The sequence below is a fragment of the Amblyomma americanum genome, chromosome 9, assembly GCF_052857255.1.
Source record: "Amblyomma americanum isolate KBUSLIRL-KWMA chromosome 9, ASM5285725v1, whole genome shotgun sequence".
Taxonomy (NCBI): Eukaryota; Metazoa; Arthropoda; class Arachnida; order Ixodida; family Ixodidae; genus Amblyomma; species Amblyomma americanum.
In genome coordinates, this window is record NC_135505.1 from 92,434,199 (window position 1) to 92,563,103 (window position 128,905).

At 46.1% G+C, this 128,905-nt stretch overlaps 2 protein-coding genes across 2 annotated transcripts; one reads left to right on the forward strand and one right to left on the reverse strand.

Annotated features, from left to right (window-relative positions):
* The first annotated feature begins 2,925 nt into the window (after window positions 1-2,925).
* Window positions 2,926-82,800, forward strand: LOC144103233 (anoctamin-4-like). Its single transcript, XM_077636010.1, has 27 exons — window positions 2,926-3,087; window positions 39,228-39,527; window positions 41,753-41,851; window positions 44,599-44,676; window positions 48,995-49,152; window positions 54,994-55,100; window positions 56,034-56,089; window positions 56,852-56,908; window positions 57,031-57,095; window positions 58,025-58,159; window positions 59,118-59,223; window positions 60,383-60,443; window positions 61,486-61,568; window positions 66,375-66,437; window positions 66,854-66,928; window positions 68,403-68,561; window positions 68,644-68,680; window positions 69,785-69,896; window positions 70,382-70,436; window positions 71,186-71,280; window positions 71,960-72,108; window positions 72,575-72,727; window positions 73,172-73,224; window positions 76,118-76,302; window positions 77,853-77,958; window positions 78,972-79,176; window positions 82,441-82,800. Exons 1-26 carry the CDS (start codon window positions 2,989-2,991, stop codon window positions 79,155-79,157), a joined length of 2,832 nt encoding a protein of 943 aa, XP_077492136.1. The 5' UTR covers window positions 2,926-2,988; the 3' UTR covers window positions 79,158-79,176; window positions 82,441-82,800.
* A 17,203-nt stretch (window positions 82,801-100,003) lies between these two features.
* On the reverse strand, window positions 100,004-121,679 carry LOC144103236 (uncharacterized). Its single transcript, XM_077636013.1, has 5 exons — window positions 121,099-121,679; window positions 108,215-108,289; window positions 106,425-106,626; window positions 104,135-104,341; window positions 100,004-101,610 (listed from the first exon to the last, which is right to left on the reverse strand). Exons 1-5 carry the CDS (start codon window positions 121,205-121,207, stop codon window positions 101,460-101,462), a joined length of 744 nt encoding a protein of 247 aa, XP_077492139.1. The 5' UTR covers window positions 121,208-121,679; the 3' UTR covers window positions 100,004-101,459.
* Window positions 121,680-128,905: the final 7,226 nt, after the last annotated feature.

Here is a 128,905-nt window from a genome sequence, read left to right on the forward strand (position 1 = left end):
AACGGTGCTATATCCTCGGATGCGGGGTTGACTCGCGAGCCCATAAAGTACTCCATAAGCCAAGCAACGCAGTTGGCTTAAAAGTGATGACAACTGCCGCTCCGGCTTTCTGTGCCGCTGCCTGTACAGCATTTTTTTTTGTTTTTTGAGCCTCAAACTTAAAAAAACGAAAAGTCAGGAAAACGCGAACGAGCACCCAAACCTACGTCATTTCGCGAGTTTTGATATGAACGTACTGTCGGGACAAAAGTTTCGCGGAAAGCGATGCTGGATCATAGCTGCTGTGTTTGTCAGCGATGACCTCATGATTTGTCCGGCACAAGTTATAGCAGGCTAGTTCGGCTTTAACCTCTCCAAGTGCGGTTATTTGTAATGAGGCCACGCGTTCATAACAGCGCTATCGGCTTCATTTGGGACTCGAGAACGTTCGACACCTTTTTCTCTGATAATAAATCAACTTTCTCAATTGTTTGTCTTGTTACATTGAAGTGAACGCCTGTTGTTCATTGGTAGTGCGATCAATGCGGACACTCTGCAAAACTCTTTAGTTATAGAAGCCGCAACAGTCCCCTTTGAGCCAGTGGATAAAATTATGCCACTATGAGTGACCCGAAATTCGGAGGTTAGCAGACTGCCACGCAACTCCATCATTCAGACGAACTGTTCGACGCTGATCAAAACATGAATACACTGGAAAAACCAAACTTGGCAGGCCATCATAAATTTCTGGCTGGTCAGTTGACAACGGTGCACGTCTCTTAACATTTTGGAATGGGCCATTTCATGGAGAAGCGCAGCTTTCGAAGCGAAGATTCTCACCTGTCTGAAAGCTTCGTGCGTTCTTCTTTCTTTCATAGCAAGACCTTCAGCGGAAAATATGCATTCTTACAGCCACTACTGCTGCTGAGTCCAAGTAAATCACCTTGGCTACTACTATTTGAGTCCTTCTATTTTTAACTCTTCTAGAAATTTTTTCAAATTTTTCGATTTCTAGAGGACCCTCCAAACAGCAAAGAGTGCTTAGATTCAAGGCGCTCACATTGTCAGTGGTCGATTTTTTTGTTTCTAACGAGAAATATTGAAAGGAAAATATATATATATATATATATATATATATATATATATATATATATATATATATATATATATATATATATATATATATATATATATATATATATATATATATATATATATATATATATATATATATATATATATATATATATATATAAACAACTGGCCAGAATTTCTTCCCATGTATGAGCTTGTTGGACGCAATGATACTCGGTAAAGGAGCAAATCTACACCACAGAGTGAGACAGCTCACCGCACGTAGCTTGACTTGTGCCTGTCCTTCCCAGATTTTCACAGAATTTATGTAAACCACCTAGCTTTTAAATAACCCCTTTCGTTTGCTCTAACCAGCTGCGCTCTACCTTCGAAGTCTACTGAAATGAATACCAATTTCTGCCTTTTTCACTGTTCATCTTTCTTCCTCGTTTCGTATACTTTAACTAATTTTGCGGATTGTCATTTTTTCGGCACTCAGAAATAATTATAGCGTCTTTTCTCCACCTTAGAATAATGGCAGTATTTTTGTCATTACTCCAAAATTGCGCGATGAGAAATCGTATAGATAGTTCGGCTGCCAAATTCAGTATTTAAACAACTAAGAACACTGGCCCCGATACCATTCAATTATTCGTATTCCCACACTCGTCTGGGGTCGTCGATCGACATGCGTCCTGAAGCTACGCATTCACCCCGCAACCGGATACATAAGACTCAAATAGCAAAAATGCCTTCCAAATTCACCTTTTTTTTGTTTTTACTCCCGGCTTCTTCCGTGCGATTTATCGCTGCCGGCAACAGACGCCAGATGCGCTTTTCTTTCCGTACACGGCGGTGTGTGTGTCCGGACCTCCTTTCCTTCCTTGTATACGGCGCCTGCAGAGCCGTAGTTTAACGGAAGTGGATGGGCAAGGCATCACGTACAAAAGGAAGATACGAATACGTAGGCACGCATATAATGCTGGACTCCATGGTGTGGAGCGGAGGTTTTCCAATGCGGACATTTTGTACCACAAGCAAGGCACTTCGTTTTTGTTTGTTTTCCTATATTTGCTTCACCAATCTGTCTTCCCAAGAGAAACAAAACGCAGCAGGAGGCAACGGAGATTCAGGTGGACGGATGAGATTAGAAAGTTTGCAGGCATAAGAGTGTCGCAGCTGCCAGAGGGTAGCATTAATAAGAGTGGTATGTTTTGCAGTTGGCACAGGTTGGCAGATGCTGGTGACAGGAACGGTGGTTATAAGTGCGGCCTCAACGAAGTGCCTTGGAAACCCGCAGTAATGCAAAACCTTTAAAAAGCACTGGGACAAAAAGTTTTTTTTTTGTAGCGTTTGTCTGTTTTAAGTAGTTTCTGGTGTGTTTCTCATCTAGTCTTTCCCATCTAGAGCGCTGTTCAATTTATACGTTCTTTCTATGCGCAGTACTACACCAGATACCTTATAACAAGGCCTCAAAACTGACCTGCACCGAAAATGTAATATACGTTAAGTGGATTGGTTATGCCGTCAGGATTTTACAAAGCCGATTGCTTTTATTAATCACTCGCTTTCCCGTATTATATTCGTGTAGAGATATTGTGCCAACGCTATTATATACAACAGACCGCAGGCTCGTTCGCTCGGCACGCACACACCGATTCTCTATATCCGCGCACACCTCCTCCATCTGTTCTTAATACTCCTACCCTCTGCCTCGATCCCCGCTGTTGTTTTAGCTCTGCACGGCGTCCCTTCTTCGACGCTTTCTCTATATCAGTACCTCACTTCCTGCCTCGCCAATTCGCGATCCATTCACTATCGGCAAGCCCAGAGGGCTAGCCTCTAGGCATAGTGCTCCGTTCAACCCCGGGCTGTCGCGTCGCGTGCAGCTGCAGGGGATAAGAACCGCCAGTGTTTTGTGCTTCGGCCCTCTGGATGGCTTTCTGGAACTCGGCCTTCGATCGCACCACCTCCGATGAAGGCTTGATCGCCGAATGCCCCGGCGTCCAGGGACATCCGGAGTGCAATGACAACGTAAGAGACCAATGGCGTTTAAGCGGAAAGGCCACGTCATGTAGGCAGGATTAAGAAGGAATAGCGAGAAAGAAGGGCAGGGGTGACGTATAACAGTGCAAGGCTCACTCACTTTATGCCGTCCAATCTTGCGCCCCGCAATGGTCCCGCAAAGGGGTGACGGCTACTTCGTAGCGTAAGACCCTGTTACACTTCCGTTTCGCCATCAAATGCATTTGCAAGGTACTTTGGTTGCAAATGTGGCGGCACGCTACGACGACATTGCGAGAAGGTGCATTCATACGCGCGGGTATCGTGATCCGGATTCCAGGTACGTGATGTGCGTGTACATAACAACCTCATTATTATTCGGCGCATTGGAGCAGCCTTCTCAGTGACTGCCGTAATCGTGTCCCTTGCATGTGTTCATCATAACTCCCGATGTGCCACAAACTCAGCGGGGTTGCACAACGATCAATGCAATACAGAGGATCATTCTGTGGGCTATACAAATGGCGAATGCTGCATTATTACCGCAGCATTACCCAACAGCGGGACGAATAGACGATCATTCGTGCCCTCTGCCTCGAGAAAATAACACTATGTAGCCTCGCCAAGAAAGAGTCTCGAACGGTGGTAGCTGCGCTTGTGCCCTAGTTCCGTAGGCCACACGTATCCGCATACATTCAGCCCCAAGCGTTCTCGAAAGTCATTTGCCGTCGACATCAGCGTCCCTTCCGTTCGCGTTATTTCGCCGCACTGGTTTCTTATCGCGTCATTTAACGTTATCACGCAGTAATTGCATCACATTTGCATACGACCGCCGCTAGGAAGAAACGCGACCCCCTTGCGCTTAGCCCAGGGTGAACCACACGGTCGAGAGTGGCGCACGTGCCCGTCCGACCATTCGCAGCGCCATAACGGAAGCTCACTTCCCATTTCCTCTTCCCGATGGCGCCACTCGGGTCCAACCTCCGGCGGAATTGTTTCCTGGCTGCATCTTCTCGCCTCCATCGATTAATCAATTGTGGCTACCGTGGTTATAGCCGGCGTTTCTAGCTGCTTTCTCGAATTTTTATTTGTCTTATTTTGATCACTCCTCGCGCAGGAAAGTATGAATAAGCGAGTATGCAGTAGTGGCACTGAAATTTAAATTCTGAAAAGAAGCGACCGTCCAATGCAGATGTCAGGTCGATAAGTCCCCCTTTTTGCTTAGGAGTGGACACAGAACAGAACAAATGCGAAAGAACGTTGAGCGCCAGCATATACTTTGGGAACCCAAAAGTGTGCCGTGAATGCTCGATTCTCCTCTCTTGAGTCGTATCGAACTTACCTGATTGTGCCAGCTTTTGTCATCTTCCAAGCCAGGGCCACAACAGTGGCCTTTGTCGAACACCTTGTTATTGATTACTCACGCCTTCTTCCTTGCAAGGAGCAAAAACTGTAAGTCAGCATTACAGAAGTCGCATCGCCTGAACAGGAATATGGCTTCGGAGCTAAAATACGCGTAGCATCAAAACTGAGCACTTATGCTAGTGGCTGATTTTGGTTGCTTTTTTTTAACCACGCCAGGTCAAATAGCCCGAAAAGAGAGCCAAGACTTGCGTGTTCTGATTAGCTCGGGTTGGGGTACCTGTTTTCCTGGCAGTTTCTCTCCAGAGAAGCCCGACTACAGGCCATGGGAAAGCTTGTAGATTTTATACGAATACTCAAACCATTAGGCCGCCGTGGCGTTCATGTTGCCGTTTTCTATTTTAGGGGTGTTTTTTGGAGGTCCTGAGATCGAACACTCATAGCGTGGCAAGCAACCCAATACCACTCAGGCCCCATCTGCTGACCCCGTTATAGGATCTAGATAAAATGTTTTTCACTAGTTCACTCTTTGCGCACCCTACGTGCGTGTTTGACATTTTTAAGACCAAGCGCGATCCACATCGAAGGAAAGACTTCCATGCACTCTTACCCGGAAATGGGTAGAATTAGACAAACTGGGTACTCGGTTAAGCCTATTAGTCCTTTTTCAACCACCACAAGCAATCATGATTAAAATTTAGTCCGTTCGGGTATTAACTTCCTTGAAGCCTTAAAGAGGTTTGGAACTACTGGTTGCGGCAACCTAGTTCATTTCGAAGGGACTGAACTTGTGCTCCCTTTGTTCTCTCCCATCTTAGAGTGTAGCCTTTGACGAAATATTACTTTGTGTGTTGGGTAAGCTAGAGCACCCTTTCAATTTATTTTATTCTGTGCACAAAGGACCCCCCTTAAATAATATTGAAGCTTGACAGGCAATCAGCAACAAACTTGACTTCTGAGTTCCAAAAAAGTTATTCATTTCATATTCCATATTCCATTTCATTTCCATTCCATTTGATATTCATATTATTGTTCAAGTGCTTTATCGTGTCCACCGCTAGGTCAGGGCCTAGCGTGCTCACCGCATGCGATTCTTCAATCCCGCGTAAGCGACACACGGCATAATTCATTTCTACGATAACAAAATAACACTGGGCGAATGAGTTCGTAGCTATTGACCAAGAGCTTTCAGATGTCCGAGTGGCACGCTTACGCGTATCCTGAAGGCTGTGGCGCCTGCTTTCTAGATATACCGCATTTCCAGCTCGGGTCTGCCGCATCTTTGTCCAACCACACTGCGATGCAGACACTCTCTCTGCTAAGCACAAGCTCCACACCATTCTCCGAAAGACTTAGACGAACTAATAGCTCGGGCGGCGACGAAGCAACGACTGCGGCCCAGATGGACACCCCCTATTTTTTTCATGAAGCACCATTCATCTTTCCTATTAAACATGATAGAGAAACCATATATTCTCAACATTTTGCAGCTGATGTTTTGTAATGAACGGACAACGCCAGGGGTTCGAACTGCGAGACCGAACACTACATAACCAACAAATCTGGACAAAAGTACTTTTGGGCGGGAAACCGTTTATGAACGCGGTTTCTTTATATGGTGTAAGATTTCACTATAACAGCCAACATATCCGCAGCTCACCCGATGGCAGTCTTGTATTTTTTTGCGATTAACTTTTTTGCTGTCGTCAAAACCATTCGCGAGTGGTTTTCTATGGCAGCCTTAACTGTTCGATGCCATCTATGGAAACACTTCAAAAGAAAGATTTTGCAACATACGCGAAGAATGAACCATTACCTTCAATATTTCAACAACAATGCCTTACAATTTTTCCCCATTTGAACATTTTTATCCTAGAATGCTGGACATAGACGTGGGAAGCGTTTGTGTAGCACCGAGCTACCAGACGATCAAAAGAATAATCTCAACTGTGCTCAAAAATTTAGCAACACACTAAAATACTTGGTGCAAATCTCGGTAAACGCTGCCGTAAGTCTCCCAATCAACCTAGCAGTGGCTTCATAACGTTAAAGACTTGGTGTCGTGACGTGTTGAGGACTACGGTGTGACGTGGTTGAGAACATGTGTGCCGACTTGTCTTGCTGGCTCGCTGCAGAGCACGTATCTTAGAGCTTTTCATTCGTAAATTTCACCCTGCTATGATCAAAAGGCGAACGTTAAGAGCTTCCTTGACGAATTTGATAGCAGGAGTTTTGCTGAAAAAGACGAACGTTCACAACTTCCTTGATGAATTTGATAGCATGGGTTTTGCTGCACCCGCCGCGGGGGCTCAGTGGTTAGGGCGCACGGCTACTGATCCGGGGTTCCCGGTTTCGAACCCGACCGCGGCGGCTGCGTTTAGACGGAGGCGAAACGCTAAGGCGCCCGTGTGCTGTGGGATGTCATTGCACGTTAAAGATCCCCAGGTGGCTGAAATTATTCCGGAGGCCTCCACTACGGCACCTCTTTGTTTCTTCTCTCAGTCCCCCTTTAATCTCCTTCCCTTACGGCGCGGTTCAGGTGTCCGCCGATATGCGAGACATATACTGCGCCATTTCTTTTCCCCAAAAACAAATTTTCTATTTTTTTTATTGCTGCACATGGGCGGGAGCTTATGGCCAGGTGCTTCAGCATCTGTGCTCCCTCAACAGCGCGCCTTACTCGCGTGTATGAACACGCTGCAGAAAGCGTTGGCGTGCTCTCAATTTTGCGAAGTCAATGTCTATATGAGCATCGACACAAGACGGTGCCTGAGAAATAAGAAGAAATTGATGGTAAATTTGCGTATTTCGGACAAATTCGAATTAGGTGCGCTAACACTTCAGATTTCACCTCGGTTCCGGCCTTCGGATCCATTGTTCACCGGTGGAAGTTGTTCAGACAGAGATAATAGTTTAATGTCCATATGTGCGGAATTGGTCATTCTCTACAAACTGACAAATCCCTGGGAATCATGTCAATCCTTGCGCAGTGGTACTGCAGTTAATCGATGCGCCACTGCCCTGCGACGGCGGGCACTGCCGTCGGTTACACTTGTGAGAGCCAGGTTACTCTTCCCAAGAAACCTCTCACGACCAGTCATTCATTGAACTGCCGCCAGCCACGGTGGGCGGTTTGCCAGGCGTATTTGGTTTGGTTTATGGGGATTTACCGTCCCAATGAGACTCAGGCTATAACGGGCGCCGCAGTGAAGGGCTCCGGAAATTTAGTATATATCTGTGTGTTTATATTTATGTTTATTTATTTTTACAGGTTGCATATATTTATATGTTATATGTACAATATCTATACGTTACGTCGGAGGGTAGAACTGGACAAACGCGTCGAACCTTGGTCTCTGGACGGCGCCAAAGCAGGAGCCTGCGAACGAACAAGCGGTAGCGCTTCGGACACTTGCTCGCGAATCATAGTTTGGAGGGTCGGAGACAGGTCGGAGGGAGGTGCCTGAACTCCGCAAAGAAGTGACAGCTGTCGAGCCGTCTCCTAACGCACAAAGTCCTTGATCTGGTGAAGCAGCGAGCTGTTAGAGGTCGGCACAGCGAGGCTGGAAAGCGAGTAAGGCTTTACGGAAGCTTATGGCCCTAAAATGCGCTGCTTGTCGAGCTCATCATAGCTCTGGTACAGTGGGAATATGCCGGCAACGATGGAAGGGTTCGGGGCGATAATCATCTGAAATGCTTCAGCTTCGATGTCTCTCAAGACGTGCTTGATTCGGTCTGCCTCGGACGCAGACGAGTCCACCCTTGTACAGAAGTTGATGACATCCTCGATGTAGATGGTAAACGATTCACCCTGCAGCTGGGCTCTTACTCGCAGGCGCTGATCGGCGCGCAGCTTGCGTACGACAGGGCTCCCAAAGATATCGGAGAAAGCGCGTTTAAAGGCCGACCAGGTTTTGAAGTCTCCTTCGCGGTTTCTGTACCATAGGTTGGCCACGTCTGAAAGGTTAAACACCACGTTGTTTAGCTTTATGGCTTCGTCCCGCCGGTTGTGGCCGCTTACCCGCTCGCAGGGGACAAGCCAATCATCCAAACCATGGTCATCGAACCTACTAAAGATGTCTGGGTCCCGCTATCAGAGAGCGCCAAGGTAAACGACGGGCGTAGGCGAACGGGCATATGACTGGCTTGCGTCGGTGGACATGGTTGAAGTGATGGTTCTGCTGCGGAGCTTCACGACGTAGGCCAGAGGCTGTTCCCGGCGCATGCACTAAACTGTAGCAGGATTTACAGAGAAAACAGACTAAGGTCAGCTAACCAATTTAACGGTCCGAGCTCAGCTATCAACACAACGATCTCGGCCGTACGCCGGAGCTGCGGCGCCGCCCCTGCACGTGTTCCTCTTTATTATATATGCATTTCGGGGCAGGTTGCCCACAAATCGGTGGGAACGTGATTCAGCTTGGCACAAATTAGGCTTAATTCAGACTAACAAACAGACCGACAGGCAAACAAACACCCAACGGCTAAACGCAGGGAATGTCTACCATATTTTCTATTTCCCACTAAAACGTCTCCTTGTTTTATTCAATGGCCTTCACGAGGCAAGGGTGTCACTGAGAGGAGGACTAAGCCAATTGTCTCATATCTCTTCATTTTAGTTAGTCCGCTTTATTTTTATGTGCACTAAGGCACGTAAACTTCATGGATTGTGTTTCGCTTCGCCAGTTTTGTTTACTAAAGTCATCTGTAAGTCGACGAGCGTCCTGAGGCTTCTGCCGCTGAGCCCATTGTTGTTCCGCAGTTTCTTGTCATCAATTCTTCCAATCAGCCCTAATTCCTGTCTAAGTTTAAAAGGTCATAACGTGCAGGCAGTCTTTGCTTCTGCCTTCATCACGTGGATGGCTTAAGCGATCACGTGAACAGCCCTGTTCTAGACAGTTCCACTGTGTACATTCTCGCAACAAGTGGCTCGCCATGGTAGCGAAAGGTCGCTTCCTCGTATTGCCATAGCAACTGTGTACCGACCTCGCATCGCGTAGCGTGCCCAGGGTTGTCAGCGCAACCGCAAACATGCCGACACATCATGAGACGACAGGCTTGCCCCGTGCTGCGCAAAGTGCGCCCAATAGATGCCGCAAACAACGCGGTATATATACAACTACAAAGGAAAATCAATGGAAACAGCTTGTTTCAGCAAAATAGGAGTACGGTTGACCTACGGAAACATGCTGCAAGATGGTGCTGCCAACCTACGATGAATATTGATATGGGCAGACACTAGTGGCTTCAGTGCAGGGAATAAGGTAAGCTTAGATGGTGGCGAAAGAGTTACGTGGAAGGTTAGCATTGGGAAACTTGCTCAGATAGGATGGCCGCAGCTAGCGCATGTAACTGGATATCACGCGAGAAGCCTTTACGACGCAATGAACTTGACATGTCTGATTACGATGAATACTTACTAGCGCCACATGACCTTTATCTTTCTTCAAGGACGTTTTACTGCCCTCGCCATGCTTCTCAAGGAGGACAGGAGTGTGTACTGATGACATTTGGCGTTTAGGACAGACGTGGTTGAAACGAAGTGGCTGCAAATTTGCGTCCCAGAACGAAGGAACGCCTGCGGTAATAAAAATAATTGGTTTTGTGGGAAAGGAAATGGCGCAGTATCTGTCTCATATATCGGCGGACACCTGAACCGCGCCGTAGGGGAAGGAATAAAGGAGGGAGTGAAAGTTGAAAGGAAGAAAGGGGTGCCGTAGTGGAGGGCTCCGGAATAATTTCGACCACCTGGGGATCTTTAACGCCATCTTTGTCGCCTGCTGCAAAAAGCCGTCGTTAGCATTCGTTCTTTTTGACGTGCTTGGCGAGGGCGTAGAATTTCTAAGTACTAACTAAAGAGAATGTTATCGGCCCAGCACTTCATCCGACAATGAAGACCGAGGCATGCCGGGAAGACGCGGCCACTTATGATTGACTGGCTTTCTGGTAGTTCTAAGGATTGTATATTCTGGTTTTTCAGTTTCGTTTTCATTTACATTTTTTGCGCACTTTGGTGTAACGATCTAGCTACACACTCAGTTAATTTGAGATCCGACGCATCCGCACGTTTCAATAACTGCACTGCAACGAATACGGTCGCCATGAAGAATGCGTAAGCACAGCAGAGTAAGTGTGCTTCTGTGTGGTAAAATTCACAGATGTAATGTGTTTTCGCTGTGAAGAGCTTCAATCATTTCACTTGAAGTCACACATGAGCTTACTCACCTGTGTTTTGTCTCTGGCTGTTCGATCGAGAAACGAAAGTAATCTTTTGTTTTCCTTTGTCGCACGTTTCCGTGAGAGGCTAGTGACGGTGACCGAATTTTGCATTATTTACTTCGTAAATAATGAGTGCAGCTGGGCAAACTTTTTCGGGTTGTCTCATTTCCGAAAACAATGCACGTGTTCTCTATGTCCAGGCAGCAAACGGAAATCAATGAAAACTGCTCGTTTCCGCAAAACAAGAGTACGGTCGACCTTCGCAAACAGGCTTCAAGGCGGTGCTGCCAACCTGCGATGAATATTGATATGAGCAGACACTCCATGCTGTTTCAGTGAAGAGTAGATTTATGAGCTGCACTGGATGATAAGCACAAGTCCGCGGTTCATTTTGCGATCTGCTACCGGCGCGGTTCATTTCCGCCTTTAAAAAATTGCTTTGGCATTGAAAACAGGTGCGATATGACAGAAGAAAGCATATAAAAACCGCCGCGGTGGCCCAGTGGTTATTGCGCTCAGCTGCAGACCCTAACGACGCTGCTAAAGGCTCATGTACTGAGCGATGTCAGTGCACGTTAAAGAACCCCAGGTGGTCGAAATTTCCGGAGCCTTTCACTACGGCGTCCCTCATAGCCTAAGTCGTTTTGGGAAGTAAAACCTCTATAAACCAAACCCAAAGCATATAAAAAAGCTCGTTTTCTTCAATCGTCTCAGTCCTGTTTTTTTTTTCGGTGCCGAAGCACTATTTCGATTTGGTCACCAGCTGGCCAACAACACAGCTTCCTAAGCAGAGAGGGGGCAGGCGTAAGCATGAATACGGCCGACTTGTTTAGAGAAGGATAGGTTTCGTCTTCCTAATTCATCTTTATTTTCGTAAAATTTTCCAGCGCAGCGCCAGGACTTGTTGAGAGGCGGCGGTTTACACGCGCAAACAAGTTTCTTATGGAAGGGTGAGGATTCGGGCAAGTTTCTCGCGGCATGAACACATTGTGCGAGCCCTCATTAGCGCACTACACGAACGAATGAAACGTTTCCACTTTGTAGCGATAGCGACATTACGGCAGCATTTCGAGCCTTCAGCGTGGCGGCGCCGCCACCCTGTGGCGCATGGCGTCACGCAGCCACCGCCGAAGCGTGGCCGGCGTCACACAGCCGGCCACGCTGCGTGATGCCGTGCGCCACAGGTAGCACGGTCGTTGCTGCCTCAATGAGCTCTTGGAGGGTTTTGAAAACCGTTAGTCTAAAAATTTTGTTCGTCGATGTATTAGGTGGTAAATCTAGTGGCGTTTTCATTCCTTTGCGAAAGAGAATCTCCAGTTTGTCCTTTTCCGCCTTATGAAGCCGCAAGTACGACCCTACGTAGACTGTCCTGCTGATTACTGGACTAGCCTAAGGAGGTTAGCTTCTTTCATGCCCGCATGTTTTTTGGCGATTCGTTTCAGGAGTCTACAAGTTTTACAGGTGCTAGAATTTCGCGTCTGAATAGTTTCCGAGTTCTTGCCGTTGGCTGGAAATTGTAATCCCAGAACTGTAATGCTTGCCACCGTTGGTATAACGTTGCCGTTCACCCTGAGTTCGATTCCAGGGTTATACGCTCCGTCGTGCTTAATACGCCGACGCTGTGGTGATCGCATTGACGCGAGAAAAAGCGCTTCAGATTTCTCGGCCGAGCACCTGAGGTTGTAATTATCTTTCTATAACATCATTGCTCGCTGCAGCGTCTGTTCAGTTTCACCACACTGCCCATGCACATCCACAGGGTCAGGTCATCTGTGTACAATGTATGGTGTAGCCCCGTGCATTCGGCCAGTTGTGCGGGGAGGCCAAGCATGGCAATATTAAACAAGGTCGGGGACTACACCGCTCCCTGCGGTGTGGCCTTGAGAATTTACATTTATGCCATCGTAGTTAATTTTAGGTCTGCACTAGATAAGCCAAATGAGAAACCACGTCTTCCCAGCATTCCCATGGTTGATGAAATGCCCTTTCAACAAGCTTGTTGGCGCGAGCTTTTCTGCTAGGTAATATTTAGAAACTTTATGCGGCAGGGGTTCTCATTTCTATCCGACTCGCTCCCTCTTTCAATTTGATAATTCTTCTTTTTGCCTTTGTGTTGTGTATTAGGCACGTATTCTTTATAACTCCACACTCATCTGCTGTTCTGCCGGGAAAATACACTCTTCTCATTCTTTCTTCTCATAGAGAGTGTTACAGAGTTCCTTCATTCATAAGAGAGGATAATGCACTATGAAATTCTCATACCTTGACTTTTACGAACTCTCTTTACTTTGTCCTCGGGGCATATTGAAGTTATATGGGTACGAGAATCGATAAATCACTTTCAATTCATTGTAGAACTATCGGCAATATATTAAATATCATCGCCACCTACATAACCAGATGTGTAAATTTTGGACACGCTTACAACCCTTCTCCTTTGCCGAATCTCTGCGGCCCACAAACGAGGTGGCGCCACCGGCGCAAATGCATAGATAACAGTGGTTTTGTTCCGTCTCCGCGGCAGACGATGCGAATGTTCGAACTTTTTCGTCGATTCCTAAAGGTAGCCCAAACAAATGTAGCACATAACAAATCTGCCAACCAGTAGCTGTGTCTGCGCGAAATATGAGCCCGAGCAATCCACCAGTCTACCTGAGAGAACCATTCTACGGCGCGCGTATACTTTCGGAACTGTCTGTATTACCTTCGACCGCCTCCTATTACATGCATGCGGTTCCTCCTGCAAAAATCTTATCTGACTCGTCTCGCCAAATGCCATCGTCTTCCACGGTGATTTATTTTCTCAATCCTGCTTAAAATATTGAAGAAAGCTCTTGAGCACCTGATTTCTTTCGCGTAACTGAAAAATTGCAGGTGTTTAGCAGGGAAAGGTGCCATTTTTGTAAACAAATTCCACTTCAAACTTTAATTTTTTTGCGCCTTGTTAGGCAAAATTCATGTCATTATACCTAACAACCCATGAGCTCTGGTTATAAATCAGCCGCAAGGGAAAGAAACAGAAGGGCTTAAGGCGGAAGTGTCTGAAGTCGGTGTCGAAGCCAAAATAACGGCTAGCCCCATTTCTAGTTTTAAGCAAGAAGAGAAAGCAACCAAGAACTAAAGGAGGGAAAGCACTCTTTTCTTTCTTTAGGCATCGCCTTTATCCTTGACGATACGGCCCAACTCGGCTGTATCTAATGTCAACAACATGAACCATGCCGAATGCGGGACGATTTTAAGGCAGGCCGGGCATGATATGGATAGTCTGATAGCTTTCCACATGACGAGAAGCTGTCCAAGCCCACTCCTCTTTACGACCGAAGGCGTCAGACAGACAGCAGAGAGCTTTAATAGTAGCAGGCACCATCGTTCTTGTTACCCTCATACAATCGCACATGCTCGCATAGGGGGATTGGCCAAGAATTGGGGGCCACCGAGAGTTTTTTATATATATGTTTCCTGGAAGAAAATAAAATGAATGCTGATGAAGGAAGAAGTAAAGAAAAAGGAAGAGCGAAATGAAACATAAATGCATAACGCACGCAGGAGATCGAGACTGATGTTTATAGCCAAGTGGTTAAATGATAATAATAATTGTAAGAATAAAACTAATATTGAAAAATATACATTTTACCAAGGTAGCCGATTTGATTCCATTGAAAAATTGTGGACGGCGGTAAAAAGAGACTTGTGGCTGTACCCAAGTATGGTGCCTCCAAACGACAAAATGACTGGGCTGCTCAAACAAAGGCCAAGCTGGTGTAGTGATTCCTCTAAAAACCGTCTTCTCATCATAGTGTGCCGGCGACGAAACAACAAAAAATGGTCTATGGTTTCGTGCTCACCACAAAATACGCTGACGAAATTAAGCGCCAATCCAGACTTGTGCAAATAAAAATTTAAGGGTGGGATCCGGTAGCGGAGCCTTGATAGAGATACCTCAACCCGCCGTGAATGACATGATTGCCTGCTCCACGAAGAGATCAGGTGCAGTTAATCATCATTACTTAAAAGAGATCCAGGTCATTCTTAACAAATTTTGTCTTCGAAACCTCGCTGCTGTGTTGTACGCTGTAGCGGAACGATAGGTAGCACGGGGCCATTGAGGGATGCATTTGCCAGGCAGTCCGCCACTTCATTGGCTGCCACACTGCTATGAGACTGCTATGACCTGGCATCCATATCAAGTGAACAAGGCTCAAATGCGGAGAGAGTAATGAATGGAAGGTGTTTAAGGTTGGCGAATCCACAGCCGAAGCAAGGGACGAACACAAAGAAAAAGAGCATGAAATGACAGCCACTGAAGAGAAAGCTGGCTCTAGTTTTCGAGGAGCTAGCACCACCGCCAGAAACTCCGCTTGGAAAATTGGGGTGTAGTCGGGAAGCCGCACAGAAAAAGACCAATCTAGAAGCGGGCAATATATTACCGCCCCTGGCTTTTCATCACATTGGGAGGCGTCAGTAGCTATCGTTAAGCTAATAGGTAGGCTTTGTAAATGGTTTTCTAATAATCCATTTAAAATGCGGGGTGGTAAATTCTTAGCGTATTTCGGGAAATATCATCACAAACAATTTCTACAGAGGACCCACTGTTTTTTGTCGGAAGGATGTTATACAAAAGAACATATAAAGGAATCTAGGCCAGTGGACTCCAAAAAAGGCTGCCAACAAAAGGCAGACAAGCAGCGGTGTAAATCTGATTCATATATCCTTAGTTACATCTGAACAGTTAGGGATTGAAATCTAGATAACAAATAAGTAATACGGGCTTAATGATAAAGCACGTTATTGGCCACAAATTTGAGGAGGTCAAAGCACAACTCAAGCGCTTCCCGCTCCAAAAGAATGAACGGGCGAATTTTGTACGCAGCTATACCAGAAAACAGCACAGATCCAAATTCCAAAATTGGTCGGACATACAAAACATAAATCAGCAAAAGTGCTTCTCTCCGCATTCCATACCCGGGATTACTTAACCTACGCAACATGCCCACAGCACGAGCCCCTTTCGCTGCAACATGGTCAATGTGAGAGCGCCTTCTGATGCTGTCATCATAAATGACACCAAGATGCTTTAATGACTTAACTTGAGGAATATTTTGTCGCTGGTAAATGAGAGACAGATGAACAGGATCCTTCATTTGAAAAACAAGTAAAGCGCACTTGTTTACATTTCAGGTGCGACGTAAGTCACACCAACTTTCAAGCAAATTCAGGTACGATTGCAGGCGCACATAGAGAACTTGAATGTCAGCTGCAGCACTAAAAATGCAATGTCATCGAGATGGACGTACGTGTGCATGTGTTCATGGCTGCGAATAGAGCTCATTATAATATTAAAGAGCACAGGCAACAGGATTGCCCCTTGTGGAACACCTCTGTATTGTTTATATCTTCCATAATCGACACCGTTTAGTATACAAAAAAAACTGTCTGTTTTCAAGGAACACAGATATCCACGCAAGTAAGTAATTCGAAAAGTGCAGAGTATGTAATCTTTGCAATAATATGTGTGTTCTACGCTGTCATTAGCTTTGGCTACATCTAATGCCACCAACGCAGCATGCATTTTTTGGTGGCGCGCAAGAAGAATACGACTCTCAAGATCGGTGTGAGCATTCCATAAGAATCATTTTTGACGGAAACCAAACCACGATCTAGGCACCATCGATAATGCAAAATCAACCTTTTCGTCTTCTTCATTCTCAAAAGCACGAACTTTTTCTTTTCTGAAGTCAGTTTGCGCAAAAATACGTGAAGAGAATTAGGAAAAGTGCGAAAAATGCCTATTGAGGCCACGACATCCTTACGATAAGGTTTGGGCTTGGATGAATGCTAATGAGTAATTGCTCCCTCACTACAAATTTTCTCCACCATAGGGGACTGCCCAAAAACACATTGAACGAACACTGTATCGAGTTGACATATTCAACCAAGCCCTGCTATCTATTAGGTTTTCTGCTTAGCTTAGTTGGTAGAGCAACCACCCCGGAGAGGCCGTAGTCCCGGGTTAGCCGCCAGGACCAGGACGAATTTTTCTTCGAGTGCTAAGGTTCTGTGAAAGCTGCATTGATATCCTTTGTAGTCGTTTGGCTGCGCTTGGGCGGTTGCTAATTACTGATTGTCCCCTCATAAATAAGGCTGCGTTTCACAGAGAACAGAATGATTACGCAACGTAGAAAGCTCACAAAATTTAATTTCACTACATATGAAAGCTTTTATGCTTTCAAGCGCCTGTAGTAAGGAGTGTGTTCGTCTAAATTCACGTTTTCGATATACTTCACGCAATGAGAACGAATGTTGCAGATGCCGTCGGTGGACTGTTCTGGTAAACTATGCGTTGGAGGCGAAATGCTTGCGGGTCCGAAATTTCCTTCTTTTTAGGAAACCGCTACATGTTTCATGGCACGAGCTCTGTAATGTAGGATCAGTGTGTAAAAAGGGGGGGCCATTGTTCTTTTTGGAGGGCATGCAGAAACGAGTGTGTGGAAGGTGATCCACATTTATTGGAGGTCCCGGTAGCCGCCGCTGGAGAGCGGGCGGAGCGGGCTGTCGACGCTGCTAGCCAGGCCGGCTGCCGAATGCGTTCTCCTCAGCGCGAGCGAGCTTCACGCTCCGAGCTTCGTCTTCGTCATCATCGCCGCTGGCGATACCAGCGCCGCTGCAGATGCTCCCCCCTAGCGCGTTGCGCGATAAAGGAAAAAGAAAAAAACGGTAGGTAAAGGTTTAAACACGTCGGTCAAATTCAGAACACAGCTATAGGTCCGTGAAAGCCGCCGGGCGGGGAATGCAAACTCGTCCAGTCGAGCCTGGCCACTTCGCAGAGGGCGAGGGGAGGAGCCAAAAGACGAGAATGATGACGGAATGAACAGGCGGGAATAGTCATCCACGAATTGGCTGAGAGCAGGGTGTGCTCCAGTCGTAAGGTCAGCTGGTGGGGCCGGCAGTTTGGTTGCAGTTGGCCGGGAAATGACCATTCAGGAAATGCAGCCGGGTGGGGATTTACGGGAGGGGTGCAATGTTCGCTGGCCCAATCGGTGTGGACGAAGGTATAGCTCGTCCACACCGACGGCGGTGCCTCCGCCGCTGGCGACAGCGGAACCACCGCCGACGGCACTGCGCTTGAGGTCTGCTGCGTGAGGCACGGGCTGCCTTGTTAGCAAGTATTCGAAGCGAGGAACGGGGTGTACCGGTTGTCGGCAAAAGCGAGCCCACAGTGGCGTTGGGACCGCTTGCCGGGAACAGAGGGCACAAGTCCGGGACGTAGGGGTCGGAATGGGAAGGAAACAGTAGAGCTGAATCCATTGGCAGTGTTGGATATGACACTCTGTGATGCGTTGCATGCCTGGCAACTACTGCGATGACCGTCTCGTCTCTCGCGGAGGCACAATCACTTGTGTAGGCGCCAGGTAGGCAGGATGCCATGCCAGGCGGTTCGAGTGGCGCGTCATGTACAACAAGGTTCTGGTGTGGCTTGCATGCGCGTCTCGCGACAAGGACAGATGGGCTCACCGGGATTGGGCATGAGGTGGCAGAAGAACATGGGACTAGAAGCGAATTGGGACCCGGGTCCAGAGAAAGCTCTTCCGGTGATGGTCCAAGAGCAGGCGCCATAGCTGGGAAGCAGGGCTGGGCAGGAGGCGCCCAGGGAGGGGAGCTCGCAGTTGGATGGCCGTCCGTAGGGGCCGGTGGAGCAAACATGGGAGAGACGGGGGTGTAGGATGAGGCAGCTGGTTGGCAAGGTTGGCAAGAGACCGAGGCGTGCTCACGTGGCATTTGCCGAAACTTTGTCGGGGGCTCATTCGATGGCGACGATAGTGGACAGACCAGTGTGGGGAGCGGCTTCAATGTAGTAGCTGGTAAAGGGAAAGTCGAAGCAGCTAGGAGGGGGGATTCGGCCAGTGGTCGTGAGTTGCGTGGCGGCGCTGCTTCTGAGCCCGGAACCGCAGCGCAGAGAGTCAGCCAGAATACGCTGTCAGGCGGTTCTTGAAGTCGGCGTAAATGTCTGGGCCAGGAGGTGTCAACCGCAGCTTTGCCAGGAGACTGGGTAGGATTTCGCGGCTGGCGTGCTGATAGCGCAGCAGATGGCTGGACCCATGGTTGACGTGAAAGTGCAAGACCAGCGGCTCCAGCCACAAAACGGGGTCCCTGGCATAAAACTCAGAGGCCGGGCAGTCGAGGAAGGAAGGAGCGCTGATACGGCTGAAGGAGCTCCCCGGATGCGATGGTAGGCACGTTCATGGCGGCGAGAAGCTGCCGAAAACCGGGCGCGAACAACGGGCATGCAGCGGCAAGGCCAAGAGGATGGATAGGACGAGCCGCAGTGCAGAGCCTGTGGGGGCGGCGTTCCGTGCGTCGAAGCTGTCGTGCGGAGTCACCAGATGTGGAAGGTGATGCACATTTATTGGAGGTCCCGGTAGCCGCGGCTGGTGAGCCGGTGGAGCGGGCTGTCGACGTTGCCCGCCAAACCGGTTGCCGAAAGCGTTCTGTTCAGTGCGAGCGAGCTCGCGCTCCGAGCTTTGTCTTCCTCATCAGCACCGCTGGCGATACCAGCGCCGTTACAAGTGCACCATGGCCGGAAATGCAGCACCGGTAGTTGTGGACTGAAAAAGTAATAAGTTTTCAGAAAGAAGTTATTCGTCTCAACGATATGATTGTGAGATTTTTCAACCAATCTCTTAACATAAAGGTTTCAGCCCATAAAGAAACTTTTTTTGTGCTTCACGGCCACATAAACTCTGCTTTCATTGCATGTTTTTTTTATTCTTCTAAAGCATGCTTTACTGCCACCTCTTTTTTTTTTAAAAAAAGCAATTATCTTGTATCTTGTTGAGTGATATTACATTCTTACAGCAGTATAAAATCTCTATTCAATAATTTAGTTAGCGTTAATACAATGCATAGAGCTCCGCGCTGGCCTATATATAGCTACCGGAAATGATAACTCTCTTAATGCGGGCGTGCCGGCCCATGTAGTGGCTTTGACACTGAGGCAGTCGTGCTATATAAAGTACGCACCTAGACACAGGCAATCGATCATGCTTGCCGTCATTACCCTAAAAGCGTCTCGTTCGGCCGGAGAGAATGGTCGAGGTTTGTGTAAACGTTATCTCACAGAACTCGTGATCGAAGTGTGCCTGGCATAAACGGCTTTCGAACTCGATTTTTCTGAATACGAAATAAAACGAATAAATGCATCTGCGCATGTTTGTCACGATAGCCACCGCGAAACCAATCTTCCCGGCCAGCCATTCGCCATCGTTGGTGTTTTGTTTATCGACACCAAATAGGTGGATTTGCGTGCCTTTGAGATAGCAGACTGTTTCTCTTCACGTGGCGCATATTAAGCGTGCGTCGTTTTCTGCCTCTTTTCAAAGCCACTTATTCAAGCTTATTGTCATTCTTGTTAGACGAATTAAAAATATCAGGTATCAACCAAAGGTCGCCTTGAATCATTGGCTGTGGTGTTAAGTTGCTGAGCCGAAGGTCAGAAGTTCCACTTCCAGCCTAGGTGAAAGCATTTGAACTAAGCCAAAATACAAACACGCCTTTGTTTTGTCCGATGATAATGCACTTTAGGAACCGCTTGTAGAGGAAATTAATCCGTAGGAGTCCACCAAGGCATTTGCGATAGTCTAATGCCAGCTTCGGACCGCGAAACCGCGCATCCTTTTCAATTCCGTACTATACCTCACCCTACTGCTTACCAATCATTTGATTCACTCCAAGAAGAAGCAGTTTAATTTTTTCTGCATCTTCCCGTAGTATAGGAAGTGTCGCATAGAATCTCCACACTCGCCTCTGTTCGATAAGCGAAAATAGCGTTGCCGCAGCGCCCTACCTTACAGTGTCCTTCAGCGTAGTTAGTGTACACATTCCAGTGTGCGCACAGTTGGTGTACGCACAGAACAGGTACTGTTCTGTGGTAAGTCCGATTCTGACGAATGAAGTATACAAGTTTCCTTGGGAACGTAAGTCGATAGCGTCATGCGAACCGAGTGAAGGACGCGGTTTAAAGTTTCATGACAACGTTCGTAATGCATATTATACGCCGGTTGTAAGGCTCTATGATATGTCGCTCGTAGCCCAGGACTTTTGGAACCCGCCTTTTATTAGATGTAAATGTCGCGACGTCGGTTTCCACAAATGCGAGAAAACAAAGACTTCACAGCTTACGTTTCTCTTTTCCCCTTTATAGAGATGCCTGCAAATAAAGCGCGATACTCGTGCAAGTTTTTATTTTTCAAAACCTCGTACTATTTGAACTGAAGGTACTAGAGCATAGCGCGGATCCGCGGAATACACTGCGCATGCGCAGGATTCTCTGAGAGCGCCATCTGGCGCCTTCAGAGGATAACAGATATGCAGTGTGTGTTAATTCCACTATACATGTCTGTTAAACAATTTAACTTATTTTTTCCAGACTATGTAAGTATCTATCCAGATATCAATACAGTCACTCTCCGTGGCGCTTTAACCGGCAATGTAAATAATTCTAAGGCAGACATTAGTAAAAAGCGATATGAATATTGGCGGCTCACAAGCATGGGCGGCGACGTAAGGATGCAAGTTCAAGATTAAAAGATGGTGAAAAGAGCAAATAAATACAATTTGTATTTATTCAAAATGCCGACTTTATATCCGCAAAATTTGACCGATTGCTCAGAGAAATATAAATATAATAAATCTAGATTATGGTTGTACCTTCTAACAGCTTGTTTCCATGGAAATGCTCTTAACATATATATGTTCATGCATCCACCTATGCAAGCAAGCGTGTCGCTTTGGGAACAAACTAAGCGTATTAGCACTGGCGGCGCGGTGAGGCGGACCGCGCTCTGCTAAATCGCTCTGATGACTATTGAACGGAATTTTATGATGATGATGGATTTTTGTGGCCCAAGGGCGTCTGTGGCCAAAGAGCGCCATGGCACATGGTATTTTTCTATTCCTCATGGTGGGGTCAAAGACCCATTTTCCAAGCATTTCACCCCTTACTAGCCGAGCACCAGGCCAGGGGAAAGCTTGTACCTATTGTGTCACCGGTGGCAACCGGCGCCACCCGGGATCGAACCCCGCACCTCCTACATGCGATGTTGTTTACGAGGAAGCGCAAAAAACTGACGAGGGACGGAGTAGGGGACACAAAAACACGTTCACGAGCGCGACGTGAATGCTCAACCACTCGGCAACCGCTGCGGTCTGAACGGATTATGTCCAGACAGTTGCTACATGGCATTTTGCCAGCGCTCTACGCAGTGGACGGTATAAGAGAAAGACACAAGAGGAGAAAGTACCTGTGGCAGCAATCGCAATAGGCATGACAAAAATAATCCCACTAAATAACAGTCGTTCATAAAAAAAAAAACTTCAAGAAAAGAAATCTTATCCGCACATTGATCCCTGTTTTTAACCAAGCTAATCTGCATCAGTAAATGTCTTGTAATTTTACGCTACAGAAATACATGCAGAGAAGTCCGGACTTGATAATAAAAAATTGAAAATTGGTTTTTGGGGAAAGGAAATGGCCCAGTATCTCTCTCACTTATCTCTGAGAACATCCGGACCGCGCAGTAAGGGAAGGAATAAAAGAAGGAATGAAAGGAGAGAGGAAGAAAGAGGTACCTTAGTGGAGGGCTCCAGAAAAACTTAGACCACCTGGGGATCTTAAACGGGCACTCACATCGCACAGCACACGGGCCCTTTTGCGTTTCGCCTCCATTGAAACGCGACCGCCGCGGTCGGGTTCGAACCCGGCAACTCCGGATGAGTAGCCGAGCGCCCTAATCCCTGAGCCACCGCTGTGGGACATGATAATTGCATAAATCTATTTGCGAATACAAACTATATAACATATGGGTAATAATTTACTCCTACTTTTCCAAGTAAACATTAAAAAATCACTGCAAGTATTCATGGATGCAAGTCTAAGCACTGTTTTAAAAAATCAAACAAAAGCATCCTTTTTTCCTGTCCTCCATGCTAATAGTTTGCCTGTCAGAAAAATCAACTACATTATATCACTTGTACTCTATGGACAAGCTTGCGGGGTGTGTGTTCAAGGAAAACAATAATTTCTATGCGATCGTCACAAGAGGTTAAGAAAACCATTCTAACACCAAAAGACAGGCCTGCTCCACCGGCTGGGAAATTACCACCAGGTTGACCAGCGAGGCGACAGAGAAATATTTTTTGTAGCGTAAGCTACACTGGCCTAGGTTCAGCAGTTTCGCGTGGCTCCTAGAAAACCGTGCTGCACATGCGCGAGGAGCAGTGACGTCACACGGCGCACAGCTGGCGCGCCGGAGCCGCCGCCGGCAGCTGCTCCGCACCACGTGACAGACCACGTGGCCAACCCCCGGCACACTCACTGAATAAAAGAAATCCGGTGTCGAGTGTGGGAACCGAACCAAGGCCTTTGACGTTTGAGGCTGAGACGCTACCACTCCGTCACGACGGCTCTTTTTTTTTCTTTATTGCATAGAAATAGTGCCGAAAAGAAAAGTCCAAGCACGCTTACGCCACAAAACACAAAGCCACCTTACCCCTGCATAACCCCTCCTTCCAAAACATCAAAAGTCAGGGAGGCACACGCATGCATCCAGATAGGGGCTCTTGCAGGGCAGCATTTACTCCCCGCACCAAAGCGCATTGTTCACGAAACAAAGATTTCGGCGACTCTGGTGATTCGGCTTGGCGGTCCATCATGCGGCTCTTCAAGAGACAAAAAAGTCCCAGCAACATAAATAGATCATATGCCACAACACTGTTTTTCTCCACGGGCAAAAAACGGATACTGTAGGGTGTGATGTGAATGTCCTTCTTAATTGTTCGTTATAAAATGTCCCAAAAGAATATAACATCAATGCGCAGAATAAAACAATAGTCAACTGTCTCTGGTGTATTGCACAGGCGGCAATTCACCGTCCATGGGGCATCTCCTTAGCATGAAGCCATGCCTTCGCAGGCAGCGTTGACGTGTGCAGCTTAAAAAAGAATGTTTTCGAGGCAGCAGAAATCCACATTCGCCTAACACGTTTTAAAACACTGGCGTCAAGGAACTCCAGAAAAAGTTGCCGATACAACAATAAAGGGAACAAATACTCTGTAAGTGCCTGAGTCACCTGCCTTCTGGAGAAGCTATACAGGTAGTCTAAAGAAAAGCGCACAGTGAGGAAATTGAAGGTGTAAGCAACTTCCTTAAGGAATCCCCAGAGAGGCCCCTCACGAGTGTGTCCTGTCGTTGCGAATAGGAAGGCGAAATGAGCACTGAGACGCCTAATAAGCACAAATGGGGCAGTTTGACGATTTGAAAAAGGAAAACCGCGAAACGAGCTGATGCACGATTAAGTGAACAAGGCCGATTGCACCAGATTCTAGAGAAAGAAATAGGTTATCGCGACGCATGGGTTCCCATTGGGAACGCCATAGGAATGCAGCGAATATTCTGTGCATCACTCACCTACACATTCTTCCTCGCACATTGGAGAACCTGCAACACATTGGCAAGCTTTGCAAATAAAAATGTTGCAGACTTGAGCCTGAGCAAACACTGATAGTTCCCTACCCATCCAAGCCTGGGTTTGTCGCCTCATTGAGACTACATGTGAATCCCAGTAGGCGCCACTGTTGCGAATTCGGTGAAGAGGAACCCCTAGGTAGTGAAGGGGCCCGCAGTCCCAGCTTATGCCATCATATTGACTTAGCGTTGTGCCCCAATGGCCCAGCCAAAACCCCTTGGATCTATCTGTTTGACTGTTCAGTCAAAGGCAATGTCTCAAGCACGCTCTTTTTGTCAGAACAAAACAGGGCGACATCATCTGCATAGGCTAAAATCTTAATTTCACACTGCGCCAGGAAGAAGCCATGGATAGATGTGCAGTTAATAATACTGAGGCAAAAGGGTTCAATATATAGGGCAAACAACAAAGGCGATAAGGGACAGCCTTGGCGAAAAGATAATTTCAATGGAATAGGTTTGGTTAGCTCTTGGTTAACAATTAGCCTTGTATGGGCTTTCTTACAGCTCAGTCTTATGCCCCTGAGCAAAACGTCTCCAATATTTGTATGCTCTAAGACCGCAAACAAGAAATCGTGACGAACTTTATCAAAGGCCTTGGCAAGGTCAATCTGAATTAGAGCTACTTGTTAGCTCTCATCTGATACTGTCTCCACTACTGAACGTGCAATATGAATATGGGTTTGGATGCTGCAGCCTCTGATACCGCAGACCTGATGCGTGCCTATTAAGTGAGCGACAACTAGCTGCAGACGATTGCAAAGAACCTTTGCTAAAAGTTAGTAGTCTACATTACAGAGGGAAATGGGACGATATCCCTCAACTGTTTTCAACCAATTTGAATCGGCGCTTTTTGGAATTAATATAGTATGCCCAGAATAGAAAGTGTGGTGTGGGGGGGGGGGGGGGGGGGGGGGGGGGGGGGGGGGGTGGGGGGGGGGGGGGGGGGGGGGGGTGGGGGGGGGCAACAAAAAAGCCAGCATCGTAAGAAACCCGCAAAACCTTCATCAAGGGCAGGCGCTAGGCAAGTGGAAAATGTTTTATAGAACTCGATAGTGATTGCCATCTGGCCCGGGAGATTTCTGAGCCGTAAGGTCAGAAATGGCTGTGGAAGCTGAATAGCTGCCTGCTCAGATGAAATCTTCAAACGTGCTGTATCTACTTGCTTGAGAGACACGTGGCCACGCGGTGATCTCTCAGTTTTGCAAAAATAGGGCTTATTTAAACGAGAGAAAAAAAACATTGCTATTGAAGCCTCAGCAAGAATCGCGTTTATGAAGAGACATCACCTTTGAGAGCTCGGCCGTACTTTAGTTGGGCTACATGAGTTAGAGAGGATTAGCCCAGGTGCCTATGTAGAAGATATCACTGCCGTAAAAGCAGAGCTTCAGCAGTTTGAAAGCGAAAGATACAAAGGGGTCTTGATAAGATCTAGGACCCGTAGATTTCTGGATGAGCTACCATCTTGTCGGGCCCTGAGTGACGGAAGGCAGACTGCTCTATCTGAAGAAAATATTGGAAATTCAGTACGGTGGTTGCACATGCAAGCAGTGGTCCTGGTGTTATCGGGGCTTTCTTTGACTATTATCGAAAGCTGTTTGGTGGTTGTGTATGGGGCACAAATGTGACACCATATTGCAGTCACTTATTCGAATACTTGCCCCGACTTCACGATGAGCAGCGTGCTGTAGTGGAGGGGCCTATCACTTTGGACGAAATTAAATCGGCCATTTCTGCACTCCCTCACGACGTCTCAAGGTTTAAGCGTGAATCAAGGCGCATGTAGTGAATGCGCGCCCTTTCATACATTAACTCTTCCAAATCGGCCATTTCTGCACTCCGTCACGACGTCTCAAGGTTAAGCGTGAATCAAGGCGCATGTAGTGAATGCGCGCCTTTCATACATTAACTCTTCCAAATTAGATGTCGCCGCGCTTACGCTACGTATATCCTGGACTAACACGGCTAGGCCATCATCAATTTTTTTTTCCCCGCGAATCCGCATCTATCAAATTTTTGTCCATGACTGTACGGTTATCGCACGGTTTATCCGGTCTTGCCACTTTTTAATATTCGTTTTAATTATGCTTTATTATCATTTCACGCCGCTTTCTTCCTTTGTTACCACTGTACTAGTTAGCCTGTTGTGTAAGTTATCATAGAGAGCGATTTATTTTACGTTTACAGGCGTTTATTTTAAACACCGAATACCACTTTCTGCCACCTCTGAAACATTCGAGATGAGGCATGCCAGTAGCCCCTGCTGTCGCGTTTGACTTCTCTTACTTTTTTTATTCTTCTCGGAACTGTCATCGCAAAGACAAGCCGAAAGTGTCCGAAAGTGCTCCCAAGATTGGGTGAGGCGATCACAGATTTTCATTTGCACGCGGTACAGCACAGTTACTGCTAGAGAAATTTTGAGAACCACTGTGAGCATGGGCGTTATCGCAGGGCGCGAGTGATGGATGACGAAGACGAAAGCCATGAAGGCGTCGCCATAGGCTGGCTAGAAACGTGACAGGACAAACATGGCAAAATATGCCCGTTGGGACTTTTTTGTTCATATGCCGAGAAAATAGGCAAGAAAATTGTGCCCGACGTTAAAGCGAAATAAAGAGGCGAAATTGTGGTACCCTCATTTGCTTGCAATGAAAGAAGAGGAGAATGAAGAGATGGGAGGGTATACGATTCTATTTCTGGTGATTCATATTGCTTTATTCCTTTGACTTTTGCAATTTTTGTCTTGATTCAGTCTTCTCACGCGTATTTTTCCCCGCGCAAATACCTCATTGAGATTATCTACTGAACCTTTGCCAATCCCCCTGCGTGGGTATGTGCCATGCTTACTAAGGAGAAGAAGAAGAAGAAGAAGAAGTCGACGAGATAGAGGAATCGGTGAAGTACACGCCTGAGGTGAGAGCAAGAACTCCCTGATTCAGTGCAGCTGCGGTTGACAGTGATTAAATCAGGACTGTGAGATAATCGGAGAAGACGATGGGACGCCGACGTAGGAGGAACCGTCCAAGCTTCTTCGTAAGCCATTTCAGCACGCAAACATGTGTCGCCTTTGCCGTGGTGCACTGTCAAAGATCCAAGCGCCGTCGTGCCCGCGTAAGAATTTCATACTTCACCATGTTCTCTGCAACCACGTAGCATCTAACACTCATACTTCTTTCGCGCACTGATAGCGTGGATTGTTTTCGTTTATGTGAGAGCACCCAGTGCTCAGTTTGTAACGCGTAGCTCCTGCGTCTAGTTTTTCACGCGACAGCGTAAACAGCTCGTTCGATCGAAAATCCGTCGCCGTGACCTAGGATTGACAAGAAGGCCACAGAAACGTAACCGAATTATGCCCAGAAGTTTTAAACGAAATAAATAAATTCGCCGGCATTAGGATTCGAAAGCACGCCCTCTGCGTGTCAGGCGGGTACGCGACGCATATGCCACAACGGTCTTTTTTTATTATTACCGCTTTCGACCCATTGTTCGAGCATGTTAAAAGGGCACAAAGTAAACGCGTTGGAGTGTGTATGGCAGTGAAGTGTGCTCGGGATGTGTACTGATGCTACAGTAATTAAAAAAAGTAAAACGAAGGAAAAGGCGCTTTTGAGTCTACCGCCTGGATAGCTTCTTTAGGTGACGTAACTAATGAATGTAAATTACGAGAGGACTTCTGCTCTTTTCTAGGCTGATGAAAGCCGGACAGAGAATGTCGGTTGTCCGACTTTGAAAGATAATCGAAATGTTCCGAGTCATATTTGTCCTTCGCACCAGAAACTGTGCGTTTAAAAGTTGCTGCAATGAATTTATAATCATTCCAGTTATTTGGACATTGTTCATAAAGAAGCTTTTCCATGCTGCATTCCTCCGCCTGTAATCTCTCTTAAAGTTCGCGTTCCACCAATTCGAAGAATTCCCTTTTGATGGCCGCACCAGAAACGCCGACTTTTTACGGCATTCTTCTGTAGTCAGACATATGCTTGCCACTCTTAAGGCAAAGCTTAAGAGTCCTAATTTCTATCCTCAACTTTCGGGCATTATCATTAACCACAGAGCTGCGCTAATACATTTTGCACTGCTGCATCGAAACGCTGCCACGGAGGCCCCGTTTCAATGGAGGCGAAACGCAGAGGCGGCAATGTGCTTTCTTACTTTCTTTTTTTTCACTCCAACATTCCTCCCTTTGCTCTCGGCGCAGTTGGGTGTCCACCGAGAAGTGCAGCATTTACTGCGCCTGTCATATCCTACATACGAATTTTTATTTTTAGTGCGCTAGAAACAGATGTCTAGCTAGCGAAAAAAACCATCTTGTCTGTTGTTGAAGGCTCGCGCTGCCACCTGCCTTGCAGCGATGGCCATGTGCTTGAAGGCTTCGGAAACTGATACGCTCTGTTTGCTGCGGCACGGGTTCGAATCCCATTCGGCGCTACGGTATGTTATTTTTTTTTATCCCACATACCTTTCGGATGGCAAATCTCGGAGCATTTCTAATTAGTTCTGCTTCATGATCGTCATCATGTTTGTCTTCAGGTTCGCCGGGGTTGGAACAACTTTCTGCTTATTTTCACAAAAACTGTAGCTAGCTTGATTTCATGCTTAATGACTGTCACATTTATTTAGTGCATCCGCCTTATTGTATGTTCCCGCGCTGTTCCTAACAGTGCATTACAACATGTGACCGAGCACGGGCGTAGAGTTTTGAGCAGCCACTTCGACTACATTCAGCGAACGGGTCGTCGCATGGGGCCTCTAAGAGAACAAATTACGACACGCGCCACCCGTGTCGAGAATGGCGTGTCCCGCAAAACTACAAAGGAATGCTAACAGAAATTTTATTATAAATAGAACGCGGAAGATAATAGCAGGACCCCCAATAACCAGCCCCCACCCCCACCCCCCCTCCTCCTCCGACCCGACACAGCAGCATTGCAGTTCGTCGGCTGTGCTTCCGCCTACACGCTTTCAGCAAGGCGGTGCGACACAAATGGGCCGTGGACACGCATCGAAATCGATTGGAGCGGCTACACAGCTCGTCTTCAATGGCGCCTCACAGGGTCGTCACCAATAGTCCATTGTCGCGCGTGTCTGTCCCCAACGCCGTCGTTGGGAAGAGACGTGGCATGAATCGGAGCTGATGCATCCTTTGCGAACACTGGTTCATGGACTTTTTATTATTATTATTTATTTGCTGCTGCGCTTTTTTGATGACGGAGGGGAAGTGAATGCCACACTTGTTACACTTACCTAAACGGGGCGCTACACGACAGGTTGCCAACAGAAAGGCATAGTCGATTTCACCGACACTGTGGCGTTGGAACTAGAGCGCTGGCTCGGTAAAAACGTATGACACTGCTTTTTTATGCACGTCCCTAATTGCCTTTCGGCAACTAATTTCCTCCGCCTTCCGTTCACTGTCCTCTAATATCAAGCGACGTGCTGTGGCTGTCAGGGCAGGATTGCTATTAAATGCGGCAGGCAATCTACCGACGAAAATTAAGCCTTCAAACTATTATACCCGTGTGTTCATCAGTTTCGTTCACAGCTCATCAGTTGCCGTATAACTGTGCCTTAAATAGTATTAGTCTTGAATGTGTTTTACATTGTCGCACTCTAGCTGTTTTCTGCCCATCCTCTCGTGTTATGTATATGTGAAAATAAGACAGCGTTTGAACATCGATCCTTGCTCAAATTATTTAATTAAAAAATAAATATTTATTCTTGTCTATATGCTTCTTCAACGTTTCCATGTAGAGTCCTTCCTGTCAGATTGCCGAAGAAGCCTCTTGGGGGTACTAACAGTTCGATTACCACTGATAATTTTTTTTATATTTTTGTTCTGGCGAAAAACCAATAGCATTAAAAGCAAAAAAAACGGTTTTGTCTTATGACGGTACACTAAAGTAGGGCTACTAGGGTTCGTTGTCTCCTATTGTGCTGCACTGTTAGTCGCATGTGCGACCAAAACCGAAGACTTCTCATTTTTTAAAAGAAAATAACGCACTCTACCTTGGCTGCGCACAATTAATTGATTTGTCAGTAACCTGATTATAGCCAGTTACACCTGCTTGCAGTTGAACATGTTATCTCTGATTACTATGCAGATGTGCAACATTTAACGCATTCATGGCGGCGGGCCGATACACCACATCGTTGGTCTAAGGGCGTGTTGATTACATGACATCACTGGCCTAAGGAGCAGTTCATAACAGCCGCAGGGCCTTGTGACTTTCACTACCTGGGGCCGTATTCTATAAGCTGTCGACGTCGCTAGTATATCTCAGTGGCCAATGACAGAGGGCTAAATAGACGCGAAGCTTGGAAAAGGGACATCTTATAGAATACTGCCCTAGGTAGGCCGCCATGTTGGTTCACGTACTAGAGACATTACAGGCTAAAGAATTCAGTGTCCACTGTTTGGACGTCAGCCTACGCTCGCACTCAACCTCCGATGTCTTCTCGACGTTACTAGGAAATCGTGCGTGGTTTCACGAAAAGCTTCCCGGCGACACCCGGGGACTGGAGACCCCACCCCAGCTGTAGTGAACATACTGCTGTGCGCGTGTGTTTTTATTGCTTCACCATGAACTAATCACGCGTGCCACCTGTACACATTTATTTTTTGTACATAGTGTTTGTGTATATTACCTCTCGCCTTATCCTCTCTTCCTGTCCCCTCAGCTCTATTATTTCATTTTTCCATTCTGCCTGCTATCCCTTATTTCCACTGCCCCAGCTCAGGCGCTTCAGTATCGGTGGCGGATGCGGAGCTAGCAAAAATATTTTCCTTCCTGTTTACTATTATTTAAATAGACCACTTACTACTACTACTACACCCATGATAACGGCTGCTAGTGGGCAATTGCCATTGCGCAACATGTTTTAATTAATTGGGAGTCTAGTTTGACGAGCATCTAGGAGAGATGTCTATCTATTCATTGCGCGAACAGGCCGGGCGGTAGAGCACATACTAGACATGGTCTAAGGTTTGCGTCGATGCAGCCAGCACACTTGCACCCGGGACAATGGTGTCGCAACCACAGCAAAGCATAATAGGCAGGTAATCAAGTGACTCTGTTGGTAAGAGCACGCGACTAGGGCTTGATCTGCCGGGGGCATGGGACTCCGATAGACCGGCACCGATAGAATCCTCTCGCCGCCGTGGCCGCGACTGATCGCTGCATTTTGTTTAGCAAAGCAATCGACAGCCGACGAGTTCACCAAATCTTGCCTACGAGGAAAGATGGTACAAGGAGGAAGGTGTGCACAAAGGCACGTCGGCCAGCCAAGAAGACAGGAGATGGAGAGCGCAAAAGTAGCGAGCACATGACGTCAGAGTGGCGTGCTCAGCGTGCGTCAAATCCATTCAAATGCCGTGATCTAGTCGCTATTTCTTACTCGCTGTAAGCTACACGCCCGCACACTGCACGCGCTTCCGCGGGAATAAGGAGGCCGAGAGAGAGAGGAGGGAGAAATTTAATTTATAGAATTTATATGCTATCAACTAAATTGTTCCCTCCTCTTTATCTCGGCCTTCTTGTGCTTGCAGGAGCGTGTGCAGTGTAAGGTAAGCGGGCAAGAGGCCTTAGCGCTCTATTCCGCGGCCTATGTGTATAACGTGTCGCAGTCCACAAACCGACCTGTGCGTATGTCGGATCTAGCGCGACGTGACGCTGCCGTAGCCGGATACAACTCAAGAACGAAGCGGCTTTTCCACGTCGATCGACCCCCTTCCAGCCAATGGCGTCAGCCGATTCTTATGAGCCTGCCATACCCAGCAGTTCTGGGCAAAAGCATTTTTCAATGGGAAACCATTTATGAACGTAATTTTTTTCATATAAGGTATGATTTTACTACAACAATCAACATATCTGCGCTTCTTCCATCGGCAGTCTTTAATTTTTTTCTGTTGACGTTTTTGCTATCGTGAAAACCGTTGCCTATTGGTTTTCTATGAGAGACTTAACTGTTCGATGCGACCGATGGTAACATCCTAAAAGAAAAATTGTGCTACATATCAGAAGAATAGGCCATTTACCTTCAATATTACCGTAAATGTACGTTAACAATTTCTCAATTTTCGTAATTTTTGTTCGAAATTTCTGGACAAGAGCACGACAATGCAGAGTGGCAGGAAATATTGATAGCCCTTGCTTCCGTGGTCGGGGATAATCCCCTCCATGCATTTTCTTGCCACTTCTTGCACTGTCACGCTAGCAGGTTCATGAGAACCGGACGACGCCATTGGCTGGAAGGGGGCCCTCTGACGGGTAAAAGCCGCTTCGTTCTTGAGTTCATTCAGACTATAGTTTATTTCCCGTCACTGTCAGCTGTTAAACTCCATCTCCCTGAGTGCACAAAGATCATTCGTTTGTTTCATACACTGCTTCTTACTGCTCTTCTCTCACGCATGCAGTTACACCGTGTGTATTAGTGCACTTCGGTTGACCTCTGCACACTTCCCTCCCGACGATACACGTGCCAGGCATACATTGCATTGATTGCTATTGAGTGAATGGCAAATGAAAAGATGCTGGATGAAACAGAGTGGTCACTATTTCCACAAATGTATCCAACTGCTGTTAACGCCCTAATATTTATATGTAATTCCTAGTCTTTCATGAGTCGTGTGGCAGAGTCATGTTTGAACGGTCGCCACTCGCAACGCCGCCTGGTGAGCACCAGCACTGGGCGAGGTCGCCGCAGTTCCCTAGTACTGAAGTGTATCAACTCTTGCGTGTTATGCCACCTTTGATTGCAGTATTTAAAATTCACTTAAAACATTCTATAACAAATTTTTTCGTTAAATTCAACTCGTCTCAAACATCCCCTGTATTCGTCATCTTAGAACTACTCCCGTGATGCAGCTAAATTTAATCGAAAAAACGCCCCGCGAGACCTTCCACATATTGCTGACATGTATATCGACGGCTTCGAACTGACCAACTCTCATTTTTCATGTTGGTGATTGATAGGTCGGCTTGCATGTTCAAAGATTTTCGCAACACGACTAAATGTGCATGGGCGAAAGTAATGTTTTTCCTGCACCCCACCTAGGACGACAAGAATAACCATTTCGATAGCATCAAATAGAACACGTGTATTCTTCAGAACGTGCCAGCGTTGACTTTTTTCTTCTGGACGAAGTCATTGTCTACAGGGCGCATCGATCCCTTTTCTTAATAAACTAGCCGGCCTTGATATGATCTTGGACCATATGTGTTTTATACACAGCCCCCAATGAAGGTATGAAAGAGAAAATGCCATTTGCAGCGCAAACAGTTCTGGTTTGCAAGGCGACGTATCGACCTCAGGTCCAGGCGCAGACTGTACGAGGATGGAACACAGCACACATGTGCTGCTGTCGGCACCGCTTTGCACGTGATGTCTGCTAGAGATAGATCGGCGACGCAGCCGCTGAATAGTAGAAAAATCTATAATGGTCAATATGCATGCAAATCGACAAAAGTGAGAACCCTCGCCTTGCACTGGCGCCAAAGCAGTGAATAAGGTGTAAAATCGACTAAAAAAATCAAACCAGTATTTCCGGATTTCGAATCTGCGGCTACGTGGTTACGGGGGGTGGTCGATAATGTTTTCCTACTGAGCTTGAAAACATTGCCTTCTGCAATAATCAACATACTTTCATCGTGTTGCAACTTTTTTTGCAGGGAGTTACGTTTCCGTGGTCAAAAAGAAAGATATCAGTCGTCCAAACCACTGAGGCGCGGCTTAAGAGTGCCATCTGAGACCCTAATGGCCGTTGGTGTTTCAAAAACGTCACTTTTGTTTTTGACATATTTCTTTTTGCCACTAGTTCTTTCCTTAGTGCCTTTCTGTTCGTAAATCTCCGCAACTAGCAGCAGCATTTCGGTCTCCGTTAGTTGCCGGATTGTTACCCACTGTGAAGTAAAGTCTTATGCCAAGCTCATGCTCCGCCTGATTCGTAACGAGATCTTAACTGTACTGCACGGTTTCCCCAAGTTTTCTGTTCTTGACGAGGTAGCAATAGAAAACAAAACTTTCCGAGAATGTCTATAAGTCCCTTTCCAGTGAGGCGGCCCGAGAGAGGTCGGAAGCCTGCGCGACGACCGCCTCCAAATGTATAAAAACCGCCTTCGACTTGGGATCATGCAGGGGTCGGGATAGAGAGAGGCAGGACGAGTCATTGAAATTACGGCGGTTTACTGACTGTCAAGACAGGAGAAGGGTTCGGCGACTTGCTCACCAGGAGCGTCTGATGGCTTCTTTCTGCTGGGGTCGGGCTTGACTTTTGTCAGCGGTGCTCGCGGGGTCTGCCGCTTCCTGGCTCATTGCAGCGATTGCCCGCGGTTGAGCACAGAACTGCAGGTCGGTGATCGGGCAGCACTGCCGTGGTGATACCCGTTCCCCAAGCCGTGTCGCATTCTTCTTGGCAGCATTACCAGTCTCCGTCGCAACAGCGACGATTTGACAGGAACTGGCCCGCAAGGTTTTCTCCGTCCTCTCGCGAAGAGGTTCCTGGTTCCAGCCTCGTCTCTCACAGGATCACCAGTCACGCTTTTAAAGCATGGAATAATTTTAGCTCTCGTTTAACACAGGCGAGCATCGTCTCGGAACCGTGTGAAGCTACGATGAAACACGAAGAAAACTTTCCTAACCTTTATATTTGGGCGATTATCAGGTTTGTTCCCTCTTAATTGACCGATGCGCCAGGAGAGGAAGCACGCGGCGCCGACTTTTGAAGGCACTGCTATCAGGTGAAGATTGCGATGCCATTAATAGCACTGTAGCATTGTGTGTGCTACAGCAATTCCACCTCGTCATCACCGCTTTACTCCTAAGACGCGAGGCGTTCATAACAAGAAAGAGTGAGGGCACTGGAAATGGGCTAGGCCGGGGCGGGAGCACCCAAGCAGCGCTTCGGCTGTTTGGGATGCGTTTGGATGTAAGCCTGTGTCGTTGACTCGAAAGCGCTTGTAACTCGCGATCGTGCTGCGCTTCACCGGAATGTGCTGCGTCGCAGCATCACCTAGGCCTATTTCAAAAACGCGGCTGGAACCGTCGATGACCCATCCTATAAAGCGCCACCGCCAATACCGAAAAACATTTCACGCGAACATCAACACTCCGCAACGAGTAAAACTGCAATTTCTCTTTCTCCATCCAGTCGCCCCTCGAATCGGGAAACAAATTCCGAAAGGGATTTCATCATTCCCGAGCACGCACCTGTGCCTTCTTTTCGCTACTCGGCCTAGCTACTGACGGCCGCTATGGAATTTCACTGTCAAGGAGGATGCCTGGGGAAAGAACACCTTGTCAAGACAGCAGAGAGACGCTTCGGTGACGGCCTTGGGAAGTTTCCCAGCATAACCAGCCCAAGGCGTTAGTAATCGGAGGCAGTTATGAGAGTCTTTGGTACTGCAGTAAACACAATTGATGATGGTATAGTGGTGGTAGTTGTGGTAATGTTTTCCGTGATGGCTCGAGCAGTTGGTGCAGTGGAATCTAAGACATCCGCCACCACTGAAAGACGCAGGACAGCAACATACAAACATTGCACGCGTTTCATGTGTTGTTTTGGGCAGTAGAGAAAGAAATGTTTGGTGGCACGAACACACTATTTGGCGTTGAATAGAAAAGTGGGAAAACGTGCAACGTAATCTTATGCTGCGTGAGATCTTAAAATTCGAAATAGGCCAAGGAAGTATAAATGACCGGTAAGGTTTTCTGAAACACAGATTTTCTGAAACACAGTGAGAGAGTAGATCGATGTGCCAATTTGCAGCATTGCAACAGTTCTGAAAAATAATTATTATTACTTCAAATAGCAGCTGTCGTCAATCCGTCATCAATGGAAGCTTAAAAATGGCCTTTCAAACTCTCTGTTCGTGTATCTGTCTCTCTCTAGCCTATCCACTAATATAAAACAAAACTGGTTGACCTGCAGACAAAAGTCTACCGTACTCAATAACTGGAGATCTGTAGCGCGTATGCGTTATTGTAGAAACGCCGTCAGGCGACAGTGTTTACTCAATATTTGTTTGTCGTTCATTTTAGAAAAAAAAACGTTTGTACACCGATTCGCATTATCATTTCTTGCATGCCGCATATCTCTCGATTTTTTTCTACCCTAACTGAACATCTCTTAAGACCAGCGCCTCGCTACAAGCCCCAATCTGGACCATATTAGGGGAGGCACTAGGTAAACAAGGTGCCAACAAACCCCGACGGGCACTCGGTGCCAATAACACTTCGTCGATAGCTGGATCTGAAAGTGTTTTGCGCGGCGTATCAAAAGACACGTCTATAGTACACAGAGGCAGAACGAACATAGACACTCCATATGTTCCTCTTTGTCCGAGTGCTTTTTGTAATACACTACATAAGATATTGTCAGAAATGTCAACACACGTTAAAGCTTATCTCTAGATTCCGCTGGCAAAACACCCTACAACGTATACACTCGCTCGATAACGCAACTACGCCATAGCGCTGAGTGTCCGTGTCCTATCCGTCCATGTCCTGGCTGCACTACATATTTCTTCACAATATCCCTGCCTGGCAATACTTGTCTGCCGAAGTATTCATTCTTTCTCAACGAGGGCAACTCGGATACCTCTACCGTGGTACTGTCGATACCGAGCTTCGTTTTTCTTAGAGGCTCATTGGCGCCTATGCCTGTCGCCTGAATGTAAGCCTGACCATGTGGCACTCAGCGCGGAGGACGATGCTAACTGCCCCTTTAACGACTTCCCTCAACAGAAACTACTTGTAAATTTTATTTGCCATGAGGTCGAAGCGTTCTTCGATGGTCACGCACCCTCACTTAGGTTTACGCAATTTGTCTCCGAAAGCCTCCTGAAATTGATGCCTGTTGCGTGGCCTCAGTGATGAGGAATTGCGCTTGCAAATAGCTTGCTCTGCCTTTCGAAGTTCCCACACCTTCACGGCTAGCATCAAGCCACAGAACTACCGGATGTTACGTACCCTATGTCAATTTCAGCGCGCAGTAGTGTGGGCTGTAGGAAAATTAATTTACTTCATCTGCCGCCTTCCTTAGGGGTGCCGAGACTGGCAGCTTAGAATAGCGCGCGGTTTTGTTCCCACGTTTTATCTTAGCACCCACCCCAGCAGGTCGAAATTTCCGGAGCCCTCCACTACAGCGTCCCACATAGCCTGAGTCTCCTTAAGACGTTAAGCCCCAATAATCCATAAACCATCCGGCTATTTCAATTTAGTTATTTCATCGGTCAAAACTGCACTAATGCATACGAGATAAGAGAGCCACATAGATAAAAAGGGTCTGGGCTTATCTGTACTCAAAGTAGTGAACAAGTTTGATCTATCAGTCTCTATAACTTCGTGGTAGTGCCAGATTAAGACCGATGAAGGTGGATAGGTATTTCATACTTTGTCGTATTGGTTCAACATTTTTTTTAAAAAGAAAAATATCGCAGGGGCACGAATGGCAAATGAAACTGACAGGGCGCTGCGTGAGCACTGTACTTGCAATTATACGGCGTACATTTGTAAGCCTTTGTGTGGTTCCTTTGTCGATCATGCCCCTGCGTTATTTTCATTCACAAAATCACAAGATATTGCGGATCAGTACGATGTTCCAGTTTGTCTGCAACTACCATCACACTTAACCTGAGCATTATAGGAAGTATAGGATTCTTTGAATAATTCGCTTATTGACGCATTCGAAGCAGTACTAAAAACCAAACAGCACGTTTTATCGTTCATAACTATGCTCATTTGCGCTGTGTCACAGACATCCAAAATATTTTTCATTAGCACCTCTTTCTCTGCTCAAAAATGTATCACCCATATGTCTTTTTCAAAACTTACAACATGAATTTCATTCTTAATGTTTTATTGGTCACCCGCCAACATATGTTCCATTCCGTATAGATAACCCATGTAAAGGTGGTTTTTTTTTTCAATGCTGTACAGCATATTGCATCAGTTCATTCTTTGTAGAGACATTGTTTTAGTGGAACCACTCACAACCAGGCGTTGCACTTTAGAATACCAGTGATCAATTTAAGAAGTTATCAATATATTTTTGTTGCCGAAACCTTGGTTCACTCAGTTTAGTTTTTGTGTATTTCAGTTCCTTTTAGCCATGCACACTATTATATTCGTACCTTTTAGCACCGTTCCCAGTTGCTGCGTTCAATATTTGTTCTTTTGGGAGCGCTATTTTTCTTTTTCATAATATCAGTGTTTATTTGGAATTTCTGTCCGCATTTCTTTCTTCGAATGCGCTCTTTTTGTTTCTTTTTTGTATTTTTTCGAAACTGGGTTCCCGACATATGCATTTGTTTCAGTTCTTTTCTTTCATTTTGTCGCAATCGTTTGCAGTTCTTCCGCCGTATGCGTTATCTCCTTCAGTAAACAGTTATTTTTACATTTGATCTACTACTCTCCTCCTAAATGTCCTGTGAAACATGAGAGTATTGGAAATCAATAAATTAATTAAGGAACAGATTGCAACCTGTGATGCTACGTCGCAGACGTCTTGTAAATAATATAGTGGCTGCGAATAGTAAACGACTACGTTTGTGACAATTGGGGTTAGCATGTGTACTGCATGGATATATATGCTTTTAAGATAATAAAAAGCAAACTCTCCTTAAGTGTGTTCGTGCTCATAGTAGCAGTGGCTGTACCACATTACTGAGATGCACCCTGCACTGTCTTTCCCGCAAATATGAGGCGATGGCGATCCGGGTTTGCTTCGGGAGACATACAGTTGCTCCCTTTGCGCTGTCAGCATTAAAAACACCCAAAGATGGGAGAAACCTTCTGCCTCCTGAGACTTACAGGGGTGCTAAAAAGCCCTATTACATCGCTTAAAAGCAATCTACTTGGCCTCTATATTTCTCACAAAGACTACATGTAAAAGAAACTTTCTGGGGGTCGTGGTGCAGTTGCGCTGACTGCAAACGGCGCCTGGCTTGTGGAATAATGGGATTGCCGGGTGAAATGTGGTAAGGAATACCCTTTCCACACGTGCCAAAAATAAGTAACATCCTATTTTCCCCCGAAATGTGCTGTCGCCTCCATAAAGCGGGCGGCTTCGCAGAATGTCGACTCCGGGGCTGGCGGTGCGGCCACTGGAAGCCCAAGAAACCGTGCCGCCGGCGAGGCCGTGGGCGAAGCGGACGGCACAGCCACAGCGCCTACGCGACACGTGGGGGTCGTAGCACCACGCCGAGCCCTGGACGACCAGTTTCGCACTCTGTACTTCCAGGATGGCAAGCGGAGAATCGACTTCGTGCTGGCCTACCAGAAGCACGACGACAGCGTCTCCGAAAACTACCGCCGCGTCTTCGAGGACAACCTGATCAAGGAAGGTCTCGATCTGGAACTAGAGGACTCAACGGTGAGGTGCTTAGCGCACGTACAAGTCGTCCACAGACCTGTCTAGAGCGCTCGAAATCCATGCCGTCTGCGCTCCGCAGGACGCAGAGTGACGCCTAGCGGCAGCACCTGGTTCGAGATAGCGCCTGTCTGATGCTCAGACGACACTCAAAGAATAATAATAATAATAATTGGTTTTAGGGGAAAGGAAATGGCGCAGTATCTGTCTCATATATCGTTGGACACCTGAACCGCGCCGTAAGGGAAGGGTAAAGGAGGGAGTGAAAGAAGAAAGGAAGAGAGAGGTGCCGTAGTGGAGGGCTCCGGAATAATTTCGACCTTCTGGGGATCTTTAACGTGCACTGACATCGCACAGCACACGGGCGCCTTAGCGTTTTTCCTCCATAAAAACGCAGCCGCCGCGGTCGGGTTCGAACCCGGGAACTCCGGATCAGTAGTCGAGCGCCCTAACCACTGAGCCACCGCGGCGGGTCACACTCAAAGATGCACAATCTCGAATCACGCGCTCCCGCTAGACGTCACTCTGCGTGCTCCGGAGCGCAGACGGCGCGGAGTTGGGGCGCTCAAGACAGGTCTGTGGACGACTGTACAGGCTACACGAAATCCAAGCTGTATGCAGTTCTTATCCAAGCGTCCTATGACGCATCCAGAAGTTCGCGTAATTTAAACTCATGACGGTGCTTCTTTCATCTCAATGACTCAAAGACAGCTTGGCAAAAGAGTGCCACATGTTCTGCTAGACACGCGTCCAGTCTTCACGAGATGAGATCTAAGACTAACTTTTCCTAGAGTTTCACCCCAGAAAATTTGGGAACTAGGCCGCTGGAAGCTTGTAAGCCCTTGAAAACCAGTAGGTACCGGCGGCACTGAGTATCGAACGCTTGACTTTCGGCATAAGAGGCGGATTATTAACCAACTAGGCTATATCACAGTTTGTGGGATTTGAACAAAAATATTTAGCAAAGGCAGGCGAGCTAGGGGGCGTCTAGTCAGTACACTGCATAGGGCACTTGCTCAAGCAAACGAGGTCAAACGCAAGAATTTCAGGTCCGCGCATTGTTCTTTCTCAGTTTCTTCTCGCCTGGCTCCTCGTTTGCTTGAGCGGTTGTGCTATGCTTTCTGTTAAAAGCCTTATTTTTTTCTGTAATATAAGTACTGCCATTTGTCTGTGTATGAACTCTTCAGCAATAATGCAAGCAGGAAAGTGTAGGAGGCAATGGAAAGAAAATTGGTTAGAGTTGAAACGCCGAGTTAGAGTACGCTAAATGAATGCATGGAGAGAAAGTCGACTCAGGTGGATAATGTAATGGGGTAATCCAGCAGCCGATAGTCTATCGTTGTAACAAGGTGAACACGAAAGGACGGAAGCATTGCCTAATTCAGCAGAGCATCAGGGAGTTCTGGTGTCACTAAGAAAATTTTGTGGGGTTAGATGGCTGTAACTGACACTGGAAAAAGACTCAAGTCTAAATATAGGGATAGGCTCTTAACTATCTGTAGACTTGACCTCACTGACGATAACGATGATATGAGTTCGCATTTGTCAGCTGAAATTTTATGCCCTAGAATGATAATTTTCATGAAACTTCTACCACGGAATATCAAGGATGTGAGGTCTGCTTATTCAAAACGGGCGCAGCGCAACCCTTGTTATCACATGCAACCTTCACGACGTGTGCATCAAGGAAAGTACTGAGTGTTGTCACACTAAAGATGAGCACGTGTTAATGATGAGAAATTCTGATACCTCAAGCGACCTGCGGTGAAGGCAGATTATCAAGGGTAACTTTTATGACCGGAAGGCTATGAGGATGTGAGACAAAGAACGTTTAAAGGTGTTTCTGTTCGTCTATGAAGTTCAGGGAACGTGCTTTAAGATGACTACTTAGTACACCAATCGTTCAAATTGAGTTAGCTCCTTTCTGTATATACTATTGCGGTGGCATTAAACGATGCATGTAGAGCGCAACGTGTTTTTGCGCGAATGGAAAACCACGTGCAGCCCTGAATGCTCAGCTGAAGGTGTGTTTCACCGTCTAGTGAAGCTCACAGGTGCTCCCCAGCTATTTACTAGACTGCGTCGACACCCTCGAGGAGAGTGGCACTATGTCCATGTACAAGTGAAGCGATCAGTTCATATGTTACTCGGGAAAAAACGAAGTCGAGGGCTCCTAGAAACGTTCTTAATATTTGGTTTACTCTTTCCTCTTGCTGACTACATCGCAGACTTCTCGTGACGGAAAGACCAACTTCCTAAAGATTCATGCGCCTTGGAAAGTGCTGGTAAAGTACGCCGAAAAGCTCCACCTCCGTATGCCCATAAAGGTACGTTCGCTTATAAGCATATATCATCTGCTTCCCAACATCCGGGTAGGAACGCGTATTCCTATCCGTAAAACCTGCTTCCAGAGAATGAGGCATTGAACAACTCTGCGGAGCGAGAAGTCCAAAACTGCATTGTTTACTAACCATTCACATAGCAACATACTGCAGAGAACTATCTGCATAAATTATTAACAGATGAGCAAGCAACGGGATAGGAAAAACATGCGACTAAATTGCGCTCTACCTTCTCGGCGTCGTGGCAGCTCAGACGGATCTTATTCCTAGCGTTGGCATTTGCGACAAATGCGTTCCTGTTGTTACGGCAGCCGTGCATGACGGGCTTCTGTCGCAGCGTTTTCGCCACTACCAGACGAGGTGGAAGGAATGGGAGTGGGCATTACGCAAGCGCGAGCGTGTCGAACGCAGGAGAAGTGAGCTGGCGCGACGCGAAAGTTCTAACGCACGTGGCCGTAGACACCTTTAGCAAACTGTGTGCCGTGTTAACGTTACAGTTACCGTAGTACCGGGAGCCCGAGTGCCGCCATTGTGGATGCGCAGATCGCCTCGAGGGCGCCAGATGGCGCCAGGCACCCGGCAGCTGCGCGTTCTCCAGCACCATAGGGACCAACCAGCGCGAGCGCACTGACTGTGGGCGGGCTCTCGGTACTCCGGTAACGGTAACGATAGGCACCTTTAGCATACCGTGTACCGTGTTATCGTTGCCCTTAGCGGAGTATCGGGAGCCCGCCCCCCGCCGGTGAGCACGCGCTGATTGGTCCCGATGCTGCAGGCGCGCTCGGCTGCCGGGTACTTGCGATACCTGGCGCCGTCAAGACGATTTGCACATGCGCATTGGTTGCGCAGGCTGCCGGTACTACCGTACCGGTAACGATAACACGGTACACACAGCTAAGAAGCGTTTTTCAACGGTTTCCAAGTCCTGAAGAAGCGTTGGAAGCTGTCTTTAGAGACTATTTCAAACGGGTGCTGCACAAATGATTTAAATGTACAAACGCAATTTTTACTGCACTGTCTGGGAACTTTACGGAGAAAGGTTGTACATGCAAGTAACCATCTCGGATTGTTCTGTTAGTCCTGGCTCGCTTTATTTTGATAGCGTATTTTTCCTATGAGTCTCGAATACGCTTCCACGAAACGTTTTGGGCTTTTTGATGCAATACGCACTTGTTAGAACCACCAATGCATATGTATAAGAGTGCACGTTGTTGGGCGAGTCGGTCGTACGTACTTAGGCAAGGGAAATGCGCTAAAAAAGGCATAGACAAGAAGGGCACAAGGATGGGCGCATACTCTCGACATAATTTATTCAGAAAGAAACATATTTATACGTCTATGAATGCCAAATCATTGCCTAAAGCGCATATGCCAGCAATCTTTTTCTTTTACATACAATTTGATCGACATATCGCTTACGCAGTTATCCCCTGAACCGTCAATAAAAACGAGTATGGGCCGTCCTTGTGCCCTTCTTGTCCCTGTCCTTTTTAGCGTATTTTCCTTGCTTAAGTAACAATGCATATGTACCGTTCGAGAAGCGTTATTTTTTACTGACAAGCAAAGCAGAGCAAGCGAGTCAAAACACAAATTCCCTTGTCCCGTGAAGCGTGCACTGCGACCAGCTGTTTCGGTTCTTTCGGGGTGACGCAGCTCCCCTCGCACTTGCGGCCACGTCTTGCTCTTTTCGCCTGCTTTGCCGAGCCATTGCCGTGATCTGTCCTCTTACTGCCAACGTTCTAAGAAGCACGCATGCGTGTTTGCGTGCGTGTGTGTGCGCGTGTGTGTGTGTCAGAGAGAGAGAGAGAGAGAACTGGTGTCAGCCCGCATCGTTGCGTTAGCGGTGCTCCGGAAACTTCTATCCTATAACGCTTTGTTTTACTCAATTAAATTTTATTCTTACCTTTCAACTGATCCCAGTGATAGCGGCGGCGCAGATTTGCATAAGCCATTCATCAGAGGCATGAAAAAGTTCGCAAAAAGTATTTATATGAATATTATAATAACGCTTAGGCGTAGACCTATCATAGGAGTCCGGCATGAATCGTCGTGTAACTGAAGCCCGCTGTAGTTGTGCTAGAAATCCGCAAGCCGCGAAAGAGGGGAAGAGAAAGAAGGAAAGAAACGAGAGAAGAAGGAGAAAGACAAAAAGAAGGATCATCACGGCTCTCTTCAACTGTTGTAACTCATATGTACCTTTTTTAGCGAGTAATTTTTATCGCGTGCATGACCTATCCGTGAGAATAGGCCAAGCTTAAAAAAGGGATCGCAGTGTGTAAGGTATCACTTTTACCAGGTTGGCTCGCACACTTGTTAGTCCGCTGCCTCATGAATTACACAAAACACTATTCGATAGCATGACGTCAAATTTAGTGCATCCGGAATTTTGCACAACGCCGACGTCGCCAAACACTGCAAAAATTGTACTTCTGAAGATTGAGAAACGGCAGCCCACTATCATCTCGTGCCATTGATTATAGCATCAATAGTCACGTGATGCTTCAGAAAGCAAAGGCGGCAGGCTTGATAGTTATTCTGCGCTCCTTGCCTTTTTCATCCGTAACGTTTCATCTTTGCGATCGCATTGGTAACCATTTTTGCGGATTTGCTTCGTTACCCTGCTTTATAGATATTAACCTAAATCTTTCTAGAACTGCTGGAAAGAATGGGCTCTTTCAATGTGTGCTGCAACCTGTCCGTTACCTACTGGGCCTTCTTTTTTTTTCTTTCAGAAAAGAGGCAAACCGGTCTCGTTCCCGACGGTAACCGTTGTCAAGGGTGAGAAACCGATCCTCCCAGACATGAAATTCGTGAGTACAAAAATATATCTGCTACAGTTTTATTCTTTTATCCGGCATAACAAAGCGAAGAATAGCAGCGAGTGCCAAAATATTTAAAAATATTTGTGTTCTATATTTTATTACAACCACTAACTGAAGCGCACTGAGTGTATGTATACCAGAAAACATTTACATTGCTATATCCGTAATCTGGCACTTGTGTGCATGGTGAAGGAGAATCCGAAGGTGTGCTTAAATTGTTGGCAAAAAACAGATACGCATGCCGGTGGTGTTCTCACTTCTAGTCGTATGTATGTTCGGTTTTTTAAGTCAATAACAAGCAAATCAAAACATGCCGAATTCATTTACTGAACGCCAATTATTTTTATACCTTCATGTACCCTTTATTTTAGGTGGTTTTCTCACCCTAGTCCGAAATAGAGCATGACTCTGCATTAATTATGGCTGCAATGCTATCGCATTCGCTGTTGCAACAAGCGCTACAATAATAAACTTGTCCATTCCACATGGAACTAACAATAGCGGGGTACTTTTATGCCTTCAAAGGAGCGAGACGATAGTTTCGGACTAGTTCAAAAAGTAAACATCACTCTAATGACCCTGTAGTTTAACAGTGTGCATGTTCGAGCCCAAGAGCGTTTCGGGAAACTTCATTACAAAGCACATCGACGATTTGACTCCAGAGTGGCGTCAAAATGTCTGTTACCTCTTCAGCGCACAGTATTCAAAACGTACGATTCTTTCGGCTTGATGGCTCGATCTCGTTAGCTGGATGGCCACGGACATCAATACGAGATTAGACGTGCCACTTATGTCTGTTCTCACCAGAGGCATGGGACTTATCAAATAATGCAAGCTTGGACTCCGTGACATGGTGTTTGGTGGCCATGTAAAATTATTTGAAATTCAAAGCAGCCGTAATATTGCAATAACATTGTGCTTAACACGGTGGTTGGATTTAAGTGCGCGTCTTTACAGAGGCCACCGCTGACAATATTTGAGTCCACAAAGAGTGATTACTGAAAACTAGAAACAATTAATGGTTGGCAACAATATATTGTAATGGCATGCCAATGCCTTTCTCAAGTATTTGCCACTAGTCAGGAAACTCTCCAGACAGTGAAGCTGCTGTTCTGCTCTCGTGTTCTTTTGCTTCTCTTTAGATTCTAGGCAACTCCTCGCTAACGCGGATTCTCAGCACGCGGTCCATATAAGCTTGTGGTGAATACCGCCTTTCTTACATCGTAGGTGAACCAGCGGCATATCAATAGCGGTTAGTATGCGAGCCTGAGCAACAAGCGCTTTATGGAGTTCAGTGTTGTTCGCTGGCTGCGTCTGCCATTGCAGCGCGCGTTGAGAGTGTCTGTTCCCACGCCATCTTTTGCTCCATGCTGCTATTAGCCGAACATCGGCACAGCGTCGAGGAGACCGCGAAATACTTCGGCCTGGGTAGGTGACTCTTCCCAACTCTTGCACACTGTGAACCACAAGCACTACTCACGCTCACACCGCGTACACTGCAGCACTGCCCACTATGCGCACTGAAATCCTGTGTGTGCGTTGCTTCTCAATGAGCAGTTGGTCACCAAGTACCACGTCTTCACATTGAGTACGACGAAGCAAGCGCGATGTTTTGACGTGCCGACTGTATTTTTACGGCACAACATGCATAAATATAACTTCGTGACATGCACGCACGAGGTCAGGACTGATTTCCATTCCCTAATAAAATTCAAAGGAGTTTATTATTTGGGCCCCTCATTTATGTAATAGCTACCAACGCTTAGCTATGCAAATGCACTATAGCTTGGAGTTCCCGGATTTGGCTCGAAACGAGGCGCGGACAAGGCTGTTGCAGCCTACCGAGCAATCGGCACTTCCAAGAAACCAAAAACTCGATACATAAACAGATGTCCTGCTGGGCAAAGAATGGACCGAAAGAGCGCAAGGGTAATATGCGCGTACAAAAGCTAATAACTTGATTACCCTGGATGTAGTTCATTCTAAACATTGAGTGGCTATTTCATGACTCGATTAACTTGCTTTTATTTGCTTAATTTCGGTGCTCCTCGGATAAATGAGGCGAGAAATTAGCTTCATGGTAGTTCACGACAAATCATTAATGATCAGTGTATAGTATGTTAAATCTTTATTAGTTTACTTTGGAAGGCCTCCGTTCTGTAGTGCAACGCCAACGGTGACCTTTCTGTTACCATAGAAACCAAAACACATCAGAACTTATATCACTTGCCTTCGCAGCAAAGTAAAGGTCGCTGAAAGTCAACACTGTGCCCCTGAAAGATATTGGGGTCCTGCAAACATCACTGTCGTGTATGAAATGGATATGCTTTCCGATTAAACTTATCATAAGGGATGAATAGTACTCTGCAAATGTAAGCACAAACTGTTTTAAATTGATGGTAAACGTAGCTTGGATAACTATGCTTGCTTGAACGACATCGACTGCACAGTTTTTGTCAGCCACCCACACAACGCCGCATCCTCACACACTCGACGAAGGGTTATTTATATGCTGAGACTCCGTAAAGCGGGCTAATCATTATTCGTAAATTTGAAGCACGAAGGAAAGTTCACTAGCCTAGTTCCTCCATTGATATGAGACTTGGTGCGAAGAATAAGCTAGCACTGCTTCCTTTCAATTAAAAACCAATCATCGCCTTCATAAGGATTTCATTGGCCACACGCGTTCTTTATTACCCCTAAGCTCATAAACATGTGACAATCCTCGTATCTGTAAGATAATACATGAAATACTAATTGCCAATGAGGTTCGGCTTCTGGACCCGAAGACGTGGGATAAAATCCTGGAAGCGGCCGCCGTGGTTCTTTCGATATGAAATGTGAAAACTACCGCGTGTTTTTCGATGTCACTGCACGCTGAAGAATACCAGGCCGTCTAAATTCTTCCGGAGCCTTACATTACGGTTCCTGTCATAGACCATACGCAGCTTCAAGTGGTCAAACCCAGTATACCATGCGTACCGGCCGTAGGGCACCATTGTTAACATAAAAACCTGCGATACAATGAATGTTACCTTAATCACAAGGGCTGTTTGTTTAACAACTGGTTTGACTTCAATATACGCTATCATTCCCACCTTCCTGTGCAAGATCTTACACTGGTAAGAGAGGACGGTGCTCGAACAACAAGTTAAACTAAGCTATAATGGCAATATCATGCGCTCTGGCATATTACTATCCTGCAGGCATCAGGGAAGTCTCGCTCATCACTGCAAACGTTGTTTTGTTCTCTTTCCCCGAGAAAGCCGTGAAATCTAGAAATGGTGCAAACGCAGATACAAAGAGCGATACTACAAGTTTTCTATATAAGAAGGGAAGCGATCAATATCCGTGATTCAACGTCTACGGCACCAATAAAGAAAGGGAATGATTATCGCACACGTGGCATATCAGCAGCACCCTTTGCCAAAGTCTGCGGACCACATGGTTTGATATTCAGCCGTGTAGTGACGCACCAACGGCGTCCATAATGACCAAAAGGTCTCTAAAGGTGAGGATGGTAGTGGTTCTCGCTCAACACCGATTTGAAGCTTTACAGAGGCCGTAAGCGTCTTACTATGTGGCTGAAAAGCAAACGTGGTGTTCTGAAGGGTTTTTACCGGGGATGTGCAATTTTCAGTGAAGCACTCTTCAACGCATGCATTTAGGAATAATAAAAGTTGAGCACTGCTGCACATCATGCAAATTCCCGCAAACCTGACGGTGTTGGCACGCACAACGCACGCACAAACTATGACACGCACAACGTGTAACTACAGTGGCCACAGGTAGCAGCAACTCGACCTCGCATGACTTCTGAGCGAACGATAAGTTTACGCGTTAATTTCAGCAGAGACAAAGAGTGTGTTTTTTGTTTATTGCGTGCGTTCGTGCGTGCGTGCGTTCGTGCGTGCACTTGCATTCCTTCTGGTAAGCACAAGTAAATCTACAAGGTTCGTGAGCTGGAACTTCAAGTTGCTAGTTATTTTTTTTCGTGATTACAGGCTTTCATTTTTCAAACCTTCTAATAAAAATTTAACGCGCAAAATTCTGCCACCATCATCGCAAGTTTTTTACGATCCCTCAGATTGCCTCAGTGTGTACACGTGGGAAAATGCAGGGCCATATGTTATTCCGGCCAATATTTCTATACGCAGTTCCCCACGCAAAAAATTATTTTTTGCTCGCATGTGCTCTGCCCACCACTGTTAAGTTTGTGGACTCCTAGATGTAACAATAGGTTAGCTGTTACTATTTACTTGAACTGATCTGTGGATCGACTGTTGACGTGCTTCTGGTTTCACAGCTCGGAGACGAATCCACCGAGATTGAAAACGAAAGTAAGCCCAATGCTCTGGAGGCGATATGGGCCAAGATGTGGACCCCGTTCCCCTACAACAAGGAGCTTATACCCGACGAAAAGCAGTACTTCAACGCCGAGTTTGTCCGTCAGCGAGAGCATATGTGAGTACCTCAAGTTGGCATGCGCAATCAGAAGAGAAAACAAATTGCTTTTGCAAGCTCTGTCAACAAATTTGTGACCACCTTAAGATAGCGAGGTGGCACTCAGGAACTAGTTTGTGATTTTTCACCTCTGGTGCGCTTTTCAAGGCGCGCACATGGCATATGGAAAAATCTTTTTTTTTCAACTTGACACTTATTTCCGGAATCATGTAGTTAAACAGCGTTTAAGTTTGTAGTCAAGAATGAGACATATGTTACTCAGAATCAGCAACATTTTGTTCTTCTTGCAGTATGCACAAGCTCATATTTAAACTGTGTCTGTGAAAGTACGTTATTTTTGAAAGTGTCTTATTTCTTCCATCTCGCCTTCACCCCCATTCCGACCAGGCCTGTAATCAAAAGAACACCAGCATAAAAATCTTGCAGCCAGGTATAAGAATTTTTTATCCCTTCGTTATCGCCTTGTCGTCACGTATTCCATTCATAGAGCTGTATTCGGTTTTCAACGTATGCGCCATTTTGCTGCAAACCTAAATACCAGCGATGCAAGCGGAAGGAAATAAAGGGCACGTATTTAGCTAAAGAATAATAACATGAGAATTAGTTAATAAAAGCTGCGAGCAAAGGGACGTAGCAGCAACCGCTTGCAGCGAAATTGGCCGGTAATTCATGCAGAAGAAGAGCTTTGACAATGCTCTTGCGCAGTAAAGGAAAGATAATAAGGAGAAAGAAGAGAAAAGGGTTGTTCACTTCTTATTGGTAACAGTGTAGAATTGGCGCTAATCGTGTAATTAAAAAACCAAGAGCGGCGTATTCGATTCCACGCCAAGTGGGAGAATCAAAGGAAACCGCGAGCACTAGCCTGCATCGTAGAGTTTCCCCCTAGAGAGAAAACTGGTGGCACTGCACTTCATCCACCAAGGTGCCGGGAAGATGAGATTTTGTGCTTGGTTTGGCTATTATTGGGCAGAAAAATTGGTGGCACACCTAAGCTCATCCTTAAGGGTATGACGCGGTACCGTAATGGTTAATTCCCATATATGCAAAAGGTCATTCTCTACATTACGTGCATAGATGCCTGCGAGTCCTCATACCCCTCCTGGCGCAGTAGTGCAGCGGTTAAGCGATGCGCCAATGCCCTGCGATGGAAGGTGCTCTCATCGGTGGAGCTTGTGCGCCCCAGGTTGCTCTTGCCGAGAGACCGATGACTAACTGCCACCTGCCATGGTGGGCAGTTTGCTCACTATCCGGTGGCTAAGTTGTGATGACGCCGCAAGGTGACGCGAACTAGGTTGCCCACCTGCCTCCTAGGCTGCTCTCTGGACGCCACCTGCGAGAGTGAGGCTCGTGATTTTCGTGGTTTTTTGCTCACGACGCGGACGCCGAATTTTCTGTGAAACTTTGTCTTTAATACTATCGCGTTATAACTTGAATTTATCCCTAGCAATGCGACTCTTCTCGGGACAAACATCAAGAAATGATGTGAAAGTTTCTGTGCCTGCGTAAAACAGAACTTCACTTGAGTTTAATTTATTGAAGTGAATAATATATCATTTAAATCACGAAGAGGATAGCGCTGTGGCGCAGCTACCGATTTTGAAGGAGTATTTGCGTTTTCGGCCCAACACTAGCCATGCCAAACACGAAACCTCGTATTCCCGGCATTCCCGCGGTGGATAAAGGAAACTGCATTAACTGTGGCGCCAGCTTACTCTCTAGGTAATACCTACAAAGTCTATGACCGGCATCACACCAAAAGTAGGAATTAAACCTTTAATAAAAAAGATATGCTTACCTGCGTATATCTTTGGCGTTCCCCTATGGGTCAGAAACGTGGAGGTTAAAGAAAAAAGAGATACTTAATTTGAAGACAACGCAGCATGCTATGCAAAGGAAAGTGCTAGGTGTAAAGTTAAATGACAGGAAGAGGGCACGGTTGGTCAGGGATAAAACACGGGTTTATGACATCCTAGTAGAAATCAAAAGGAACAAATGGGCTTGTGAAGGGCATGTAATGCGAAGGCAAGATGACCGATGGTCGTTAAGGGTAACGGACTGGATACCAACAGAAGGCAAGCCTAGCATTTGGCGGCAAAAAGAAGTTTGCCTGGATAAGATGGCTGCAGCTGGCTAAGGAAACGGTTAGAGAGGTAGGGGAGAGGCCTTTGTCTTGATTGATGAAGTCAGGCTGATGATAATTACAACTTGCCCGTATAATCATCAGCTAACCGCCACCAATGAACTGCGCAAGCATTATTGATTGCACTCTATTTTCACTGCATATCTAGCATGGTTTAGGAATTGTAAAAAAACGCATCTACCCCTTTCAGACGCCTTGTACACAATTGTGCAGACGGCAAACTCACAGCATTTTCTGAGAGTGTGCTGCAGCTAGGAGCCATTTCATTGTTTCAGTCGAATTTAGCATCACTCTTGTCAAAACTAAGTTGCTCTTTAGTGTCATTGTGCGAGCGCAGTAAGTAATATTTCACTAAAGAGTGAGCTCGGTGGCACGTCATCCGCCATTTTTGTGCAGACAGATTTTGCCGCCAGTAATACCCTCGATGTTTTTGCGCAATGTCGATCCCTCGGGCGCTTAATTGGCAAATCCGGGCATTTAGATTTTGCTGTTTTTAAGCAATCTGGCACTTTGTGAGCAATTTTGCATATCCTTGAGAAACTTACCCGCTAGGTTTTTGTGCTAAAAATTAACAAATTGGTTTTCTTGACCCCTGAATATACTGTGTTGGCGGAAAAATAATTATTTCTGAACAAAACAAAAATGGCACCTAAAAGGGCTAAGCTAACCTTTGCAGCTACCTGTAAGTGAGTACGTCACCATACGTTACTTGCAATAGATGAATGTACACAAAGCCGTTTCTTCTAGGGCCGTATTTTGTTCAGGAAAAAAGCTTGCTGTATGCTTTAGCATTGAAAATATTTCTTTTTTTGCAAACATGATTGCAACAATTTCTTCAACTAAAAGCCACAAAGATTTTTGTGGACCTGATCTACCATTTCTATTTGCATTTATTGAATTAGGGTGTTCAGGCCGCCCAATTAAATCGCCTCATTTCAAATAGGAATTCCCGACACGTAGGTACGTGACAAGAATTTTTCTGCCGCTGCAATATCTTTGGTTTTTCATTTTTCGTTGCCCGCCGAGTTCCACAAGAATAGAATTGGTTAAACTGGTGCATTATTACTCAGTCAGAACTTGAATTTAAAATAAGCCATAGAACCAGAACCTTCGCCCATTACTTACAAGCATGTAATTGAATGTCTGGGGTTTCATTGAATCGATTAATAATTCTTTCAGTGTTGTTGCTTTGGCTTCATTTTCGTGACATTGTGGCGTATTCGTCTGTTACAGAGGTGTCCCCTCTCTTCAAGAATTGAAAGCATATAAATAAATATTGAAATCCAAAACATGTTTATAACACTGCAAGGATGAAAAAAAGTTTTCATGCTAAATATTAGTCAGTCTTACATTTCATAGTGCTAAAAAGTACATCAACCCTAATAACAATTTCAACAGGAAGATGAAAATTAACAGAGAGCATGTGTTATGTTCCGGCCGTTTTTTCTTTCTTGCTGCTTCAATTATTTCCACCTGTACTGCTTGCTTTCTTCCTTTTATAATGTCTGCCAGTAGTAGCCACTATAATAGGAGAGTTTTACTATTTTACTATGGCTCTATAGCAGACACGGAACCTTACCAGTAGCGCTGTGCAGCTGCTTAAGTATGTTTAATGCAGGAGTTCCTAAACTGCCCTTGCAGCAAAAAGCAGCAGTGCAAAGTTATCGAAACTGTTCTAGATAATGAGCGTCATTGCACATTGCGCGGTTTCGGGTGAGTAACGCTTCCTCCTCTCCACTGCCACTTTCCGGTGACGCTGGTCTGCGCGCATATTCATTGGTCGCACAGAGACGATGAGGAAGAAACCCAGTCGTAAGTGCGTCGACTTTCACGTGCACGCATGCGATGGAGCAGGTGGCATGACGCCATGTTAGGCTTAAAACGCAATAGACGCGTACTGGTCCCATGTTGCTGTTTATAGAGAACGGCTGTATACTGAAAGCTGTTAAATTCTCTTCCCGTAATATGTAACATACTTAGGAAGGTCCAGAACTCATCTTGAAATAGTGCAACGTTGGAATCTCCAATGTAATACTCTTGTACCAATGTAACACTCTTGGAATTCCAAAAAAGCAAAATATTTTCGTGCAGTGTCACCACTCACTTCTGTATGGTTTTCATGCTGTGATGCGTAGAGCGTAATCAGCAACGACTGCCGTTGTGCAACGTAAAGACATCATTGTCCTGAGCCAGCAAGGATGTTGGCTATGCTCTGTCGCAGGAGTCCTTCTTGTAGCGCGCAACACGCTGCAAGTTTCTTGGTTCAGTTTTGCTCTATCATCTAAACATTAACATTTGCAGATCGTTTCGCTCCCCACAGCACACTGCACGCGCTGTGCTTCTTCGCACAATGGACATCTTTCTTGCTTTCCTACCATCAGAAAAAAACGAAACCTTCTTGGAGGTGGGTGTTCCTGCCTTTACGAAGACACTCTCTTCGAAATTTCTTTCCTATCCATTCACGGAACTTCGATAGACGATCAGGAGTAGTTTTAGAACCGCTGCTAGTTTAGGGATATTTACGACCATCGAGCACAATGCCATTCATTCAAGTCAAATTCATGTTAGCAGGATCAGCCCTTTCAAAAGAGTCCAGTTGCAAAACATGCTGTTGATTTTATAATGTAAGTACCCCAAGCACGAGCCAGGATAAGGGTATCACTGAGCTCCTTTCCTTGAGAAACTGTATTTAAGAAAAACAATTGAAACTAAGAATAAACAGAGCTGTACCCAAATGAGCACTAATTAGAACCAAACGTATTCCATTTGTTACCAGAATATGTTTAGGCCATTTCTAAACGCTCTGTTTTGCAGGCGAAAGAATAAGAAAAGTGGCTGACGTGCCATCTGCTCCAAGTGGTAACTGTAGCACACCCGCCGTAGTCACCCCGGCCTTTCCTCTATGGTACCCACGTATTGCTCGCCTATCACGTAGATAGCCCAGCTTTCCATAGACGTAGTGTACCTGATGTGTGTCTCGCTTCCTGTTATTGCATCGATGTGTGTGTGTGAGTGTGTGTCACCGATGCAACGTACGTGATGGCAAAAGCACCGCAATTGCTCGTTCTTTATCGTGCGCTGTGTGTCCGTGCTCGCCATGTGTGACGTCGTGTATCACAACTAGCGCACGTGACCATGTATTCTTCTGACGTCATCAACCCCTAGGTTCACAAAAGACAAGAAAGCATTAACCGCAGCGGTATATGCAGAAGCTTTGATGTACAACTTTTTCTGACACAACATTTACTAATTACAATTTTCTACCACCAACATGTACGTGAAATGAGATGCGCTTGGTTGCTTATAAGTTCAGAGAACTTTGTGAAAGCAGCCGCAATCCATTGCTGTCGCCAACGACTGCGACTGCAAAAATTTCTCACGACTGATTTTCCATGGTGATGTTCTTGATTATGAAAGAGTAGCTGCATGCGTTTAAACACTCATGAACGCATCAGGCAATATTTATCCAACAAGGTTCCGTTTTTACAGTTGCGAACCAAACTGCCTTTTCCACCCATGCCAACATTACCACTGCCGCTACAAATTAACATTGTGCGTTACAACTTCTAAACTAGATAATTAAAATCTTCAAAGCCGAATTCACTATACCTTCAAGCAGCTACGCTGTATATAGCAAGACAATGTTCGGAGAAGTCCAGTAGCTCAGCTGTATTTTCAGTCATCTTGCTTTGCCTTCGCAGGTACATAATACAAAATAAAGACACGATTTTCTCGCAAGCGATTAGGAGCCGGATTGCATGGGAAGTCCTTATGCGGACGACGTACGATGACAACGATCGACAAAAAGGTGAGGAAAACTTCACTTAAGCCTTTATTTTGTTCACTTACTCCAAGGGTGTTCTGAAGTGTGGTGCCATGAGATAGACGGTAATAAAAGTATGAAAGTAAATTCTTTGGAACCGTTGCAAGTCAGTGCTTCTATGTATTCTGTCCTCTCGTCTTTGTATATTGCTTATACCATAGTGAAATAATAATAGCGAGTCAGCAGGCTATTCTGCTCATCTGAACTCCTAAAGAAATAGGGCAGCCTATTTTAATTTATTTGTTGTGAAATTTGTACTTGCCTACATGGACGTAATCAGGGTAGCTGCTCGGTATCCGAACGCTGTAAGGAGGGCAAGCCAGGTGATTCAAGTTCTATTTTCAAATAATACAAATTCATAGGCAGGAGTTGAAAGCAAATTATCAGGTATGATAGTGGCAGCTAGACACATTAGAAAACTGAGAGATATTTGTATGAACATTCCCTCTGTATCGCTGCCAAGCAAAGAGAAGGTTTTCTGGATGCCATGGATGTAAGTTAAGCGTTGTGGTGGGTAGTGACTTGTTGTGATCTAGGCAGGTGCTTTTTTGTGAAAAAAAAATTAAAATAGCGCCTGTGTAGTCCGCTTCTTTGCGAAGCTTTTGTCAAGCGCTATAAGTTTTTTCATGAATGTAGTAGCGACATAAAATGAAAATGAATACTTTAATGTTTATGCTGTAGGCAAAGTATAATAATGCTGAGCGCGTGGTCTTTATATTTCAGTTTAACGTTAACCAAGAACTTTTGGAACATCACTAAACGGCGATTGCTAGCACAAAACCCGGCTGAGTAGCGTTCTCAAGAAGCTAAGCTAACTTTTCGTTGTGCCTAACCAAAATTTGGCGCCCCTCGCGCGGTAGGGCATTTTCGGGTCCAAAAAACGCTCAATGCTCGCGTTCATCGTCTTTGCTATTTCAGGCATTTACAGGCTGCTCAACGAACAGGTCTACTTGGCAGCCTACCCATTGCATGATGTAAGTGTCCACAACTAGCGTTGATTCTTATTCGACGCTGCTTTTCACTGCCACTTGGAGGACAGTTGGCCGGAGGTCTCTTTTGTTCCCACAAGTTAACAGCACGCACAAAGTGACTTACTCAGTCAGTTTTCCCGAAAACTTTGGGAATGCTTAATAACCGATATCTCAACAGTATTTGGTTTCCTAATACTTCTTCCTGCAACAAGTTTTTAATTGACATTTAGATAATAAGCAGAAGAAAAGAAAAACTAGGGATGGATGCCGATCATCGTGCGTGGCTTTCTTACGTCTTCCGACCTTTATTTTGCTCTAAATTACCCGTCATGAGCCACTAACTACATGCTCAACTTTTCGCACTGCTTGAGAATTAATTACCACTAGCTTGAGCGTCAACAAAGGGCTACAAGAAACAATTAAGTAATTCTTCCAAATCTTCGCATTTGAAGAAAACTTATCAGGGCAACAAAACCATGACTGAAGCCTCTAGTAACTGAGCAAACCAGGCCGACTATCTGCTGATGGGGCAAGACCAAATTGAGCAACAATTTAAAGCGGCGGCAGAGGTTTTCGTTCAAGCTATGAACTTTGTTTCAAGTGCTAAGATTTGAAAACGCTTCATAACCATCTTCTTTCGCTACACGGTGGCATTAAGCCGCATTTTAATGTGTGATAAGTAACGCAATTCACGATCTATTCCATCTTGAAGTACTCTTCAAAACTGATTCAGTTTTTCATTCTTATCTATACTTCTTCGCGCAGGGTCCGTGCGGCAGGGGGGCATTCGACCCCCTTACGGAGGCCCCCACTGAACGGAGGGTATATTGGTTTTTATCATGAATGATTTTAACACGGCATAGCAACGTGCTTTGGTTAGAACGAGCACTGAACTACTGCTGTGCGGAGCACTTACATTTTAACTTTGATTTTTCCTCCTGCAGTTACTATACAGCGAATGGGCCCGTCCTGCAGCGTGGTACAAGGAGCAACCACTGGTTCTCATCAGGCTAGTATTTCGTGCCCTTAAATATTTCGCGCTTCAAACACTGTTTACTGTGGAGGCCTATTGTCGATGTACCTAATATAAACAAAGGCCTGCTTATAACATGAAAAATATTTCTCTGAAATGAATATTTTGGCTTCTCCAAGGCATCTAAAGCAAACCTGATTCCCAATTATTATGCCAGGAATTCTACTGAACGAAAAAAAATATGAGCGGATGCAGAGTAACTGCAGTACTTAAATGGTAAATGTGAGAAAAGAGAGAGAGAGAAAAACTTTGTTTGGTCCATTAAGGGTTCAGCGTTCGGTCTTGGTCTTCATCGCTGCAGACTCTTGACCTTCAAAGCAGGGTTGGGCCCCTAGTCCAGGGCTCCACTGAGTCGCGCTGCTTCGCTTGCGTGCTGCACCATTGCCCTTTGGCGAAAAAAAAATCGTGTTTTAGCAGCTTTTGTCATTTATTTACGAGCATCTTCAATTTTGTGCAAACTGCCGGCTTACAATATCGGCTTCATTTTGTGAGGTGTTTTCACCCGCAAATCAGATCTTTTCCTCTCCCATCACTTCCTTAGCTGAGCGAGAAGATTTGCTCTTGACGGAGTTGAAATTTGCACTGTTGAAGCAAATGACTCTCTGAAATACAGTGAGCATCCCTATATTTCTCATGACACAGGGTTGGGAGTGCGCTGTGCGCGTGTGTGTAATTTGCTGCTTGATCTTCATCAGGAGTATTATGTCATGCGCCATAACCAACGAATCAGTTCCGGTCAACTTCAAGAGCTACCTTTTAATTCTGTGTTTTATATCTCCCAACCGTTCATGACTTTAAGACTAAATACTGCACAAAAATCTTGAAGGGCTTGCTCTTTTGAAGGTAAAACCGCTTTCAAAATGCAGACGTTTGGCGCTCTATAGCTAGAGGTTCACACTTCGCAGGCGCTACTTCGGCGAGAAGACAGGCTTGTACTTTGCCTGGCTCGGATTCTACACCTCTATGCTGTTTCTGCCCGCCGTGGTGGGAGTCATGACAACGCTCTACGGCGTCTTCGAGATGGCCACGAACACACCGACGTGAGTAGACGGAAACAGGATTTGCGCTGACAGGCCGGCCGCGTCCATGCGTGTACAGGAGAGAAAAAAAAATTATGATGACCTTTCATAGCTGCTTTCTCTGTTAATGATTGACACGAATATCAAGGTGGAAGAAACTCAAGTTAAATCACTCCTTCAGAAGGAATCCGTAAAAGCATCTATTGTCTTTGTATGAAAAAAAGCGGTGAAGGTCAGTAAGAGTGAAGCAAAGTTGGGCTTTTTTACAGTTGGCTGTGAAGATGGCCGATAAGTGTTTTCGGCAAGTTAATCTAACTTTACAAGCTCGAAGCGACCTTCTGTACTAATCAGAACTTAGCCTCGTCGTAAGGAATCGGAAGAGGCGCGGACATTTCTTTGTTACAGGCCTTGGCCCGTTATAGGCGTCGGTTACCTTGGCCACGTCTGTCGAGTGCCAAAAGCCTTACCTGCGGCTGCGTTGGCTGAGTACAACACAGCTCACATTAATCCTGCTTCTGATGAGTGCTGGCGTACTTGTGTTCGGCGTACTTATTCTCACCCGGAGAAGCCATCTAGACGAAATACTCGATACGGAATCCCCGCCCAGAACACTTCTACGGTGTCCCTTATCGCCTGCAACGCCTAAAAAATGGAATTAAAAATTTAAACAAGTCTTTTCCTGCCCTCTTCAGCAATGCTCCTTGTTAACATATCCCTGTTTTTTCCGCGGCCCGCATAGACTTCAGAGTTTATAAACCGTTATATTTCGTTTTAAACCTTTTTCGTTATAACGCTGTTCCGCTGTATCTGTGAAGTGGCCTTTGACCTTCAAAACAGGCCTAATTCAATATAACTACAGTCATCTGCGTGCATTGTCCATTTTAACCGAAAACTTAAATAATTAATATTCCTTTCAAATGCCGATGAGCTGATTTATTGGCTGGCCTTATTTGCTACTTTTTGTTTGTCCTCTTGCAAGGGCTGAGACCTGCGATCCTGACATTGCCGGCAGCTTTGTCCTGTGCCCGGGCTGCAAGAAACGCTGCACTTACGATTACCTTTACACCAAGTGTACCTTCAGCAAGGTAAGTGAGCTTGCGTTTCCACAACAAAATGCCCACCTATGTAGATGCTATGCAGTGACGAATCCTTTCGCTACTATGCACTCTTCGACATAACCCTTTGAGCCACCGTTGAGGATAGTGTTCGTCTTTAGGTAGTTCTTTTCTACGGATATCATTCGACTCTATTCTGATTCACATGCGAGGCACAAAATTTTCTAGAGCTGCCAGTGAGCGTGGCAATTTTATAGAGCGTATTCATATCCGAGTTGAACAACATACATCTCGGCTCGCGGAAGTCCTAAATGTGAGCAGTCTGTTCCACATATGCTCTGCCTGTGTCTTCCTTTCGACACCCCGCCTATGTGTCCATGGATGGCCTTCAGCCAGCTGAAAATGACTGTTCTTGGAGGCCATGATTCTTCAGATGAAATCTTACCATTCCATGCTGCACAAAGACGTTCATGTACTTCTGAAATACCTTTACTCTGTGGCACAAGAACGTTCAATGTTGACTTCTGATGCAAGGATATATCTGCAGGCGCTTAACATAAGTTTTGTCTCTTCTCTCTTCCTCTCCCATCCTTTGTTTTTTCCCGCTTCCCTCAAGCCATGGTAGCCGACCGGGCATTTCTTGTTTTCCAGTTCTATTTTCTTCTCTCTCCTTTCTCTCGCCCCTGCTCCGATGGAGGAGACGTTCTGTAGAGACATTCTGCTGCCTTGCGATTTCACAATGACTCATAAATACCCGCGATTTATTTGAGGACACAAACCAATAAAGGCCCAACCGTCGAAGCATTTTCTCTTTACCTCACTTCAAGCGTCAGGAACTAATGAGAGGTCCGGCAAATGTTCACACTCTACCACATCATTCTTTTTTTTGAATGTCAAGTTTTATTTCGTAATACATTTTCCCATGAGACAAAACCAAGCATCACGGTGAGGAAGCTGCTGGGGTCAGTGTCCGCTTAACTGAATGAACGAAAGGGGCATAATCCGTAGGGGCTATTGGCCTCTGTTTCTGAGTCGTTGCAATAAAATTGAGTGCCGCTGCAGCCTCCTAAGCGAGCTGAATCTTTCAGTGCAGGTAGAGCCGGCATCTAGCAAACAAACAAACAATGAATTGCAACATGCGATAGTTCTCCACTCACGTAATCACCTTTCTCTCTTATTTATTCCGCAGATCGTGTACATGTTTGATAACCCAGCCACCGTTGGATTCTCAATATTTATGGCCCTGTGGGGTAAGCGTGCGGACCACTGTTTTCTTCAGCTTTACCGCCTTACTGTGTGCAAAAAAAGTCTTTGCAGTGTGTGTCTTGCTGTACGCACAAAGCATAACAAGTCTTGACATTAGCAGCAGCGGCAGCAGTCACCAACAATTTTATGTTCATTACTACCGCGCGGACGGTAAATACAAAGCTAAATTCGTACACTGCAGAAAAAATAAAATCATGCCGCCCTTATATGCGACGTCTGTATGCTCATAATCCGACAAATAGTAACACAGTTTTAGTTTCTAGTGATTTCATTCTCAGTAATCGTAACGTCAATAGAAAATTTCAAAATGCGTCAAGAACAAAAATATCAAAAATAACACAAAAACGTAAATCATAAGAACTAGATCAAGAATTTAGTTAAAATAAGGCTTTCTTAAAGAACGAAAGAAATAACCTTTAGGTTGCCTGCAATGGTGTCTACAATGAATGTATATTATTCTACTTTCCCGCCAAAACTACGGTTGGAACCAATTCCGCTGTCCTTATATGGTGTGCATGATTCATTACCATCTAGCCGCCGCTGTGGCTCAGTGGTTATGGCACTCGGCTGATTACCCGAAAGGCGTGGGTTAGTGCACGTTAAAAAACCCCAGTTGGTCGAAATAGCCTGAGTCACTTTGGGACGATAAACCCCCATAAACCAAACCAACCATCACCTTCTGAATGCTCGTGTACCTTCCAACTGACCCTCCGATCCACTAAGTGACCTGAATCCTTCCGCTAATCCACACTTAACCACCTTAATCCTTTTTCTGGGTAGAGCCTACTGCTAAAACTAGGGGTTCTGGGGATTTTTTTTTTCTGGGGGGGTGGGGGGTGGGGGGGGTGCATGTTGCTCCGGCCATGTTGGGCACGGTGTGACGATGCCACAAAGCCATGTGGCCTCTCGACCAATTAGGGAACTTCGCTACGGATAAAGCGGAAACTGCATGACGACAAGCTAAATACTATCGCATTGGGACATATGCAAGAAATCATCTGATATATCCGTTTGTACCTCGCGTAGCCACCATCTTCATCGAGCTTTGGAAGAGGCGACAGTGCGTTTTGGGCTGGGAGTGGAACTTGGCTGACATCGACTCGCTCACGGTGAGACAACTATACACTGTTAGCGCCCATAAGTCAAGAATCGCGCAGCTTTAATGCTCTTCAAGTTTGAAGCACCGAATCAATTAAAAAAATCTAAAACTTTCAGACAGGTGGTGCCTGCAAAACAAACACACATGCATATCATTGACATTTTGTTGTTGTAGTTGCACTGCAGTCTGTCAACAGCGAAAGCAGAACGGCTTTGTTTCTTCAGAAATCCGTCGACGCCAGAAGCCTGCAAAACACTTGGGCATACCCTTTTCGTGCTCCCACACCTTATCACCGCATACCACTGATGAGCTGGCAAAAAAGTTCCTGTATTAAGTAGTTACAACATGCAAGCTGCAGTGAGACTGCTGTGCCAGCTAGTAGTAATGCTAGTACACTGACACTTTATAACACCACCGGAAAAAAATCCGCATAAGCCATATAATTTACGCGAAGTAAAAGCTCGAATTTGAGCGACTAGTGAAAACTGATGCTATTCTGGTTCTTTCATTGAATAATAGCTTCCGCCAGAATTGACTTCCATCCGGACATTCTTTGCTGTAATGTCTCATTTAAATGTCAGAGTAATTGAAGGAAGCTAACCGTATCATTGTAGATAAGTGAATTTTAGATGCCTTGAAAAGCTCCAAGCAGCAAACCTCAAAGCTTTGCTGGGATGCGTCGACTTTAATAGACCCGTCTGGCTTTTCGCAAAGAATCAAAAAGGCTGCACGTTGAACGTAGATTGGAGCAAAAATAAGTAATGAAGGGCTGTAAATTCATTTTTAAGTCCCCTGCAGCCCGCCTAAGAACGATGCAGCCTGGCCAATGGTACGGACCTCTTTTGTTGCAGATATCGCGGTAACTTATACAGATACGACATACACAGGACAGCAACCGACTCCAATAAACTGCGTTGAAAGTACGCGCTTCGTCTGTTCCTGTTCTGTGCATGTGGTATCTGTGTAAGTTAGCGCGATATCTCCCCTATGTAGCACCAACTAGCCCCCGCACTTGCCTTGTACAGAGCTTCTCCTTCAGACATCTTCCAGTGCTTCCTTCTGAGTACTCATGCGTGAAGCCCTGCTTCTAGGATGTTTTTATCAGTTTTCTCTTAATCCAGTTTTCAGAAAACGAAAACTGCACTAGTTATCGCGATATTCAAGCAGCGTCCGTTATTCTTGACGAAGCATTGACATCAATATAACAGGGTGTGTAACAATCGTCAGTGTATTTTGCATCAGGACAAAAAAAATTCGTAAAAAACTATTATTGGTTTCCTTTTCGGAGATCATTTAAAGTTTACCCTTCTTAATGAACACAGTTTAACCCTAGCTCTCTTAAAGCTCCAGATTACTTTACTATCATGTGGGTTGCATGTCACTGCAGCTATACTGTACAGACAATAGGCTGCTGGCGTGAAACATCGCCGTGTTGTGTATCACATTGTTTGATAAGTTGTTTGCGCCATCGCGCCGAAGTACTTGTGTTAATGACTGGCCGCAGGAGCTCTTAACATTAAATTAAGGAACATTTCTTTAGGAGTAGAAATGCTCTCGAGTTATGAACTATTTTATCCGCTTAAAAGTTTCATTAACTTCTGTGCCCGGACTGATTTTCATATGCGGTGAATTGTGTCTACTTTCCCATTAAAATAAGTTGTTACATTGTAGAGGCTTGGGCAAGTTGGTGTGACATGGTTTTTTCAGCAGCGCAGGGGACAAAGGACGTGACAAGTGCACAGACACAGCGCCGTGTCTGTGCACCTGTCACGTCCTTTGTCCTCTGCGCTGCTGAAAAAAAGTTGTTACATGTCCGCTGCATATTTTCCAATGTCGATACGCCTTGAAATTGTCAAAAATACATTTCCGCGCTATTGAATACTGCCTAAAATGCTCGACTCTTGTTGTCGAGCTCGTTTTTAGTTCTCTTTGCCTCCCTTTCCCAACCTTCCGCCTAGTTTCAGCAATACTTTCTCCCTCGTTTTCCACGCATACGGGGACGGCAGTCTGCTCAAGTATGTATTGAAAGTTGCTCTCAATACCACTGGTCATATTGAGAGGGCAGGGGTACCCAGAAATTGGTTATTTTAGCTGTGTATGCTTGATGAGTGAGCGCTTAGGAGTAATAATTCAAGCAAGATTATTAAACCATAATGAGAACACTTGGGTCACGCTTCTATGCAAAAGAAGCAGTGTTATATTGATATTTTCCTGAGACCAACTGCCTACATCACGCATCCTGCAGGTCTGATTGCTCACATTTTAGTGTCATAATGTGCCGGCTAGTGCGCTCACTCACTTGTGTAACATGCAAAGAATTTCACGAACCGTAGCTGCGATTTCCCATGGATTGCAACTAAATTCTGCATGGCTTTTGTGTCTGTCACTCTTAGTATGCAGAACTACCTGTTCAAACAAATTTTTTTAATGAATAGCCCTTGATGAAGCCTCTGCGATAGCTTTTTATAGGCTTAATGAGAGACCAGCATTTTGCACACCTGTACAAAATGTTCCTCGGCTTATATTCCTCGCTTATCGTACCGTCTCCGAGACTTCGGGATTTCTTTTGTTTTTCAGAGTAGGACACGAAAAGGGCAACTTGACTCGACAACAAGTATATTAAGTGTCGCTTTAAACGAATGTTATTGTTTGTGTGATGCGCAGTCAGCAGACCTCTGAAAGTAAGATGGTCTTACTCTGCGGCTAGTAGGTAGATGGTTTGTTTAAATAAATACACACCTAGTGCAGAAGACAGTGCGTCCATTAAATGTTTCCTGTAGTGTCAATGTGCCCCTCTGGAAACCAGATTAATTTCTGGAAGTGGTAAGAGAATATGTCTACTTAGGGCACGTAAAGACCTCTGATCAGGATCATGGGAGAGAAATAACTAGAAGAATAAGAATGGGGCGGAGCGCATATGCTAGGTTCTTTCAGATCATGAATGGTAGTTTACCATTATTCCTCAAGAGACCACTACAGAAGACCTGTAGCTTACCGGTACTCACCTACGTGGCAGAAACGTGGAGGCTAACGAAAAGGGTTCAGGTTAAGTTAAGGACAACGCAGTGACCTACGGAAAGTAAAATGATAGTTGTAACGTCAAGAGACTGGAAGCGGGTAGAGAAATGGACTTGGGCAGGGCATGTAATGTGAAGGCCAAATAACCGCTGCTCCTTGAGGGCAAGGGAGGGGATTCCAAGAGAAGGCAAGCGTAGCAGAGGGCGGCGGCAGAAATTTAGGCGGGCGGATGAGATTAAGAAGTTTCCTGGCATATGGTGGCCTCAGCTGGCAAAGGACATTGTTAACAGGCGATGCATGGAAGAGGGCTTTGCCCTGCAGTGGGCGTAGTCAGGCTGAAGATGGTGATGTACCTTAGCAACACGTTAGAGATTGCAGAAGTGGAAGAGCAAGAAGTCTCGCAATGGCATTCAAAATTTTCTAAGCTAACCACTTTCTCAGTTCGACCTTAATTAACTTGGCGCCAATAATATTGTTTCACGTTTTCATGTGTTTTCCGTAGTTCTCATCGTCTTGGCCCCTACCCAATAAAACACCGGGACACAGAGTGCCTACATCACGCGCTCTCCGTTTTTACCATTTCCTACAATTCGTAAAAGTCTAAACTCCTTTAGCTGCCCTATCTTCCAGGCTGTCATCCTCACATCACTAACGCGACGGGAGCCACAAGAGAGCAATCGGTACAAGTGTGTTAGTGCCGATGGTCTTCCCCTCATAAAATCCACAACGACATCCTGCAAGTTATATACCTTGTTTTTCCCCTATATTGTTTTCCACGAACGCTCATCCTTCTTCAAGATGGAAACTGGTCGGCTCTGCAGCTTTATTCTCATGCCTCCGGAGTGGCGCACAAAAACGCACGTTGACACAACAGTGTCTCCAGCGTTTCGCGCAGCTAGGGGTCTATAGCAAAGCTCCGTGCTAGAGGTGCCAGGTCCGCTGCACCTAGAGTGAAATATTAAAACCAAACATAAGTAAAGTGTGGAACGATAAAATCAAGCGATGCGGAAAATTACAGCAGGCAGCAAGCAGTAATTGTATGATAACGCCGTAACAGAGGCATATTTTTCTGATATACATGTAAATCGTAAGTAAATTTTGCTTCACGAAGTTAATAGCGCGAAATAATATTAACAAAGGCAGATGAAATGATATGTGCAACATGTAATGGCAAAATTGTCATACATTAGTTAAGGATCACTTAAACCAAATATTGCCTTAAAATGCGCAAGCATGGAGGACTAGAAAAACCAAGCAATTCAAAGCAGTGCGTTAAGGTTAGATATGCAAATGTTTTTTTATAAGAACGTTCGTCTCTATAATAAAGTCTTCGATGTGCAACAATAAGCCTGAGGCCTAGGAGAGACGTAGTAAATTTATGAAATGACTAAAATAGGGTGGCGAATTCACGAACCTGGGGCGTCGTGACGGAACAACCCAATTTCCGTGCTGTCCATCTTTGTAGGCGACTGCCACAACCAATAGTGCGGCATTTTCCTTCTCACTATAACATTAAATAGTTCCTCAATAAGGCACTCATGGGGCAGATGTATCGCTATTGCGGGCGAGAAGCCCTGAGGAGTAAACGACAACAGTGCACTTGATGATCACCGCATTTCTCCAATAAGAGCACATGCACTGAGCAATCTCCCTGCATGTGCCAATCAACCTATGGTCTTCTGTTTTTCAGGGTGCACACAGCTAGCCCTTCCAATCACTTTGTTTAGCAACTACCACAAAGGTTTTTTTTTTTAACCTTCAGACAATTTTTGTTCTCGTCTCCTTTGAAACAATACAGGATGTGGTGAACCCAGAGTACGAAGCCAAGGCCACTGTATACAAGCTGAACCCAGTTACTATGGTGAGACTTGCATTTTTCTTTAAGCAAATACAACGAGGAAAATTAATATTTTCCCCCACCTGAGGTGGGGGAAGAAGGGGGTGAAAGGCTCTCTGCTACCTTTGTAACTAGAAAAGTGCCGGTGAAGTAGATCGGCTATATTTCTTCCTCCTACGCATTTTGTTCAATTCTAACACTTACGAGCTCTAATAAAATGTTAACTTCCTTTAATTCTGTAGCCAGGTCACGCGCGAGACGCTTTTTGTGCCACCCAAATTCCAGCAAATATAGAAACTATTCATTTTCTTGTTGCATTTAAAAATATTATTTTAATTTATTTTTTCCCAACTCCTGTATTTGGTGAACGAGTAATTCACTACGTCTGCGAGCATGCCACTCGCAAAAGTCCCAAAGCAGCTCTTCCATTCGTTTTTCAGAGGTACGAGCCTTATGTGCCTTTATGGGAGAAGATCATAAGAATATCCGGGGCCAACTCCGTCGTTTTATTCATGGTAAGTGACGGGAACGGCAGTCCATGGATGACATCACCGTTCGCCAGTTGAACGATGCGTCAGTAAGTTAACAATATTCACATCTGCTTAGTGAATGGCATGAAAGAGAAGATACATTAGAGGCCGTCGTCTCCTTCTCATTTATTTATTGTCCTTAGGCAAACAAACCAACATTTACATGAAGCACACAGCAGCGCCCCTCAGAATTTAAGGCACCATTCTTTCATCGCAAGAGGAGTCAGAAAAGAATGCCCTGATTTCTCCTACAGTCTCTTTTTTTTTTTGCGTGTACACGTATCGAGGTGCAATTCATGCGTATATTTCCTGTTTTCACGAGCCTCGCGCCCTGTCCTTGAAAATAGACAGAAAAGGTGTTCTTATTAACATAAGTTCATGGAATGGCATCATTTGCCATGCCTTCAGTCCAGTGAACTGTCAAGAACCTTCTAGGCTAGGGGGGCTCAGAGGCGCAATTACCAACCGCCTCAAGTACAACCAGCGACCATGACTCCGTCGCCGGCAGCGACCAGGGCCAGCGCAACCGTACAGGCATAGCTGGTCATGAGCAGTTGGGCGCAATGGAATGGTAATCGCTTTTGGATGCGTTCTAATTGATTTGCTTCGACTCCCAGCGGACTTTCCGTCCGGTTGTAAAATTTTTCGTGATACGGCTCAACTATTTCTTTTATGCTTTATTTCAAGAAATTTACCGCTTTATGTTAGTTTACCGACTTTTCAGGGAGTGTTCTAACGTTTAGTTTGCTTTCTGTGGTAGCGAGGGTCCCAATGCATACAAAACTCTCAAACTGCAAGGCTTGTGCCCGGGATTCGTATGACTGGAAATACGCGGCACATAGAGTGCTGCGCTAGAGAAAGGAGAAGTCGCGACCTCCTAACAGTGGGCTTCGCTACAACACCGACTAAAAAATGCACTACTCCTCTGTTTTGTTTGGCGAATTTCATCACAAACATGACGCGAGAAGCCGGCCGAGGAATAGTAAAGCCCATTGAGTGTTCCTGACTGCTGCCGCTGTTTTATAGCCGCTGCAAGCGGCGATTCCGGATAGTGCTCAGCAGTGCAACTCCAACGGAAGTCAGGACATCTATTGGCGGGGCTCCCAAGGGTTCTGACATATTGGCAGTGACTCGCCAGCCAGCGCTTTTTTTTACCGCAGTTCGATTGGATTACCGGTATTAGCGTATGTTCCAAAGGCCAAGCCGTAATCCGTGGATAAACGACGCTCGCGGCCAGCACATTCAATCAAGATGTCGGAGGCATTAGTGGAGTGTGACGTGGCACGGCCGCGAAGTCATCGAGCAAGCCGTAGATTCACCAAGTGCGCGTTATTCACTGTTGCAATGTCGACGAGTCAATTCTACTTATTAACACGCGGTTAAGAGTCTCCGTCGTGTGCCACAGAGCGCACGTTTAGACCCAACTGTTACATGCATTGGTAACGTTCGTTTCTCGCAGCTGTGCCTGGTGATATGCACGGTGTTCGGCATCATCGCCTACCGCATCATCCTGGTTGCGCTGCTGTCGCGGGACCAGAACTGGCGTGCACTGGCACATGTTACCACGGCGGTCACTGCCTCGATGCTCAACCTCGTCATCATCTTGCTCATGAACAGGGTACTCCTTCAGCTATTATCATTTCTGTTAACTCTGTGTAACACAACTTTTCTTATCGAAATTACTGGTCTACTCCGCGCAGGTCTACAGCAGAATAGCTACGCGACTGACTGACATCGGTATGCATTTCTCATTTGGGTATTTACTCGTTTTCTCATTCTTCTGATGTGTTACATATTGGCAAGGAGCGCTGACGACAGGCATGGCAGGAGGCGTTAACACGTACCTGCCAACTGGATCACAATTCAAAACGGTTTTATCGGTCAGGCTATGGTCAGACAAGGAGCAAAAAAAAAAAGCATGGAGTGGGTGATACCGAAACTTCACACGGGATGCCTTTGAAAAGAAAATGACCGTCTTTATGCGCCTTGCTTTACTTTAAACACAGCTCTTTACATTCCATATAACGTGTTTACAGTGTTGCGAACAGTCCTTAAGCCTAGGAATTGGTTGCGTGTGATTGTGGTCGTTCCGAACTTCACGTCCAGACAGCTTGAGCAGGGCAACTTGCTTTGCACGGTGAACAGAAAATAGGAAAACTGTGTTCGGGCGCCTATAACCCAGTAACATTCGTCAAAGAGGCAACGAAACATGGCAACAGTATATTGCAGCATACCTGTTATTCGTGCAGCGCGAACGTGAGAGTCACCACGGCCCTACTGAACACATGATATGCCGACCGTAGTTACTAAAGGCAATAATCATCGTTCCGCGATAAACTATAGTTTATACAGATACTCAGATAGGCAAGTTTACATTGGCTTGCGCATATGTACGAAAGTTTTCAGAATACATAGCCTATAAAGTTCGTACCGCCGTCCCAATATTCGCTATAAGACACACCGTATTGGAGGGTTGCAATTTTCATAACATGGGCTTTGTTACCGTAATACACCAAAATCTTAATATAGGAACATTTCGCGTTTCGCCTCCGTGAAAACGCTACCGCCACTGCTCAGTTCTAGAACGCGTACTGGTGCTTCGCAGGAAAATACCACCGCAAGAAGCACCACGGCAGGTCTTTTATAGCTAATGCTGTTGTTAATGCGAGTGATAATGGTCAACCCCCTGAGACAAGCCTCCTATTTTTTTGGAATTCAGCTTCTGAAACCGTTCAAGTTGCACTCTTTAACTGTCGCGAAAGTTTTTACTGCTGCACCCTTCCTACAGCAGAGTGAAATTTCACCAAATACATTTTTTCCTACAATTCATCTTGCTTTCAGAACGCCCAAGGACGCAACGAGAATACGAGGACAGCTTCACATTCAAGATGTTCCTGTTCACGTTCCTCAATACCTATTCTTCATTGATATACATCGCGTTCTTTAAAGGAAGGTAGGCTTGCGCACGCATGTTATGAAAATTTGTATCCCATATTTGTTACAGCTTTCCAGAATTTCCTTTGCTCTTACTCTACAAACAATGTAAAAATGCAGAGCATTTACTGCGACGCAACACAGCCTGCCATTGTGGCCTTTGTTAAATCAGGCTTGCGACTTTCAAAGCAAGACCAGACTATTATATACCAGTGCAGAAGCCTCATTATCGCCTTACCTTGCAGTTGAACAAACATCGATGCCTTTAATAATTTTAACATACGCCTGATCAGCAATGAGCATAGGGTCACAGCTTAAAGATTCCCTTTATTGAGACCTTCCGCGTGTCGTAATTGAGCGCACAGAAAAGAGTAATTTTGCCTTTGTTTCAGTCGTTCAGAACTCCTGCTGTACGAACAGAAGGTCACCTTGCAAGCATCGAAGCGCAGCTTGGGATTATTGCACTGTACAAGCTCACCTACTTTTTGTGCTTCCTGTACACAGGTTCTCCGGACACCCTGGCAAGGAGGGAACATTGTTTGGATACAGCTTGGACAAGGTAGGTGCATCAGAAAACAACGCTCTCTTTTTTCTTGCTCAGGGAAAGACCGCATTAAACTCCGGACAGACAATCTTACCTGTTCTCTTTACAATTTAACGTTTAACTCTATTGTTTTTGTCTGGTAGGTAAACACAGATACTGTGTAGTTAAAAGCGAGATTACGCAAGAGTGAGCACAGAATAAGAGCATTTTTTTCATAGAAATCGAAGGTCTTCGTTTTGCTCATTGTCAGACCTTAGCAGAAGCACGCTATTCTGTGAACATGCGTTTTTAGATCATGACAATAAGTATTTAAAGAAGGAAGGCCCCATGTGGGGGCGGTTTCATCTGGGTGGTGTTTGCGAGTGGTAGTGTTCCTTGACTAACTGATGTCGTTATATAAAAAGTCAAAACCTGAACAACCCCAATATAGCACTGAAGAGAGTATGCAAGGCACCATCTGCGTAGCGCTGACAAGTACACACGAGGACACATGCCTGAAAGCGCGACTTTTTCCGAGCGTTATACACTCATGCCTTTAAAAATTGCTACTCTGCCCTCTTGAGTATATACGTGTTTGACATCCAAGCTTATTATTTTTGTTTCCTTCGTCTTCCTTGAACAAAAAATCAATTACCACCGCACTCGCTTTACGGTCGTGGGCCCACTGATTCATTGACAGTAAACTCCCTCAAGCAAAGCGTTCCTGCCACAAAATTTTATGTATTATGTCCACGGCCGTAACACAGTTTTCTCCTTATTTTTAGTGCGAAGGTGGCTGCCTATATGAAGTGTGCGTCCAGCTCGCCATTGTCATGGTGGGCAAGCAAGTCATCAACAACATCCAGGAAATCGGACAACCGTGAGATTCCATTTTGCTCTATACATCGTCTAACGTTCCTACTTTTTTATTGAATTCAACTTTTTGTAATCACAGCGCAAAAAACCAGAGCAAGACAAGAGGAATGATCATCAATAAAAACCCAGCGCTTTTGGCTATATAACGCGAGTAGAAAAAAGTGCAAACAGTATGACTGGAAATGTAACAATCCAACACCTGTCTTCGCAGCCAGTCTAAGCGAGCCGAAAATTTAATCCAGAACAAAAAACATTGTTGAAATCAAACGCGAGAAGCTAAGATCTATTAGTCGTCAGCTATTCCTAGGTGTCGCTAACAGTATTACTGTTCTTCAATTCCTGCTTGGTCATAATCTACAGTCGTTTCCGGCTCAACGGCTCAATCAGCTTAAAAATGGTTTTGCAGTCAGCCTCTTAGCTCCCTCTTGGACATTAATTTTCATTGTACTCGTAGAATGCTCAGCCCCCTTGAAATATGAAGTAAGGGCTGCTTAGTAATATTGTTTACATAACTTGGACTTTAGGTTCCAACATTAGTCTCCGTATTGTTAGCAAATCTAAAAAGCGGGAATCGGATGTTGCAAAAGTATCTTAACTGCATTGGAGGTGTACGTAAAGTCGGCATCAGCTTCAAACTAGCTGTCTTGCAGCGAAGGCTGTTTCGTTCCTTGAAACCACCGCAGACTGGTGATGAACTGGTGGCGTTCCTGGCGGCGGGACCACATGACGAGAGACAGCATAGACCGAAGGAGTTGCGTGCCTCGTTGGGAAACCGACTACGTGCTGGCCCAATGGCACACGCTGTCTCTCTTCGACGAGTACCTCGAGATGGGTGCGTGTGCCTCGTTTCCTTCCTCCAACCCCTGCTTGAATTGAGTCGTTCTAAGCTCCGTTGAAATGTCATTTTTACACCATTAATGCTGCTGCCTGTTCCTCTGTCAACAGTGTTTTTTTTTTTGTACTTTTCCTCACGGGAACAGGGTACTGATCGAAGTGGATTTTCAACCTTTTTTCCCCCACACTTCCTGTTTTGTTAAATAAAAATCAAATACAGTATCATGTTACGTGTATAACAACGCGTGTTTTGACATTAAATTTCAATTGATAACAGATGCCTGCTCCATATTTGCATGGCCCGTGCCCTGGCTCTTGTTCTATGCTGTCTAACTTAGAAGCACGTTCAAACTAGCCCCAATAAAAACACTCCTTAGTAGAGATTCTGGCGCTTTGTAAACGTGCGCACAATTGTTGCTTCACTGTTCACATAACAGCCATACCTTACTTTTGCCCGCCCGCAGCGATTCAGTTCGGCTTCGTCACCCTGTTCGTGGCCGCGTTCCCGCTGGCGCCGCTGTTCGCGCTCCTCAACAACATAGTGGAGATCCGCCTGGACGCCTACAAGTACACGTCGCAGATGCGCAGGCCCCTCGCTGAGAGGGTGCCGAATATTGGTGAGCCCAAATCAGGAGACCGTGTTCTAAGTTGTGCGTTTTATCATTGAAGTCGTGACCAATTAAAATGTCAGCCATGTCTGCCTTATTTTCATCAGAAGTTCGTTTCTTTTTTGTTGAGTCGCCTTTTCAGAAACTGCATGCCTTAGCGTGACACTGTCATATGTTATGAAAATATGTTTGTCTGCTGTTGCTGTCGGTATTAGGGCTACTGAAAGTGCACGTGTGACAATACTGAACATCTAGATACCATATATTTTACGCAAAAATTGCATAAGTACAAGGTCCAGCTACGTCATGCTGAGAGGCAGAGTTAGTCTTTGTGGCGCTTGCTTTTAAACCTAGCTGACCAAAAACAGCGGCTGTCCTTAGAATCCTGCACTTCCAATTAGTCTATATCGCTGCATTTTTGCTGCGTTTCATCCTTGTTTGTCGTATTCGCAGGTGCTTGGCAGGTGATTCTCAAGGGCGTCTCCGTTTTCGCTGTCATCTGCAATGTAAGTCCCTGTTGTGGAATTTCAGAGAACAAATTTGGCCATTATTACCTAAACTAATTCAAATGATGATTTGAACAGCCCCGAGGACACACATTGAACAATGTAGCCACGACGCAAACGCAGAGCATTCCCTTCGTGTGCAAGATGACAGCGGTTCGAATTCCGTTGCTGAGCATTTCACCAGGAAAAAAAATGAAGCCCACGTGTCGATAGAATTGAATAATCAGGCCTGGGGTGCAGCCTGATTCCCCTGACCGTAGCCTACCACGTACTTCCTCACCAGAACAGGATTAGACAAGCCTGATGTAGAACTTTTCCACCGCTTTCTATACGAATACAGTAATAAAACCTCGGCCCTCAGTCCCCTGTGGCTGCAGACAAACTAAGGCGGCGGTCAGAACTGTGACGCATCATAGGGTGCTCCGAATCTCTGGCTCCGTTCAGGTCACCATTGGAAACTAAACCTGCAACATTTAACGCTAGAACTTTATCCAGTGAGGCTAGTCTAACAGTGTTGTTCGAAGAACTAGCGGTGATTAAAAAGGACGTCAGAAGACAGTGCCAAAGGGTTGGCACGTACGATGCTATTTTGATTTAGCGGACCTACGGGCATTAGCTATGGAGTTCCTAACCAATGAGCATATAGCTTGCAACACAGAACATTTTTACAGCATTAACTAGAGGGTGGTAGTTATCACAATTAAGACTAATAAAAGGTAAAAAAAAGGTTACACGCCTGCGCAGCTACACCCAGTAATGATGACCACATAGTCGTAAGCCTCTACGAAGACGTAGAATCGGCAATTATTTAAGTAAAAACACGATTTACTGCACTGAAGAATGATTTCAATGCTAAAGTAGTCAAAACAGTCTTGAAACCCTGCAGTTGGTGACTGCGGCACAGGTTCTAGGACAAGCGGGAGGAATATTTAGTAGAATTTCAAGTACTAAACAGTTTACGGATCATGAACACCTTCGGCAATTGGGAGAACCATAGCGGACATGTGATAGGCCGAATAGCGAGACTTGTATAATCGACCTCGTCGTCCTGTCCACCCCTCTTGCGTCCGTTTTATGTTGCGCTTTATTGTTACCAAAGCGTGCATCAACTAGCCCGGACAAAAGTTCCGGTTTGGTTTACGGGGGTTTAACGTCCCAAGGCGACGCAGGCTATGAGAGACACCGCAGTAAAGGGCTCCGGAGATTTGCAATACCCGGGGTTCTTTAACATGCACTGCCATCGCTCAGTACATGGACTTCTAGCATTTCATCTCCAGCGAAATACAACCGCCGCGGCCGGGATCGAACCCATGTCTTTCGGGTCATAAGCCGAACACCATAACCACTGAGCCACCGCGGTGGCTGTATACCTGCTTGTTCTAATTGGGTACTTACATGAAATAGTCTCTACACTGTGAGATCACTCTGCCATCTAGCAGTATGTGGATATCTTCGGCAAGGTGCGGTGTAGTGACTAAAGTATATTAACGTCTCGAATCAGCTTAGACTTGAGGCGGGAACGGAAGAAGCCTATCAACTAGTTAGTGGTAAGAGAGAAAGTAGAGAAATTTAGAATCTCCCCGGAAAACAGATATTTCTCTTGAACCGAGGGTGACGATGGTAGTTTTCAAGATATGAACAGAAGTAGGCGCTAAGATAGTTCGACAGGGTACCGGCAAGCTCTGTCAAGAGACGAAAGATCTGATTAAAAAGAGCCAAATCACGAAAGCCTTTAACTCAGCATATACAGAATAAAACTTGTTAGATATGAAATTCCTTCGATAAGCGAATGATATCCGTATTAAGGAAGCAAAGTATGGAGAAACTCCAGCATGGTGTAGAGAAGGAGGCAGTACAAAAGCGGTCAAGTAGGAACTAGGCATAGGATAAAATGAGATGTATGCGCAAATATACATGCCGGGAATTGTCATTACTGATTTCAGACTGATCTCATCAAGCCCGAAGTAATCAGGACGATAATGAGAGAAATAGTAGTGTAGACCAATTAGACATTCGGTGGTAGCGGTGGAGAAAGGAAAGAAAGCTGTAGGAGCAATGAAAAGGTGGAAGTCAGTTGCTGAGGATCAGCTAACAGCAGATTTGTTGAAGCTCACAAAATAAGGCCCGAACAATGCTCATAAATTACGAAAGTTTTTCATTGGGTTCATCTACTGAGTAATCCGTCCTACCTTATCCATTCATTACTTTGTTTACTGAGCCCAAGGCTTGGTTGAGTAAATTTCAATACTTAGTTTCTTTTTTTGTGTGTGAGTGGGTGCTGAGCCCTAGGACAGGCGATCGAGTACGGCGGCGGAGGCCGCATTTACATTGAGGCACTATGCAACAACACCCTGGTGTTCTGCTATGCCTTTGCACGTTAAAAGACCATAGGTAGTGCAAAATATGTGAAGCTCTTGACTACGGTGCGTCTCATAGCCTATGTGCACATTCGGTACATTAAATCCTGTGCAGATGAACTTCGTTATAACAAATATGAAGGAGCTGAGCGATTACTTCGTTATATCCTGTGCTGACCGAGCTTTCAAAAGGAATCATTCCTTCGTTATGTCTATTATTTCATTATAAATGGTTTCGTGATAACGAGGTTTGACTGCATATCATACTATACTAATATTGTTTAGGTAATCCGAGGTCATAGGTTTGATCCCGGCCGCAGCTCGCGTATATCTGTGCAGGGGAAACATAAAAGCGCCGCGCCCTGTACCATGGCACTGAACGTGTAGGAGCCCCAGGCGGTCTAAATTAATACCGAGCCCTCCATAGCACCATGTCCCTTCAAGACGTTTGAAGCTCATATTTTACAATGTATTTAATTGCTATAATCATTTATTCATTCCGCGCAAGATAGGAGAGTGGTGTTTAACCTTCGCAGGCGTTCCTGATTGCGTACACGAGTGACTTCATCCCTCGGATGCTGTACCGCATGGTACACAGCCGTGAGCACAGCCTCCGCGGGTTCGTCAACTTCACTTTGTCCTCCTTCGACACGAGCGACTACGATGACGAGACTCGTCCGGACAACGCCACGCTGGACGGCATCATCGTTCGCGAATGCAGGTCGGGTTCAACGTAAACGTGAACGCATGCATAAAGCCCTCAAGAGCTGACTCTTTTGCTGTGTAAAATGCTGTTCGCTAGTAAAACTGCCTCAGAGCCGGGCTATATGTGACAATTTTTTCGACGAAGTTCACGCGGTAGAAAACGCCGTGGCTATGAGTGCTCCGACCGCTGTTTGCTGGGTCTTGCTTAATGCAGCCAAGAAGCGGTGAGCACTGCCGCGTATCCCTCGACCGCAGAGCAAAGGCGTTCAAAAAGTGTCAAACACCGCTGATAGAGGCCGATCGAAGGACGCTGTTTCTTTAAAAATTTTGGAATGTGTTGATTTTGACACGTTTACAATAAGTGTAGCGCGCTTGCAAACGTCTCTACAAGCATTTGCGTACTCGAAAGTCTGAAAACGCTACACTCTGTATGGGAGTAAAGAAGCAGTAAGCTGTCCTCTAGCACACATCATTTTAAAAACGGGAGTGCTCTAGAGGACGCCTTACTCCTTTCTTACTCTTTTCCATTTAGAGTGAATAGTTATGCCGCGGTTGCAGCGATGCGTTTACCTTCCACATCTCTTGCCTAGGGGCGTAAGCGCGGCCATTTCCAAGCGAAATTAGGTGTTTTCTCTCAAAGAAACTACATTTTTTGCTGGATGAAACATTCAATTCTACGATAATCATGTCGCTCATGGCGGCTGGTGCAAGCAATGAAATCAAAAGAAACGCGAGGTTACCGAGCTCGTATTGGCTCGCGTCAGCCACAGCTTTCGTGCTGATCCGACGTAGTGCGTTAGTATCTTGCCGGACGAGATGGGCCGCGGCAGACTATTTTCCGACGTTCATCGTCAAGTGAGCGCCATCGAGCGAATTCGCCGAATTTCCGCCATAAAATCACTCTGTGTAGCTCTCCCTTCGACTACTTGGAGTAATCACCCCTTTAACCGTCTTCTACTTTACAAGAAATCTTACATTTTTTTCTGCGAAATGACAAAGCTATTAGCATATTTTGTTTCTTGAGCTCCGTCCTAACAACTCATTAAGGCTTCGAACAAACACGGGCGTCAACACGTCCGCTATGTCACTAAAACGTGAAATCGATCTCTTTTCTTCTGCTTATGGGCATGCTCTGTGTCCTTGTAAAACTACCCGCATGTTAATACACATGTAAGAAAGCACTCTGAACTGAACATATTGCTTACTTTTGCAAGTATTGCTGATGTAATCCCTTGTGTAATTCGTTAGGACTGATGCTTGGGCGAGTTGGCATGCCATGTTCAAGAAGAACAGCGCGAAAAGACAAGGACCACAGGATGATACACAAAGACAAGCGCTGTGTAATCCCTTCTGTGCTAGAAGCATAGCTTGTATCACGTTTTAGGGAACTTTGTTAAAGCTGTCTCGTTCAAAGAGTACGAGTCTATCTATGAACCGTAGGTGCTGGCGTACTTCGAATGCAGACAAGAATAAAAAGCCAATCCAGGAATTTCTTAAGTATGCTTCGTAAAAAGAGACGTATTTTTTCTGCTGACCATGCAGGCTAACGCATCTTTGATGCCGCAGGTATCTCGACTACCGGGAGCCTCCTGGCTCGGACAAAGAATACCAGCTGACTCTGACCTACTGGCACATATTCGCTGCCAGGCTGTTTTTTGTCGTCGTTTTCGAGGTAAGTGAGCACCTTGCTTGCTAGCGACTTTCCTAGTCGTCAGAATAAAGATTGCAGCATATCCAGTAGGCTCAAGTAGAACGAAATATGAAATGCATTTGATCGCAGTTTGTCACAAACTATCATTTTTACTCCTTATCACTTACTAGCATAACCGGCGGCGATAACTTTAAAACTGCTGTTCCAAGTTTTATTTTATAACTTCTCGCGACATTTGGCGTATTTTAGGGCTTTAACTGCGTTCCTTATTCACTGCATTTTTATTCCTATTACCGCTACCACCTGACGCATTCGAGACAATATCTTATTGTATACATCATTTTCTGTTTGCCACGTTTGCTTCGAATGTATGTTCTCGTTGTTTATGCTCGATATTTTGTATCTTTAGTTTAAGTTTGTGTGATTAGCCATTGTTTTCTATCTTTCCCTATCTAATTTACAACTGCACCGTGAAGTATAACAAATAGATAAATACATAAATACTAGATGCTTTAAATGTTATTCCAACTACGGTGTGGAGTGACTAAACCTGTACTGAGTCTGGTTGGGTGCACGATATCTGTTTAGCACCATGCTAATAAGTGAAGATTGTCTACCAAAGAGTGTGTACTAGTGGTAACACGAAGTAATAATTAACTTACAAACAAACCGCGTTTCTTAATTCCTAAGACGAAAAAAAAAGGCGGGGACTATGCGCCTGCAGCACACTGCGCTGGAGGTTGTTGTAAAGCGTAAACCATCATGTACACCCCTGCTCAAAATTCATCCGGCTACTTTTTTTTTCAACCGTGTAGTGCGGCACTTACGTCTCATGTAAAGCACTAAACGGGGGCAGAGTAAAAAACACTATCGTACTCACTATCTATGACTTTTTAGAACTTAAGAGAACCGTAAGGATGAGCTAGCGAAAAGCAAACCATGTGTCACCTCCTCCCCTTGTCGGAGTACTGCTCGTTAACTTTGTCATATGCCCTGTAAATTATGGGCTAGCCCTTCGCACCTGTATTTCGCAGCACGTGGTGTTCTTCATAACGGGGCTCGTGGCCGCCCTGATTCCGGACGTTCCCCGGTCGGTGCAACAGAGGATCAAACGGGAACACATCGTGGAACAAGACGTCATCGCTGGACTGGAGACTGCCGCCCAGCCGACCGCGACACAGCGGACCTCCAGAAGCGGCTCTTCGGCACGCAGCACTTGACAAGGACGGCGCTCGAAAAGTTCGTCACAATCCTCCTCGCGTCAAGGCAATAGATGAGCGAAAGCATTGTGTGTTAAACGAGGCTGCTGCGTAGTTAAAAGATTTGACGAGAGTCGTCATTGGTTGCAACTATCACGCGGAGGAGGTGGCTACTAGCGCTGACGCTTCCTTCACTCTCAATTATTACAAACATTTCTTTAGATAGTCTATAGACGTTTCATAGACATCTGTCTATCAAATCAAATAAAATCAAATCATATTTTATTCTCCAACAAGCACCAGGATGGTCACCTGGGCTAAAGCTGTACGAACAGCTTGACAAAGGCCCAGGAAACCATTACATGACAGCAGCAGACAGAACGAAATAACAATTAATGAACAATACAGAAGTGGTCATCAATAAATAAATAGAGAAGAAATTAGACAGCGTATGCCTGAGAGCAACACAACAGAAATGAGCTAACAGAATGTTTATTAATAATGAATGAATGCCAAAAAAAAAAGAGTGCAGTAAAAACAGAAATTTTCTCATACGACATAAGAATTAATACAGGTTACATTTTCACAAAGTATATTCGCAGTTGTTTTGGACTAAATCCAGCAGTGCCTTTATATTTATTAAGAAAAAATGGCAGATTGTGAGACAAGGATTGCAGCTTGTAATTAGTTCGAAACTGTGGTAAGGACAAAATGTCAGTACAACGAGTGTTAACTGTTGGTGTACGATATTGAAGGGACGCAAGTTGTGTCTATAGACTGTCTATAGGCAAATCCTAGAGAATAGTCTATAGGCAATACAAGTCACATAGAAAGTCTATAGACCATCTATAGATTTATGGTCATACACTTTTAGGACACTTTTGTTATAGGCAGTTTATACACTATGAATACAGAAAAAGAAATATATATATAGAAAAGCAATAGAGTATATATATGAAGTCTATAGACTGTCTATTGACCATTTTTGAAAGGTGCGCTGCCTTCCAAGCACGAACCTCGTCTGAGATGGCATCGTCACTGGCGCCTCTCTGGCGGCTGCGCGGCCTTCGTCGCCCGCACTACCTCGGCGGTGGCGGAGCTCTCAGCGGGTCTCCCTCATTTTTGGCTTTCTGTTTTTGTTGCTTCCCCGTCGCTTCAGAATAACTTCTTTTTTAGTTCGTTAACAATATAGTCCGCTCTCTAGAAGAAGCCATGGTTTGTGTTTGTATGTGTGTGTGTGTGTGTGTGTGCGGGGGGGGGGGACTTCCAGGCACAACCGAATTCTATAGACCACAGTTAAAGGCAACCAGAAAATGACACACTGGTCGTTATCTCGAGGCACCATTATCAGAACATGCCCCAACAGATGTTCGTCGCATGGTTCACAGATTGCCTGCATTCCTTACTCCTAACCACCTTATGGGCCTACCTTGAAGGTACTGCACAGCACCGAAATACGTATAACTTATTACAATGAACGCAACTGTAAAAAAACCAGCAAGATATAGGCTCGTCATTAGTGCTGTTAAGCACAAATCAATATCGTAATATTCGAACAAACGGCACCAATTTTGATGCTGATCATGTTTTTCCGCTAAGCCAATGCGCCCGTATTGGAAGCAGCTATTCGCGGCTTTAAAGCGCACAGCCGCGCATTTCGTAGTACCTCAAAACACGCTTTAGTTGTCACTGCGCGATGTGTGTGACTCTCTGACCCCGCCTTGTACTTGAAGTTCTAATTATAAGCGCTCAGAGGCAGAAACTTCTCTTCTTTTAAACAATTAAAGCTACCTGAGAGTTATTCCCTACACTATGTTTTTGCTATTGCTGGACTCAAACAACAGCGGCAAAAGCAGTCTGGATGTTAGCCGTCTTGTTACAGGGTAGTGTAGCGCACTTTTTCCCCAACTTTCATTAGAAACATCGCAAGTGTCAATGCTTCTATCAGGCAATGGGACGTATTAAGTTTATAACCACACCGCTTTTAAATCGATGGCGTTAAAGAGGTCGTGTCGCAGTAAATACGCTGTCGTTGTCGGCGTCGTTGACCATGGAGGTAAACCCACGAAACATTCCCAGAGAAGCAACCTAGGAGGAAGGTGGGCTACCTAGGTCACGTAATTTTGTGGCCCGATCGCAACCTGCCCACTGGGTTGTGAGCAAACTGCGCAGCGTCGGAAATGGCAGGTAAATTAATTATTGGTCGCGAGAGGAGGTTGCTGGGAAGAGCAACCTGAATCGCACATCTCCCACCGGTGGCAGTACTTGCCATTTCGGACAGTGGCACATAAAACACTGAACCACTGCGCCAGGAGTGTGTGAGGACTCCCGAGGATCTACGACTGTTAAATAGAGAATGACCAATTCTGCATATATGGGCATTGACCCATCCGCTGTCGCATCATACCCTCAAGATGAAGCTGAGGTGTCCCCTCCAATTTTTCAGTGAGACGACTATGCTATCTCGTAAGCAAAAAAAAATAAAATGGCGCGCGAAATTCTTGAAGCCTCGACACGATAGTGAAGTATGGCCCTGACATCTGGGTTTTCTTAGATTCAATTAATTTGTTCATTAAGAAGTTTGAGTTTATTTTCACGGTGAGTTTGTCATGTGTTTTTGGTACGCTAGTGCTAAAACACCCCACTCACCGATTTTACCACTGTCTTTCTGAAAAACCTTAATCACTGTCTGTCTTGCCACTGCCTGTCTGTCTAGCCGTCGGATTATGAGCAAACTGCCCACCGTGGCACGTGGCAGTTGAATTAAGGATTGGTCGCAAGCGATTGCTCGGGAAGAGCAATCTAAGTCTCACAAGATTCACCGGTGTCTGTGCTTTAAGTAGCCACCTACTTAGAGACTGGCGCATCGTTTAATCGCTGCAATACTGCGCCAGCAATGGCTTGAGAACTGCCAGCGCTCTTTGTATGTTTATGTAACGTAGAGAATGATTGATTCCGCATATATGGGCAATCACCCATTAACGCTATGGCATCATGCACTTAAGGCGGAGCTTAAGTCAAATTCCGGCGACCTTTGTCTCAACCATGTTTAAATTGAAAAACGAGCTTCGAACCGGAATCTAAACCAAAGTGAAAACCGAAGTGCTAGCACAACTAATTCGCATTCCGCTAACCGCGCCTAATCATCCGCATTTTTTTTGCATTTTCATTGTTGTTGATGGTAGAAAGGCAGTGCTCGTTATTCCAGTAGACTCCAACTGATTTATTTTTCCTCTGTCTTGTCTCCTGACCCTTTTTTAAGAATAAAAAATTAAGCCCAATTTATCATTTTTCTCTTTGGCAGGTCTTTCGGAATGGAGCAGTTCGGTGTCTACCAGCGACGAATTGACAACTCTCTACGCCGAGCAAAATCAGTCGTCGCCGACCTAGCCCCGAACATATCAGTCTGCGTTGATGACTTTCTCAAATAGCAGGAAGAAAAATCGTTCCACGGAACTTTATAACAAAGGATCATTTACGTGGGCCAAGTATATGAAGGAACTAGCTCTCGCATGTTCTATGTGCACCGGTTGTGATCCCAATTCGTATTCATGTTATATATTTACAGTTTACCCATAGGGGCACGTGCTTACGGCACCATGTATTGATGTGCGCTTACCCTAACTACCCAGATACGGCCTACGGCATCTTATGGTATGTTATACAGCTTTAGCAAATATAAACAGCCTTGAAGCCCGGAATGATGTTGTCTTTGTGGCTTATAACATGGGCTGAGCGACAGGCCTTCTCCCCGATCATGAAGTTATCAGTGCTTAAGCCACTTTCTCATGACTTTTTTTTTTTGTCTAGTGTGCCTTATTTCGCTCTTATGAGCATCTGGTCAAGGGCAGACAAGCTTTTTTGCGGTGCACGGGTAAAGTCGCTTGTTGCTTCTCTAGCATGAAGATGATCAAGCATGTAGCACTGATGTGAAAGCCTTTAACAAAGTGATTGGGAAATATTGCGAAATAAGAATTCTTTGGTGATGGTATATAATCAGCCGTGTCAGCCGCTCTAGCTGAACCCTTACATTGGCAATCACTATGATATAGTCCTGATTGGGTCCCACTATAAAAGCAGTACACGGCGGCAACAGAGTTTTATATCAGCGAACTTTCCGTATCTAATCTGTGGCCCTCCCGGACAACACCAATCCCAGTAACATGCTAAGGCGTTCATAGATGTGTCTCACAGGCTAATCGCCATAACTCCCTGAGTAGTTTGTATGCTCGAGAACAAATGTTTTCCGACGTAGATGAGGTAAAGCTTTGAAGCAGTTTACTCCGCGTATGAGTTTGGTGTTCTTACAAAGGTATCGATAAATTCACAAGGCGTGCTTACACCTTCTGCTGAGCTGCGTATGGTGAAAATAGCGTCTCCTGATTACAACCTCGACGTAATAAATGCCAGGAGACGCATACTAAACTGGCGAAGCACGTTATTATTTCTTCGCTCGCACCTGAGACGTCTTGTATGCCCGTCTGTACGTTGTGCTTGGATTTTTTATGTTCTTCTACCGGACATTAACTTCTGCGTAACGCTGTGAAATAGATTGGTATGCCCTGGGGTCTGTAGTAGCAGGCTAGGCTAACGACCAGGCAGACTTCTCCTGTATTCATTAAAGTTATCCTCCTCTTCCTCCCCTGGGAGGGGGGCGGGGGGGGGGGGGGCGTGCTGCGGTGCAATGCTAATTGCAGGGCACGACCTTCCCTTTAGAAAGAGATCGAAGCTGTTAAATACGCACTTGTTCGCAGAGGTGATTCATGTTTTGCCATGTATAACACTAGCAAGCACACTACATTGTCTGAATGAAAAATATCCGAAGAGCTCTATTACCTAACTGCAATTCTATATACGCTTAACATTAGTAAAGTAATGCTTTGTTCGCGACGTTAAGCATTATTAAAAAAACATTTCAAGCTGACGTGGTGGCTCAGTGGTTATGGTGCTCGGCTGTTGACCCGAAAAACGGGGGTTCGATCCCTACCGCGGTGGTCACGTTTCGATGGAGACAAAATTCTAGGGGCCCGTATACTGTGAGAGATCAGTGCCCGTTTTCGACCAGGTGGTGGAACTATCCGTAGCCCTCCACTACGGCTTCCTTCATAGCCCGAGTCTCTTTAGGGCGTTAAACCCAATAAACCTAAGCCTAAAGAAACACTTCCTTCGTGGCGTTCCGCATTATTAACCACCTTCTCCACGGCCTTCATATCACAACTATCTCTTTTAACGTGCGGGATGAAAATTTATGGCGTAATTACAGTTTGCCGCCCTTCAGCCAACAATAGCACGTCTCGTAGTAGCTGCTGTCCCTGAACCAAACTTGAGAAATTTCATGGTCAGCAAATCCTTTTAAAAAGCCCTGGTTGCGGCTACACGGAAATGTTGCGCCGCTGGCGGGTGGGGTCATTTACCAACTACCTTATAACCTGCACATTTCACCTGCAACCTATTAAAACCTGGGCAGATTGTACAGCCTTAACGCCACAAAATGCAGTGACAGCAACACAGCGCCATTCACGGTATGCCACGTTTTGAATGCCTGCATGTTGAGCGCAGAAAAGAGCATTGTTTCTTGCCTTTTCTGAAATGTACAAACTGCGCACTCTCACTTTCTTTCTTGCCAACTCCCTCTTTTGGCCATAGTGTTTCTTTATGGGCTATCCCACTAAGCTGAATCTCAAGTTATGTGAACTCATAGACCACTGTCATCAACACCTCTTCTCTTTTTTCTATTGTTAAACTTGTTCGATTTTGCATGCATACTTTCTCCTTTAAACTCCTGCGGTTCTTGTGTCCCAGTGCATGTGTTCTTGGAATGAATTTGCTGCTTCTGAAGCACTGAAATGTAAACAGCTGTTCTGCTCATTTGGAGCTTATTTTATGCAAAAATATTGCTATTAGCTGCCAAATGGTAATGTGTTTTGAAGTCGGTCACGAACTTTTTGCGCTTGAAATGTTGAAGTGTGTACTTCTACATCAGTGGTGCGCCACTTTTGTGTTTCAGTCAAAGGATTAAGTGTGCACCTCTATATTAGCGGTTGGATTTACGTGTCTGATATAATAAGGAGAAATTTCGTCATTTCTTTTTCAAATCACGAGCATTTGAAAGAAATAGCGTGGAGTGTTTTCGGTGCAATTTGGTTAATTCGCTAAATTTCACTATTCAAAAATGCTTCAAGCAGTACCTGCACGTAAGGGGAACACTGCACGTATGCTCATGTGTGTTGTGAAGCGTTTCATGATTTTCCTCTAAAATTGTCGGCATGAGCAGTTACAAGCACTGTGATTGTGGTTAGCACGGAGGCTGTGCTCTTGCTGATGTGGTGAACATGTGTCATTACTTCATGCTTTGAGTCTAAAAGCTTGTGTAAAATGCAAGTTTGTCTTGAAAACCTTATACCTTATGAATGTCTCCAGTCAATGGTGCTTCTTCTTTCTGTCGTATCTCTTTTGTACCAGTCTTATTTGTGTGTTAATATTGCGTGTTCACATAATAGCCAACTTCCAGCTCATTGTTTGCCATTCTTTGTGTATGTTCTTTTTTTGCAAATCATACAAATCACACATGTATCGTTATGTACGTCGCTGCTGCAGAGATATTGCGTCTTTGTGCTTGCACTGCGGATTGGACTTGATTTCAAGATCGTTGACAAACACACTTCACCCACATCCCCAATATTCTCAACACATCTTTCACAGCATTTGGCCGATGTAAAGGTTTTCAGGGTGGCCAGACAAGGCGATAACAATTAGTGCTCTAAGAAAACCCCACGCTCTTGGCGTGCACTAGTGCGTTGTGTGAGGTTTTCTTTTTTTTCCTTTTTGCCATAACTGCAAATTATATCTGATAACGTCTTCTTGCCAATAGGGACCTCTCTGTGGACCACTCAGTCTTGTCCCTGGATGCGGGAATACTGGTATCATTCAATGCGTCGTCGGTAACATTTGTCGGGTGAACTTTTTGATGTTAAAGCATGCATGCAAGAGGGACAACGCGTTGTTTCACGATATCATGGTTGCCCACGCAAATTCTGTGAATTCCGCGTTATCTATGTGGTAGCCGGAATATCGGGCTGCCTCGAGTTAATCGGTGTGGTTGTCCAGTTTAAGACGGAAGCTATCCGCTGCCGCAACATTTCCAGATCATAGTTACGTCGAGAACACTTCGCTTTTATACGAAAACAAAGGCTATTTATACTAATACAAATTTCAGACGCCGATAAACGGACACGCTAAGAGTCGGTTGAACAAATTACTGTTCAAGTCCATGTGAACCTACCGCTCTTTTGGGCATTTTTGAACCATCACTGAACTCCGCGCTCGTCAAGTTAGCATTGGCTGGCGAATGACCATTCCCAGTTAGTATACGTTCACAGAAAAGAAATATTGGAACTCTGCAACGTAAGATAAAAGCTTAGTCCTTAAAAATTAATTGTAGCACCCGCTTGCTTCGCAGATTCTAAACTGTAGACACACCTCTACCTTTTGCGTTGTACGCTTTGACAGTTTCACACATTTTTTGTTCTTTCCCTGCTTAGCAAACAGCCTAAAAAATGCAGCATCAGGCTTGCTGCAAAACGGTCTGCTAAGCAGAGATGAGTTCTGGTTTCTTTTGTCTTCGTCGGTGATGAACTAAGCCTTGATAAAGGAAGGGCTCTGCGCTACTCAATGCTGGCTTAAACAGCGCTGTCTTGGCATCAGAGCGAAGTACAAAAAACTTCAATCATTATTTCAGTACAGCCCTTAATCCGATATTTCTCACTTAAAAGCCTCCTCTTAGTGCACGTACTTGATTGTAAAACATTTTATTCGCCGGGAAGAGCTTGGCAAGAGGTCGCGTTAAGTGGTAGAGAGTACATAGCCCTCGACGACTTTGTCAGCCCACTCCACCGCCAAAACTTGCGTTCTGGGGTCAGAGCTAGCCAGCACGGTCTCCCACCGCTCGAGAGAAGGAGCTGTAACTAGATCACCCGGAGGTGGCTCTATTCTGCAGTCCCACAGGATGTGTTCGTAGGTAGCACGTTGGCCACAGTGTTTGCAGTTTGGGTTGTAAAGATCTGGATAAATGTGCGCGAGGAGTGATGGGGTGCGTATCGATCTCGTCTGTAGACGCCACGTGACCTCTTGTTCTTTAGTAAGTCTTTTGTCTGGAGGGGGGAAAATTCTCCTCTCTAGTTTAAAATGATTGGTGAGATCATGATATGCGATCATTGAGTCCTTCGTGAAATTCAGGGAGCCAGACTCATCCACTGCCCGGTCGACGAAACCTGGGGCTTTATTGTGGGCTGCCTCGTTCCCCGGATTCCCCGAATGGGCTGGGACCCATATCAATTCGGAATAATTTGGTGAGAATTTGGTTGCGTTAGGGATTCTAAGGGAGGTGTTTGTAATTCGCCCTTTAGCGAAATTATTGATACCCATTTTGGAATCGCTGAGGATGATGCTCCCTTGGGTATGTGCTAGGGCGAGGGCTATAGCCGCCTCTTCTGCCGTTTCAGAGGATTTCGTTTTGATTGTCGCCGAGACGATGTGGTCACCATTCTCGTTCACAACCACAACTGCAAAGGCATTGGTATTTTTGTATTCTACCGCATCTACATAAAGTGTTGCAGCGCACTGTCTGTATTTCTTATGTAAGGCTTTGGCTCGTGCTTGTCTTCTACCCTCATGGTGTAAGGGGTGCATGTTTTTGGGGAGTGGTTTGATTAGTAGGGCCGTCCTATAGGCGCGGGGTAAGTCTACTTTAGCATCGTTATTCGTAGGTTGAAAGTTAATTCCGAGCCTAGTAAGAATACTCCTGCCAGTTCTGGAATTGGCTAATCGCGCTGTTTGAGCCATTAAATGGGCTTCTTTCAGTTCATTGTAGATGTTATGTATTCCTAACCTCATAAGCCTTTCGGTTGAGGCATTTAGTGGGAGTCCTAACGCAGCCTTATAGGCCTGCCGTATCTTGCTATCCAATTTGTCCTTTTCTGCTTTCGAAAATTTCAGATAAGGGGTGGCATGGAGTATCCTGCTCAGCGCAAAGGCCTGCACTAGGCGGCATAAATCTCTTTCCCTCACCCCTTGTCTGCGGTTAGCTATGCGGCGGAGTAATCGCGCCGTCGCTTCTACCGTGCGTTTTAGCTTAGTGAGTGTGTCAGTATTTTTTCCATTTGTTTGTAAATACAACCCCAGTATTCTCATGGTCTGTACCTCTTTGACAGATCGTCCATTAACATAGACGTTTATTTGCGGGGGGGATGTCGTGGTACGCCTACCTCTTTGTTTACGACGGATCACGAAGAGTTCAGATTTTTGCTCAGAACAAGTGAGGCCGGAATCCCATGCGCATGCCTCGATGATGTCCACTGCTGCTTGGAGTGTGTCGTCTATGTAGCCTTCGCATCCTTTGGTTACCCAAAGTGTGATGTCATCTGCATAGAACGTGTGATGTAGGTCTGGTATTTGTGCCAGTTTGGGGGGAATTTTGATGAGGGAGAGGTTAAAAAGGAAAGGGGACAGGACGGAGCCCTGTGGCGTTCCTTTACTTCCTAGTTTGATTGGGGCAGACTCTATTGTTCCGACCGTTATCACTGCTGTTCTGTTAGTGAGGAAGGATCGGATGTAGTTGTACGTCCTTTCTCCGGGGTTGATTTCTGACAAGTTTGTCAAGATGGCTTTGTGGGTGACGTTGTCGAAAGCTTTAACAAGGTCTAAACCCAATATTGCTTTCGTTCCTGTTCCCTCGTCAGCTTCAATTATGTCCTTGTTAAGCTGCAAGAGAATGTCCTGGGTAGATAGTTGGGCCCTGACTCCTAACATTGTTACAGGTAGGAGGTTCATGTCCTGCGCATAGTTTTGGAGCCTATTGAGGATGACATGCTCCATGAGTTTGCCTAGGCATAATGTTAATGAAATTGGGCGTAGATTCTCAGTGCTGAGTTTCTTACCCGCTTTAGGAATAAAAGTGATTTTCGCGTGTTTCCACTCTGGTGGTATGTTGCCTGCATGCCAGTATTTGTTCATAAGGTCTGTAACCGCCGCGATCGACGTTGCGTCTAAGTTCCTGAGAGTCTTATTTGTTACTTTGTCTGGTCCTGCCGCAGATGTTGTCCGCAGTTTTCCAATTGCGTACCAGACCTCTGCGTCTGTGATGTCTGCGTATAAATTTGGATTAGGAGTCCCCCGGTAGTCTGGGTGTGTGGTACTATCATCCGTGTTTAGATAACGTTCTGCTAGCTCTTTGATTTGGTCTTCAGTTGTACCCTCATATTTATGTATGAGTCTGAACAGTTGACTTTGTTGCACGGGACGTGTTTGTTCTGGATCGAGCAGGTGTCTTAGAAGATGCCATGTCTTCTTATTTCCGAGCTGTCCATTGACGCTTTCACATATTTGGTTCCATTGTTGTGTTTGGAGAGTAAGTGTATGTTCCTCGATTCGCCTCTCGATTTCAGCGATCTTTTTGCGTAGTCGCTTGTTGTGTTTTTGCTGCTTCCAGCGTTTTTGGAGGCCTTTTTGTGCCTGCCACAGGTGTAACAGTTTTGAGTCTGCAATCTGCTCCTCCTTCTCAACTGGCACCATAACGCTAGTGGAGCTGACATCCTCATTCAGGGAGATAACCCAGTCGCTAAGGTTAGAGATCTCCTTTGGAGCTGTTTTGTCGCGAAGTTGCCTGAACTTGTCCCAATCCGTGGTTCGTATTTCTTTTGCTTTGTTTTTAAGTTTTGTCGTGGGGAAGGTGATGCTAAGGATGAAGTGATCACTACCAAGGTTTTGCCCGGTGTTGACCCACTTTGCGTCCTTGACGTTTTTAGAGAGGGATAAGTCTGGAGATGTGTCTACACATACACTGTTACCTATGCGTGTGTGGTCGCTCGGGTTGTTTAGCGTTGTGAGCCCTAGTGACTGTATGATTTGCCAGAGCAGGTTCCCTTTCGGAGTTGCTTTGGTATATCCCCATGCTGGGTGTTGAGCGTTGAAGTCTCCCACAATTAACAGTTGAGCCCTAGCAGCCAGCTTTATTGTGTTTATCAACAAGTGTGGGAGTCCATTGCCTTTGTTTCTGGGAGGGTTGTATACATTAAGGATGAAGAGATTTGAGCCTCCTTTTTGCCTTGGTACTATTTCAAGTAGGGTGTAATCTTCTTCCGAATCATTTATAAAATGTTGAATTGCGGTGATATTTCTATGCACCAGAGTGGCTGTGAAGGAGCCGGCTGCGTTACTAGTATCATAATGAGGTGGCAGATATGCGTTATAGCCTGGCAGTGTAGCCCTGCCGCTAGCTTCTTGCAATGCAATCACGTCTGGGGTTGGAACAGACGGTGCTTGTTGGATGTGGAGCTGCAAGTGGGCCCGCTTGCGGCGGAAGCCTCTGCAGTTCCATTGCCAAATTTCAAATTTTTGGCGTGGTGCCATGTTGGGTTATAGATGGTTGTGGCGTCGTGGACAGATCCAAGGTGGGGGGTAGGCGGGCCTCGATAGTTGTAAGCCTATTCATTATTTGCTGCATGCAGGTGGCTATTTGGGATACCTGTCCCTCTAGTGTTGCAAAGCGAATATCTATCTCTGCAAATTTGGTAGTAACGAGGCCTTGGAAGGTTGCTTGTTCTGTTGATATAGCGCTAGTTCTCTCTGACAGAGTATTGATGTCTGCCCTGAGTTCGACGGCTGCGGGGTGTCGGCTTCCGAAGCCTCGGCCTTTCTTTTGGATTCCTCGCCTTCTTTTGTAGGATGCGGTCTTTTAGTTGCTATTCTGGCGTCTGTGTCCGTCGCGTTATGGGCTGAAGACTGGGACGCGTTGGAGGGAGTGTGGCAAATAGCGTCTGTTTCCATCGCATTATTGGTCGAATCCTGGGACGCGCTGGGTGGCATTCTAGCCGCAGTGGCATTCTGTACCTGATGCGCTTGTAACAGGCGTTTAATGTCAGCCAACTCTTTTTTAAGGCTGGCAATTTCTCTGTCTCGGGATTGTAGTTGGATCTGAAACTCCTTCTCTCGAGCGTCAATAGATTGGGAGGCCTCTGCTGGCCAGCTCACCTTTTTATTGGAGCGGCTATCGCTGCGTCCGCGGCTTGAGCTTCTCTTGTCGTTCCCTGCAGGGTTCCCCAGGGGCGGGAAGGAGCTGGAGTTGTTCCGGCTGTGGCTTCCTCCTTTTCCGGTAGCACCGTGTTCCTTCTTCCTGGGCCTAGACTGGTGTCCGTGTAGTGATGAGTCGTTGTCCCCTTGCTTGGGTGTCTGGTTGCCATGGGGCGTTCCTTGTTTGTTCTTGTTGATCAGCCGGAATTTGCAGTTCCGGCTGCCTGTGTTGTCGCCCCCGTTGCAGACGATGCATACGGGTTGGCAGGTTGGCTGTTCTCCCTCAGGTGGAGGCGATAGATTTTCTCCGCAGCGGCGGCAAATGTTCGTTGTAGGTTTGTAGGACACCGGGCCGATGTCTGCACGTACTGTACTCCTGCACTTTTCCTTTTTGAATTTATCATTGAGATTCGTCTCCTCTTCAGAGGTAAGGAGCAAGCCTTACCTTAAGCTTCACTCCTGCTTTCCTCTGCCCCCTTCAGCCTTTAATTCAATTCATCAATGCGCTCTGGAGGTATTCGCTAACAGCTCACTTGGGCACTCAAGTTACATTACTTAGCAGCACGCAGGTCCCAAAGCAAGGCACATCCACAGCACACTTTGTGCCAGCTTGCCTGCACCTTCGCATTTTCCACTTCATTTTAACGCTCTCGCGTTAAACGCCCCGTTACGCTGAAAAGTCGCCGTCGGCGTTGTGAGCGATAAATAGGGTGTCGCAGGTTGGCTCGCACAGCCACCCTTGGAGAAGCAATCTAGGTGGGCAAGCTAGGTCACGTGACCTTGCAGAGTCTTCACAACCTACCCACCGGATTGTGAGCAAACTAACCACCCTGTCAGGTGGCTGTTAAATTAATGGTTGATCGCGAGAGGTTGCACGGGTAGAGAAACTTGGGTCGCACAAGAGACACCAGTGGCAGCCCCTCCCTGCCATCGAAGGGCAGTGGCGCATCTCTTAACTGCTGCATCATTGCGCAATGAGTGTATGAGGACTCCCAATGACATATGACCGCAATATTGACAATGACCAATTCGGCATATATCACGTTATGTCATTAAGGCTGAGCTGAAGTGGCCCCTCGAACTTTTGCCCCCGTACAGCCATTTTGTACAACGTCTATTCCCACGACTAGACTTTTCCGCCGTCACAGGCCCATGAACTTTTTCTTGAATGCTAAACTGGGATTTGGCAATGGATTCGTGTGGAAGTACAAATCACACTTTCTACTAACACAAATTATTCAGTATACCAAGGAAGGGCTAGTATTGATGTAAAGTGAAGGAGTGAGGATTCAGTCACCGCAACACCCATTTTTACAAAGTGTGTTGCTCTTCATCCTATACTAAACATAGCGCCACCTGTCGTATCCCGCGCATATTAACGTGAGAGCCAGCGCCGGCGGTGTCGGCGTTGGCGACCGTTGGAAGCCTTGCAGCCACAGCGGCTGGAGTAAATGGCCGCTCCAGCAACCTAGGTGTGGGTCACCTGGATCACGTGGCCTTGTGGCGCCATCACAATCGGCCCACCGGATTGCGAGCAAACTGACCACCGTGGCAGGTGGCAATTAAATTAATGATTCGTCGAGCGAGGTTGCTCGGAAGAGCAACCCGGATCTCACAAGCCCCACCGGCGGCAGCACTTGCCATCGCAGGTCAGTGGCGCATCACTTAAACCGCTGCACCACTGCGCCTGGAGTGGTGTGAGGACTCCCAGCGATCTACGGATGTCAAGTCGAGAACTAATAAGTCCGCATCGTTATCCCATTAACGCTACCCCGTCATACCCTTAAGGCAGAGATTAAGTGCCCCCTCCAGTTTTTTCCCAAAGGCTACTGCAGTGCAGTGAGGAATGTGTGAATGCTCTAAAGTGCAGTGGTCATTTATTTGCCTGAGCTGATAATGTCAGTGTCCATGCGGCAAGGATCTAACACTCACGTGTCCCTACGCTCTAAGCAACTGATTCAACAGACCGGAGACTTTTATATATAAGATGTCTCCTCCGATAGAAATTTGCATTTTCCTCTAGCAGCTTGCTAAATATATTGCCGCCAATATTTGCAGTGTTTGTTCGTTTTTCAAATCTGCCGCGACACCACCTTTTCGCTTTGTTTGCGACGCAAGACGCGACTAGATTTATCTCGATTGATCGCAGCCAGGCAAAGCTGATTCTACGTTGTTCCGGAATGTTCTAGTAACTTTGCGCCCTTTATCTCGAATGTTCGCTATCAGCTTTAAATTGAGCACGGCCGACAGCGGCGGGCATTCTGTTCGACGACCGCCGAGCACGCTTGTCGCTTCGCCGCCGCCGAGTGATTCAGTCCATTTTGGGTGCAAGTCAGCCCAATAAACAGTTCTTTTAGAAGACCCTTTCGTCCGTCTTCATCGCTGCTTCGACTGCCGTCACCACTACGTGACATCTGGTGGAGGTGCGGGGTAGCCTTCCATGTTCCGGACGCCCTCTTCAAGTCGTGAAGCCAGCCCTGAGCGCTTCGCACCCGAGGACGAGCCAGCAGCTCAGCGAGCCAGCCGACGTCTCCAGGGAGAGGAGCCTGAGTTCGGGAAACTGCCGGACCGCACCAGACAGCGAAAAGACGCTGCTACCAGCACTGCAACCTCGCCAAAGATGTCGACACCGATCATACTGCAGCAGCCGCGGGTGCCGCCAACTTTCAATGGATCCCTAGGCGAAGACCCTGAAGAATGGTTGGATCAATTTGAGCGCGTGGCGTCATTCAACAAGTGGGATGATGCGGCAAAAATTGGACACGTGTTCTTCTCATTGGATGGCTCTGCACGCACGTGGTACGAAAACTACGAGTCGTCCCTTACGACATGGGAGCTATTCAAGAGAGAACTATTGAAGGTATTCACCAGTGTCGTGAGGAAAGAAAGAGCCGAACGACTCCTCGAGTCCAGGATCCAGCTTCCGAATGAGCCCGTCCGCAGTTACGTCGAGGAGATGAAGCGCCTATTTCGCCGCGCCGATCCCGGGATGACCGAGGAAAAGAAAGTTCAGTTTTTAATGCGCGGCGTAAAAGAACAACTCTTTGCAAGCCTCGTCCGCCAGCCGCCAAAAACAGTCGAGGAGTTTATGCAAGAAGCCTGCACGATTGAGAAGACCCTCGACGTTCGAGCTCGGCAGTACAATCGCCCTTCCTCTGCCTGTGCAATCCGTTCGGACACGCCGGCCACCACCAGCGACAGCTTGCGGGAAGTTATCCGCGAAATCGTCCGAGAGGAGCTACGCCGATTACTGCCATCTTCCCCACAGCCACAAGCAGCGACTCTGATGGATGTGGTGCGGGAAGAACTGCAACAGGCACTTGGCACCCCGACGGCCACAGAACCCCAGGCCATGACCTACGCCGCTGCAGTAAGTACTGCTCAGCCCCAGCGACAACCCCCACGTCCTCACGTCCTCCCCACGTCCTCCCACGTCCTCCCCACGTCCTCAACGCCGCCTCCCAGCCCCCGCCCGCCCAACCTATGACCGACGCTCAAGCCCCAGGAAATGCGACGCCTGGAGGACTTCCGACAACCGGCCATTGTGCTTCCATTGCGGTGAGGCCGGCCATATTCTTCGTCACTGCCCGTACCGACGTATCGGTCTTCGAGGATTTGCTGTTAACGCCCCACGACCACGCTTCGGACAACGTCCGCACGAAATCGACGAGTACCTGCGTCGAGAAGAGTACACGCCGAACCGCTTTTCGCGCTCACCATCGCCGTCAACCTCGCGCTTTGCGTCGCCACGCCGCAGCTACGCAGCCGCGGTACGAGGAAGGTCGCCCAGCCCCCGTAGGGGAAACTAAAGGCAGCAACCTCTGGAGGTGAGGTTGCTCACGAGCTAAACGCCGAAGATCCTCCACCGACCACGCCCCATGAAGACGCTGCACCCGCGACGCCGCATGAAGAACCGACACTCGCTGCACCGACGCCGCACACAATGAGAACCTCGACCACGACGCAAGCTACCTTGAAATCGACGCCGCCACCCAGAGGAGCTTCGACCACACGCCCAACCCGTGACTCGCATACGCGACGAAGCCGTGACCCGACGCCGAGAGCGACATGCAATGCAAGAGCCAGGACCTCCGACCTAGAAGTGACTATCGACAACCGGAAAGTTACCGCTCTAGTCGACACAGGAGCCGATTACTCGGTAATGAATGGAACATTCGCTGCGCAGCTTAGAAAAGTCACAACGGCTTGGGACGGCCCACAAATTCGCACCGCTGGGGGCCACCTCATTACGCCATCAGGACGATGCACAGCGCGAGTGACTGTCAAAGGACATACCTATCCTGCAACCTTTGTTGTGCTACCGCAATGCTCCCGCGAAGTGATCTTGGGTATGGATTTCCTTAATGAGCATCAGGCGATCATCGACCTGCGATCCAAGCTGATCACGTTTTCGACGGACGAAGCCATCGCTTCGATGAAAACTCGGGAAAATCACGTTGCCCTAAGTGTCCTGGAGGAAGAAGTGAGCGTCCCACCCCGTTCAAGCGTTATCGTGACCGTAGGCGCCACGAAAGCCATAAACACTGAAGCCATCATCGAGGGGAACATGCAGTTGCTACTAGACCGAGGAATCAGCATCGCAAGAGGCATCGCACATTTCCGCAATGGCCAGGCCGAAGTACTGCTGACTAACTTCAGCGAAGAATACCGGCATATTAACAGAGGAACGACGATTGCTTTCTACGACGAAATATCTGACGTACGAGATTCCTTCGCCCTCTCCGACCCCTCCGCAGAAGATCCGCCTGACCAAGAGAATTCGCCCACTTTCGACATCAACCCAGCCCTGCACCGGAACAGACAAGACCAGATCCGCAATCTGCTTCAAAACTACAGTGAGTGCTTTTCGACATCGCCGAAGGTGCGACAGACGCCAATTGCCAAGCATCGCATTATAACGGATCACCACGTCCGACCTCTCCGTCAAAGCCCCTACCGTGTGTCTCCGCGAGAACGACAAGCCATCCGGGACCAAGTCGAAGAAATGCTTCGCGACGACGTTATCCAGCCTTCAAACAGCCCATGGGCGGCACCGGTTGTTCTAGTGAGAAAGAAAGACGGCGCACTTCGATTCTGCGTGGATTACCGCCGCTTGAACAACATAACAAATAAGGACGTCTACCCCCTCCCCCGCATCGACGACACACTGGACCGCCTCTGCAACGCCAAATATTTCTCATCGATGGACCTCAAGAGCGGCTACTGGCAAATTGAGGTCGACGAAAGAGATCGCGAGAAGACAGCATTCATAACTCCGGATGGGCTGTTTGAGTTCAAGGTGATGCCATTTGGTCTCTGTTCCGCACCAGCGACGTTTCAGCGAGTAATGGATACAGTGCTGGCAGGCCTGAAGTGGCAGATTTGTCTGGTATATTTAGATGACGTCGTTGTCTTCGCCTCGAACTTTGAAGAGCACCTCAAACGACTTCGAACAGTACTAGACGCAATCAAGTCGGCTGGCCTAACCTTGAAAGCAGAGAAATGCCACTTTGCCTACGAAGAGCTGTTGTTTCTAGGCCACATCGTTAGCAAGGAAGGAGTACGCCCAGACCCGCAGAAAACAGCTGCTATTGAACAGTTTCAACCGCCGGCCGATAAGAAAGCAGTGCGCAGATTTCTCGGACTATGCGCATATTACCGACGATTTGTGAAAAACTTTTCGCGCATCGCCGAGCCCCTGACCCAACTGACGAAGGCAGACGTGCCGTTTAAATGGGAAGCGCGGCAAGCAGAAGCCTTCAAGGAACTTCAGCGTCGTTTACAGTCCCCACCGATCCTTGCGCATTTTGATGAAAACGCCGATACTGAAGTTCATACAGACGCAAGCAGCGTGGGACTAGGCGCCGTTCTCGTTCAAAAAAGTGACGGGCTGGAGAAGGTCATCGCATACGCTAGCCGTTCCCTTTCCAAGGCCGAGGCTAACTATTCGACCACTGAGAAGGAGTGCCTTGCCATCATCTGGGCTACGTCGAAATTCCGCCCCTACCTCTACGGACGGCCGTTCAAGGTGGTCAGCGACCACCACGCGCTCTGCTGGCTTGCCAATTTGAAGGATCCCTCTGGCCGACTCGCTCGGTGGAGTCTGCGTCTCCAGGAGTTTGACGTCACCGTCGTTTACAAGTCCGGAGGCAAGCACACTGACGCCGATTGCCTCTCACGAGCCCCTGTAGATGCTCCGCCGCTGGACGACGATGAGGACGCCTTCCTGGGACCCATCAGCGCAAGCTCTTTTGCTCAGCAGCAACGCTCGGACCCCAACCTAAAAGGCCTCATCGAGTACCTGGAAGGCAAGGTTTTTTCACCCCCCGCTTCATTCAAGCGAGGACTGTCTTCTTTCTGTGTGCAGAATGAGGTCCTTGTGAAGAAGAACTTTACAGCGAACAAAACAGCCTACCTCCTTGTTGTACCTACTTGTCTCCGCGAAGAAGTTCTACAGGCTTCACACGACGAGCCGACAGCTGGACATCTCGGGTTTACTCGCACCCTCCGCCGCATTCAAGACAAGTATTACTGGCCCCGACTGTCTGCCGTTGTCGCACACTATGTGAAAACATGCCGAGATTGTCAGCGACGAAAGACTCCTCCCACACGACCAGCAGGATTTCTGAACCCCATTGAACCTCCCTCAAGACCCTTTCAGCAGATTGGCATGGACTTGCTTGGCCCTTTTCCAACGTCAACATCTGGAAATAAGTGGATCATCATAGCGACCGACTACCTGACCCGCTACGCCGAGGCGAAAGCCCTACCGAACGGAACAGCAGCAGAAGTGCATTCTTCTTCGACACAGCGCCTCCGATGTGCTCATCACGGACAGAGGAACAGCATTTACGGCGGAACTCACGCAAGCCATCCTGCGCTACAGCCAAACTAGCCACCGGAGGACAACTGCATACCATCCGCAGACCAACGGACTGACCGAGCGCCTGAACAAAACCATCGCCGATATGCTCGCTATGTATGTCGATGCCGAACATAAAACCTGGGATGTCATCCTGCCTTACGTCGTCTTCGCCTACAACACCGCAGTGCAGGAGACCACCCAGATGACGCCTTTTAGGCTCGTCCATGGCAGGGATGCCACGACCACGCTAGACGCCATGCTGCCCAACGTTACAGAAGAAGAGAACGTCGACGTTGCCGCCTACCTTCAACGCGCAGAAGAAGCTCGAAGGCTTGCCCGATTACGGATCAAAGATCAGCAGCGGTCCGACGCCAGACGCTACAACCTACGAAGACGCAACGCGGAATACAAGCCAGGAGACCAAGTCTGGGTGTGGACGCCCATTCGCCGCCGTGGATTGAGTGAAAAGCTTTTGCGCCGCTATTTCGGCCCGTACAAGGTTCTTCGTCGGCTGGGTGAACTGGATTATGAAGTCATCCCTGACGCAATGACTGCATCCCAGCGACGCCGCGTACGACCAGAAGTTGTCCATGTAGTCCGTCTGAAGCCGTATTATGCGCGCTAAAGGCCGCTGCATTTCCATGCTCTATTTTCGCAAGATCCGTTTTTTTCCCTTACTAGTCGCATTATTTGTTTCAATGCATCGTGTCGATGCTTCTTTGAGAGGGGAGTAATGCCGCCAATATTTGCAGTGTTTGTTCGTTTTTCAAATCTGCCGCGACACCACCTTATCGCTTTGTTTGCGACGCAAGACGCGACTAGATTTATCTCGATTGATCGCAGCCAGGCAAAGCTGATTCTACGTTGTTCTGGAATGTTCTAGTAACTTTGCGCCCTTTATCTCGAAAGTTCGCTATCAGCTTTAAATTGAGCACGGCCGACAGCGGCGGGCATTCTGTTCGACGACCGCCGAGCACGCTTGTCGCTTCGCCGCCGCCGAGTGATTCAGTCCATTTTGGGTGCAAGTCAGCCCAATAAACAGTTCTTTTAGAAGACCCTTTCGTCCGTCTTCATCGCTGCTTCGACTGCCGTCACCACTACGTGACAATATCTTTAACCTCTCTTTGGCACGTGGTTTAAAAACGCTGCCGACATAGAGAGTTCACTTTTGTGGGACTTGCCGACACGTACAGCTCCACTACACTTTGGTACTTTGCTAATTAACTGTTAAATAGGTCATGCGATGCACAAGTGTGCACAAGCATGGAGTATAGAAAATTTATAGGCCTCCTAAGTGAGCCCTCAAGATGTGCAGGCTGCAGCTGCGGCGGCCTGTGACTTTCGAGGCGTGTGTAATTGCTTGCTATGTACCGCATTTTTCTACTTTCTCTTATCCTTTTAAGCCCCCTCATCCCTCTCCCTCAGTGCAGAGTAGGCAACCGTAACATTTTTCTGGTTAATCTCCCTGCTTTTTCTCTACCACTTCTCTCTCTCTTTCTCTCTCTCTCTCTCTCTCTCTCGCTGACAAATGTAATGTTTTCGATGGCACTTACCTTTTTCCAAACTGAGCATGCGGTAAGGTGCATGATAGTGAGCCTTGAAGCAATCAGAAGAGGTAACAGTGAAGCCAGCAAAACCAGATGGCAAATTCAGGCTCTCGACGACCAGGTTTCGGGTCTTGTGTGATAGCTTACGTGATATGGCCGATGCTTAAAAAAAAAGCTGTTCATGTTGTATAAACGGCCGTTTCTACTGCGAATATTCTGTTTTGTTTTTTACTAGTACTCAATTTTTGGTGCAAACACACGTCGTTTTGGGACACCAGGGCCTTTTTTGTAAACCATGAAGCTTATTCTAGAATAATATCACCTGAATTTTGGCAAGCGCCATTCCTACAGACGTTACAGGCAAAAAAGTGAAAAAGAAAGAGACAGGCTGAAAATTGCTGCCCTTTTATATAAACAACTCATATCCATGTACAAACCGCGAGCACACATTCACGCAAAATATTTCACGCATAAAAGTAAGACGGCGAGTGCAACCGCTGGTGCACTCTGCTAACCACACGACGTAATGTAGGTTGCGCACGAGAATCAGTGATGTGGAAATGAATGCGATGATTATTTCATAAAAATTGTGCATCTTGTGATGAAGTGAAAAGCAGTGAGAAAAATATATATAATACTGTGAGCAGCAGTCAGATCATGGATGCAGGGTGAAACTTTTTTCGTGAACAACTTTGTGCAGTGAACGATGGCTTGTGGATGAAGCATTACTGAAAGTCTGAAACGCTGACAAATTCGTTTAATGTTGTACTTACGAATGTGAGTGAAACACAAGGTTTTATATGCAAGTATAAATATGACATTGATATATCTTGAGCTCCAATCAACAATGCTCGCAAAAGCAATGTTCTCACACTAAGAAAATTATTTAGCTAACATAGCACTAGATCTACTCAAGTCTTCACAAGGTCATCACTTTGCAACGGTGTACATAATACAGAAATAAACAATCCGTATGCCAAAAAATACATCAACAACTATGTCTTGTAGCCTTTCCAGCGTAAAGTAAAGGTAATGCCTTGAAAAGGCATTATTAACTGCAAGTCAGCAGCCACTTAGCCAAAAGCGACATCATGTTTGGCTAATTTGCGGCAGTTGAGCTGATGCGCGGTGGATCAAAAATGTTGTTGTAGTTGCTCAAAATTCAAAAATGTTGAAACATCCAAACATCACATTTGTGTCTTCTTTGTGCCGCCTTTTACTTACTGTGCAGCATTTTACTATTTCGCTAGGTCTTTTGCATATCCTTATTAGAGGGATACGAAGTTGACGGCAAATGCATGTTTCATTAACGCAGTTTTCCGATAGAATATACCACCCAGGTCGAAATGTTTCAAGCCACAAAGTTTTTTTGCATAGCTTAAAAGGCAGGCATATGCACTCATAAAAACCACAATTTCGGAAATGTAACAGATACTCTTACGTTCATCTATATGATCTGTTAAAGTTTTACTGGTGTTCTAAATGCCCCTTACCAGACTCATAACCTAACCTTGTGCCCTGAGACGCCTGACCAAGGGCTTAAGTGGCAATTTTCAGCATTTTTTATGAGTCAGTGCCTGCAAAAAGCAAGACAGGGGCAGCCATGTCACAACCCTCCAATAGCTCTTCCTGCTACTTACGCTACACACGACCTACGATTCAGTCAAATACTACACAAGTCTTTCCGACTAAAATGTCATCCAGTTATTAAACAGATTCTAAGCATGATAGTCGAACGCTTCGGCGAGCGATGCATGATGCAAGGACTGCGAGTTTTGTCCAAACGTCACAACATGAGGCTTTGTTCGCTTGAGCTGCCGATCTTGATTGCGTGCACGTCGCTGTCTAGTCACTCTGGAGACCCTTTGGAGTCACTTTGCAGACACAGTGATGGTTGACAGAGACGTAGCCCCACTTCGCGGCTCTATTCTCGCCCTCTATAGGACGGTAGTAGAGGTACATCCAGCCTTTGCGTTCGGTGCACTCGCTGTCATAACTGCAAAAAAGGAGCAAGAAGAAAGAAGGTTGCTCAGGGCAAGCTCTTTATACAAAACCGATCAACCTCCACTTCAACAGCTGACATCATACCTCAGGTTTCGAACATTTTAAGCTTCACTGCAGCCAAGATTACAGTACAGCTCTAATTAAGTGTAAGTCAGGTAAACCTTCTCTTGAAAAAATGTGCATACTGATTGCTCCGTCGTCTTCCTATGGCTTCAATACCCAACAATTCTGGACAAAAGCATTTTTGAGCTATAAACCATTTATGAACGCAATTTTTTTTCGTATAATGTAAGATTTCACTATAACAATGAATATATATATATATATATACAGATCACCCTATGGCAGTCCTGTATTTTTTTTCTATTAACGTTTTTGGTATCGTGAAAAGCGTTCCCCATTGGATTTTTATGGCAATCCGAACTCTTCGATGCGATCGATGGAAACACTTTAAAAGCAAGATTTTGCCGCATGTCGGAAGAATGAACTATTACCTTGAATACTACCATGAAAGTATCTCATAATTTCCCAATTTTCAAAACTTTTCCCGAGAATGTTGAACTTGGTTTTCTCCACTGTTTTCCCATTTACCCCGCCCTCTTCCTTTCAGATGTATCCGTCGTTTCTTTCTCTTCCTTCTCCCAATGCACTCCAGTCCACGCCACGCTCTTCTCCGCACTCGTGATGTAATTACCGTCTGGGTTGCAGACTGACCAATCAATGGACATGAGCTTGTAATGATGTGTCACAAACAGGATGCATTACTATTGCGAGTAACGTTCAGACGTTGCGATGAAAATGCTGCATGTTCATTCGAGCGTAAAAAATCGAAAAATGTAATTCCATCGGGCGGCAAAAACTTCTCTAGGCCAAAAAACATCTGTTCCATATAGGCCAATCAAACATTTCACAATACACAGCATTAACCGACCATCAGTGCGGAATTGTGAACAAGAATGGGCCCGCATTTTCGCAGAAGGCAGTAAGAAGAGAAACGATATAAGGTGCCCTCGATTTGATACTATGTTTAGTATGACAGATACACCTTAATCATGCCAGTTCTGAAGCTCCCCTTAATCATGCAATCTAATGCGGCACTCTCACTGCGCTAAAAATTAGAAGATAAACGGAACGCCGCGCCACCTGCGGCGTTCAGATGAACTGCAGTAAGTTTTTGAAAACATATACAGTAGAACCTCGCTACAACGAAATTCACGAGGTGCGCGAAAAATTTCGTTCAAGCGGAAATTTCGTTGTGGCGAAATCAGCCTGAAAACTAAGATCTGACTGGACTGTTCAAAAATATCATTTATTTCCAAAAAAAAAAATAGGTCATCTTGTCTTGCATCCTTTTAGTGGACCTGAGCGTCGTGGTGTGAGTTTCACACTCGGCCAACAACTGCATCGCGATGTCGTCGTCATGCGCAGCAATGAAAGCACGAATGCTGTCAAATGCGTCCATCACATGCAATGCAGACGGCCGGACTGGTGCATCTTGCACGTCGCTCTCATCTTCGGACGAGGCGTCGTTGCGGCCGGCCTCCGCAACTATTGCTTCAACGGTTTACTCCTCGCGTGCTACCACGTCCGCATCAACGGCCTCTCGGACTATGCTTGCGTTATCCTCCAAAGAAAGGAACTTGCGCTTTCTGCACGGCGTTGTCATGCTGGCGTGGAGTCTAGCACACGAACACAAATGAAACGCCGGGCAATCACACTGCGTCGGGCCCGCTCCGCTGCGCTTCTCTGTCGATATGACGGACGATATCGAATGGCGCCACCTATTCGCACTCGGCGCAGTATGGGGCACACATCGAATCCAGCGAGTGTTTTCGGAGAAATTAAACGTCATGAATGTACGGACGAGTAACTTTGTTTTTTTGTTTTGCCGTAAAATGAATGTTAAGCCCATCTCCACTGAAAAAAAAAATTCGCTGAAGTAGAAATGCCCCTGAAAATATAATTCGCTGTGGCGAGAACTAGCCTGCATTGTTTTCAATGGCTAGCTGACGGGCAATCTGAAATATTTCGTTGAAGCGAAAATTTCGTTGAAGCGGCGTTCGTTATACAGGGATTCGACTACTATATGGGGAACAAATTGAAGACGGACGGCGCCGCCTGCAACTGCTTACCAAGCTCACAGGCTACGCCACAATCTGCTGACCTGAAACAGACCACGAGTCCTAGCCTGATTTTGATTCAGAATTCACTACTAAAGCGTTCAATTGAATCCAAATTATTTAGCATTTCTTTCATAACAAGAACAGACGCAAGGCTAAGAACACAAAGCTGCTGCTGAAGCATCTTGGCAGCGGGATAAAAGAAAACACGGCAGTGAGATAAAGAAAAACACGGCTGCAACGAGAACTATTGCGCAACAAAGAATAGACAGATGGGATTGTTTTACAGGGGAATAGCTAGGATATGACAAATCAGAGGTTGCTCTGGAAGGAACGGCCAGCACAATGTTTTGCGTGTGGACGCAGTATTGGACGGACGGTGCTCGGGTAACTCACAGCCCGGAGATGGCGGTGCAGGGGTTCTGTGCGGTGGCGCAGCGGTAGGAGAAGACGTACTGCTGGATCTCGTCCTGCACGATCTCCACCTCGTGGCCGTCGTAGTCCTGCGTCCTGTTCAGCTGCTCCCACTGGGTGGTCGTCTGGCAGATCTCCTCCGAGGGAAGCACCAGGGCCCCGTCACGCTTGTGCATCGCCGGCTTGCGCCTGCGTCACATCCAGCACCACCGCAAACACAGTCAAGCTTCGAGCAAGTGCCAGATGCTTCATCAACGCAAAAGCTTGTGACTGTGCATGATGAAAAATAGCGCAAAATGAATGACGCAGACAAGCGCTAATTCGCAACTGGGGTTTATTGCTGAAAAATGCAATTCATGCAAGACACTTTGAAAAAAAAACATGAAAGAAGCAGCCCCTGCTCATCGGAAGCCGAAGTCAAAGGGTGAAAGGAATTGTAAGCAGCACGTGCCACTCATCGCTACTGAAGAAACAATCTAGCATAAGGACCTATTATTGTCAAGGACATCAATGCAATGCGGAGACTAAAAAATCAGTTTAACAGTCAGCCATGGTAACAGAGGGCTCGTTGACACAAATATTTTGACATTCAGTTTTATGGTATGCCTTCATAATCTCATGTACGAGCTGATCGCGATGTCTGAAAAGTACGGTGGATCTAAAAAAAACACGGTGCACGTCGGTAAGGTGCGTATTTCCTTTCCGTCATTCGTGTTCATTTTGCTATTTTTCATCGTGAACATTATGCTACTGGCCCAACTTTCGGCTTTTCTAGTGACTGTGGTCTCTACACGCAGAACTTGGCGTCTAAATTGCTGGAAGAATGCCAACTAGTACAAATGGGAGAAAGCGATGACTTCCTGCTAGTTTGCTTTACTTTGCAATGTAGCGCCCCACGGTATAAAACAAATGAAAGCGGCCTGCTGTCCTTGTATTCACTTATTGCTGCCAGGATGTCATCAGCCACAATATATTGAGAGCACAAATACCAGAACGACTTTACAAGAAGAAAAAGTTATCAGTTGTTAACAGAGGGCTGGCGGTTATCATTATTATTCATGATTAATGAAGAATCCATGAAGATTTCGATATATGTGCTAATTTAAAGGTTCAGTCAGGACATGTGCCTGGAATTTTTGTTCTCGGTAAAAAAAATTTCTCTCCCTCTTCCTCGGTATGTTGACACTTGTCCGGCAACAAAAAAGAACGCATTTACGGCTTCGAAAATTCATATTGTATATCTTCCTCTTTAGTCGATTGAAACTCATGACGTCCGCATCAATAAGGACAGGTTGCGACCCTTTTGAAGAGAATGGCGGTGTAGCATGCCTCTGGAAGCTGCGCTGAACATTTCATATTAACAAACTCATGTTACGTGATAAATCGGAAGATAATGGCGACACCTGAATTTGGTCCTTTGTCTTTCTAACCTATCAAAGGTCCGTTTTGAGTGACAGTGATTTTATTGTCGTTCGATTGTTGTGGTTCATAAATGCAGGGCAACTTCAGTTTGTCGACGGGGTCCGTTCAGAAGCTTTGCCATGCCTCTAAAATCTCATATCAAGTGAATTATTAAAAGCTTTTTTTTTCTAATTCCACCACAGCTCTGAACCCATCCTCTTTCTCTCCGTCTCGATAAAGGGTGATTGCGGGGCTGCAATAACCATGAAAAATTTATTTGATGTGACGCGTTGCTGCCTTAGAGCAAACTATCTGGACGATCTGGCGGGGTTGTAAATGAACTAATTTTAGTAAAAGGTCCAGATCAGCACATTCCTAGTGCAACATAGATCTGTTAGTGCAGCTAGGCAATACGCTGTACTAGGACTCTTCACATTTGAACACTGTGTTGACATTGTGCAATGTAATGATATTACAGTGCGCTACTAAACATGATCGTCGTATATGCAAGATCTCTCTTTGTCTCGTTCATGTCATATTCAAACACACAGGAGCCTCCTCGCGTGCGCGGATCGTGAGAACAAAGGGCTGGAACATGAAGGCTTCTGAGTCTTTGACAAACCTATTTTCATCATGCCTGAAGCCTCTTGATTAATTGTGCTTTTCTGCCAACACATAAAATTTAGAACTAATTATGTACTGACTTTTTTTTCATGATAAATCCTGCGACTGACCACCAGTTGTCAGGAGCAGCTCTAAGCATCCCCTCATCTACCTATTTGTTCTACTCGATGCTATCTTTACTGCCACTTCCCCGATGCCACAATGACCGGTGTTTAAGATCCTATGCAGAATGTGACCAGGTGCTCACCTGGCTGCCAAGGCGTGACGTTCTTTCCTGTCAGTATCCTTGGATGTGGGAGGCTTTCCCTTTCCCACCCACATGTGCCTCTGGCCGAGGGCCGGATGGTCGAGGATGTGTTCAGGAAGCTTGACCAATCTCTCCTTCAGCACCTGCACCTGGCTCTTGTCCAGTATTGAAGACAGCTCGGCCACGAGCTCGTCCGCGAACGCTGCGCCGGAGGTGAAATCCAGTCAGTAAAACAAGTTCCTGTACGTGAGCCATCTTGGCGGAGCTTGTCCAAGTGGAACCGATGAGCCAACAACATGCAGTAGCCACCTTCGTGCGTTTGTTTGTAAACGCAAAGCAAGAGCAGTCTACCTTTTATCAAGTTGTGCTACGTTTACAGAGATTTACAGGCTATTTCATATTCACGTTGTGTTCGCAAAGTAAATTTACCATAAACGTAGAAGAGTAAATAACTTCAAGTCTATTCGCGGCAAATGTTTCAGAGCCACGGCTTTCTGAGTAGTGTAAAATGCACTGCCGTCTCGCTGTCTGCGCATTATTTGCAACTGAAAAGTACCGCGTTCACACTCTGGCCAACGAGGGGCCATGGAGGGGCCGTGGAGGGACCTCGACGTAGATACCGCCCTTCGTATGAGCTGAGTGAAAAAGTGTTGGATTGTTCTTTTTTCTTTAGTGATAACTGCATACAATGTAATTTTTTTCAGATTACGGTGTCCAAGAAGCAGTTCTGCAAAAAATTAATAGTAGTTCGCCGCAATCTAAACGACAAAACTCGAAAGCTTCGTGTCTTTTCCAAGCGCGAAGAAGATTCGGCGACAGTCCTGCCACAATCCCTTCCCCGTCGAGAGCCGATACTCCCAGACTCAAATAGGTTAGGCCTGTCCCAATCGAATCACTGATGATGGCGCAGTCTGAAGAACGCCGATACACGACCCTCGTAACTGAAGCTTGCCCGCTCCCGTTCATTCGGATTAAAGGCTGGCCGAGTGGGTAATACGCTCTTGGTAGTACATGTCGGTAATAAATTGAATTATGTTGATAATCTACTGAAAATACATTTCCTTTTTTTTTGCTTCAAAACAATAGCTGCCACGTTCATTGACCACAAAGTAACCACAGTGGCCAGACATACCGCAGCAGGGCCTACGACAACATAAGCCGTAGTAAGCGGCAAGAACTAGTTTCCCATAAAGCTATCACTAAAACTCTGTGACGTCACCAATCCGAGATTACGTGGTGCCTCGGATTATTGATAATCGTGCGACATTGGGTTCAGCTGCCGCCCAATTCTGCATCATGGGATTCAATTCTGCGGCGTGTAGATCCTCCAGGGTACCCTACCATAAAGATGAGGGTGCACGGGCAACCTCAGTCACATCGCTCCTTGGAATGGTAATATTTGCTGCAATTTTCTGACCGCATGTTGGCAATTCACGTCAGGTGCTTTCATGTAATGATTTCTTTTTGGTCCTCACGGTATTCCCAAGGTCTTACATGCCGAAAATGTGCAAATGAATCCCACGTGTATCATCTCGGAAGGTCTTGGCTTTACGAGCAATCGGGCAAAGTTTAAACGCCTTTAGGGACAGACAAGAAAAAGCGCTATTCTGTCGCAGCTTGCACCGGGCCGCAGTAGTAAGAACCTACAAACTTAATTTTAACTCCAGCGGTGCTCGCTTTTGTTGAAGAACCCTCTTGCTTTTCTTATATCACATGCATCATACAATGAAATCAACCAGACACGGAGAGGGTGCCCTTAATTGATCATGTTTTGTAGACAATGTGCTCACCTTTCACTATGAGCTTAATGCGTCCGTCCTCAAAGCCTTTGCTCAGAACGTCTGTTTTGGAAGGTGCCGCCGATGCTGCAAAGAAAACAAAAGCGCAACCGTCAAAATCATACTTCAAGCATAGTACGCAGTTTGCACACCTCTTTTTTTAGACTTTTCGTTTTCATTGATATAATGAGAAAGACAAATTGCCTGCACGCGTCTGTGCATCTGATACTTGGTATTCCAAGGCGTGAAACGCTTCACAAAAGTTTCTTTGAGGCCTTCCAAGACCGGTGACCGGGTCCGGTAGGCCCGCCTGATGCTGTTCTCTCCACGAGACGGAAACCAGAAAACTATGCAATGCAATCTTTCATGCTTGATTTACTGTGCTCTCGATTCAAATTAAACAACGCTATGATAACATTCTCATTAATGTTCTCTGATATATCGTCATGGGCACTTCAATGAAAAATTTTCTCTGCTGCACAATGTTGGCTAAAGTTGACCCAAGCCTTTGCAGACTTTACATGCTCATGAGGACCTGATCAGAAGTTATGCGCACCATGCCTCCTTCTATTAAACTGTGCTGCCGGGCCACGCCCCGGTGGTGCCTCTTGTCGAGACAGGCGATGCGGTGACCGTTTTTATCGGCACTCTAGAGCAAGGTAAAATGGTAGCAACCGCACCATTTAGTTTTCGCAGCAGACGGTTAGTCCGTAGGGATACGAGCTATGACTAATGTCTCTTTGCTATTGATCTGCAAGGATGCAATGGTTGGCCGTTTGAGAACCTAATGGCTGTGCTAATGTAGTGCCTCGCAAAAGATAAACTCCCGGGCTATTTTAGTCCTTTACGGCTCAGAGTGCGCAGGCTTGTCAATAGTCTCGTTTCTATCCATGACTTTTCTAGATTTCGAGAACACGCTGAAAGGCGTCGCAACCACTTGCTGCGTTTGTGTTCATGTTAGCCTCTTAGTCGTGCAGGTGTCGTTGCGCACGTAACAATACTTCGCACGTAACAATGCTTGGTGCACTCAATTTCTGCTCAAGACTGTAATGTCGGGGACAAAAGTCTCTGGGCCACGTGTACCACAAACGGAGCCGATACCTCTTCTATTAGCTGGCGCCTGTATACCACGCGTATGGAGGTGAAAGTCAAAATTTTGTTCTTTCACCTCCGGAAGCGCAGTCTCCAGCCGGCAGTTTATAAACAGAGCTATGGGCTTCGGTAACAGAACGCGCAGTCTATAGACTTTTTTCCTCGACTGTAAGCACCCTCTTCGACCAGAGTGTTGGCGGGGGCACTTAGCTGCACGAACCTGCTTCTTCGAGACGAGGCTTACTGCCGAACGTTTGGCAACCCTGCGCACGAGTACTGGCTTGCTCTTTCTTTAGCCCCAAGGGTGGGCCGTAAAAAGCTTCTTCATGCACTTGACAACAGCCTATTTTGATTGCGACAGCAACGCTTGCTTTCATGACGACCACCCAGCAAAGCCACTGACAGATTTATGGCGAAATGTGGCGTTAACAGCCCTGGCTTGAAGCAGCCGCAGGCACAGATGCGGAGAGAAAGCAGCAGAAAAAGTTGGAAGTTGAACCCGAAGGATAGAGCCGAAGCCAGAGGCTCCCCCATCTTCTGGAGCCTTCTGTTCGTGAAGGTGGTGATCGCAAGCCTAAAACTGTCAGTCGTCTCCACGGCAACCTTTTGTGTGACATTATGGAGAGTCTTCCACTGACAGCTAAAGTAATCCTCACTTTTCCCAGTCTGTTGGGACATCCGTGAGTGCAAAAAGAGCTGACCTTGAAATTTTGGTGACAGCGCTTCGGCTTTCCTCAGCAACGGCAGTGGCCATTTGACCGGAAACCGTCGTCTTATCATTGATAACACAGTAAAAATACACAGCGCGCTTTGCTACATTCACAGTTCTTCCAGCTCTTAAACAGCCCCTTCTCTTCAAGCCGAAGCTGCTGCGTACTTTGTACCGGAACAGCAAAGACACCCATTCGGCATTATGAAAATGGAGCATCAATGTTTCAGGTGGCAATGACGTGACATGATCGGCCAGGTTTTTCTATATTGCCAACGTGTTTGATTGAACATTTTCGACATTGGCACATTGTATATGGCCTCAATTAAGAAGCGCATTTGGTAGCCATGGTCAAGTTTTTGAGTTGCTTTACTCTTCATGTTTTGCGGATGTTTCACAATCAAGAAATTGTGCCAAAGACTGACATGCTCCAATTCAAGTCACAATTTTTCGAAGCTGTCACACTTTTCTGCGTGCTAAAAGAGGAGAAAATAAGGAGTGTTGATGGGTAATAACAGATATATTGTGTAATCAGCCGTTTTCCCTGAAAGTGTTCCTTTTCCCGCATCCCCAAGGTCCGTCCGGAAAAACAAAGCAATGCCGCTAATGTGGATCTGCAAGAGCGCCGCTTGAAAAAATCGCCCTTTTTTGCGCACTGCTTTCAACCTCATGGAAAACGCAACATCAGGACAGCTTGTTTGTACATTTTGTTTTCGTTCAGTAATACAAAGTGGTATTGATGGAAGTAGTCCAGCATAACCTGTTGCTTAAACTCCAAGCAATGCACAAACGTGCATGCATTTAAACGTATATTCCTACAGCAGTACACGAGCGCAAGAGATGAAACAACCGATGGCAGCTTAGCGGCTCCGAACGGCAAAGTGCCAAACGAAAGAAAACAGATGAACGTTTGTTTTGCACCGCCCATCCTGTCGAGGACGTTTATATTTGCACCAGCTTTGTTAAGTGAGTGATGCCAGATTTAGCCGTACGAGCTTTTGCAATAGTGGAAACTAACTGCTTTGGATTTGAAATTCGCACAAACCAGTAACCATTGAATGGTAAAGCTGCCTTCAAACAGGCTAGCTACGCTGAAGTCTAGTTTGTACCACGTACAGCTGGGTCTCTACTTCTATATACAACACTATCCTGACTTGAGTTCAATGCCCAGTGCCGCCAAGTACCCACTGGTGGTAGATTGGGTACAAGCTTCCCCTGCCTGCTGCTCGGCTTCTTTAGGGTGAAATGCTGAGGAAATGAGTCATTGACCCCACCTTGAGTAGAAGAAAAAAACATTGCTCCATGGAGCTCTTTGGCCACAGATGCCCATGCGCCGTAAAAAATTCATCATCACCATCATCATCAAGCGGAATGGCCCCATAATATAGCTGGTTCCACAATTTGCCTTAAAGCTTCGACGCTGGCGCGTAGTTTATTTCGTGTACTTTTTATAAATGCACAGATTTTTTACCCCTTCATGTTTGCAATTGAGAAATGTGACGAGCTTTTCTTCGTAGCTGTGTAAGTTGGGCCCACAGGCTCAAATCCCCTGAAAAGAAGACAACCGACAGTAGTAATATGATCGACTCTGCCGCCCTAATTTGTTGCGAACTACTGCGAGCAGCGATTTTTAAATATTATTTCTAAATTATAGGGTCCAGCCAGAGCTTTAAAATTTGACTCGAATACCTACAAAGACCACCTCTGCAGATCTGTTGCACTAGAATATGCCCACCTATATGATTTCAAGGTCCCTTTAAAAAGATTTCTCTATGAACTTCATTCGTTCATTCATTCATTTTATCCTCGCTGCAGAGTGAAAAAAGAGCTAAGAAAAATGCCGTTAAAACACGGCTTGATATGCCCGTGGGCTCCTTAGCAGGCACTGACAGCAGCGAAAAACAGCACCAGACAACAACGCATCAAGCAGCAACTATAGCTACGTGACGTATGAACCAAAAATGTGCAACAGAAAGGAAACTGTTTTGGACGGTAAAACCAATCGACTTAAAATCCACTACAGCACACTGTATAAATCGAGTGCATGACAGACAGTGCATGATATTAGACGTTGCAAAGCTTCCGGAAACTCCTCCACATGCACTAAACAAAACCATGTAACGAATGAGTGCTCGCAGCGCCGTCCTCGCCGATAGTTGTGATATATTTTCGAGACTGGCCACTACATTTGCGGGACATCCCTTGGACATGTCCGTTTCAGCCAAAGAGCGACGACTAAACTTCACGCAACCGATTCCCCGACGGATCATGCCATGAGAGCAAGGCAAGTCCTGTCTCGAGTGGCATCTGGCTGTTGGAGTTTTTGCCGCTGCCGCTTTCCCGGGTTCGAACCCCGGACCAGGACAAATTTTTCTTACTACGAAGTTTCTGAGAAAGCTGTATAGCTTTTTTGTGTAGCTGTATGGCTGCGCTCGGGTGGGTGTCAATGAGTAATTACTCCCTTATTACAAATCTACTCCACCTTGGGGGATTCCCCTAAACATTTGACCAATGTCGCAGGGCAAGTGTTCTGCATTGTAGAAACTTTTCTGTCGATATTACTTGCCACTGCTACTGCAACAAGGGTTACGTGGGGTTACCATGACTACCTTAAGCAGCCTGCGTTGGTTCATCACAGAGGAGATAACGAACCAACAATCACCCGGTGACTAAAATTCGTGGATCCCTTAAGGTCATGTTTTGCTGCTTTAACTTCTCGTTGGGAAAGTTGGTAGCTGTTCACTGTAAATATTTAAAGGTGCCAAAAATCACACACGCGCGCTCTGTCCCGTTGTCTTCTCTTGCGTGTGTCTGTGTGTGTTTTTGGCACCATTAAATATTTGCTCCATTAGCAACATACCCCTCTTTCGGCCATAGTGCAGTGCCTGTGTTTCTGTGCGAAGACTACCCCCCCCCCCCCCCCCCCCGCAAATGTTACCGGGTCAGGGCACCTTCTGGTGGACGCACCTCCGGTCGTCCTACAGCAAAAATGCATTTTCCACTTACGAGCCTCCATTCTCGCCCCAATGAGCAGGTTATCAATGAGGGTGATCACCTGCCAATGAAGGTGAATGGGCAGTGAAGGTGAATGGGCAGGTGACCAATGATCAATAAACACACAATGGGCAGGTGACCAATGAAAACTTGAAATGCACACCCAATACTATTAACGCAGATTGGTCGCATCACCTTGTATGATCACCTGTGCATTTTTTTTTTCAAATCACGGTTACGCCCGCCGCCACAAATCACTGAACAAAAAAGAGGCCGACTGGGCACCCTTCCACGCCAGTTGAAAGCGCCACTGGCAACAGGAGGCGCGCAGTCTCTCGCTTCGCAGAAGGAGCCCCCAGGGTTTAGCGACACCTCGCCGTGATTTGTGATGTGGTGCCACGCTCTTTGAACCGTCCGGAGTTCGGTCTCCCTCCGGTCGCCAGAGAGGGACGGGGGTGGGGGGTCTATTTTCGTCTACGGACGAGCGGCTCCTCACACGGCTCAACGGACCTACAACGACTCCCGGTTTACTACTTTCGTTTTCTCAACGCAGTTCTTGTTGAGTGAAGACGCGTCGTTCGGCCCCGCGTCTTTTCTTTGGCGAAGCTGCCAAGTCCGCCGACGTGGCGTAGAGACGATGGCTTTGCCCCCTTTGCGCGTCTGCATCGAAGCCTAAAAGGTTTGTTACTTGTTGCTTGGCGCTGACTTGGCCTGCTCCGGGCGCGGTGGTGGCGGTGGTAGCGTGGCGTTTGAGAGCGACACTTCGCAGCACGTGACCTGCACCACGCACAGAGACGCGCTTCTGTCAGCGGTCGCTACCGCTAGACCGTCGCCGCTGCTTGTTTTTCCTTCGTCTGCTGCGACCAAGACGGTCGGGCTTCGGAGCAAGTGTCCTTGGAAGTGTCGTCTGCTCCGTGTCTCCCTTCTCTCTGGCAAAGCGCTGAGTACCGGAAAACTCAATCCCACCGAGCGGCGGGTGGGTTTTGTTTTAGGAACAGAGATGTCACCTTTCTTGTTTTCCGAGAAACCTAGGGCCGGGAAACCCCGGGACTCCTTGTGCCAAAAGTGTCATTTGCGTAAGGTTAGCGTTAGCGAACAGGGCCGAGATCACTCTCGCGAGCAAAATTAGCAAGCTGAAGCAATACTATCTTTGGACGGCACAGTTCAGTCTATATTATTGGCCTGATGGTACAGGCAAAGCATGATCTTCAAGCCGGAAAGCCGCTTAGACTCACTGTTCTTTTGTATACCCACCTTTCAGAGGATCAGACTTCTTGAACGCCTCAGTATTTTGCAATATAATTTATAAACACCATTATTTTGTTTGTATATATATATATATATATATATATATATATATATATATATATATATATATATATATATATATATATATATATATATATATATATATATATATATTAACCTGCTGTATCCAAGTACGAACACAGCTATAAGCATATTTAGCGCAAGAAATTACCTAGTATTTCCGCGAACATTAGCAAATTTCACTAGCAATGTAGCTGCATTTACGTTGGAGCATCTCCAACGTATGAGCAATCTAATTCATGAAGACAGTGTTTTGATTATGCGTTGCACTACAGTAGATTACAATTAAAGAAGTTGATAAGCTGCAGAGCTGCTTCTGAGTCTTTCTGAAGATGACTGTACTAAGGACAAATATCTCTGCGCTTTAAAAGTCCGCATAAACACCTCCCCACCTTTCTCTGGGTAAGCTGCTGGCTTTAGGCACTGATTAGTAGATGCTAATAATGCTGGCCATGACACTGGGATAAAGGCGCAAAAAGCGGTTCAGCTCAATGCCCAGATTCTACACTTAGCGTTACATTACCTTCGGTTCGCAAAGTCCTTGTTTCCAACGGTAATGAATTTGTGTATATAGCAAGCAAACAATGATACAAGCTCTGATAATGGTTATAAGAATCTTTTGAAAGAAATTGATTTATTAGTCTAAGAAGTCGCAGAAGAAGTACTCGCTGCAGGAGCTGTAAAATTTCTGAGCTGCGTTTTGATCGACGCAGATTTCCATGAGGCATACGCATTCGTGTTAACTACAGGTATAAACACCCGTCTTCAGAGCACCGCATTTTGGTATGCGTTTTCAGAAATCTGCATTCGCTTGTTGTGTAGTAACATGCGTAATGAAATTAAAAGCAGCTCTGCAGATTGTCCTTGGTACCACTTTTGCATAGCCGAAGGACCACGTAAAAACTCACGGCACAATATGCCCCTTCCAAGTTTTTTTCTATACAACTAACTTAAATCAGGCACCTGATCTACGCAGTACGACCCCGGACCAGGACGAATTTTTCTTTAACTACGAAGTTTCTGAGAAAGGTGTATAGCTTTCAATTGTAGCAGTATGGCTGCGCTCAAGTGGATGTCAATGAGTAATTACTCGCTTCTTCTCTGCCCCGCTCAATTTTTTTTATGAAAGCGCGGATATAATTATAGCATAGGCAAACTACGAGACAAAGAGGTTTCAGCAAACAAACGTAAGAGATGTCAAGACTTCTTTTCCTACATGCTCTTGTCACTTGGAGCTTCGGAAAACACAGCAGTACTGTAAAAACAATTTCAAAGTCGCGATTACATTTCGCAACATATCCTACCAGCTCTACTTTTCTTGCAAAGTACAGTCCCGTTTGGTATGACCGGGAACGCGACGGCGGTACCATACATGTGCTTTGCGCTTTATGCGATTTCAATGAGGCGTTGTACACAGTAACAATAATTGGCGAGCATTGCAGGCATTTTTACAGTTTTCAAGGGAAGACAGATGCATAACTTTCTTGGGATATCCAGCTGGTTCTGACATTTGGGCCGAGTGCCTTCGAGGTTTCCAGTCGTGGTAAAACTCGGACGAGTACTGCCGCTGCTATTTACCAAACTATGTCGCCATCGAGATGTTAAAATCTCACATCAAACGCTGCCGGACCTACCATCGGCACTCGTTGCTCCCCATTTACGTAGATAACGCATGCAAGTTTAAAAAAAAAAGATAGTTATTTTTAGAACTATTTACATCATCTCAGTTGTTCTAATACCCTTATAAAAATAGTCTATAGACTGTCTACAGACTTGTTATATACTACATTGCCTTCATATAGATATTTCCTTTTGTCTATTCATAGTCTATAGACAACCTATACATGAAAGTCTACTAAAAGTGTATGGCCATGATTGTCTGTAGACTGTCTTTAAGATTTATATTGCCATAGATTTGTTTATATGATTTGTCTTAGAATGCCTATAGGCTTCATAGACAAAAGTCCATCGACACTCTATAGACGGTTTAAAGAAATTTTTGTAAGGGTAACCTGAAGCAGGGTTCATGTACTAATTTTTAGCATGCACAGGTCGTGCTTTTTCAGCTGACTGGCAGCGCTGATATTTGTATGCTGCAGTGTTTTTGTAGCCAGGCTGTTTTTATTTCTCCGAAGTAGAATACGTTTTTGATATCGATGATTTCTCAGCTATTTTGTTTCTCAGAATGACAAAATTCCTCTATATAAAAAAAAACTCTGCACCGGAGAGCGCCCCACTGGCGTCACTCGGAGGCGCTCGAAATCTCGACACAGTTTCGCTCAGCTGCTTTCTAGACTGTTAATACAATGGCCGTTGAAGCTGCCCGAGTCCCAGCTCTCAACTGGAGTTTAAGTCGACAAGCGGTCTAGGGTCTTCAAATTACCATTCGCAGCAGCTATAAGGCATGACGTGCTATTAAAATACGAAACCTCCAAGGTCGCCGGAGATAGGTTTCAATCGACTCCGGTACAATCAGCCGGCTCGACTGACTCCTTTTGTTGATACTCTTACAAGTGTTGAGAGTGATGTATAGCCTTTTTTTGCTTACTTTATTTTGGTATATTGTTGCCTGCATGCTTGTATACATTTTCTCTATTGGACCCGTTACTAGCCGTTGGCTATGGGTCCGAGCAGTGTTTGCGTACAATTGTAAAGCAACAAAGATCAATAAATAAAAAAAAAGACCACTCGGCCACCGCCGCAAGGATCAAACGAGCTTTTAACAGGTACCTCCATGAGCTTAGTAAAGTAGCCACAATGAATGCGGCTACACAGACTTCGCTGCTGGCAAGACAAAGCCGTCGCTTAATAGAACGTGCCGATCATTTGTGGCCGGCGATAGTAGCTGTGCCTACTACACTCACTCACAGAAAGTGACACAGCTTTAATCATTATCATCGTCATCCGCCACCATGCGTGCTTCATGCGATCATTCCGCGCGTCCACGTGATTGATTGCTGCACCGTTTGATAGGGCTAATTACAAAACCTACTCCGCCTTGGGGGATTCCCCTCAAAACTTGACCAACAGGGCTTGATAGTTCGAAAGGTGCTAATCAACTCCAAAATCTCGAGCGAAGCGTGTCTTCGAAGCCGACGCACAGAACCGCTTGACTGATGAGCAGAAGAAACTTCACGCGGCCGCACGTGAACTGGAGAAGGCAGCCGAACACGTCGCTAACAACAAGGAATAAAATCGGACCAAGACTTTGCCAAACATGCATGCAGCGTCACCGAAACCGATTCAAACATCGCGGCTAGCAACATCTATGACCTGTGCTAGAGGGGGTCGCGCGGCTCCTGCAAAGTGTCTCATGCGGTCACCTCCTTTCGTCCATGAGATACAACGCAATTTTTTGTGGTCAGTTGTGGGGATTTTCGCAATCGACACTGCATTATACATCGGCTTTACGAAACGATTTAAACGAAATTCATCTTGGAATTAGGAGGCTTATTCTTCTTTACCAATGGTTTAGCGAAAAAAGGATTGACTGCGCTTACGCCATGCTCCGCTTGCTCTCACAAAGCTCAATAAACGCTAGCGTGAACGTTGCCTTTTTTGTGTAATATCTGCCTTTTTGACCCTTTCCTTAGTCCTTTCCTTCACAGTGAGTTCCAAGTGTCCGTCCAATCACTGTAAGGGTGTAAGAGTGATATAACACTTTTTTTTGCGTAGAACCTCCACGTAGAATCCCTGCGTAGAGCCCTACGTAGAACCCTACGTAGCTACGTAGAATCTCCACTAATGCGCGCAGAGCGTCCGAGAAGCGTTACGAAGCATTTGGTATCATCTTACGATCGCACGTTCCACCCGATGACAACAAAGGTTGGACGATCCGTCAGGCACGTGGTGCATACTTGATCCCAAGGGAGAGCTATCCTTGGCGATCACGGGTGATCGCGCGACTCAGTCGAAGTCCTGACAAAGGTAGCGCGGAGAACGTGCCGTAAGCGGAAGGGGTAGGGTGATCAGGGGATCGCGGACAAGTTTTACTCATGTGTCTCGGTGGATGTCGCAGATACATCTATCACTGTAAAACAGAAATGTTTGCGGTTCTTAAGTTTATCGTGAAATTCAGCAACAGTTCATGCCAACTTAGTAGTTTTTTATGGCTTATTCTAGTCGGCTAAGAGAAGCACGATCCTGAATCCGCAATCTGCCACAAAATCCTTCTTGATTTCGGGAAATCCAAACTGTCAGTGAACAGAACAAGCGCTTCGGACTGCGCCGGGCAAGGTGGCACAATCTGCTGCGGACCGAGTTCCTCCTGGTCCACAGATGGAACTCAGGGTTCGAATGCAAACCACCCATTTAAACAATTTTTTTGGGGTTCACTAAGCAGGAAAACGGGATCCGGATCACCGATTGGAATGTGCAAGTAGTCTCTGGTCACTTTACCCCTTCTTAGTCTATTCCTTCAAGGTACGGTCCAATTCCCCACCCACTGCACACCCGCTACCTATGAAATCTGTGGCCACAGACTTGCTGATGTTATCGAGCAGCGCATTTCGAAAACGCATACCAATCGTAGGCTCCATGGGTTCAACACGTTGAATGTTTGCGCGGGCTCTGGCCTATCGCCTACGTGCAGCGTAATGACCACAAGAATGCGTATTGTTGCGTTTGGCCACTTTGCTCGCATTGGCTCTGTGCCGGTTTTGTTTCTTGCCACCTTGTTCAAATAGTCTGCTTCGTAAGGGAAATGCGAGTGTGTGCGCGCAATCTCTTCCAAACTTCATGCAGACCCCAAATCGATGCACTTGTTTAGTGACATGGTCAACTAGGTTAGAATTATTTTAAGACTAAATCCCTCTGATGCTACGTCGACTACAAACTACTTGTGCTTCCTGACGTAGGTACTGAAGTCGGCAGCAGAGACGATTGGCGAAGTGCATGGAGAACCTATACGACGAAGGATTCGACGAATTTCGGGATGTTTTCCCAAGAGGCGTCTCCAGGCGCCTTACGACCACGCGTGCCAACTGATGGCGACGAAAGTTGCACGAGGCGCAAGGCACAGGCTTCGCGCATGAAGTGGCCACGTGATAGTTGGTGAACGCGTGCCCCACTGAAAAATCACAAAGGCAAGCGAGACAGGTGTGCTATGGCACCCGTGGTGGCCCTGCTGTGCGCTACTTTCAACTCTCCCCTTCAAAATGTCGACCGCGGCTGCGCACTCCTGAAGATTGTCACACCAAGAGCTATTGCTGCAAATCTAAAAATTATTGAAACACCCAATCCCGCAAGCGCTACATGATTCGCACACCAACCTCGTGGTTCCGCGACAAGTCGCATGCCCTTAAAGAGAAAAACGCAATATTTTTTTTTGTTTTTCGGACAACAAAGAACACTCGAGCGCAAGTTTATGAAATTTTCGGGCTCTATTGTTTCTTAAGGATCACATAAAACAACTATCGTGCAAGTATTGATTGATTGATATCTAGTCTCACGGGTAAACATGGTTTCTAATCTCATGGGCAAAGTAATGCACGTTAGCCGCCGCTTTGAATCTCCTTAGTATTTTAGCGCTGCGGCTTCCAGATCAGAAACACCGGATATATTCACCACCGAAGTGGAAATGTACAAGCGCGCTTCCTGTTATGAAGTCCTGTGTAGGAAAGCGTGTTCGAAGCTTTCTGTTACCCCATTCTCAGGGATTGTGATGTTCACGGAGAGAAAAAAATACTCCTCAAGTGAGCCCTTTCTATGAACGCGAAGCATTCACGCTTTTTATTAAGTAAAGATAATGAAAAATCCTGCCAGGGAAAGCATAAAGCATTCTAACAACATTCCTTTCGATATCTAACAGAAAAGAATTTAGTCTATCAGTGAATGTAAAGGCCTGATATGAACTCCTCTCTAACTGGGCGCTTTTGTTCAGAAGTTAATGCTTTTACCTAATTAACCATCTACAGTGTACTTTTTGCTTCCGGGCGGTCGAACAATGTTCGAAAGCTTTTTACTACACCATAATAACGTCAAAATATCCTTTTCTTTCGTGACTATCGTTTGCAAATGGCTTCCTTGAAAACAAAGAAAGCAACATTGCGGCTAGGAGTGCGATTGCTGCCGAGACAAACAGCTAAGTGTGCCACTCTGCATGAACTTGAGTTCGAACTCAATATTTATGGAACACTAACCTTCCTTTGAAGCAAATTTTGAGACATGTGATAAGCTGCCATCCTGGAAAAAGTTTGTAAAATAGTACAGGAAGACAATCACGGATGATTGACGTGGAGTCATCTTCTACTTGCACCGCATACGTGGTGAATACAACCAACAGCTTCAATGTAGCTCTACCACGAGCAAAGCTCACAGTCATTCCTTTTCTGAGGCAAAGGAACTGTAGTTTGCTCCAGTGGGCAGCAGCTACCAGTTGAGTGTGCATTGTAACTAAACATTATGCAATCGGAAATGGAGAACATTTCGTGCGGTGTTACTTCAACAAATTATTATCTTATTTGCCCATCTCCGCCTCGATACTCAAATTACTGCTTGTTACAGTGCGACGCTTACGCTTAGCGTAGTATCTCTCGTCTGTAGTCCACGTCTAAGTTACAGAATTGAAAAAAAAAATTGGTTTTTGATGTAAGGAAATGGCGCAGTAACTTTCTCACACATGTCGGTGGACACCCGAACCACGCCGTAAGGGACAGGGTATAGTACGGAGTGAAATAATTAAGGAAGAAAGATGTGCCGTAGTGGAGGTTTTCACAATTCCTCCCAGTAAAGAAAATCAAGTATGAAAGCTACAATGAGAACTCATCCTCACCTTGTGTGAGCATCGCTGCCACGTATCCAACGATCAGCAGCACGGTGCCGGCCGACACTCGGCGACCCATGCCGACGTCGGAAGCCGGGTTGCCGTCAGGTTGCTTCATTCGAGCACGATCACGACAGTACAGCAAGACCTTGAGCTACGGCGGCGGTAGCGGAAAAGGAATCGAGTCTCTGCTGCGGCGACGGAAACTCACGTGCGCACACAAACGCACGTCGACTCACACGGCGCACAACACGCGGTCTGAGTCCTGGGCGGTAGACGGCAGGGAAGAGCACCCCCCCGGTCCCGGGTCCCCTTACCCTCCACCGGAGAAAACGTTCGTGTCTCGTCCGACGCACGAACACCCGAGGCTCGCAGCCAAAACAAACGCCGGGTCCTCGCCACCCGTCTCGACAACACCCAACACACACCACGCTATCCGCTAAAGCAACACTAAAGGTGGTCGGCGACCAGAGGTGTCTTCGAGTGTGGGGTCCTAAGAGTCAGTACCACCGGAGGAAGAAGAGGTCTTCCAACTGCGTCGTCGTTAACACCACCGCTGAAGCGTCGATGCTGGAAGAAGCGGGCAGACTGCTGCTGCTGTGCCGATTCGGGTGCTGCTGCGTCGCTGCTCGCGTTGGGCGCTCCTCGCCCCGTGGGCCGGTTTGTTTGTTGATGCAGCGGCGGTTGAACGCGGTTTGCCTCTCGAGGCATGGCGGCTGTGACAGCCGGGGGAGAGGCGGCGGAGAGCAGGAGTGGCGCGAAGCTCGATACAAGTCTTCGAGAATACTCTACGACGGCTCACGCGTACGCACGCAGGCGATGATGGCGTCATTTTCTCTTCCATGACGTCGGCAATGACGTCCGCCTTTGGTCACTTCCATCTCTTGGCTTTTCGTGCGGATGTGTTTATCTGTTGAGATGGTCGGTTAAAAAGAAGTGTTGTGTAAGGGTATACAACGGATGCGACTTAGTCGTCTATCACAAAGTGTTCAAGGAAATTCAAACGCAATCGCAGGAGCAGTTCTCGTCGGATCAGTATTGAAATCTAGAGGATGTCTCCTCCTGCGGAGTTCAGAGTCCTGGAATTTTGATGTCAATCACACTGCAGGCCAGTAGGCACCGACCAATAAGCTATGCAGACCATGTACTCGGGAAGTTTAGAGGAAAGGAACTTTGTTGTTGTTTTTTTTGTTTGAAACCCTCGTAAACACTAGGATGGGCAGCCCTTGCCTTCCCCAGAGATACTCCTGGGTCTTTTTAAAACGCCCTGTGGGAAACGGAACTGGAGAGAGGGGAACTATTGCAGTCATTCTGAGGGCCTTGTGACGCACGCATGCCGCAAGGTCTCTGCTAGAATTGATAGCTGTCCTTTTCGCGGAACTAAAGGCGGATGCAGGAAGCAGCCGCAGCGTGAAGAAGAATGGGAGCTCACGGGACTGCCTCTTTCATCAAGTGCGGCGAACAGCGTTGAACACTCCCGGCAACCCGCGATTCACAGGAACGAGAACAAGTCCGCGGACACGCTCGACCTCTGGCAGAACCGCTGCCCTATCTGCGACTTGAATGGACGAGGAACTGAGGTTCGTGCGCGGGGGTTTTATAGAGGCCGCCGACGTAGGAGCACGCGAGTAAGGCGAGGGTCAAGAGGACGAGACGTTGAGGGGGGAGCTCGAGTACGTGCTCCACGTGCTTTTTCTATCAGCTCCCACCGCCTCCTCTCCTTCAGAAAGAGAGAGAGAGAGAAGGGTGGGAGGGACTCGACCCCAGGCACTCGTCACTCAGGGATGCCCGTAGCTGAAAGAAAGTGTTGACGGATCGCCGCGGAATGTGCGAGAAGTGTTGGAGATAAGGCGAGCGAAGACAGATATACGGCAGGGAGAGGAACGAACCGGCGAAAACCCGCGCGCAGAATGCTCCACCGGACGTCACACGAGAACTGGCCCGGCAGTACAGCCACACTCTTTCCTAGCTAGAGACAGCCCTCGGACGGCACTCTTTGCGAGGCTGTAGCACGGCGTGCAGGCTACATTCAACTCTCCATCCTCCTCGTCCACTCTCATATCGAGTTTCTACGTCATCGTGTCGCACAACTGTGTCACGTAGGCAGGTCACGACTCTCCCAAAGGCCGCTCCAGTTCCGAGTCGGGCGACGTGACGATTGCATCGCACGAGTATCTACGCTGGAGCGTTCACGCTGCGGTGCCTGCAAAGAACTGTCACGCTTGCGCTGAGTATTCGGCCTTAATATTTAGATGAAGTGCATAACAGCGTGACGCAACGGCACTCATTAAAGATCCTCGGTTGTTGTTTTTAGTTTTTTTTTATGTTTGAAACTTAGTTTATTTAGCATAAAGCATGACATACAAACACACAACTTCAGGGACCACGCAAAAATTGTTTAAGGGTCCCAACCACTGTAAGCTAGTACATATCATATAACGACAGCAAAAAATAACGCATCTATTTACCTGTAAACACACTACAGCAATAGGCACTGGATACTAGTGAAGTCATCAAGTAAACATGTCAGTTTTAGAAAAAAAAACACAAACCGAAATAACTAAAAAATATAGACTAGACCGAATTTAGTAGAAAATCTTTTAATCCTTTTTGAAAGACATGACGAGTGGGCGAAATTTGAACGCTATAATCAAGACTATTCCAGAAATGAGTACCCATAAATTCTAGTGTTTGTCGACCATAATTCTTGAGCATTTTAGGAAGCAAGAGTTAAAAAAGGTTAAAAGTTAAAGTCAATTAAATTGTAAATTAAAAAATAAAGTTAGAAAGGTTAAAACACAAACTTAATGAAAGTTTAAGTTTAAAAATAAAGTAAAAAAGGTTTCATCTGCAGACAAGAAGCTTTTATTCACTGGTACGCATCACTTTCTGAATGTAGTTTTGATGGTGTAAATGTTGCTGTACTGTAGTTTATATAAGGATATAGATGCTGGGGATAATGACTCAATGAGTGCAAAGAAACATTTTGCGCGCTATGCTCATGTCTCTCCCGTACCATTGAAAAAACAACACAAATTTGGGGCGTTGAACGTCATTGGACGAAAAATGGCTAAAAAGTGCAAAATATTACGGAAAACTATGTCACCGAGGAGTGCTTACGCCTGAACCGTTCATTAAATTAAACAGTGCCCTGAACGTAGTCGAGTGACCAGAGATCCTGTAAAGAGGTCGCGAATAGCTCCGTCGTACCGAAATAACAAGACATTCGTAAGACAATGCTGCACGGGTAAACGCTAAGACTCACACGTTCAGCTTAGATGTGTCTTGTCTCGAAACACGTCGAAGACACATGCATGTATGACTGGATACCTCTGTCATTCATTCGTCCATGTGTGAATGTTTCCCGTTCCGTTTTATGTGCTATCCTTGTTTGAATATAATACAGTCTTAGTTTAAACCATTTAATGTCTAGTGTCACAAAATCGTGTCTTCATTACTAAATCGAGTTCGCATACTAAGTTTGATGTCAGCATGTTCTTAGTAGCCAGCGCTTTCCGGCCAAACGGTTTAGCGTCATTGTGAGCATGATGTGTGAAGAAAATTGTGACGTGGACGTCATAATTCCAGAGAGCATCCAACACCTCTTTGTCTCTAATTTTCTGAGGAGGAGGAGAAAAATTTTATTTTATAGAAATTATGTCAGCCACTCACAGGAGCTACTTTTGAAAATTTTGAAAATTGAAAAATTGTGAGATTGTGTTAGGGGAATTGTGGAAGCAATGGTCTATTCTTACGTGTATCAAAATTTTTCTTTTAAAGTGCTTCGATCGATCGCATCGAACAGTTAAGACTGCCATAGAAATCCAATGGGGAACGCTTTTGACGACAGAAAGCACCTTAATGGAATAAAAAATTCCAGATTGCTGTCGGGTGGTCTGCGGATAATATCGATTGTTATAGTGAAATTTTCATTATATAGAAAATGAGTTCATAAATAGTTTCCCGCTCAAAAATGCTTGGGTGTGGAAATTTTGGATGTGGATGTTTTCAGCATTCTTCAATTTCCGTTTGGATCCGGCTGAATCACGAGAGCAGAAGATGAAAAGAAAAAAATGCTGTTTAGCTGCATGGAGAGAAGGTGTGACCGTTGACTTTAATAGCGCACTTGTGCGTTTTCAGTCATTTCTCTACTACCTTACACGCCTATCCACACCGGAAGGCTCTGCTGCAGTCCAAAATCGCCTACTAGTCTACTGCGGCTCACTGTTATCAACTGCTAAGAGAATTTATTGGTTACGTAGGTTCCTCCACAGCATGTATAAGCGTCATGCATAAGCGTCACGAAAAGCTGTTCACCGCAACTCTTCAGCGGCAGTTCCATAGATGCGGTCAGCACTCAAACCATGTGATGCCTCACTCTGCGCTTAGCCCAGAGCACGGTGGACCCTGGCCGACAGCCTAACGATAAAAGAAAATTAAAATGAAAATTGGTTTTGGGGAAAGGAAATGGCGCAGTATCTGTCTCAAATATCGGCGGACACCTGAACCACGCCGTAAGGGAAGAAGGGAGTGAAAGAGGAAAGAGGTGCCGTAGTGGAGGGCTGCGGAATAGTTTCGACCACCTAGGGATCTTTAACGTGCACTGACATCGCACAGCACACGGGCGCCTTAGCGTTTCGCCTCCATCGAAACGCAGCCGCCACGGTCGGGTTCGAACCCGGGAACTCCGGATCAGTAGCCAACCAAGCTTTTAATTATAAACATCAGCTACCGTCTGCGTCTGGCGGTTTCATTATGCAATTTTCATTGGTTTTTTAAATGATGATATGATTTGCTTCAACAAGCACGCAGTACCTGCGACCATTATTTTACGAGGTTAGTTCAGCAGCAGGAACGGTACGCCGTACACAGAAGACACACAACGAAACGGGTCACACAAGCACTAGCGGCAGCGTCTACGTTTTCGTCGACTACCTGCAGCGACACAACAACGTTGTCTTCGCTTGGCGTCTGCGTACCGTAACAATATGTGTGTTAATTTCGGTTGAATATTTTACTGGTGCTGATGAAATGGCCAAAATATGCTCTAAGTGACTTTTTACCGTAAAGGAATGATACATTATGTTACCTAAAATAAGCGGTATTTGACGAATAGAAAAGAATATTTGTCGAAAAAAAAACCGAATACTGCCTTCTAAAGTAAACTGATAAGAACCCCGCCTAATTTTCAAAAAAAAACATGCACCAGACAGCTCAACCTATACTTATAATCCAACTGCTTTAAACTATTGTTCTTATCAAGGCAGCACTGCCTCTTTTAGTGGCACGTCGTAATTAGAACCATGCGACATAATGGGTAAAAGAACTTCACTCAAGACAGTATCAAGCGTCGAGTAGACCGTTCGCCTGAGCCACCAAGGTCAGATCATCTATCAGCCGTCACATGAGAAGAAATGGTAGTATCTCACCCCTGCCTCTACGCGAAAGCGGTCTAGTACCCAAGTGCATGCGAAGTCATACCTCATTCCTTACTGCACAGGACTAAGTGCACACACCTCCATTGTTACTTGCCGACTCGTTCGCTGCAAGCTGACACCCTTATGGCGAAACGGCATAATATCGCAGAACATCATTACGATACGTCACGATGCTGCGCACTTGCAGTGCAGACTATCAGTGGCAGTGCAGTGCATTTACTCTCTGCAACGTAGCACTAGAGATGCGCACCCTTACAGTAGAGCAAAGGCATAGTTATCACTTTGTATGCACTCAAGCAGCAAATGCCACTCGTGTTGATGCAGGAGTAAGAGAAAGTGCCACGTTTATAGACAGCGCGCATTACGCACACCGATTCCTTGTATATTTTAAACCTGTTCAACTAGGTCTGACATCGTCACGTCTCACCTCCTCCTCCCTGCTTCCTAGCAACTTCGGAGGTCCTTAGCCTCTTATTGATAGCGCTTATTAGCGCTTATTGTTTACGCAAGATTTCATTAATGTATTAGAAGCTTCATCTGAAAAAAAAAACTGCGTCATGGATCAAAATTTGCTGACTGGCTGGAGGAAATCGATGTCAATGGACGCGAAGTGACAATGCCGGAGAGGAAACGAGAACTTTAGGTCCGTGTCGCCAGCTGGAAACACCCGCGGGAAAACGTCTACCACCAGTACGATTACTAGAAGAGACGTCTGGGTGTGTGCAGGCAAACGTGCAGCGGTGCGCAAAATACAATCATGCACGGATCACACAAAACTCGATGTACGGGCATCGACACCTTCTAATGGTTTGGCACTGCCAACGGATGACCTAATTAGGGGTGCTTGTGATTCCTTTTTTTACAATTTCAGACGCACCGCTCGACGCGGAGGCATCTAAACGCACTAACACACCTACGCCACTAACAAACTACAGAGACGCGCCAGGATATCAGGCGCGAAGTATTCAGTATGAGAGTTCTGCTCACCGGACCTTAGGGTCAGGTTCCGGTAAGATGTGTAATCCTGGTCCCATATTTACTTACAATAAAGCCTTTGCTTGCCAGAGAAATTTTTACGCTCTAATTCAGCAGTCCAGTGCCACCGTTCAATAAGAAATGGCGTGTCTGAGCCCTATACAATTCCTGTTTGCGGAAACAGCAGTAAGTCATTAAAAACCAAGCACGTTCACCGTCTCACTAAAAGCAACCTGCTAATGAAACATTAAGCAACCAACATTACAGCGAATTCGCAGGTCTGTAGTAGCTTATTTTATTACGTCTCTTATCCGTGCTGCAGATCGAACAGAAAGGAAAAGATAAAACAAGTCAGTAGCTCTTTTTAGACACACGGCAAGGACCGGGTAGGAGCCCTGTATCAGCATCCGAGGGCAAACATTTCGCGCGCCGAGTGGACGGAAAGTTTTCCGAACCGCTTCGTTGGAAGCGGAGCTCAAATTTGGAATCGGGCAAACGCCTCTAGATATCTAAGTGCGCTCTCTTCCAGGAACCTCTCCAAAGAAGAATAGGAAAGTTACTGCCCGCCAAAAATCGGCGAGGGCCAGCTGTTGTCTGTCAAACCTGTAGACAAGAAGAAAGGAGCTTTCAGACGCCCCTCGCACTCGACCGTTGAGAAGAAGCCTTGTAGGCTCCCATCACTCCACTGACAGCATGATCACGAAAAAAATTCGCGCAACAGGTAGAGGTAGCGGTGAAAGGTGTGTACGTAAAAACGTGCAGGAAGATCAGGTCCAACAGTCATTCGCATCAAGACTAAGCCTCCAGTATTCGTTATGCTGAGGCACTGCAAAAGAAATAATAGTAATAAAATTACATCTGCCCGCATCGCTAAGAATAGCAGGTTCGAACCAATGGTGAAAATAGGTGTATCCATGTAAGAGAGGGCATGAGAAAATTTCATATAGCCGAAGGTAAAAAACTCAATGGCGCTCTCTTGGGCGACACGACGGAAATGCATGAGCGGTCGCCGATACGAACTATGCTCGTTGCCCACACACCGATTTCTTCTTAATTTTTTTTATTTTTCGATCTTGGCGTCTTCATACTCGTCATCTGCTTTTAACGCCGCGACATCGCTCGTGGTCGACTTCACATTCATAGATCTTTGGAAGCCCTCATACCACTACTGGCGCTGAGATGCAGCGATGCAGCGGTTAAGCGATGTGCCACTGCTATGCGATGGCAGGTGCTGCCATCGGTGGAGCTTGTGAGACACAGGTTGCTCTTCCCGTGCAACCTTTCGCGACTAATAATGCGTTTAACTGCCACCTGCCATGTTGGGCGGTTTGCTCACAATCCGGTAGGCAGGACTTCACTCATAGGGTTTCACCTAGGGCTTCACTCTGTTTACTCATCCGCCA

What these genes read in the sequence shown, in the direction of transcription:
- LOC144103233 (XM_077636010.1), top strand. Translation starts at nt 2,989, where the DNA reads ATGGCTTTCTGGAACTCGGCCTTCGATCGCACCACCTCCGATGAAGGC. An exon ending in TGGAACTAGAGGACTCAACG is followed by an intron (nt 39,528 to 41,752) that starts GTGAGGTGCTTA and finishes ACTACATCGCAG; the next exon opens with ACTTCTCGTGACGGAAAGAC. An exon ending in CTGACATCGACTCGCTCACG is followed by an intron (nt 61,569 to 66,374) that starts GTGAGACAACTA and finishes GAAACAATACAG; the next exon opens with GATGTGGTGAACCCAGAGTA.
- LOC144103236 (XM_077636013.1), bottom strand. Translation starts at nt 121,207, where the DNA reads ATGAAGCAACCTGACGGCAACCCGGCTTCCGACGTCGGCATGGGTCGC. An exon ending in CATTAAGCTCATAGTGAAAG is followed by an intron (nt 106,627 to 108,214) that starts GTGAGCACATTG and finishes CCTCCGGCGCAG; the next exon opens with CGTTCGCGGACGAGCTCGTG. An exon ending in TGCACCGCCATCTCCGGGCT is followed by an intron (nt 101,611 to 104,134) that starts GTGAGTTACCCG and finishes CCTTTTTTGCAG; the next exon opens with TTATGACAGCGAGTGCACCG.